This window comes from Larimichthys crocea, chromosome XIV (genome assembly GCF_000972845.2).
Source record: "Larimichthys crocea isolate SSNF chromosome XIV, L_crocea_2.0, whole genome shotgun sequence".
In the NCBI taxonomy this organism is placed as follows: domain Eukaryota; kingdom Metazoa; phylum Chordata; class Actinopteri; family Sciaenidae; genus Larimichthys; species Larimichthys crocea.
Genome location: NC_040024.1, coordinates 14,034,176 through 14,163,842, shown reverse-complemented (window position 1 = coordinate 14,163,842; position 129,667 = coordinate 14,034,176). Strand labels below are relative to the sequence as shown.

At 42.0% G+C, this 129,667-nt stretch overlaps 2 protein-coding genes and 1 long non-coding RNA gene across 7 annotated transcripts; 1 reads left to right on the top strand and 2 right to left on the bottom strand.

Annotated features, from left to right (window-relative positions):
• Positions 1 to 17,325: 17,325 nt before the first annotated feature.
• Positions 17,326 to 21,142, top strand: LOC109140379 (type-2 ice-structuring protein-like). The gene is made up of 6 exons (XM_019267085.2): positions 17,326 to 17,421; positions 18,585 to 18,908; positions 19,022 to 19,113; positions 19,194 to 19,325; positions 19,882 to 19,981; positions 20,937 to 21,142. The coding sequence occupies exons 2-6, from the start codon at positions 18,614 to 18,616 to the stop codon at positions 21,002 to 21,004; spliced, it is 687 nt and encodes a 228-aa protein (XP_019122630.1). The 5' UTR covers positions 17,326 to 17,421; positions 18,585 to 18,613; the 3' UTR covers positions 21,005 to 21,142.
• Positions 18,178 to 26,221, bottom strand: LOC113747609 (uncharacterized). Its single transcript, XR_003463729.1, has 3 exons — positions 26,172 to 26,221; positions 18,801 to 18,896; positions 18,178 to 18,470 (listed from the first exon to the last, which is right to left on the bottom strand). It is a non-coding gene; the product is annotated as an uncharacterized LOC113747609 (long non-coding RNA).
• Positions 26,222 to 48,256: 22,035 nt separating this feature from the next.
• npy2rl (neuropeptide Y receptor Y2, like) lies at positions 48,257 to 86,149 on the bottom strand. Of its 5 annotated transcripts, none has more exons than XR_003463728.1 (7): positions 82,782 to 83,242; positions 64,108 to 64,329; positions 63,689 to 63,821; positions 56,248 to 56,413; positions 54,854 to 55,007; positions 52,252 to 53,746; positions 48,257 to 52,170 (listed from the first exon to the last, which is right to left on the bottom strand). XR_003463728.1 is itself a non-coding variant. In XM_027287753.1 (7 exons), the coding sequence occupies exons 3-7, from the start codon at positions 64,294 to 64,296 to the stop codon at positions 53,165 to 53,167; spliced, it is 1,224 nt and encodes a 407-aa protein (XP_027143554.1). In that variant the 5' UTR covers positions 64,297 to 64,329; positions 82,782 to 83,174; positions 86,062 to 86,082; the 3' UTR covers positions 48,257 to 53,164. The 5 variants fall into 5 exon arrangements, 4 of the variants coding, with proteins under 4 accessions (XP_027143554.1, XP_027143555.1, XP_027143557.1 ...); XM_027287753.1 differs by adding an exon at positions 86,062 to 86,082 and having other exon boundaries at positions 48,257 to 53,746; positions 82,782 to 83,174; XM_027287754.1 differs by lacking the exon at positions 82,782 to 83,242 and adding an exon at positions 86,062 to 86,149 and having other exon boundaries at positions 48,257 to 53,746.
• Between the last annotated feature and the right edge of the window lie 43,518 nt (positions 86,150 to 129,667).

The following is a 129,667-nucleotide window of genomic DNA, read 5'->3' as shown; positions in this document are numbered from 1 at the left end:
TTCGACTGTCTAGATTGATACAAAGCGGCAGCAACTCTGTACTAGTATCTGTTCAGTAATAATTTTTTCTTAGCTGTAAAAATTATATTTTAGAATTTGTCTGCTGTCCCATTCATTCAAACCTCTCCATCCGATCGGATCCCTTCGAATCATCAGCCAGCGTGTCGGACTTTACCCGTTGTGCAAATCCCTATTTGCTTGCTTGTTGTCACTTAAAACCATTCCCGATGTTCTTCGGAGTGGATTGGTCCGGCCCCCCACCAGTCATGACCCACTCTCCATTGGCTATTATCCTGTACCCTTCTATGTCTGATTCAACGAAATGCTGTAATTTAAGCATTAATGCTGTATTAATTCAGTAGGCTGTGAATTACATCACCACTGCATCATGATATGGGACTTTCACTTAATTGCCAATATCCGTGCTGGGTCGTCAGTGACACTACGCACAAGCCGCTCACTGAACCTCGCAAAGACGCATGCCTACACCACTAACATGAGCCGTTTTTATATACCCTTCCTATATTCTGCAGCTATTAATCAGTCTCCGCCCTACTAACCTTTGTTGTAATGGCTCATATTTTGACCTCAATTTCTTCCACAGAAACAGGACCACACACACAACACACACCACAACACACACACACCACACACAAAACACACACACACACACACAGCTTGCTTCACCCCTGGTGTTCTGCAAGGTTACAGGGTTACATCCTCCTCCTCCATCATCGAAACCCTTTTACAAGATAATGCTGCAGGAACACACACGCTGTAACATCACACACCAACAAAACCACACACACACACACACACACAACACACACACACACAGAGCTAGCAGGTCAACATTTGCACACAAATGGCTTTGGTTGGTGTGTTTCGGTGAACCCCAGGAGGATTCCAGTCAGCTGAGTCTTCGTTTGATGAGACGCCGACATGTTTGCAGGGAAATAAAGTCCCAGCAGGAAACCTCTTCTGTCCTTGGATCATGTAAAGACCACACTCAAGAGCTCAGGGGTCTTCCCTTCTCCACCTTCATCCATCTCTTTCTCACTTTCTTTCATTGTTCTGGAAGGTCGAGGTGTGTAGAAATTTTAATACACAGAATTTATCCCTTGTTACAGGTTAAAGCAACTAAGATACTGATGAGTTTAAAGCTTTGTAGGTTGGGGTCACATGAGTAGCAGCTCATAGTTTGTGCTCCCACAGCTCGATATCCATCAGCTTATTTTTTTTTGTCCAAAAAGAAGAAAAAATGTTGTCACGGTGAGCAGACGTCGGAGTTCATAGTTTAAAAAAGCTTAATTTTGTCAGGTTTGTCTGTTAGAGCAGTGGGAGAGCATAAAACTTTCTATAGCACTGAGACTGGTTGACTGGCACCTGCTAACTTTTCCTTTTTTAAAATTATTATTATTTTTTATTTCATATGGATATTCTAGTTACATGATCTATACACTTGACTATGGATCCTTTTTCTTTGTTTCATTTTTGTTTTCTCGTCATTGTTTACTTTGCAGTTGCTTACAAGCTCGCTGTGACTTCGATCATTTTTTTCCTTTTTTAAAAATTATTATTATTATTGTGTGCGTTTGTTCTGTGTCGAGGTGTGTCATCAGTCTTGCACTGTTTATTGATTGTTCAGGTCTTTATCTCCTCTCAGCCTAAAGACCTCAGGTCTTTCTTTTTTTTTCTGATCATCTGACACGCTCATTTTAACGATGTTGTGTTGCTTCAGAACAGTTTCTCATATAATTATCTCTGTTGTGCACTGTATTGTGTGTCTGAGCTGCAGTTTCTCTTTAGATGTAGAATCATCTGTTTAGTCAAACACTTTACTTGTCAGGGTGTCAGCTAGAAGGACAAACACATGTTCAGTGGCTCTATCTAGTGGTGTTAAAAGAGAGCTACAAGCAGCAGCTGCACGTGTATGCATGCATTTTGTCTTTGCATGTCAGTGTTCCACATTTGGACACTATTGTTATGTTATCCCAGACACTGGATACCTGCAGCCATTGGTCACTTCCCGAGGAAAGAGTTGTCCGAATACAGACACGCTAGCACCCAGCAATGTCATTGCAGATTCACAAGCAGCAATCGTAGATTCTATGTTGTCAGAGCAAGAACAAGAGCAGCACCAGGTTATTGCAGGGACATGTAGCTTCTAATAATCTACTTTCAATTTTGATAGAACAAATTAAATTACGTCTATGCTTCTCAAACAGAAACAATTATCTACATTGCCACCTAAAGGTGTCACTATCTCTGATGGTGACCTTTTACAGTTTAGATCCTTTATAGCTTCATTTGAACACAATGTCGAGATGAAAACAGACATGGACAGGACAGATTGTTTTAACTTGAACCATATACAAAAGTTAGCCAGAGCCCTAGTAAGAAGCTGCCAGCATAGCATGGAGAGCAGGGTTACCTTAGAGCCAAGTGCTTGTTGCAGGACATTATGGCAATGAGTATAAACTCTCCATGCTTACATTGAAAGGCTCTTAGCTGGCCTGCTATAAAGCCTGCAGATTCAGGTCTGAACGAGTTTGTCCTGTTTCTGAAAGGATGTTGTAATGCCATGTGAAAGATGGACTACATGAACGAACTAAACGTTACCTCAACCTAAAAGCCATTCATGAAATTACCTTTAAGTTGTGGGACAATGGCGCTAAAGCTCAGGAGATACTGGAGGGCAACAGCAAGATAACATTTGCAGATCTTGTACAGTTCATTGACAGAAAGGCAAAGATATGGTCTAACCCAATATTTGGGGATATACAGGAGACGGTTGCAAGTAGAAATAAGTGGCCCAATACAAGGAAGTCCATTTTTAGGCCCAAGCTTAATTATGCAACTAATGTGTCAACACTAGGTACCCCAGTGACTCCCAGTGAGCCACTTAAAGGCAATGTTTTATTGACTTCTGTTTGGACTACTCACAGAAAGTTCGGGATTATTCGGCTTTCGTATGAAATTTCAGAGTTCACCTAAAACACACTCTAACCTTTACAGGTGAACTTAATTTGACCTTCTTTAAACTTTTTAACACACATGTTGTTAGATCCCCAGTTACCCCTGTACACGTGGTACTGGACCAGCTCTCCGTCTAACAGGTCCGATCCTCAGGCCCGTGAGTCTTACCCTATCGGGATGGTTTAGAGGACTGTTTAAGCTGGTGGCAAGGAGATTCGCCTAGTTCTAACTGAATATAGCCACCTGACCGAATAGCCTCTAGGGCCAAATACTACACTAGCCTCTCCTCTCATCGATCTGGGCACTTGGTTGGTTGGTAGGATCATTTTAGTAGCTCGGACAGTAAGCCCAAGGGTCCGTTAATTTCTTAGGCTAGAGTAACCTTTTGAACCTATATAGATGTTAAACAACTTGTATCTTAATTACAACCTTTGGAAATACTATAAATTAGATGTCCACAACTTAATCTTTTACTGCAGTAGATATATTTATTGCAAAGTTTAGCAGGGCAGGATACAGCTTATTCTCAAATCTGATCAATACTATTTCCGGAAGTCACTATTCTCATTCTATAAAATTAAAACCTGATACAAAGGCTGCTGCTGAGTTGTTGAGGTTTTGTCCATTTGGAGAGAGGAAGGGAGGGTGAAGCGTGATCAGTCGAGTCAATCCTTTCACAACTGCGAAACTGCAGATGCTGTCGAAAACTCCTGGCTTTGTCCAAAGCCCAGCCACAGACAGCATGACCTCTCCGTGTTTATCCAGCAGACCCACGAGCTTTCACTGAATACAGATCAGATATTTGTCTGTTTAGTTTGGAAGTCTGAAGTCATACACAAGCAATGATTTGTCAATGTTTGCTACTAGCAGGTAGCACTCAGCAGCTGTGGAGAGGGAAAATACAGATATCAAAAAGAAGAGAAAGGAGCCACGCACAAGTGAAGTAGTTTGGTGAAGAGATGCAGAGACATGAAATGAAGCAAGTGAAGTCTTTTTTTCTGTCTGTGGACATAGTGAACATCGGATACAGCTGACACACACCTTTGTTACAGGATGACATTTTAAGGTTTGCCAAATCCTTCAAATCTTTGCAGCATTGTTTTTCAATCCATATTTCCTCAGGGTGTAGTTCGTAGGGACTTGGCTTGGGGAACCGGAGGGTGGCCGATTCAAGTCCAGTATGGACCAAAGTGTGGAAAGTCGACTGGTAGCTGGAGAGGTGCCGGTTCACCTGCAGTTCCAACCTACGTTTGGCAAACCAAGACTAAGTCTAATGAAAACTTTTGTTTGGTCGTCTCATTGTGCAGACAGCGCCTCCCTTTTCTTTGTCGGTGTTCTTCACTATTAACTAACCACACCGTGACCCTTTGGCAATGGTGTCCCTGCAAACTTTGAAAACAAACCAAGACTGTTGGCCTTTAGATATCATGTTGATGATACAGATATGATGATATCGAGCCTCTTTTTGCACATCTACTCTCTCCCCACCTCCCCACACTTGTATTTTGAGTGCCAAACTGCCAAAGGTTCAAGATGAATTCAACGATTTGAATCGTTTTTAATAGTGTGGTTCTTTTGGCCACAATAACTGTTGAGATGAATCAAGAAATCAGAACTGATGCATTGCAAGTGGTTTGAGCAAAAGTTTCATGTGCTAATAAACCCAGTTTCAGTTGCCCTGTTCCATCATAAACCAGCACACATGGGGGATTACTCAGATTTTCTGGATTTCCTTCGCCTCAGCCAACCCACTGATCTGTTTGATTAAAACGTAAAAAGGAGGTGAGCTGGTGCTCTGAAATCAACATGCTTAAAGAGACTTATGTAAAAAATTCAAAACTCAAACTGGGGCTTTGACTAAAACATCATCCTCTCTAATTGACACACAAGAGATTTTGGTTTTGGTTTCTGGTGTTGACGCTGCTGGGAAATGTTCTCCATGAAAACACATGAAATGCAGTGCTGGGCATCCCAGAGATGGTGAATGGACTACATATATATAATTCACTTATTCAGCGAAATAGCTCGGCATCCATCCATTAAGACTGATTTTGATTGATTACATCACTGTTGGCTCATCATGACACTTGCAGGCTTTGGCTCTGCTATGACCAACAACATTCTCTGGTTCTAGGCAGATTTTGCTGCTTTCTTTCTGTTTTATATCATTTGCTTAGAAAAAACAAGACATTTCATGACAGATTTATGGGATTTTATTTAATCATTTAATATGATATTCTTCAGTATTAAACTGCAGTTTCATGAATTGAATCCTTGATGTAATCATGATTTGTGGGTTTCTAAATATGGTAGAAAAATTCATAATATACAAAATGTGGGAGTTACTATAATTACCAGCTTCTGACTTGTAAATACTGTTTACACCAACATCCAAGTCGTAATTATAACTGGGAAAGTAATTTTTCTGAAGATGCCTGATAAGGGAAATAAATGAAGATGCCTCACATCAAGCAGACGTCAACATTAAATGAACTGAAAAACAAATTTAATAGAGATAGTTCTTCATTTATTCAGTGTATTTAACCCTCACACGACCAGTTCGGGGATGTCTGAGGAAGTGAATCCCTTCTACCCATGTATGCAGCATTATTGCCCATGAGGCCTATGGGTATGTAGTTTTCAGTGATGAGAGGAAAGTAGTGATTTTACAGTAGGTATGATCCACAGTAAAAGTGACTAACACCAAGGTCACATCCTCAGTACTATTACAGCTGTTTTATTTCACCAAGCTCTCACCAACCACTAAAAGTCAGTCCCACATTTACTCTTGTCCGGCGGCTTGTTGCTCGCTCACTCTCTTCTTTTCTCTTCTTAGCTTCCTCCGTCAGCGTCCTCTTCTCTCCTCTTCCTTCCTTTCCTTTTCATACATTAATTACCATTTCCTTCCCTCCTTAATGTCACTTCCTTTCCTACTCCTTCGTGTCCTTGTGCATCGTTTCCTCTCTTTTCTCACTCTGTTTCTATCTTTCCTCTGGTCTTGTTTTCTTCTCCTTGTCTCCCTCTTCCCTCCACCCCTCACAGATCCTGCGAGGATGCTAATTGGCTTCTGATGTATTTTTAATGTTCAGGCACCAAAACCACAGTCTGCCTGCCACCGTGTGTGTGTGTGTGTGTGAGAGAGAGGAAATCAGTAAATATGCTGTGTGAATGTGTGTGTGCACGCATGTTTTCATGGATAATCCTGTGACAGCACACAGTTTGTACTCATCTTCCCTTGCTTCAGTTCACTCTCCCGGCGGATGCAGTTAATGGCAAACAGAGCGAGTGGAGTAACAGGAAAGTCACACAGGAGACTTTCTTTCCCGTTGCTGTTGAAAGTTTGTGGTTAACAGCTTTTCCATCACGGTTTGACGACGGCTCCGCGTCACTGAACGAACTCGCAGCCTCACGTCATGCTGCCGGCAAACTGGGTCACCCGTGTGTTTGTGTATCCTCGTGGGTTCAAACCGTCCTTAAAAGAGTTGAAACTTGAAGACAATGAGGACGTATTGCTCCTCCTCAGTTCTTTAAAGGAATAGTTCAACATTTTGTGAGAGATTGTACGTTTAACTGCGTCACATTTCACGTGTCAGACTCGAAGCAGGTATCGTCTTCTTCCTTGTCAGAGAAGGACTCCTACACCTGGGAACCTGGATTCTTTGTGGCCAACTGCCTTGAAGCCTTGAGTCTGGCACTATGGACATCAAAAATTAGAATTTTAATGAATGTGTTTTGACGGTGCACAATCGTCCATTTCAGACAAAAACGGGAAAAAATAAGACTCGCACATTGCAATATTCTACCGGCTTACATATATCCATTCACACCTCGACTACTTCTTCTGTTGGTAAGATGGATCCGGTGTGTACACTAAAAGACGTGCACTGAATGAACAACACTCCCTGACTGCCCTGTGTGTGCTGATAATTTGTGTAGCATAACATAAAGACTGGAAGCAGCAGGAAGTACAGCGGTGTATCTTGTTTGTTTACAAGCAAACGTGAAAAATGGCAGTTTGTGGTTTATTTTATGCTACAATTAGAAGAACTGTATGAATTACTGACAATGTACTGTATGTGGGTCTTAATTATACACTGGGTATACGTGTGCATGCATGTGTGAATACCTGGAAGGGTCTGAAGCTCATTAATGAAGTGCGGATACTGTGTTGTATAAGAAAACCTTAAATACGAAAGTCTGTATGTGAAGTTCCTCAGAGTACATTAATTAAGTAGTGTGTGTGTGTGTGTGTGTGTGTTTGACAGAGAAGATGAATGAACCGGGATGAGGTTTGCATTAATCATTCTTGAATATTTCACACACATCAGTGATTTCTGTGTGTGAAGAAGAAAGAAGGTGATAAATTACAGACAGTAGACGCTCGTCTGAATAATTTCATGTTGCTTTTTTCACATTACTGACTTCTCCGTGGTTCTCTTGAGGGATCATTGTTCTTGTATTTGTTACTGTGTCTGACAGGAGATTTTTTTTAATTATTATTGTTGCTGCAAGCCGTTTACTTTGTGCTAAGCTAAGCTTCATATTTACCGTAGAGACATGAGAGTGGCATCAATCTTCTCATGCAACTCTCAGCAAGAAGGTGAATACATTTCATAAAATGTCAAACTATTTCTTTCCAAAACACCTCGTCTCTTAAAGAAGCTCACATCACATCACCACCATTAGTAAACGGAGGGACTTGACCGGTGCTCCCTGCCCAGACGGAGGTTGTTTTCTCAGGGGAAGTTCGCCAAAGAGTCGATAGGGAGGGCTGACCGGGTCAAACAGATTCTTCTACATAAATTCGAGGCCTTTTCTAATAAATTGTCAAAGACACTACCTATGACCACGTTACCGTTCCAACAATGTGGGTTACTTGAAATTTCGTCACATAATCACCATCAGAAAACAGTGACAGACTCGGTTTTCTGGCTCAAAGAGGACTGACCTAGTTGTGGTGACATATAAATTGAGTGTTGCATCAAACCCACAGATTTGCTATAAAATTAAAAGAGGAAGTGTTTCACGACACTCTTCTGTGCATCGTTACACTCATTAGTTATGAATCCATCTTCTTCAGGTGTGTGTGTCAACGTGCTCAGACAGGAAACAAGAAAAGAGATGAGCAGGTACATCGCACAGTTAATTACTGTATGAATAAAAGGATGGATTCAGTTTCCCTACATGGTTTCACAGTGTGTGAGTATAAAAACAGCACCAGTTTGTAACCTTGGGGCTTTTCAGGAATAATTTGATTCCGTTTTTCTGCTTGGTTAACTTTATTTTTCAGGCGTGTGTGTGTGTAACGAGACAAAGGATAAATCTGTGGATCCAGCAGGTTTTGGGTTTAGTGACTCTGCTTAAGACGATACAGCTTTCTCTCTCTCACGTCTCCGTTCATGCACTGATGAGGATCTTCGTTAACGTGACTCCTTCCTGGTCACTAACCTCCAATTAGACCCGATTCTAACCTCCACCCTAAAACTGTGTTAACCATCAAAACAGCCAAGAGCAGGGCTAAATGTCCTCACCTGTGAAAAAATGTCTTCATTTTCCAGAAATGTACCCACATTGTAAACAATGTCTCAACTTTTCTAGGGTAAAGATACAAAACTAGAATACCTGAGGCAACTATGGGTTCCTCGAGTCTTTATGCTAATCACATGCAGCTTTGGGCAAAACCCATGCACTTTATCCACATAGTATATATGATATCTGGTATATTTTAATATTTATGCATACTGGGGTCCCTGAACAGTATAATAATTGCATAAACTGGATCTGACTCTAAATCTCAGACTCTTGTGGATTGGTTTGGGATAATGTTAGCACCCCTAGGAGCAATTTCATTGAGCTCACTGTATAAAATATACCTGCCGTGACCTCGAAGATATTCACAGCTGTTCAAACTGTTCAATCACTGACTAGAGACCGAAGGCGTTCATAAGGGTGGATGGCTTTCCACACAAGATTCACAATAAGGGAGGATCTGCGATATTAACCTAGGAAGAGTGCTCGACCCCTAACCACCACAAGATCAAAGTGTTTTTAATCACTAATACTGGGATCAGTTCTGCCAGTTCTGAACAAATCAGGCTTTATTGCAGATTCACTAGACATTAGTTAGTTCCTGGCATTCAAATGATGTACACCCTTTCTCTGTGGGGTATAATGTTGATCTGGATGTCTTGATTAATGATCCCATGTCACACCCCCCCCCCCCCCCAAAAAAAGACAAAAAAAATGGGTCTATGGTAGGGAGATCCTCTCCACAAATGTCCTAAACTTTCTAAAATGCCCATGCTTTTTAAAAATGTCCTCAAGGTCTAAAACTTTAATTGGCCCTACAAAATAAAACTGCGGAGACTTGCACGTACACCTTTGGAAAATTACCCTTGAGCAAGCTGTTTAAATTAAAAAGAACCATATCAGGGTTTTATCAGTAAATTAACTACACATGAAAGGTTTACAATTAACTTCTTACCTTCAACTGTTCATCTGTAACGTGCAAATGTGCTACTGTTTGCCTCTATGGAAAGTATGTCAGCTAAATGATTGTCAAGATGTTACTGCAAATGACTATGGAGCATTCAAAGCTACATTGTTTGGTTTTTGGTCACTAGGGGGCAAAAAGAAAAAAAAAAAAAAACTGTTTTGGCTAATTTCACCGTTCATGACAACTGTACTGAGGGTGAATTTATATACAACTCACCTGTTCACATTATATTAAGGCTTAAAGTTATGCAGGGTTAAGAGCGTGGACAGGACTACCAAGATGGGGACAACCAGAGCCACAACTTATGGACAAGTATCTGTATAGGTTTCTATGTTTGTTTGTTTTTTAATATAGTCAGTGGGTTAAATATGTGATTCAGAAATCGACATTAAGCAAACGCACACCAGAGGCATTGCTTTGTTCTATATATTGGTTGCTATATAGTTTAACACTTGGTCTAACAGACTGTTTTGTCTGTATGCATTATCTGAGCATAGTCTTTCAAAACAAGGTAATAGAATATTTCCTTATCCAAGAGTCCCCGGCATTGTTGTTTTGTTTTTTTAGATTATACCAGAAATACTGACCTACAGGTCAGAGAGTTGTTATAAACCAAATATTTTTTTTGTAAAGGAAATACCACGAGGTGGCATCAGTTACTCATACTGATGTAATTAATAAGCAGTGGGCATTGTGAGAATCTGTCTACTTGTTAGGTTTTAAATGAGATAGTAAATACAATACAGTGTCATAAATATTAAAGATTCAATGGACTTGACACTTTCTGGATCATCTAGTGATTCTCAAGTGGTCTCAGTGACCTAGACTAGGACAATACAAGGCCTTAAATAAGAGCAGCTTTAAAGAGTACAAACAAGAGAGACAAGAGACCCAAGAAGACACTGAACAATGAAATGAAACTCAAAACTCATCATAATTACAATAGTCTAATAATAATAATAGACAACAGACTCACCTGGGCTCACCTGTGACCATACAAGTTCCTTGTTAGTATAACATTTAATCTCAGAGTGGCACGGTCACAAGTGAAATGACACAGGAGAAATATCTGTAGTCAGCAGGATAAAAGGCAGCTGAGGCTGTCAGGCTGAACACAGCAGCTGGTCCTGAACAAGGTGAGTCTACTTTGGACTGTTTGTGAAATTTGTTTTAATTATCACTTCATTTAATTGCAGGGTAAAAGTGCAAAGAATAATTACATAACATCAGTGATGGTATTGGCAGTTGTAGAGAAAATAAATGAAATGTTAAAAGTGTTAAACACATTTACATGAAGTCTCTTCAAGAGCTTATTGTACCCACTTTAGACTTTGACAATATGATGCAGCATATTTGACTTTTTGATCACAAAACTACAGGTCAGCTCTGTACAGACAATGCGGTGCTATCATTTCATTTCTACACTCTAATTTCATTCTATATAGTTTTATTTCTAGTTTCTTTTACTTTATATAACTTTCTATTTGTAAAAAGTTTACATAGTATAATTTTCTGTTCAAACCATAACATCATAATAAATGTATAACAGTGAAGGTCTTCATCAAGTTGCAGGCCCAAGGTTGCCTTTGTTGCCTGATGCTTAAGTTGTCAGTGTTTTTGCATGTTGAAGTGGATTAACTACACTTGAAAGGTTTAAAATTAACTTCTTACCTTCAACTGTTGTTTTTTCCCCACACAATGAAAATTCAACCTAATTTAAAGAATCTGTCCAAACAAATTACAAAAAGAAAACACTTTCTCCACTTGGCATGTATTCGTTATTTGCATTGGTTTTACTTTTAAGTGTATCCAGTGAGGTTTAACATTGTTCAAAAAAGAAAAAGGTAGAGCTCACCATCATCCACTGAGAAATAACTAAAAACAGAAAGCATCAACGTTCAAAGACTCCTCCTGAATAATCTGTGTGTTTATTCTCCTTTCTTCATTAAACCTACCGTACTGTAATGCACTCAGTGGGGCTGAGGTCTAAAGTTCAGTACAAACAAAAACACTGTCTTCTGCATCAGGGGCATGCGGTCTGGGGAAGATTTAATGATTTCAGAAGGTATCGCAGGATTTGGATACTGACTCTGAATTAACTGAGTTTATCACTTATAAATAGTCTGAAGGGGAGGACGTGCAGAAGGAACATAATCTAATATCTATTCTCTTTGGACTGTTCTTCTTTGTATTGTATTGACTCAAAAAATGTATAATGTAAATATTAATGGATGGAAAAACTGCACAAATAGAGTTGATATGATTCAACTCGTTGCCTCCATCCCCACTGGCAGTTTTAGTCAAAGTCCTCTCTGCGCTGCTTTATCACTCTTTACATTGTGTCACAGCAGAAGATTCCAGAAACATGCTGATGTTCAGCAGATGTAATGTTTACAATTCAGTTTCTTCATAGCATCAAATCATAACAAAGTTATCTCTAGGTCTAGACCAGACACTTTACAGATTTTAGACCCAACACCAACAACTGAACCTATTTTCATGGCATCAACCACCCAACACAAATATCAAACTCATGGTGCCGCTCGAGGGAATCAAGGATATAGCCATCAAGTCCCTTATTGTTGAGGTAGTTTAGGCATGTGGTTGCCTCCTGAAGGAGATCTCACCTTTGTTTTAATCATTTAATTTTTTAAATTGATGATACTGGAGTGTGCCTTGATCAAAGCCATGCTGTGCTTGTGTGCATATCGATGTGTATCTTTTGTATACGTGTTAACACAAAAGAATCGAATTAAAAAATGATTCATTTCTGATCTTTCTTTTTTTTTTAACAAACAGATAGCACAACAGTTGGCAGCAACGTACCCCAGGATACAGGATTACAACATGAAAAATGCATTTTTTATGTCATGGGGCCTCTAGATTTCTTAGCATCATGGCTCAGTTGTTCTGATGCAGTGTGTTTAATAAGTAGAACAGCTTCCCTAAGGAGGACAGAGGTCCTGAGATCAGCGGGAACAACGCAGCCTGTCTCTTAACATTATCCAGGCATCATGAGGTTTAACCGGGCTATGGCCTCGGCTCAGTCTGCTGCTTTCCTCAGCCTATATTCTACCTTGTAAAGCCTCTGTATCAGGACTCTAACATGCAAATGTGCTACTGTTTGCCTCTATGGAAAGTATGTCAGCTAAATGATTGTCAAGATGTTACTGCAAATGACTATGGAGCATTCAAAGCTACATTGTTTGGTTTTTGGTCACTAGGGGGCAGAAAAAAAAACTGTTTTGGTCTCTATAGCTAATTTCCCCGTTCATGACAACTGTACTGAGGGTGAATTTATATACAACTCACCTGTTCACATTATATTAAGGCTTAAAGTTATGCAGGGTTAAGAGCGTAGGCAGGACTACCAAGATGGGGACAACCAGAGTATCTGTATAGGTTTCTATGTTTGTTTGTTTTTTAATATAGTCAGTGGGTTAAATATGTGATTCAGAAATTGGAATGTTTGGTTTTTATAAAACGTTTTCTGATGTTTTGCTTGCTCATGGTGAGAATTAAACAAAAATGACTTTCTGTAGTGGTCACATAGCAGCACTCATTAAATCAGTTTTCCTGCACAACTGTGGTCACGATTATTGGTAAGAACAAACTGTTATTTGTGCTTTTGTATGTAGTGGTGGCTGGCAGTGCCCGGATGGCTGGCCACTCCACCACAAGGCCCAATGGATTGCCCTCAACCTGGTCTTCAACCTCCTCTTCCTGGCGCAGGATCCTGAAGGAGGCCGAGTCCTTCTACCGGGTCGATGCCGCTGCCCTGCCACGGCGCTTGCCTGCCTGGACGCAGAGATCAGGAATCCTTTGCCTTCATCTCATCGTCCCCTCTTCTCTCCAACCACACTGATAGTAGGTGATTCCATAATTAGGGACACCCGCTTTTTCAATGCAGCCACCCACTGCCTCCCAGGGGCCACGGTCCCGGTTATCCTGGATAAGCTCCCCAGTCTGCTGCACTCACTCCCATCTTCAATAAACCGGGTGTTAGTACATGTTGGGTCTAATGACACAGCCCGTCAGCAATCTGAGCTGACGAAAAAGGATTTCGCTGTCCTCTTTAGCATCTTAATCAACTGTGGGAAGTTTTTATCAGTGGTCCCCTCCCAACACTCGCCCGTGGTCCTGGGGGTTTTAGCAGAATCCTCAGCCTCAACACCTGGCTCCAGTCCGCCTGCAGAGCTCATAACATAGACTTTATTGACAATTTTAATCTTTTTTGGAAACGTTCCTCTCTATTCAGGACCGACGGAGTTCATCCCAATCGGAGGGGCAGCTCACGGTACTTCCCCCCCTACCGGCTCCCCCCACAGGCCCCATCTCTCACTACCACCATCACCAGTTTCTTTCCCCATACAGACCATCATCTCCCATCATAGACACACTGCAGGACGCTCTCCCTATCCTGGCGGAGTGAACTTCTTAAACCTCCTACAAGGTTGGCCCTAGCTTTACTAAACACCAGGTCACTAGTAAACAAAACTTTTTTTATTGAATGACTTCTTCACCTCACGGAATTTGGACTTTATGCTCCTGACAGAGACTTGGCTTCGGGATGGTGAGTGCACACCGTTTTCTGAACTCCTTCCTCCCGGCTGTTCATTCCTCAGTTCCCCGCAGAGCACCGGCAGGGGTGGTGGCCTGGCCTCGGTGTTCAAATCCAGCTTTCAGTGCCGTCCTGTTCCATCTGCTACCTACTCCAGTTTTGAACTGCAAACTTTTGAGGTACAACTTTCCTCTTTCTCTGTTATGTTCACGGTTGTTTATCGGCCTCTAAAATTTAACAAGGACTTCCTCTGTGACTTTGCAGATTTTCTGTCAAGTGTCTCCGTGAAATACGATCATTTTCTTATTTCTGGAGATTTCAATATACATGTCTGCTGCAGATCAAGACCATTGGTCACTGATTTCTTGACCCTCATTGAATCCTTTAATCTTGTTCAATGTGTTAAAGACCCGACTCAGGAGAAAGGGCACATTTTAGATTTGGTTTTTTCACACGATTTATCTGTGAGCGTTAATGAAATTTGTGAAACGCATATCTGTGACCATCTGCCTGTGCTTTTTACTGTTTCAATCCCTTGTTTAAGGGCAAAAACCTGCTTCAACGCACCACACAATCAACGCTCAAACTGCTTCACAGTTCTCAGCCAGGTATAATGGTTATATTTCTGGTGATATACTTAGCACTATGGACGATAATCATGCTCTCAAAACTGAAAATTTTTTAAGCAATTTTAATTCTACTTGCACGGATATCCTCGATTCTGTTGCACCTTTTGGAGCAATGCGCATAAAAGCACGTACAGAACCGTGGCTTAACGACTCTCAGGCGCTCATGTCGGCGCGCTGAGAGAAAGTGGAAAAAAGATCCAGGCTCCATGTCTCTAAAGAAGCTCTTTGTGAAACCCTGTCTGTCTACCAGAATGCTGTTAAGGCTGCTAGAATGGATTATTTCTCCAGTCTTGTCTCTTGTAATCGTCACAAGCCCCAAGTTCTTTTTAAGAACTCTTGTGATAACTCTCCAGTTGTACCCTTCCTCAAATTTTTTATCGAAAAAATCTCTGCTCTTAGGTCACCTGCCTTATCTTCTGCCGGCCCTAGCTCTGACCTCACCGTTCCTCCTTTACATGCTGCTTTTGATCAGTTCGAACCTGTATCCCTCCCTGCACTGGCCAATGTAGTTCAGCATTTGAGACCCACTAACTGTTCTTCAGACAGCATCCCCTCTCGTCTCCTTAGAGGTATTCAGTACGGTGGGCCCTGACATACTTTTATTCATTAATTTTTGTCTTACCACTGGATGTGTTCCAGCTGCTCTCAAGCATGCTGTTGTGTAGCCTCGTATCAAAAAGAAAAATCTGGATCCCTCTGTGCTGTCTAACTTCAGGTCTATCTCTATCTCTTTTAGTCAGCTCCAATCATTCCTAGTGGCCAATGACATCTATGAGAAGTTTCAGTCTTGCTTTAAACCATCACATAGCACTGAGACAGCACTGCTGAGAGTTTTTAATGATCTGATGGTAGCTGTTGACTCAGGAAACCCTGCTATGATAGTGCTCCTTGATTTGACAGCTGCCTTTGACACTGTGGATCATGGGATTCTCTTAGCACGATTAGAGCAGTGGGTGGACATCACAGGCTCTGCTCTCTCATGGTTCCAGTCTTACTTGACTGCAGCTCGGTGAATTCACCTCATCCTCAGCCCATCTTACTTCCGGGGTCCCCCAAGGCTCTGTCCTCAGGCCAATTTTATTCTTGCTATATATGCTACCATTAGTGTCAATTTTCAAGAAGCATAATCTTTCTTTTCATTTCTATGCCGATGTTCAGATCTATTTGCCTTTGACATCTAATGATTTTGAACAGACATTGTTCGACTGCCTAAATGATGTTAAATCCCGGATCAAACTATTGGAATCTAAATGAAAGTAAGACTGAATCATAATGTTTGGATGTGGTCCAGCAGACCTTCCTGCTGGCTTTCTGGGCCCCTTTACTCCAAACATTCGGTCATCTGTTAAAAATCTCGGAGTAATATTTGTCGACAGGCTGAAATTTGATCGCCAGGTTAGCACGGTCGTGAAAAACAGTTTCTATCATTTGAGGATTTTATCAAAAGTAAAAGGATACCTGCCACGTAAAGATCTAGAGACTGTGATCCATGGTTTTATCAATACGAGATTGGATTACTGCAACTCGCTTTATTTTGGCCTGGACCGCTCACTCCTACACCGCTTGCAGCTGGTACAGAACACTGCTGCCCATCTCCTTACCGGCAAACGCAGGTGTGACCACATATCCCCTGACCTGGCGTCACTACACTGGTTACCGGTTGCTTTTAGAATAGATTTTAAAATTTTACTGTTTGTTTTTAAAGCTCGTAATGGCTCAGCTCCCAGTATTTGACCGAGTTTCTCCACATCCACACCCTCGTCAGAACACTGAGATCCTCTAGCCAGCTGCTACTGGTCGCCCCTAAAACAAGATGAAAACCAAAGGTGACCGAGCCTTTGTGACAGCGGCCCCTAGGCTGTGGAATAATTTGCCCTGGCACATCCGATCTGCTGGATCATTTGAGGTTTTTAAATCCTCCTTAAAAACACATTTTCTCCCTGGCTTTTAATCAATGTTAAGTATCTTAGCATTTGTCCTAACACGTTGTAACTATGGCACTTTATGTATTATATGTCTATATTTGTATCAACGTACAGCACTTTGGTCAACCTCAGCTGTGGTCACGATTATTGATAAGAACATACTGTTATTTGTGCTTTAGTATGTGGTATCTGAGCACAGTCATTCAAAACGAGGTAATAGAATATTTATTTCCTTATCCAAGAGTCACAGGAGACTGAATTCTAATCAGGGCATCGTTGTTTTGTTTTTTAGATTATACCAGAAATACTAACCTACGGGTCAGAGAGTTGTTACGAACAAAATATTTTTTTAAAGGAAATACCATGAGGTGGCATCAGTTACTCACACTGATGTAATTAATAAGCAGTGGGCATTGTGAGAATCTGTCTACTTATTAGGTTTTAAATGAGATAGTAAATACAATATAGTATCATGAATATTAAAGATTCAATGGATTTGACACTTTCTGGATCATCTAGTGATTCTCAAGTGATCTCAGTGACCTAGACTAGGACAATACAAGGCCTTAAATAAGAGCAGGTTTAAAGAGTACAAACTGACAAGAGACCCAGAAGACACTGAACAATGAAATGAAACCCAAAACTCATCATGATTACAATAGTCTAACTCACCTGGGCTCACCTGTTACCAAGTTCCTTGTTAGTACAATATTTGATCTCAGAGTGGCACGGTCACAAGTGAAATAATGACACAGGAGAAATATCTGTAGTCAGCAGGATAAAAGGCAGCTGAGGCTGTCAGCCTGAACACAGCAGCTGGTCCTGAACGAGGTGAGTCTACTTTGGACTGTTTGTGAAATTTGTTTGAACTATTATATATATATATGTTATATTATAATATAACATTTAATTGCAGGGTAAAGGTGCAAAGAATAATTACATAACATCAGTGATGGTATTGGCAGTTGTAGAGAAAATAACTGAAATGTTAAAAGTGTTATCAACACATTTACAAGAGCTTATTGTACCCACTTTAGACTTTGACAACATGATGCAGCATATTTGACTTTTTGATCACAAAAATCAACATGGCCTGTTCCAGATGTAGTCAGGTTGGAACAATTGACTTTTGGCCTGTTGGTGAATTTAAAGTAAATCTGGAAAACACTAGTCTCAGCTCGTACTTAATTTTAGATAGTTTGTTTGTATCTTAATTGGATATGGTGGACACTCTTTTGTAGTGGGACAGTTGTTGCCATTTACCTTGTTTGTGTTTATTGTAACACTTTTTTCATGCTGCTGTCCCTTGAAAAATAGATTTCAATGTCAACAAGGCTTTCATATAATTAAATAAAGGAAAATATAACGAGTGTAATGTTTGCCTGGAGGGACTGAATCCTTCCTTGTGGAAGTGGTACCTCATGCCTGTAATTAAGAACAATTAATAAACACAAAGAATGATAATTAGAAATACAAATTGCCATTGACCATTGTGCAAGTTATTGTAGGGTACATGAATATAGGCACAGAGAATAAACTGCTCTCCATACACACAGCAGGTTCAACACGTCTCAGTTATGGGGGGATGAAACAAAAGACGATACTCAAAGTGACAATGTCAGATTCAGCTGCACTGTTTTCTGAACATTTGAAACTACAGGTCAGCACTGTACAGACAATGAGGTGCTATCATTTTATTGTAGATAGTTTTATTTCTAGTTTCTTTTACTTTATATAATTTTCTATTTGTAGAAAGTTTATATAGCATAATTTTCTGTTCAAACCTTAACATCATAATAAATGTATAACAGTGAAGGTCTTCTTCAAGTTGCAGGCCACAGGTTGCCTTTGTTGCCTGATCCTTAAGTTGCCACGTATCCCTGCAAGTAAAGAAGTCGAATTTATTCAAGAAAGACGTGCAGCTGAATTTTTCTGTGCCACATTGTTGTGTGAGGCAAAACTAACAAAGATGGTCCTTAAATCTTTGTTTACAGGCCACCTGTATTTCATCATCATCATCACGATGACCATGAAGTTGCTCAGTCTCTCTCTCGCACTCTGTGCCATCCTGACCGTGAACCAAGCATGCCCAATCAACTCCACTGTCCCAAGACAATGGGGCCTTTGTAAGTACGAAAAAGACCACCTCCCCATCCTCCCCCCTGTTGGGATGTTCATTCCCCAGTGTGACACGTATGGGAATTTCCTACCGCGGCAGTGCTGGGGGTCGACCGGGGCATGCTGGTGTGTCAAGGTCTTCACTGGAGAGGAGATACCGAACACGAGGACAGGGCCCGGGGCCACGCCTGTTGATTGTGGTACGAGAATTGTTTGAAGATTGTTTAATTTCAAATATTTATGTAAGGTTTCTAAAAAGTCAAGTGTGCAGCTGACTTGCAGGTCTGTAAAAGACTTAACATATTTTTTGTAGGAGTTATAATCCCCTGCCCCAAAAACTGGTTCTACTTTTCCGGAACTTGTTTCATCTTCCACCCCAACCCAAAGACATGGCCAGAAGCTCAGGTGAGGACTGATGCCTGAGCTGCTCATGCATTCAGTCAGGAATGAAATGTGGAAGAAAACTCTTTCCTCGTCACCTACAGGCTTTCTGTTCATCTGAAGAGGCAAACCTGGCATCAGTCCACAGTTATGAGGAGAATGAATTCGTCCGAGCTTTGACTCAAACTGGGCCAAACTTCCCCGAAACCTGGATCGGTGGCTATCATGCTGTACAGGTATGGAAATCTTTTGGTTTATTCGATGTTTATTATCTAACTTTGTAGGTTCTGTTATTGTGTTTGTAATGTACCCACATCCAAACTTGAGTCAGACAGGTCAGTCTGATGTCAGCATTGATATTTCAGAATTACTTTCTTTATGTACAAACACTTAAACATAGTACTTTTTTTTGTCAATGATAACTAAAATTGGTAGTTTGTTTAAAATAATTTATAAAGATACATAAATCTACTTTTGTTTGTGTTGATTTGTCCTGTACACGTGACATCCATTGCACGTCTGTCCGTCCTGGGAGAGGGATCCCTCCTCTGTGGCTCTTCCTGAGGTTTCTTCCACATTTTTTCCCTGTTAAAGTTTTTTGTGGGCAAGTTTTTCCTCACTGGAACCGAGGGTCTAAGGACAGAGGGTGTCACTCCCTGTACAGATTGTAAAGCCCTCTGAGGCAAATGTACTTTGTGACTTTGGGCTATACAAATAAAATTGATTTGATTTGATTTGATTTGATTTACTTTCCAATGAACTGTTAGAATGTTTGTTTCTTTCTATCCACAGCCCTCTTTTTGGTTGTGGAATGATGGCTCCAGGTTTGACTACGAGAACTGGTTCGAGGAGACCAACATTTTCAGTTCCTGTCTGAAGATGAATTTTGGATGTAGGAAGCACAGACACAAACACATACAAATATTTAATATTCAACCTATTTCGACCCTCTAATCTAACTCCAGTTTGAAGTGTTTGTTTTCATACTATTGTCCACTAATACTATTCTATGCCTTCAGAATCTGAGCCAGAGACTTGAGTAGTAATCACCTAACGCTAACAGAGTCAGATGGATTAGGACAAAGTCTGCATACACTAAATGTGGACAGTTTAATCACTGATCATGTTGAAATGTACAATAGGATAAACAGAAATTAAGGGTCCTCATTCTCTTCTAATAAAGGTGAATTGTTGTGAATCAGTTGCTGGATAGTTTCTGAGCCAGTCAGCAGCTTCCATTAAATAAATGAGAAACATTAGAAAAGAATCTTTTCTAGAAGTGGCTTTGTTTTGAGTCACTTCATTTTTCCTTGCTACCTTCCCAGCCTCATTTCTGAGACAGACATAGATTATTAAATTAAACCTGTGCAAAGATTACAAACAGAAAATGATAGAAATAGAACTACATTATTTTTTTACAGAAATTGAGGTATAAACTATACACATTTAAATTATAATGTTTAAAATTAATGAAAGTCACAGCATTGTTCAGGGGTAGAGCAAACTAAAATTATGACTCGTGGTGGCACCTGGATAAAACCATAGCTAGATAACAGTCTAACAAATATATTTTTGATTGCCTCAAATATTTGTCTTTGAGGATTAATTAAGAGTGATGAAAACTGCTCGTGCTGCCATTGAGTGGTCACTACACCAGTCCTTATGACATGTAAGAATAATGATATGATAAATGTATGCTGGCTAATAATAAAGTTTCAGTTGAAAGAATCCAAATATGAAGCCAAAAGAAGTTTTCACAGCCAAAAAAATATCAATGCCAGGTCAAAACTGTAATTCAGTCAGAATATTAGAGGAGTAACCGAATGTTTCCATTTTCCTCATTGCAGTGCATTGGAACTGGATACAAGCCTCATGCAATGAGACTCACCCTTTTGTCTGTGGCAAGAAGATCTGAACCCGACAATCAAAGATTGATGTCTGACCTCCCAGGCTACGCCTCGCTGGGTCCAACAGTTGGAGTTCCTCCTGCTGCTCTCTTTCCTTGTTTTTAATCATCCATGATCAATAGATATGAGTTGAGTAATTCTGCTTATAAAGCTATGATAATTCTGTTACCAATAAAAGTTTTACTATTATGAAATTATATCAATAAAGAATCATTCATTTCTACATACACCACTCAAAAAGTTAGCGATATTTGAATTTATGGAAAATGTAAAAAGTTCATGCTACAGTGATTTTATATCATGAAAGTAGGACGTATAAGTAGAAGCATGCAATGGTCATTTCTTCATCTCAAACAATGCATTGAAACTGAAGCTAACAGTGGCGTGTATACCGCAACAAGCATGTCAGTGTCCCAGTAACTTGTCATGTGACCTTGATACAAACAGTTTTTGAAGCTGAACATTCAGTGGATCACACACTTTGTTTGTTAGAGAACAGCATGTTCTGCAATAAGTACTGAAACAATGAACAGTTGGACATGTGCATCCAAAGGTTTAGAGAAGGTCAAACTAAGTTCACCTCTCAAGGTTAGAGTGTGTTTTAGGAAAACTGTGTAATTTCATCCGAAAGCCAAATATACTGAACTTTGTGTGAGATGCCATTAAGTGAAATAAATGTGGCTTTATAGCATTAAAAAAAAGAAAAAATAAGGGATAACAACTTTAGAAGTGACACAGATCAACAGATCAATCACAGATTAGTTAGGTTTGACCTAAAACATGGAAGAAATGATGTTTGCTACAGTAGTAGATGTACAAGTCCAACCAATTAAAATCACAATAAAAAATAAAAAAAACAAAAAATTATCCTGATATCCTGTTTACACTGAAGATCAACATGAGACATCACTTTAAAGACGTTCATTTCATGGTATACCCTGAGGAATTTAATAGATAAATAATAATTAAAGATAAATCAAGAAACTTAATGATTTTTAGTCTGTTGACAGTTTGACCAGATTATCTTGAAACAGGAAATCTGTGTCACCCACCTGAAGCAGCTCCACAGTACGTCCTAATCTGGGATCAACACAACACAACACAACACAACACAACACAACACAACACAACACACAGTTCCCTCTCCCAACATCTCAAAGTAATTTAGAGAAACAAACAGCAGTAGCTGCAGGGAAATAACGACAGGATGAAAGGAGCATGTTAATGATCTCACTGTGGGATGTCTGCACCCCTGAACCCAACCTCAAAATGGATAAAAAGAAATGAAACTCTACGGCGAAATGTAACCAGACGCCGTCTTCTTCCTGCTGCAGAATCCAATAAGACAGATGCTGCAGTCTGTTAAAGGTGTGATGAGACTGAACACAAAGGGATTTTAGAAGTTATTGCATCAACCTGGTTCCACACCTCATCATATCTAATTTGGCCATCCGTCCTTGCAGCCAAATTCAAATTTCCCTATGCCGCTCGCATCTTTATTTAAGTTTGCAGTCACCACCGTCCTCCAGCTGTCCACCAGACATTCAGCAAAAAAAAAGAATACTTTAATCACAACTGCAAACCCCCTTAGTGGCCAGTTACTTAAAGATTTGTCACAGAAAGGTTTGAATATAGACTACAGAACACAAGAACTCTCTGAGATTTGGACCAACGATGGCAAAGTCATGTTTGATGTGTTTTCAGGTCTTCTTCATGGTGAGTTAGTCATTTCCTGACAAGGTTGTTGGTGACTCGTCCTCATGAATGAATTTCACATCCAATGAAACATTCAGTGATTTTGATTTTATTCACAATATATTTGCTGCTTTTCCCTCTGATGTCCTCCAACTCTATGATGGACAGATATCTTTAGCATAACAATAGAACCACAGAACCAGATTCAGCTGCCGGATCGGGTTCAAGACCAACAGGGAGTAGCTTCACACTACCGAGATGATTACAGTTGTCCCTCACTATAACGCGGTTCACATTTCGCGGTCTCGCTGTTTTGGTCGTTGGTCCAAATCTCAGAGTTCTTGTGTTCTGTAGTCCATAGTCAAACCGTTCTGTGACAAATCTTTAAGTAACTGGCTGAATCTGGTTCTGTGGTTCTATTGTTATGCTAAAGATATCTGTCCTCCATAAAGTTGGAGGACATCAGAGGGAAAAGCAGCAAATATATTGTGAATAAAATCAAAACCACTGAATGTTTTATCATTGAAGGTTTTTAATGGTTTATCAGGGAATGACTAACTCACCATGAAGAAGACCTGAAAACACATCAAACATGACTTTGCCATCGTTGGTCCAAACGGTGGTTGGGGGGTTCTATTTTTTCTATTATATTAAAAATAAACGTTATTTAACTTAAATTAATTTGCTTCCATGTGCTGTCATTACGCCCACTGCTGCATCTTCTGGCGTCTGTCATGCCGCTGATGTGCATTCACATTTTTTTAGGCTATTTGATATTTGAGCCGACCTTGTTTGTTTTTGTTTTTTTATTTTATTTAATGAAACACATTTGTTCACGTTGTCCGTTACAAGAGGGACACAGGTGCCAATTAGTGTTCCAACCTGTGCATCAAGTAAAGAGGCTGCGAGGATGTTCTGGCTGCTGTTTTGTCACGTTACTTATCAGCTACTTTTCAATAAATGTTGTGAAATCTGTGGAATTGTTGTATTTTTGACAGGAAACATGAGGTTTAAAAGATATATTTAAAAATATATATATATTTTAAAATAAAGCAACGTCATCTAGTGGGCCAGATATAATTGATGGTGGGCCAGTTTTGGCCCGCGGGCCGCTAATTGCCGGCCCCTGCTGTACAATATGAACGTGCATTGTGTTCGGCGTCCTGATTGGCTAAGGGAGTACTGTACAAAATGCGTTCGGATAGCCAGATTTACATAAATGTTCAATCGCTAGCAGTGTGACTCTGAAGTGCTGTATGTTTGCAGCGAGTTACTGGTAATAATTTCTAATGTGTCAAACCTCGTAGATTGGTCATTAAAATTAAATTTGTTAAAAAAGTTTGGGCTTGAAAACAGGTTTTGATCTTTGGTTTCATTTACTAAAACAGTATTGTGCTTATTTTTGTTAAATCTGCAAAAGTTTGAACTTTGAGAGTTTAAATAAGAGAGAAATGTGAGAAAATGTTAATGCCTGTCTGAGAAAAGTGTATAAAAGTGTGTAGTTAGGGGGTTTACGGCCTTAAAACATGTAGAATAATTGTAAAAAAATTAAGCTGATTACTTTGTGGATTTCGTCTATTGCGGATTATTTTTAGAACGTATCCCCCGCGATAAATAAGGGACCACTGTACCAGACTTTATGATGGCAACATCATCATGTTGTGTTTGGTCCACTGGAAGGTAAATGCTGACATTAGCTGATAGCACCAATTTTAACTTTATAGGAACTTCACCTACAAAAGATGATGTCATAGTTTGAAATGTAGGGTCATTTAAGTAAAAAAAGTCCCCAACAAATGCACTAACGAGCTGAAGCTTTACGTCTTCAATAGGAGCCAATGCTTGGAGCCGAGAGGCACGGGCAGGAAGAGAGAAAGTATTAACACTTTTTTCCCCCCATGTAACACAAAGACAGAGTAACAGCAGGTTCAGCCACACCTGAGACTCACCTTAGACCCCAGGTGTGAAGCCCCAAGTGTAAAAACAGTGTCAGCGAGGATTAATGAACCTCAGCGCAGCAGGACGGCAGCGTTAAATATGCTGCACACGTGGGAGGCAGAAACAACCTGGTTTGAACTGCCTGTTTGTATTGTGTGTGTGTGTGTGTTTGTGCGTGTGTGTGTTTGTGTTTGTGTTTGTGTGTGGCTAATGTTCCAAACGAGGAGGAAAGAGTGAAAATGTGCAGTTAATTATTCATACGGAGATGAGAATAAAACCTAAACGGGGCCGTATGCACTGAATATTTCACAGTTAAATAACTGTATTGTGTTTGTTTTGCCCATGTGATCTGTAAATAACACACGTTTGAGTCCAGTGCTGCTCCACACTCAAAACGCTTCATGAATATGTGGCATAAAAATCATCTGGCATGCAGAACACTAAATCTGAATTTCTAAATCTTTGCCCTCCTGATCGTGGGAGAATGTGCCTGAGACAGATGCCTCAGAACAAACCCAGAACCCACATCTGTTGGTAGGAAATCAGGAGACATGCAGCTGCTAAAACAGATGTGACATCTTTTGTTATTCCGCCTGCGTACGCCCGTTATCTGCAGAGCTGTCACTTCATGTTGCCGCTGAATATCCGACATGAGCAGCTAATCAGAAATGAGCATTTGAATCAGCATTGCTAAAATATTCCAAGAGGATTTCCTCAAAAAAACAAAACAAAAGGCACTTTGTGTCACTTTACATAAACTGTGAGGCTGTTTTCTTTCCTCAAAGCCCGCGTCAGCTTCCACATTAAAAATGTATCATTCAACTGCCTGTCTGAGTTCTCAGAATCGATTTTTGAGTGATGTGTGAATCAAGAAGCGAAGAGAATGACGAGTCTAGGCTGTCAGAGGAAAACAAGTTGAGGAACAGTCGATCACAAAAGACTTAAGAGTTAAGAAAGGTGAGGTGATGTGGCCTTTTACCCTGTGCAGGTGGATGATACAGAGGATACGGGTGTGGTAGTGATTGGGCGGATGAGAGGAAGACTGAAGGCCATGGCCAGACTGAGACAAGCAGAGACACAAAGGACAGAGAGAGACAAAGCCTCAGACCAAATCCAGCACTGCTCTGAAAACTTCAGTTCTTCCATTTATTTGAGTCTGTTTGTTCCACGCTCACAGCAGAACGTGAAGATAGAGACACAAAGAAGTTTCCGTTGGTTTGTGTTCAATGTGATTTTCAGTGTGACCCAGAATAAACTGGAACCAGAGACTGCTGCACAAAAATCAGTCAAACCAACCACTGAACCTTTTCTAAGCTGGAACATAATCCCTTCTCCCAGCTGGAGTCTTCATTCAGAAATCATCACGTTCGTTTTGTTTTTGACGGACTAAAATCCATTTTAAATATCTCAGCACTGCTCGAGCACACCTGATGAATTCAAACAGATATCGTCCCACTACAAATAAAACAATTTATGATAATGAGCTAAATAATTATTTCAATAATAACATGAGGCTTTCAAACATTTAAAAATGGAGCCTACCAAATCAGCTCCAAACAAAGGCTGGCCTCAGCTGCTCTCCCAGGTGTGTCAGTGCAGGAAGCAAGGCCCAGGTGAGCTCCCCCGCCCTTTTTATAGACTCCGCCCTCTTAGGGCTGGACTTCCTGTTGCCCTCCTGTTGTCAAAGGGGGCCTAGAAAAACAAAGAGGTTATGTTTGGTTGATTATGGTGCAATAATCATTCATAATTGATATCAAGCAAAAAAAAGTTTCAATATTTACAAATATTTCAGAGGAAACTGCAGATAATTAGGCAAATACCCATATATGAATTAATTTTCTATGACTCTGAATACTAAAAATAATAATAATAAAATTTGCAAGAGAGGATGAATAAAGGCTGTATATATATAAGATGACTGCTGTAATCTTTGGGGTCTTAATTAGCAGATGATTAATGCTCCTCTGAGCTGAAGCTGCTGTCTGATGGTGCAGAGTTTCAGGCGACACGCTGAGATACAGACAACCAGAGCGCCACTTCAACTTACCACGCTGAGGTCCACAACAAGTCTTCAGAAACCTGTGGAGGACGTCACGGAGGCTACGTCCAGGTTTTAGACAGTCTGCGGGGACGTCAGGGAGACTACGTCCAGGTTTTAGACAGTCTGTGAGGACGTCACGGAGACTACATCCAGGTTTTAGACAGTCTGCGAAGACGTCACGGAGACTACGTCCAGGTTTCAGACAGTCTGTGAGTCTCAGAGACTACGTCCAGGTTTCAGACAGTCTGTGGTTTCAGTAAGCAGGCTTCATTCAGCCGTCGTAGCTGTGAATGTTCTGTTTTTGGAATAAGCAATAATAATAATAATAATCAGTGCATGTGGAGCGTGTTTTTGTCCCTGCTGTAATCTTCAGGGTCTTAATTAGGAGGCGAGCGATGCTCTCTGAGATGAAGCTGCTGTCTGACGGTGCAGATTCTCAGGCGACACGCTGAGATACAGATAACCAGAGCGCCACTTCAACTTCGAAAATTGCCCTAAATGTCGTTTTTTCTGCTTATTAAGAAGCCTGTGATGCAAAGAGGCCGATGGGCCGACTGTGGGGATTCTAATTGGCACTGTGTGTCCAGTCGTCGGCTTCATCTGGCCTTTGAACGTCTGACGATTGTTCCTGCCTCTAGGGGGTAATTAGTTCCACTGCTAGGCTGGAAGGTCAGCATTTATATTATACGGGAAATTAACAAGTGATAGTGATAATGATGTGTGGGGGGGTGCAGGAGATTAACTGTGGTGTAGAAATGAGTTTCACACTGTGACATATGGTCATTTTATTACAGATTAACAGCCACTGCTGCTGTCACGCTTAGTGTTTCATACGTCATGTTGAAATTAATTAGTCATGTAATCCTTGAGTTTTATTTTATTAGGAGCATTCTACAGTTGCAAAGTGGTTTCAGCTCTGGAAGTAAAAGTTCTGTAATTCTTCCCTTCGACAACTCACAGCTCACTCACAGCCCTTCGATGAACTGGACCCAGTGTCAGCTGGGATCGGCCGTTACAGAAGATGGATGGACGTGACTCAGTTTAGGTCAACGTGAAACTCTTCTGGCTGAATCACCAGCACAAAAAATGAAACATTAGACATGATCAGGTTCTTTGATAGAAAGCTGAAGGTGACTGACCTTAAATTTAACCAGAGTCTGAACTCTACATATGATCACCACAGGGACGCTGATGTGAAGGTTTTATTCCCCATTTGGCGGCTTGAATTTATGCAGCATTATGTAAACGCAGCATCTCTCCCAAACCAACTGCTGCCACAAATAAAACCACAAATCAGACTCCACTCCGTGGCTGAGATGCTTTCAGAGAAGCTTAAGCAAAAGACAAAATCTGACGACGTTCCTCATTGTGATGAATTCCCTGCAAACACAAGTCTTGCTCTAATAACCATGAAACTTCACTGAGCCTCTGTACACTCTACCTACTGAGCTAACCAGCGCCCCATGTCCAGGACACTGTCTCATCTAATTTGAATTTGGAAACTGCCATGAGCCCTTGCAGTGGCAGAGCTGGCCCACTGTTTCACAACCAGGCTGGAATCCACATTGCTCCTCCTGAAGCTAGAATCATACTTGCAGAAATATGAAAATACATGTAAACATCTGTGAACTATGCAGAGATGGAGCCAAAGGAGCCAACGTGCACACATCTAAAAACACATTTTGAGATGTGTGGACCTGCATATTCGGGCTGGATGTGATCTTCTAGCAGAGCACAGTCATTGTACCATCCATAACATTGATACACTCTTTCATGGATGTAGTGTTGTATCATTATCTTTACACTGGTTTGCTTTAAATGAATCATGCTTAGTGGACAAATACAAATGTTTGCTTACCCAGAGAATCATCATTTTAACTTGTATCAACTAAGCCAGTCCAACTATATCCACCACCACGTCACGACAACTTATACACCCCCCCAAGACCTCCACACAGGGTACATCGGTTGGGTTTAAGAAGAGTTCCAGTAGTAATCAGACATTTAAATTTGATCGAGATGTCGGACAGCAGACCAAGGTGTTTTATTTAGAAGAAAAGGTTGATGAAAGTTGTTATTAGAGGGAACAAAAGGCAGAAAGAAAAGACAAGAAAAGTTAGAAGGTCTTCATTTGATGGGCAGAAACAACAGGCTCTGAGCTGGAACAATGAGTCACATCAGAGACTGACAGAGATGAATGTCAGACGGATAAAAAGAGAAATGACGGAGAGGAAAAGATGATTAATGTTTACAGATCAGTGATAGAAAGACAGGAGGAGGGCGAGATGAGTGGAGGACACCGTGAGCGTCTGAAGTTCGTCTATTTTAAACTTTCTCATTCTTTCTGTTATCAGTGTGTCGGTTGGCCTTTGACAGTTGATGGAAAGTTTGTTCTGTTTAGTGTCTTAAGTGTATACATCACCAGAGGCTAATATTATAACTGTATGCCTTTGAAGACCATCCGCAGCATTCCCAATTCTTAGACATTAAACGGGATAGTTGGAGGTATTTGAAGCGAGGGTGTATGAGCTATGAATGCAAATCAGGATAGAGACGACCCCCAGTTCGGAGAACCAGCACAGCAGCATCAAAGCATATTTAGTCCCCTTAAAAATAAGAAAATCAATGTCAGTCTAAGCGTATGCTATAGAATATCTTCACAGCTTTATGTTTCCATCAGCCATTACTGACGGGAAAATGAAGCGTTTATATTGATCTATGCTCCTCAATCAATGACGAAAACCATCATTTTACCTCACAGACCATGGGTGAACGAAGCTGGTCGTCCACTGCTGCCTCAATCTTTTTTTTTACATTGTGTAACTTCAGTGGTAGACGAGCAACTCTAAAATAAACCACACTTCATAGAGTCCAAACTAGTCATTTAAACTTGACATAAATCTAATTCTAACCCATGAAACCCGAAGTCTAAACCCTCAAACAGATTTTCCAATTTGACCAAAAAAGGGTAAGTATAACTGCAGAACTAAACTGTGTTTATTTATATATTATACTATAAAAGGTATAAATTATACAACACTGAGTTTGGTGCATCAATACTTCTGTTAACAATAATGACATATGTGATCAGAGTCATGAGCAACAAAGAAACAGGTCTCGCAGATGAAGCGTGGAATAAAGACTGATTCATTTGTTCCTGTTGATTATCATACAGTTCTGCTGGGTATCATTGTCTCTGCGGGTCTCTGGGTTTATTTTAACTTTAAACTCCAGATTGCTCAAAAAGAAAGAAATATGTCTGAACTCTTCAACTCGTGCGCAGAGGGAGGAAATATTCTAAAAGAGACAACAAAGGTGGAGTTAATGAGAGAAGAGGACAAAAAGGGAAATGATGAAAGAGCAGTGATTGAAGTGTTTGGAGTCAATTTGGGGGCAAATGAAGAAAAGAAAAGTGAGATCTCACCTTTTTCATGTTGTTCTCCCTTCATCAGCCCAACAGTCCAGATAGCTACACTATCATAGATTTATGCATTTTAACAGTACTTTTCTGTTTTTAAAATTCTAAACTAAAATCTGTAAAATTATTAACATTTCTGTGTTATTTTACAGATTTCCCTTGACCTACGGTCAAACACGTTCACATTACGCATTCATGTAAAACTGTAAGTATAATGACATGGACATAAACAATTATACCATGAGACATTAAATTATAGATAATTATTTTTATCCATTTCATACATTTGTATGAAATTTAAGAAAACAGAAAAGTACTGTATAAATAAAAAAATTTGTACAAAAACACCCCAAAACTAATTTGTCATCATCACTGTACTTACAATACAGTGATACTACTACTGGCATATATTCAGGAATGTTATTGATGTGCACTGTGCTTTTATATAACGTGATAAAAATGATATTATAGATTAACTATACACAGCTCCTCACATGAATACATTGGCGCCACCTACTGATTATCATTGCATCGTCTTTTAAAATGTTGTGATGCATTTCAATGGAAACATGGACGGTGTTTAACCGAGCAGCTCAAGTTTCACTTCAGTAGATTTACGCGAGGTTGTGCGTCACATCTGTTCGATTCTTCCATTTTGGACTCTCCAGCGTTCCATCACAGGTCAGAACTGTATCGACGGATTTGTTGCGCTTCAGTGGGTGAATCCATTGGACTGATGGGATTTGGGTCTAAAGTACTGCCGCCATAAATAATGATGTGACCAGGCCTTTAGTCTTTATTTCCTCGTCACATTGCTCCTGCTCTTCACCCATTTAGTTTTGTTGTGTAAATTAGTCTCTTTCTATTTTCTAAGAAAAGGTAAACTAATAATCTGTTATTACTGGAAAGTGTGTGTTGTGTATTAGTTTGTCTATCATTACATTTCATCTGGTGATAAAACATGTGAAATAACAAAACATTTCCTGGTAAACCGTCCGAAGTTAAGTGCCCTGACTCTGTTTTTCCATTTGACTGAAAGTCAATAACTCAGACCCAATTTGTTTTTTACATCAGAACCGTTGTTTTCTTTGTTATTGTTGCTTTCACTAGTCTGGCACTGTCATTGACACAAGCTCAATAACCGACATGTGCAGTAGTCAGATGAGAACTTCCAACAATCGTCTCTGACGCTGACAGCTCATTAGGTTCAGGAAATTGATTTGCAGATTGAAAATCCATTTGGTTTTTTAAAAGCTCACAGCAGCCTCGTACGACCTTTCAAACGTCCGGAGAGCCGAGGTCATCACAACTTTTTATTTAGCATGAGGCTGATGAAAACACACACAGACACAAAGTCTCTGGTGCTGGTGTGTGTTTGACATGTAGTGAAGCGCAAGCTCCAGCCATCAATCAATGCCACCCATCTGCCTCCCACAATACTTTTTACCTCGACACCTGGACACACACTACCAGTCAAAAGTTTCAACACAGCTTCTCATTCAGATTAAAGTAGGGAATGTTTTTCCAATTAACAATTAAGACATCAAAACTATGAAATTACAGCTATCACTTAGAATTATGTGGTAGATACAAATGTTTTTCCCAATAAACAGCTGCTAAAGGTTCATTTGTGCAATTTCTTGCCTTTTTATGGTGTCGAGATGATCAGTCATGAAGTTCAGAGGTAGTGTTGACTGTAGTAATGCCTGTTGTGGTAAGAATTGCTCAGCTAAGCGATGAAAAACAACAGTCCCTCATTCCTTAAAAACATGGAGGTCAGTCAGTCCAGAACATTTCAGTTTGAGACAGTGAATCGCGCCTTCATGGTCTGAAGAAGAGAACTGCTTGGCACTACAAACACAAGAAATGGACATTAGACCAGTGGAAATCTGAACTCTGTGAGTCCAAATCTAAGAATTCTGGTTCGGGGGGAACAGAATCTGGTATCTACATGTGTGGTTCCCACTGTGAAACCTATTTACACAATGGCAGAAATTAAATATAATATACATAACTGTGTTTTCCCTAGGAGACTTGCATTTTGATTGTTTTATTGGCACCATGTTTCATCTATGCAATGAGCCCAATCTTTAAATATACCTGAATATTAAGACAGGCTTGACTAGAAGACTTTAATTTCCAGAATACATATTGTAATGTTCATTTGCAGTAAATGACTGCAGCATAATTCAATATGTGATTTTTGGACGCACTTATCAGCTTGAGCTTCATTTAGGACTTTTGTTTTGGAAAGCAGAGCCTGATTTAGGGTGAAGCAGATTATGAAACACTGTGGAGGAGTTTGTATTCAGGTTTTAGTGGAGTTAAAGTGGTAACAAGTGTTTTTTTCTTTGTTCTTCTGTTCTCTCCAGGGCTTCATATTCAATTTGATGAATGCAGGCTGTTTAACATTTATCCATTTTTATAATATTTGTCTGATACATTTTGAGATATTGTTTCTGCCATTCAAACTGCAAACACAGCCACCAGCACACTGGCTCTCAGCCCAATTTCAATTTAAAATGAAGGAAAGCGTCACATCTTTTTCCACCCACACCAAACACGTCCTAAAACAAATCACCCTGGGAGAAAATCAACCCTTGTTTATGAAATGTCTTTCTATCATAAAAACTACATTTTGGAAACATTTCAGTTTCCAAAAAACAAATCACAAATAGATTTGTTGCTCTAAATGAGAAGCAGCTTCTTTGACAAGAAACATGTAAATGACAGAAATAACACTTTCAGTCCTGTGACGAGGTAATGATTGTGAAACAACAGAAAACTAAACTGAGACTCGCCTCTGTTTATGTAGTGTACCCACTTCAAATTTTCTAATAAAGCTTTAATGCATAGATTTAAAAACTCTATGTACTTCCTGTTGGGGTGCGTTCATTTCAGCAGGGTACTGTTCGAGTACGGTCGTTGACATTTGCAACATTTTAATGCTACTGGGCGGATCAAAATTTGGCAACATATAAATATGAGACATATGTACAACTTGCAAATGTTAGGAGGAATAGGAGCCAACTTGAAAACCACTGAGGGCAAGAAGTGTTCCACACTCAACCCTTTAACCAATATGAGTGCACTCAAAGTACACTGCGATTTGACAGAACTGACAGTGTGACTGCACTTACTGATGTATGGAAGTATGAGGATCGTGACATGGCGGGGATAATGTGGTGGGATATACACCGATCAGCCACGACATTCAGGCCCAAGAACGAACTTTCCTTTGTGTCGCTCTGTAAGTGTGTGAAGAGGAATTCAAAAATGCAGCAGCGCTGGCTGTGAGGAATGATTCATATTTTACACAAAGTCGAGGATAACTGTGTCTCCAGTTGACAGGCCAAACGGAGAAAATGGTGTTTCGCTTCAACAACTTTGATTAGATTATATTATTTGATGAGAACGTGTGTACACAAGTGACGAGCAGATAAAACGGGGCAGTATTCAAAACACAGAGGCTCAATCTAAAAAAAAAAAAAGGTCTGCTGGAGGTGTGTGAAAATGGATTGCTGAGGTGAAGATTCACAGACTCCAGTCAAGATACACGTTTGATTTTCTTTTATTAAAGTCACTGAATCGAAAAATGAAAACACTCTCACCTTGTTGGCTGTGAAGGAAAGCACGAGGTGTCCTGGTAGTAAATGGATGGATGATAAAACGTCAACCTGTCAGCAGTTCTCTTCATGAAACATAAAAATATAGAGAGAAAAATAAATGAGAAGGGAAAGAGATGAAGGCTTTTGGGAGAGCTAGCCTTTCTGAACAAAGACCCACTTCCTGTTGACCTCTACTCATCAGCAACAACAAACTATCTGACGGCATTCGAACAAAGATGACGTACGAGGAGATGGACCATGCTACATTTCATTACATTATTTTCCTCCTGTCGATTGACCTTTACCGGCAACAACACCACTGTTTAATACGACGTCTCCTTTCACTTTCAAGTGAAAGCCACAGCGGGAATTCTCGAGCATGCACAGAATGCAAAATCCGATTTAGAGCCGATCGCTGAGTTTACATGGTGTTAAAATGCCGACTCTGAACGAATTATCTAGGTGTTTTGAGATGTCGGAAGTAGGACGGACTAAGGCGTTTACAAGCATCCAAACTATGACTGATACGTTTCATTTTGCTGCATGTAAACGTACTGAGTAACAATGAAGACGACGCTTTGTACCAACCAGTTGGTTTCCAGTTTACCGAACTGTTTCTTTAGTGATGCTTCTAATCTTTTAACATTTCCTAATAATACAAACGTAGATCTGTCACTGCCATGAGGGACAAGCTAAATGTTAGTACAGCGTCTATTCTGTCTATTATCAACACAAATGCCTCCTACAAATTACAGATGATTTGTTGTCATGATGATCTGTTCAGCACATTTCTCCATTTTGTGTTAATAAGGAGAAACTAATAAGGGAAACATAGTTCAGATAGAGTACAACGCATGACCTGCACATACGCAGTGAAGACTGAACGTGGAATCAGCACAGTAACCAGTTTGTATCCTGCATCAACGCACTATTTTAACAACGTCCAGATGAGACCAGTAACAACCTGCAACCGTCTGCAGTTTATTTTTGGCAGCTTGAGGTGATGAACAAAGGCTTCGCAGCAGGACGCGTGAACAACAATCAGCGCGGAACATTTTCTTTTTCTTCTAATCCGAAAACAGCCACGTGTGAACGGTGCCAACATCCTGTTTGAACTGGAACTCTGTCAAATTAGACCTGAACAACACCGACATGCTCGTTCCCCGTGACGCTGACGACACCAAACCTGTTCTTTTTTTAAATCACTGCCAAGTACGTGTTCTGCATCGGAGCAAACTTTATTTAACTCCTTTGTGTCTGCAATGACACATCTTACAGAACAGACTGCTGCCTGAAATCTAAAAACAGAAGAACAACAAACACATTTTCTAAAACCAGCAGTCTGTTCTTAAAGTCGTATATTATTTGTCTAAATATAACTTCCCGCGAGCAAAAACAGCCTTGTGTTTTCAAGCGTGATGAAAAGGTTGGAATTAGCAGACGGTCCCGGAGTGAAAGAACGTGCCTCTGAAAGCTGCAGAGAGAAGCGTGAATCATCGCGGTGGTGGCGGCTCTCGCAGACAAGGACGTTACAAGTGAATTCAAGCGGCGACAGTGCCAAACGTTGTCTGAGCCTCGCGGGGACGGCGTCCTGAGTGAAGAGACCGCCAACAAAAATCCTCTCATGAAGCAATCAGCTGAACAGCAGGGGACTGAGGCTGAGACAGACGAAGCCTCAAACCAGCAGCACTGTGACGCTGTCTCCTTTTGTCAAAGTGAAAGACAAAGCACCTCCAGCTGCAGTCGTTTAACTGAGGAAGACGGATGTACCTTCATTCAAACACATAAAACAACAAAACAGCAGCTTTCCAAGCAACACGGTCTGCTGTGGTCAGATACTGATGCTGTGGAGGACGTCACGGAGACTACGTCCAGGGTTTAGACAGTCTGTGACAGTCTTGGAGACTACGGTCAGGGTTTAGACAGTCTGCGGGGACGTCACGGAGACTACGTCCAGTTTTAGACAGTCTGCGGGGACGTCACAGAGACTACATCCAGTTTTAGACAGTCTGTGGGGAATTTCAAACATTAAGTTACTCTTCATGCTGACTTCGCTGCAGTTGAAGAAACTCTGTCACAGTTTTAGTGAAACATATTTCATATATATATAGAATCTCTTTTTAAAAAAAGAAGCTCTCACTTCAGAGTTTTTCTTCAGGCCGAGCAGTGTCGTAGAAACCCCGGTGTGCCCCGCGGGATCAAGCGTAACGTATCTGCTTCACTCGGGATCTCTGATGAATGAACAGCCAATGAGAGGCGAGCAGGGGAATTGAATGTTAAACAGTCTGAGAGGAAGTCGTGTCGTTGTAGTAGCGACGAGATAACCAACTCATCGGGGAAACGTCCCGCCTTCAAAAACACACTGCGAGTGTGCTGAGGTTCATTTGGGAGTGTGCACGTTCATCTTAAAGGACACCGAGCAGGAAGTCGCCCATATTTTTCATCTCAATATAGATTTAATGTAAATGTCAGCGCTGGTAAAAATACCTTATTGGCAGGAAAGTGGGATTTCTTCCACCCTTGGGGCGTACAGATGGAATTAAAGAAGAGAAAACAGGAAATATGGCATATTACCCCCCTGGCAGCGGAGCTTTATGGGTCTTATTGGCACAGCTGACGAGAGTCCTTGACTTTTCGCAGAGAGCCTGCTGGTTGTTCATTAAGAATGCTGCAGGGAAGCTCAGAGGAATAAGTAGGAGGCTCAAACCAAGCGGACGGTGACACATTTATCAGGACTAATCGATGGCGCTGTTGTTTTTTCTCAGGGCTCGTATGTCGTCTGTGAAACGGGTCCCGACATGTTTGGATTTTATTGGTAAAGTATTCTTTTCTTTTTTTTTCCCCGTGAGGATTCGCCACCAACATCTACAGTCATGAAGTGGATGCAACACACAAACACGTCGTAAACTACACCAGAAGAACATCAATGATCCTGATCTGATCTCCACTCGACTACAAGTCACACCAGGAGTGTTTCCAGGCGTGGTTGACATGCTCAGATTTCCATGAGTTAATGAGCTACGTAGTTGAATCGTTTCCTTTTTGGCTGCTTTTATAACTGGAAGTCTGAAAATCCACCAGATGCCGTTTGTGTTGGCCGGTCAGCTCTTTCTGTTCTGTGCAGATTGTCCATCAGAACCAGAACAGTGGTTACAAACATTCACCTGAACAGTCGCAATCAGCTCTGGCATCTGTTACATCTACAAATACGAGTTAACAACAATCCCACAGATTGGATCGCAGTGACGCGGCGGCCACGCCTCCGCAGCTGGGACCAATCAGGGCAGGGTAATCACATGCCTAGATTTGCATACGCCGTAAAAATAGTGCAAGCAAAAGTTGTCCATAGGTGCAACGGTGACAGTCTTAACAAGCTTGTTAAGAAAAGCTCAGTTAAGCTCAGGTCGGGTTTCCAGGTGAGCCCAAAGGTGTTGGAAGCTCACGGCTCTGTGGGAGTGTTGTGTGTTCGTCTATTTGCTGTTTCAACATGACAGTGTTGATTTCCCAAACCTGGAAACACAGGCCCAGTTTCAAAACTCACAAAATGAAGCGTTTCTGATATGCAGGAAAAGTTCATCTCACCATCCCGTCTCAGACGTGTGCGCCTGAATCGGCTCGAGAGGCCGTGGGAGGCCGAGGCGACTGATTGCAGCTGTCAACATTTTTCAACCAATTTAGCAAAGTGCAGAAAATGATTGAAATTACACAGACAGTGATCACACTGATCGCTGAAATTACTGGTTACTGTCTGCAATTATGTCTACTCACTCGTTGCTGAAGAGGGAAAATAATCAAATGCAAATCTTTTCCCATAAAACATTCTCGTTCTCGTTGCTGGTTTGAATTTTTAGACTGCTGTGCATGTGAATTTATTTTTACCTTACGCTAAAAAAAAACAACTAGCGAGTCGACAACTTTGCCAACAGCCAATCATCGACCATGTCACCAACAGCAGACACAGCAGCAGCTAATATCACATCAGAGGGAAAACCAGAAAACATTTCCTCCATAAAATATGATCCAGTTTCACCAGAACCAGTGAAATAGTTGCTGCTGTGTGACTTACACGGGACTCACACCGAACGCGGAACAGAAGCGGAACGGAAGCGGAACGGTACTTTGCCCGGTGTCAACTCACACCGGACGCGGATCAGCCGCGGAACGGCAGCGGAGCGAGCCGGCCGTATTCACGCGAGATCACGAGATCACGCGAGAATCCTGGACATACCGGAGACCCCGCGATAAACAGTGTATAAAGAAAACAACAACAACAAACAGCTGACTTTGCTTCTCCGACGTGGAGGAGATTATAAAAAGCATCTGTTGTGTCATAAATGATTGTGTGTTGTTCCACTTCAACAATTAGTCTCTCGTTGAGACCCTTTGATCGATCTTTGATCACCTGGTGCCACCGGTCATGACGTAACGTTGATGTGACGTTGTAAAAAGCTACATGAACTGAGTATTGTGTTTTATTTTGAAAGGGGGCGGAAGTTTATTATGTTGATTCTCTGTCGGATTTCCTGTCTGGTGCGCAGTGCTCTGTTGAAATTTACGAGGTTCAGCCGCGGCTCGCGGAAGAAATAGAAATCTTGCGGAAAGCTCGCACCGTGGCGCGGAGAGCCGCTTCTGGGACGCTTCTGATCCGCGAGTCTCATTGACTAGACTGGCTTCTATTTGCTACGGTGACCGCGGCGGTGCCGTTCCGCTTCCGTTCCGCTTCCGTTCCGCGTCCGGTGTGAGTTGGCCTTGAGTGCCGTAAAGCGTTACGTACTTCTCCCGACCCGGAGCCCAAAGTTACATAGTAGTTGGTGTAAAAAACAAAACAACACGCGACGAGTAGTGTTTTTGTAGTTTCCACACCAAAGCTACAGAATCCTCTTCTGGTGTCTTAAACAGTCGACACTATTTTTCATCATCTTCAGCCGCTTTAACTGTAAATGTTTTATTGTCAAAGTGTGTTTGTCAGGAGCTGCAGGCGCTCAGCTCGTACTCTCAGTGTTGCTCCACCTGTCAGGAGAAAGAAAAAGAAACGTCTCTGCTGAATTCCTGATGATATTTTAGATTCTGAACTTCAGATTAAATTCAACATGATGCAACGTGAGATCGATAACCACCTGAAGAGGACGAGCTGAGAAACACATGGCTGTCAGATAAAAGCTGCTTTTTCATCACGTACAAAAGTTGACATTGGATTTTTGACACACACTCTGCTCTGTTAAGTCGAGGGCTAAACTGGTCAGGGACACACTGAGAGTGTATTGACTTTTTGTTGACAGCAGATGAAGTGTGTTGAAATGAGTCAAGAGTGTGTATCTGTGCGTTTCCTCCCCTCCTGCTATGTAGAGATTGACAGATTGTAAGTGTTTCTGTACATTTCTACGTCAATGTTTGTGTGTGTGTGTGTGGTGACAAATTATTGATGTTTTCTTGGCTGCCGCAGTGTGCGACTGACTGACAAGTTTCACACTGAGCTGAGCCTGAGGGGACAGTTGTTAGGCTTCAAATCTGACAGACTCGCACCAGCAGAAAAACGGTCGCCCGAGGATCTCGCAGGACAAACAGCCATATGGGAGGAGGGCAGGAGCGGCAGCAGGAGCAGCAGTTGATATCTTCGTCGTAGTTAATCATGTATTTTATGTATTATGTATGTCTCATATTTGTTTGATTTTAAAGAGTATCTGAACACTTAAAGTTCCCTTAAAGGCAGAGTGCAAGGGACTTGTTCAGATATTGATTGGTAGCTAATAACACAGCAATGCATCTACAGCAGCGTCCGGTGTAACAGTGAACACGGCAACAGAACCTCTGAACCAGCAGTGTCCAGTCTAACAGTGAACACAGCGACAGAACCTCTGAACCAGCAGTGTCCAGTCTAACAGTGAACACAGCAGTTGGGTTTGGATCCTGGCATCCCGGGCTGAGTCGGTTCAGTTAGCTACACGGCTGACCGAGCTAACCACAGTTAGCGCTTCACTACTGATCCGTGTTTCCATCTTAACGTCTGTGAATCACCTCGGTACTGTGACTTTATTTCCTATTCCCTTACAGTTGAAGCGAGATCCAATGAGGTTTCCACAGCTTGAGGCATCTTGCCAGGCCTCGAGCTATGGAAACTGACTTTTCTGGCATGTTAATGTTATTGAAAGTGCTTTCTAACACTTGTCATAGTCATACACTGATAGCAGAGGCTACCAGGTTAGCTGAGAGTAGTTGTAGTAAAGATACTGCAGCTAAGTTTACAGTGTTGATCGATGTTACAGTGTTTGAGTGCTTTGTTAAGCCCATGTATGGGAGATGTTTACCACACAGTTGCTCATGATGGAATTGAAAGCAGGCTGCAGGGATGTTGAGGTCATGGAGTACACACATGTAGTACATCTGCAGCAGTATCTGACAGAAGTAGCTCCACGGTGAGGAGACAGGCGTTACATGTTCCAGCGCGGTGATGGATTACAGTAAACAGATGGACGACAGCTGAAGGCCAAAACACAGAAACCAGCATGCAACCCTGTATTCAGACCAAAGCTGGAGGGCACGGTTCGAAGTGTGGTCCAATTTCAATCATGCTTGGATTTAAACTGGATCATTGCCGAGAGCCGGGAGTCACCTGTCCTGCTTCTGCCCTCCATTAATTCTACTTTGAAACACCGACAACTCATTTAATGTTTCATCAGAAGTTTTAACCATCTGCTCTTTTTATATGATGAATCAGGTGATTGAAGAGTCGTAGCAGCGAATCTGACCAATGCGTGACCTAAATTTCAACGTGCCGTTAAATAAATCAATCCTGCTGCCACCATTATGGATCAGTTTGAATTTCAAACTCTCCAGCGTCAGAGGCAGAAAATCAGTTCAGTCAATCTGCCTCAGTAAAACCCAAACAGTCTACTGCTCAACACTGCAATCACAATTACTACTGCCAATCATGTCAAAGTCCTAATGACTAACTTGTTGACAAACAGTTGTATATTTACAATTTATTTATGATGAGTACCCATTGCTCAGTCGCCTTTCAATTTCCATCAACTATTGTCTGATGAAGATTTAGCCTCTGGGGACAATGGCCAATGTTTCAGGACTACAGTAATACTGCAACATATTTAGTTTTTGATTTATTAGAAGACAAAATCAAAGTACTACTTCTTCTCAAGTCAGAGAAAAACTTAAACTAGATACTAGACTAGACGCTGGACCTGGAACACTCACAGAGAAATACATTATTGTTCTTTGTCTTCTCCATGTTTACATTTAGGTATTCTGTGCTCCTATTGGTCAATTTATAAAAAAAATATATAATACTGATATAACACCTTAAAATTGAATCAATTCAAGTTTTTCAGAGGATTGAGAGACTTTGACCAATATTGACCTGAATAGGACAATATAAGCAATACATGTAACATTAAAAATAAAAATCAATTTCTTATTGTAAAACAACAAAGCGAATAGTAATGATGTTATAAATAAGTCTGAATGATAAAACCATGAGTTTATAAAAACACTAGTTTAAATTCATTCATGTCTTCTCTGCAGTTTGGATTGAACGTCTTCATTCTGCTGAGCCATAAACCAAAAGCATCGATGGGAGGTAATTCAACACTTTTACACATTTATGTGTAATAATATTAAATAACAAATAAATTCTATTTAAAAGTTCTTATCTCAGCAGTCAAAAGAGGCCGTCCTGACAGCAGCAGTGACATGTTTGTGATGGCAGTCAGCCAAGCACCAGAACGAGGTGTCTCATTAATAGAGTATGCACTTCATCCTGTTATTCTACTTCATTGTGTTTTAATGATTTTGTTCTCTCGACTCTTTTGTTTGCTATTTGTGTGCATGTGTATTTGTCTAATTATTATTTCAGGGATTTACTCTGGATTTGGAGCTGGCTCTGGGTCACTCAGCCAAATCACGTTATTACTGTTGTCTTTCTCTCAAACACCGTGTTGTCACTGCAGTGATTGCGAGAGCCATTTGTTCTGAACCTCTGCCAAGTCGTGGCCAGTTGTTTGTTTTTGTGTGTCTGCTCCTGTGCTTCCCTTTGGAGGACGTTTAAAAAGCAAATATATTTATGGAGGGAGCTTTTTTTTTGGAAAATTAGGACACTTTAAAAAGGGGGAACATATTTTGGAAAGCAAGGAAACTGAGAACATCTTCAGAAGCTTTGGAATATGGAAGACGTTTTTGGAAAGTTAAGATAATTTGTTTTTTTGCCAAGTTGGGAGGATATTTTTGAAAAGTGGGGATATTTCTTAGAAAATATAGACATTGTTTGGACAGCTAGGACATTCATTGCATACTGAAAACATTTTTTGGACAGTGTGGTTTCTGAATGTGATTTTATGCTGCCAGACTCACTGAAAGACACACTTGTCCAGGATTTTCCTCACACATTTCACAGCACTGTGTTTGTTTGTGTGTGAGAGCGAGTGCCAGCAGCCACCTTCCCAGGTCACAACAGAATCATTATAGATTACAGACACATTGTTTCCTTGGCAGACTCTGAGCCTCATTCTCTGGAAGACAAACTTGTTTCAATGAGTGGCAGCCGCGAACAGGGACATCGAACTGCCCCAGTTTGAACTGTCAAAGTGTCTAATGTAGCAGCAGGAAGCATTGAAACTGTTTTTCTCCATACTGAAGTCAAAGTGACCTAAAGTGACACTTGGGCTGCACAGTAGATGAGGCCAGAAAACTAATGGACACAGATTTGAATTAGTTAACAAATAATCTATTATTGGCAAGGTACTCTGCTGTAGAGTGACATGATCTTGATTCTTTCAAAACCTTAACCATGACAAAGGTTGTGTAACCTTATCGTGGTTGTCATTTTATCCCAAACCAAAACATTTCCCGCAACCTTACAAAGTTTGTCTGTCTGAACCATCATAAAACAGATACAGTGATTCTATATCATATCTGAACACCTCTGGATCCTCCAGGAGGAGCTGGGGGTGCACCCTCCAGGTTGGGAGTGAGTTGCTGTCCCAAGCGAAGGAGTTCAAGTATCTGGAGCATGAGAAGGACCAGCGGATTGGTGCAGCATCAACAGTTGTTGTTTTTTTCCACTTTTCATCCAAGTGAGGAGACCTTGGGGCAAACCCCAAACTCGCTGGAGGGTCGATAAAGCTCATCTGTCCTGGGAACCCACCAGGATCTCCTATGAAGACAATGGTCATTGGTGCCTAAATCTTGTTTGACTCCTTTCCCTGACCGTCCACATACTCCTGGGTGTGAGGTGCAATTGCAACCAACCAAAAAGTACTAAGTGGTCCATTAAGCTTAGGGATTGTCTTCATTATATATTGTTCCCAAAGGTCAACAATGGACATCCATGTTCAGAAGACTCTACTGAAGGTTTAAGGTATTTTTAATACCAAAAGACATTGAGTGATTTGTCCACTAGAGGAACATTCATCCCCCTCCTTCCTCTTCCACTATACACACTTTAACTCCTGAAGAAAAAAAGAGTCATTTCTCTTGAGGATATCTCGTAGATAGAAGTATTGACCGTGCAGCCTCATATTTGGTAATCACTTCTTGTCTCTACAGTTTTTGCTCACAGGCCTCCAGACAGACCAGGATAAACCATGTATGCGCAACCATGCACAGATATCGCTTTGCTGCTGTCTAATGACTACTTGAATCAATTTCTGCCTCAAATACTCATGGGAAACTCTTTTGCATTATCATAAAATGCATCCAGATACGTCCAAGCCTGACCAATCCAGCCCAGCAGCCTATAATTCACTCCTGTTGGCCCCCCGGGTTGAGTTATTACGGCTCAGGATGAAATTGGAATCTGGTGTTCAGTTTTCAGGGTCAAAGCCATTGACTCTGTCCCCTTATAACACCCATTATCCCATGAACTTAAGGCAGCTGGGAATATACGGAGCGAAATAAGCTATTACTCTCTGTCTCCCCTGTGTAGACCCCTCGACTCTCTCAATCTACTCTTCCTCTTTCCTTGTCATTCACCGTCGTCCTTCTCCACTTCCTCCTCTGTACTCCGTGTGGTTTTCAATCAATAGCGCACTCCCTGTCTGTATTTTCCTCTCCCCTTTGTATCTGTGTTTCTTTAATACCATTCGTTCTTTCATTTTCTTTCTCTTTCGGACAGCTGTCGATAACGGCATCAGGCACGCTCTGGTTCAAGCTTCTCAGGGCTCATGCTGACACAGATCAGATGAGTCAGCTCTGCTGGTTTGGTTCCTGTTCTCTGACATTTTTCTCAAACCTTTGTTTCGTGGTGTGTGGTCCAGCACTGTCTCTCTGAATGAATCACCTATGAAACATGCGATGACAGACCCCAAGCAGTTGCAAGCAGACCAAATTCCCTGCCTGCCTCCCCGGCTGAGCAGGTGAATGGACGACCATGATGGACAAAGAACAAAGTGTATTTCTATCAAATGGCATGTGGGAGCAATTAAGACCAAGCACTTATTAGATGTATAAAAATGTTCACTTCAGCCAAGTTTTGCCTTTTGTTTTTTTTAAAAGAAGACTATAACAAATATCGAGTTTCAGAAGTTCTGCCGTTGCTTTACCCTGAAACAGTGCAACGAGGAGGCGGCAGCTGTGTTGTGGAGAAACGTAAGCTGCTGACCTCCAGGAGGGAAGCAGTCGCAAATATGAACACTTAATTCTCAAAGCATACATTGTGCAGTATTCCCAGGTTTGCATCTGTTTGCTACTGTATTTCTTGCCTCATATTCTCATGGGTTTATATTACCACACATACACCTTAATATGTCCAAGCCCAACCAATCTGCAGCCTGTTATTCACTCCGCCGGGTTGAGACATTATGCTTTGAGATGAAATTGGAATCTGGTGTTCAGTTTTAAGGGTCAAAGCTACTGACTCTGTCCCCTTACACCAACCATTATCTCAACATAGGCTGAAGGACGACAGCGCTGGTTAAAGGGAAACTGCCTAAAAAATGTCTATTTTATGTAGTTGCTTTTGCTTCGGACTGTTTAGTTAGTTAGTTCTTGCGTTTCTCGTTTCTCCCTGAAGCTTACCCACCTTCTCCTCTCAAATCAAACTCTTAAACCTCAGATTAGGTAACGCAGTTCTCTAACTTTCTCATTGCACAAACAAACCTGGCAAGTTGTATAGCCAATCTCATTTCCTGTGCCGTGCCCAAACGGTCCCTCACTTACTTAATCCTCAGTTCCATGAAGATCGGGGTTCCCCCTGTGGATACGAAGAGGCATTTAGGTTTGATCAGGTTTATCATCTATCACAGAGTCCTGTGGGTGAGGGTGAACGAAAAAGAAACATTAGTGGATGAGTCACCCAGTGTGTGCTTGAATTTGTGCACATCAGTGTGTAAATGAGTCACTCTGGCATTCAGCCTTCATTAATGAGTCTGTGCATGGCGGAGTTGCTCTGCAGTGACGTCGGGCGTTCATCCTGACTTCACAAATTAAGCTGCTCCGTCAGAAATCTGCAGGCTGGATTCCAACTGCTTAATTAGCGATTTTATCTTCGGAGAGTTTCATAATGACCTTTATGTATCTCGATAGCGTCTTAGCAAGCACACGCAATGCTCTACTTATCATGCAGTCCTATTGTTTAAAGTACCTTTGACACCGTATACCAAGTTCTGCACAGTCCTCCTTTATTTTAAAGTAGTTGTTGGGTTGCTTGCTAATTAATTTTCCCAGATCATTTTCCGTGAATGTCAATTTATAACCAGTATGGAAATCCAGAAGGGACAAAATTCAACTCTTTATCTCTCCTCCCATGTTTTCATGAACACAATTTGTTTGCACATTTTTGGATAATTCATACACATTACAGTGGCATTACGTACAGGGAGCCAGCACATCAGACTCCCTTGTGTGCTCGTATTGGCATTTCAAGCCCTCCTTAGTAAATCGTGGTCTTGATATGTATAGTCGTTTCTTTCCTGTGGCCACTCCACAGCTCTGTCATAGGTGTTCCCACTTATCTCAATAATCTCCTCATGGTAATGATCACTGTGATCGCTGACAATGAAACCTCCCCAAAGCGCACATTCAAGGGCTTTCAGTTCAAATTTAAAAGCTCCTTGATGGACGACGTGTGAATGAATAACACTATCTGCACTCCCCTCTCCAACACTGATAAAATGTCTTGTGCTGCATAGCGAGGCTGAGCATCAGTCACAGATATTTCTGCTGAACTGACTCACACCTGGAGCTACCAGATGGGATCCAGCACCAACGTCTTTGTGTTGAACATTTAGATCAATGTCAGTCACTGTCGACACAAAGCATCGGTAAAACTCTCTGTTCAGTAAAGCAGAAGCAGAAACACTCGAATCTGTAAAGGACAGACCTGCAGCTGTGGCTCTCCGAGCTGACATTGGAGATAAATGAGAGCTTTGTTGCACTGCTATCTAACCACACATTGTCAGAGACTGAACTGAAATGTCAGCAGGTGACTGCAGTAAGCGGATGTTTACTGCATTTGCTCAAAAATGATGTAACGTCTGGAAAAATTCAGCTTTTTAAATAAAATGAAATAATCCATCTGCTGCTGAACCAAAGTGTATAATCCATCACAAAAATCTATTATAAACACTTACAATCTCTTTAACCGCTCACAGTTTGAAGTTGATATTTTGTGTTTGAGATGATTAACTATTACAATTATAATGTAGAAAAATGAATATGAGGAGCCATTAGGGACGTAATTCAAAAACGTCAGCGAATATAAATGTACATTTCCTATCAGACACACAAATGAAATACACACAACTAAAAAGCCTCATGAAAACATAAAAACTTTTACATGAACTACTAAAAAGTCCAGACTTGTGTCGATAATGACACTTGATGATCATACACCATGATCCTGGTTCTGCTCGAGGTTTCTGTTTTTCTTGCCCATGGTGGGAACTGTTGAGTCTCTGTAAATGATGAAGAAGGCGCTGTAGACCTGCTCTATATGGAAATTGTCATGAGATACCTTCTGTTAGGATTTGGTGCTATATAAATGAAACTGTACAGGAGAAGAAAACTATGACAGACTTGAGACTCCTTCGACAAGCTGAAAACAGATCTTTGATAGTTAAATCTGTGATGAAATATATGTTTTGTTTTTGTTGATGAGATGAGACCGGACACAAACCGACAACTTTCTGCATTATAGCGGCACGATTGTCAGGATGGTGTTCTCACAGGGCGTGATCCTGCTGCTGCTCGATTTACCCCCCCCCGCTCATGAGAAGCTTAATGAACAGACGAACTGTTCAGCAAAAGAAATAACCATTCGAGACATGAAGTGCGCAGCCTCCTGTGCATCATCTATGCATCCCTCACATCATAGTGACTTTAAACAAATAATGTAGGTCTATGCAGTCCCTTTTTTAGCCTCGTGCTTGGCTGCGCTGTGTAGAAAAGATTTAACCTCTTGTGACGCTTCGAGCACCGACCAGCTGAGCTCACTGGATGTGCTCGATGCTTGAGTGCACAGAGAGAGGGGAAGAGAAGGTGGAAGGTGGATGATGTCACGCAACAGTGTTTCCACTAGGTTTATGGGGGAAGGCGGATTGTGAAGGATGGGGTCTATCAGTACTGCAGTGCACCATTAACTGAACACATAAGGTCTGTAAAACTGAATTAGTTTAAAGAAGGAAAACATTGACAAAAATGCAATGACTATTTGTTGCCTAAAACTACTTAGAATAAGTAAGCAAACTATGGGAATAATGAATACAATGATCCTAGTAGTAAAGTAATTATGAATAATGTCCCTGAAGGCCCCTCATACACAAACTCGTTCGGTTTGTACGATGCACATCAAGATACAAAAGTTATTCAAACTCCAGTTGCCGTGGAGACCGGCATACTTTTACTCACAGCTAATTAGGATCTGTTGAGAATAAACTTGTTAGAGTTGAAATGGAACAGCTACCATGCAAATTAACCCTGAAAACACGCACACGAATAAATACTCAGACACATTCGTACACCACTAATGAAGGTTCGGACACACCTAAGCATGCGTCTGCTCGTTATAAATAATTGTTTTCACAAATAAACCTGTATTAACTTTTTTTGTCTTGTATTTTATTGTTAAATAAATCCACCCTAAAACACGTTGTTAGTTTGTGATGTATTATTCTGCATCATCTTCTAAAGATCAGCTTGTTCCATGGGTTCCTTCATTTTTTTTATAAGAGGCCAAGGTAATGCACTTTTTGTTCTTTGGAGCGGACACGATTATCGTCTACATTTCAAAAACTACAGTGTTTATAGTAAGTGCCAGCCTCGGTTTTGTAATAATAGTAATTTAGGAAACATCCTGTCGGCTTCCCAACAACTTTCTATTTCTGCAGCCTAGCAGACATAAAAAAAAAAAAGTTTTCTCACTGCAGTAATAATGCAGCTAAATTTAAACGGTTCTCCAAAGACTACATCAGCACTATGGTGGTGCATGGCATTCTAGTCTGTTGCTCTATATTTCAAGGCTGAAACTGTGGTCAACCTTTTATTGCAATTATACTGTATAGTAGACACACACATATCCAAGGACACACACTGTAAGAAAGAGTCCGGAGGCTTGTTTGTGCTTGAGAATAGTACATCTGTTGTAAAGACCAACAGTTTGTGCTCGGTTACAGTCTTTCACACAGTCAATATTTACACAGAATTACACAATATACAACATTAAAGCCATGTTACAAATGAGTTTACATTCATGTTTGATAAAAGGTCGAGCAGCATCTGTGTCCTCCCAACACAAACCTCGTCAGAATACATCGGAACATTATCAGTGACAAACTAAATAACTGTTCACTTCTTTTCTGCAAATGATAAAAGACAAGCACACAAAGAACATTTATATTTGAGATCCATGAACGCAGTTTGACACCATCTCGTTTACTTTCAGTCCTCCAAAGCTTGTCCCAGAATGAAGGCAGAGTTTGCGAAACGTCACGAAAAGTCACATGTTGCTGACTAAACTTGATTCATGTTGGATTTACAACGAGGTTCATTAAATGTACAAACATAAATAAGTTACCAACTGTTTTCTTTTACGGAGATTTAGCCATGGTAATGCCAGAACTTGCTTCCGCACATTCGAATGTTCCACTAAAACAAGTTCCCCAAGGCTAGCTGAATTCTGGGCTTAGTGTTGCCCAAGGCGATTGTAATTGGTTTAAAGACAGCAGAATAACAAGGGATGTAGCAAGACCCTTTCCAGTGCTGACACAGCACTATGGAGACGATGTTCTAGTACCCTCTAGAGACCTAACTAGCAGGTTATGGAGTTAACGAGTAATCTAGCTTGCTCGTGTGCGTGCCCTGGATCTGGAAGCAAAAGTGTATTTTTCCCAGTAGACAATGTTACAAGAGTCAAACTTGTACAGTTTCGATAGATATGAAACTCTCTGGCTCGAGTCAAGATTAACAACAACAACAACAAAAACTAGAGAATATGATTCTTTCATTAAAAACGTAGTTGGAATAACGGGAGGTTTTCTGCCGGAAGTGATGTGAGCATTCACAACACCTAAAAAACTTGAGTTCATTGATTCTAGTCAGTTTCTTGAATGATGGACAGATGGACTTTTTAGGCACTGTATTGCCAAGCACCAAATTGAATATATCACAGCATTTAGGCAATTCAAAGTCATTGAAATTAAAGATTAAACCGCCCCACTTTCCCTTCACAGGCTCAGTTATTTGACTTTTATGATCAGGGATATTTTCCAACATGTTTGTACTGACAACTCAACCGAGAGTCTCATGCCCATCCGAGCGTTTAAGTGGTCCAATAAATGTGACTTTTACATTCAGAACATCAAACATCCAAAACAACTCGTCCGAAGCCCCATGTCTATTGACGAGTAGATGATGACGACAAATCCATGCACTGCATTGTGGGATAGCTTTGGGGATAAACCAGATGACGTCAAACTGCCTTTCTGAAACCTCCGTTTGACCTGCTTCCACCTAAAGTACAACATCGTTCAAAACGGTCAAAACATCCAAATTCAAATCTGGGGATTATAACTCAGGATGCCATTTGAAACTAAAGCACATTATGGTTGAACCTATTCTTCAACTCTGAGTCATTTGCCTCTAAAACCGATGATAGTCGGTCGTGTGAGTAAAATATGAACTGCTGACAACATTTCAGCTGTTTGTAAAGCTGCAGTTTTTCATCATACCAAAGTAAAACAAACATTTATATTAATTACCTTCTGTTCATCCTTTAGATGAAGACGCCGTTTCGAGCTTTTTGAGGCATGCGAAAAGAGTGCAGAGGAGACTGACGAGGAGATGAAACGAGGACCGAGATAAACAGCTGGTACGCTGGTGGGAGGGAACAGAGGGATTGTGGGATTGCGGGTCAAGCGAGGCAGTGACACGACTCAGCGGGAGAGAGAGTGAGAATCGAGGGATTTAAAGAGGAAAAGACAAGAGAGGGACACGGAGGATAAATCCAAAAAACATCAAGGATTTTACCTCTTCAGCTTATGTAACAGTTTCAAACTAATGCTGCTGTAATGCTCATTCACATTGTGCAAATGTTTGCAGGTCATTATTCAGTCTGCTGTGTTTACACTAAATTAAGATGTTCATACAGCTCCTGCCAGAGGGAGACTGAGGGTTGTAATTACAATTAGGCAATTAAAGTTTCAACGAGCTTTGGTAATAACGTTTTGAGTGATGCATTTAATTTGGAAACGTGGAAATTAAGACCTACGTGCGCAATCTCATGTGTAAAAACTGAAATCTGACAGCAACAAATAGAGAGCTGTCATGTCAAAATGTCATTGTAAAGAGCTAAAGAGTTCAGTCTACACTGGAGCATGATGGGATAGCAGCAGGCAGTATGGAGGGTTGTCAGTGACACCTGACATTCAGCATCTAAATGTCTAATATTGGCTCTTTTCCACTACGGGGCATTAACAAACCCACGGCCTGAACTCTGAGGAGCTTTCTTTCTTTGTGTTAGGTTCTGACAGATTTTTCCACTGTGCTGCAGAAAACAGGATATTTCAGTTATTCATTACGAGCTCCTCCATCAACACGTTTTGAGGCATTTCGAATCATTTCATGGAAACAGAACTCAAGAAATTCCCATGGCGCTCTTTTAATGTGACCAATCAACTCAGCAACATCGCAGAAGGAAGCAACGCGAATGTTTCTTCACGAGAAAATAAAACAGCGATGTAGCATTATTGCTCTGCTAATAACGTTACTTCCAATGTTACACAAATGGGAAATTTAAATAAACTTGTAGCATTAATTGCTTTGTTTTCCAAGTTGCAAACGATCTGTGCATTGAACGTGGATTTAGAACGACCTCAGCACTGATTTAAATTCATATTCATGGACTTGTTGCCACATTACGTTAGTTCCCATAGTGGAAAAGGCCGATAAGGCACCGTTTCAAAGGGCTTGATTAATGGTTGATAAAAACATACTGGCTTTAGTAAACTGCATTTTGATTGGCAGCTAGATAGATAGATGTGCTTTGGATAAAAAGGGGTTAACCTGGACACCTCTACCTAAATGTAACCTTGTGATTGGCTTGTTTGCTGTTCTACAAAGCCAGGTAGTGAAAAATTCAGCACCCTTGAATTCAGATTTAGTGCTATTGCTTGTGTGAAACAAAGTGTCTCCGGAGGGATCTGTATGCAGTAAATGAAATGTGGGGGTGTGGAGTCAGGAAGCTGAGCAGACCTCTGAAGCTGATCCTCATCTCTCTCTAACAGAGGGTTAAGCCATAGATCGGGTGTAAGCGAAGAGAAAGAGACGATCTCTGGCTCTGGTTTTGACTGGGTTTCACATCAGACTATGTTATCAGTTCTTTTAAGTCTCCTGAAAAGCTGGTTATGATCAATAAATGAATCTTTTTTTTTCTATTTGCAAGCCTTTGAGTTTGTAAGAGTTGCCCGAGAGGCTCAGTTCAAGGTCGAAGAGGCCTTTTGATCACGAGACGCGAATGTGAACCACTGCGTGAATAGAAAACACAAACACTCCCAAATAAATATTAACTATTGGTAGTGATTTGAAATGAATGTCTTGACATTAAAAAACCATAACAATGACGTCTTCCCGAAATGAGCCTCATTTCAAACGTGAACAATCTTTTCATGTTTTATTATCTGCTGCAGATTAACGTCAGTCATGAAGCGTAACTGCAAATGTGTTTACAGTCAGCCGACTGCGGAGGCACCCGAATTTAATAAGAGAGATCAATATCACGGCTCAGTCCTCTCGAGACGTTTGGAAAGGTGTGAAGCGTGTACCACAGTTGATCATAACATAAAATATCTGTTAAAAACATGAGCTTTTTTTTTTTTGTGCAAACATTCATCTGTCCGCTTGTTACAAAGATGTTTTCTCTGTTGGTGCATGTTCGTTTGAAAGCTCTCGCTTTTTTCTTTTGCCTCATTAGCCCTCACTTCATTCTCCCTCCACCTCGTCTGCTTCAGTCTCCGATTCTTTGTCCTTCATCTCCTTTAAAAAACAAACAAACAAACAAACATTTTAATCTAAATCATTTGTATTTTTTAGTCTCACATAAATTTGTCCACCTACGTCTTTCTTTTTGCACTCCTGCGTCAGGCTTTCTTTGTAGGATGATTATTAAAACACACAATTTCATTACGTAACAATGTCTGAGATTTCACAAAGCTTGCATCATGCATCTTCGTCCTCCTCAGCTCCGTCTGAACTCAAGAATAAGGGAATAAATATTTATTTATTTATGTTTTTTGCTTTCACCTGACAAAAAGTTTTTGCTCAATCACTAATGGCTTCTGATTTCAGAAAAGTACGGGCACTCCATTCATTTTCCTCACAGTAACCAAAGCTGCTTCCGTAATGCCTTTGTAAGCCACACTGGATTATACCGTATGTACGAGCAAGATGCTTCACATGTGGAATGAAGATGGAGTAAAGCCCTGTTCTGACAAGAGTTGTCAAAAGTTGTTATAGAATTGTTTTGAATCTTTCCAAAGCTTCTCTTGATCCCTTTGTGAAACTTCTTTTCACTTTGTCAGCGTCCTTCACACAAAAAAAAACAAAAAGTGGCTGCGTCCTCCGTCATGATGAGGTCATGTCCCCAAAGCGACAGGCGCCTCGATTGGTGGACCTCGAGGAGACCTTGAGTCATTCAGTGGCTCCTCTTCTCCTCTGCTGTCTCGTCATTCTTCTTATTATAATCCCCACTCGTCTACGCCTCCACCTCTATTTTGGGCTTCCAAAAACACTTTAATCCCCCCATCGCCTCCCTCTCTCCATCATTTCTATTTTCTCTCACGTCTTTATTTTCCCTTCGTTTCTGACTCTGTGCGGAATCTCGTTTTCTTTGCGATTGTCTTCTGGGAACAAAAGATTTCCTGACAATGGTTCTTTAAATTCCTGCTTTATTATTTTCTTGTCATCTCTCCCCATCTTCTCCTCCATTACCCTCTTCTTCTTCTTCTTCTTCGCCACCTCCCTCAGGGCCTCACACGTCAGTGGCATTCAAGTGGGTGGACACCACGTCTTGGGTTTCAAGCACTATCTTCTTTGCCCTTCCTCTGCCACCTGCTCCACCTCCGACGGGGTGAATGCTGTCCAGCCGGCCGCTCCTTCCCCTCTCACCTCCCCTACGACACTTAAAGACGGCGAGGAAGGCGGCGCGGTAGTTGCGGTTCATCCAGCCATACAACAGCGGGTTGGCAAAGGTGGAGCACATGGCAATAACGTGGAATACGGTGTATAGCAGGCGGTAGTCGCGCATGTCCAGCACCGTGTTGTCGATGTCCGTTGCCAGCTGGAAGGCGTGGAAAGGCAGCCAGCTGACAGCAAACACCACCACCATGGTCACAAGCATCTTGGTGGTTTTGCGGCGCCGGCGGTGACGCTCGGAGCCAGCGCTGCTACTGCCGACGTTTTCTGCAGGGCTGACGTGGCCACGCAGTTTGGACCAGATGCGGGCGTAGGCGAAGGAAATGATGGAGAGCGGCAGGAAGTACTGCAGGATCAACATGGAGATGCTGTAGATGGTGCCATCTGTGCTTTTACCAGGCCACTTCTCTGTACACACCTGAGAGAGCGGACAGGACAAAGGACACATTGTTTAGTTTCATATATGTTAGCTTTGATTAGCTTGGGTGTAGGGTTTTCAATGTTGAACAACGTTGATTCAATGACAGTTTGTTGATGCACCAACACTGATTCAGTGTTTGTATCTTTGTTTAGATGTGGATATGGATAATTAGTTTGGTTTGTTTAGTTTTGTAGTGTTGTGTAGTTTACTTTAATTCTGTTTGATTAAGTTTGAATCGTGTGTGTTTAGATGGATTGTCCTCCTCAGCATTCCAGCTCCTCCTGGGGCATTGCAAGGTTTCCCCAGCCGGGTTTGCCTCGGGGTCTCCCGCCAGTTAGACATGCTCAGTGCTCCGCCAAACGAAGTAAGGTGCCCAAGGAGGATCATAATCAGATGCTCAAACCACCTCAGCTGGCTCCTTTCCACGTGAAGGAGCAGTGGCTCTACTATGAGGTCCCTCGGGATGTCCGAGCTCTTCTAAAGGATAAGCCCGGACACCCTGCGGAAGAAACCACAATCTCGCTCTGTGGGTTACTACCCAAACCTCATGACCTCAGGTGAGGGTTGGAACGTGGAGGGACTGGAAGGCTGAGCTATGCCTTCTGGCTCTTGTTCTGTTTTAGTTTAGCTTGTATAACTTAAATTATATTAGATCTGTTTCATTAGATTATGTTAAGTATTGTCGATTAGATGAGATTGCTTTGGATTCTATTAAAATTTGTTTTGATTGTACACTGTTAAGATTGAATTCATTTCTGTGGGCAGCGGAGCAAAGATTATCAAACACATGCACAAAACATGACTAAATACAATCATGAATGAAGGCGTGAGTGAAACACGCAACAAATGTATTAGGAGTCGAATTGAAAAGAGGGTAAAGAGAGGAGGGATCGAAGAGCGAGTGATCTGTGGGGTGTGATGAAAGCAGTGGAAGGGGAGGATGGTGTGGAAGGAGGTAGAGATGAAAGCGATGGAGCGGTGAGTAGAGAGGAGGGAAAAATGAAGGATGTGAGAGGTGGTGTGGAGATCAAAGAGTCGGATGTGGGGGGAAGCGAGGGCATTGATCTGTACATGTGTTACAGGTGTGTGTGTGTGTGTGTGTACCTGTATAGTGTGTCCAGGCCCCAGAGTGAAGGAGCCGTACTCTCTGAAAATGGCCAGAGGGCTGGCGAGCACGGCGCTCAGCACCCACGTCAACGCTATCACCCCAAAACACACGTCCTTACGCATCCTGGTCTCCAGGTGGTACACAATGCACCTGAAACACAACAACACCACGTCAATGTTACACAACCCCACAGCAGGTTTTTACCTTTAGAAAGAGCCGGGAGCGACTGTCGTGGATCAATAATGAATGACAAACAACGTCATCGTCTTCAGGTAACATGCTTACATGAACTGCAGCAGACTGCAGAGAGATGAAACGCTTTTACCGCACTGCAAGTGATAATACAACAACAGGAAAGTGCAGGTTAGACTCCTGCACGCTAAATATTTGATGCAGCTCTGTTCTATAGGAGGCCAACCTTTGGGTCATGTAAACGAAATTATGCTTCTCAAGAGAGTTTCACAACAAAATATCCGACAACAACAAAAAGATGTCGGCAAGAAACAGGACTGTGAGAGAAGATGCCTGCATGCTAACACAACAAACTAACCCCCAACAGGCTGGCATGGCCAATAATTAACAAAACTGGACAGAACGTCTGGGTCTCTGAAGCTAATGTAGACGCTGACAAAGAAGTTTTAAAACTTTTGCACATTTCATGTTTTTCTTCAGACTCCAGTAATCACCTCAACTGTAGTCTAAAGTTCAACAACAACAAAAAAAAAAGTCTTTGCTGCAGCTTATTCGGCACAACAACAACAGTGTCGACAAGCAGAAGAAAAAGTGAACTCATTACACAGATTCTCAGGTTTTCTGATCTGGCCTCCAGTAAACATTGAAGTTGACTTTAAGATTCAGGTCCAGAGCTGTAAAACGGCCTTGCAGCACAATGCGCTTTGGTTTTGAGTCTCGTGGGTCTTCTGGCAGCTGTCTGTTTATTCAAATTAAAAGCTGCCAAAGGTGCTTTTCAGTGTTTCCAGCTGTCTTAATCCGTTTGCATTTGAGGGTTTTTATGAAAGTGCAAGATCTCGATCTGCATGACAGAACATGGATTTACATGGTGACTCTCATTTAAACCTTTAGCCAGTTGACTTCCATGTTTCAATGACATTTCTGTACATTCATGGTTTTATTTAAAAGATCTTTGGCACAATGTGCAACCCTCCTTTGATAGTTAAAAACGGCACATGCATTCAAAGTAAGGTAAATTAAATAAACATCAAATTAGTAGTTCAATCACCAGACCAAACCTTTACAAGCTTCTTATAACTGCATCAATGTAATGGATGAGCGATCACAAGCTAACTAAAGACAGCAGGTATAGTATAAGCACATATCACACAGCTTTCCAACAACCCCAAGTCACCCCTCCTCTTTAAGCTCCACCCACCTGTGGCGGTCCAGGGCGATGACGTTGAGCGTCACCGTGGAGACATGCACGGCGAGCCCCTGGGCAAAGGGCAGCAGGAAGCAGAGGGTGCTGCCAATCTTCCACTCTCCCTGCAGGGTGTAGACGAGGGTGAAGGGGAGGCACAGCGTGTTGACCAGCAGGTCGGCTGGAGATGAAGAAGACCAACAGTTATACTGAATATCAGCACGCACTCATGCTTTAATATTTCTTCTGGAGTTTAACGGCTGTAAAAAGTTTGACTTTTTAAATGAATCTAAAGTGTACATAAAGTGAATCGGTGCATAAATACAGTTAGAACATGGAGGAACGAGGTTAGTACACCTCTCTTGGGATCTTTATTTTTACCCCTGGAGAACAGATAATTGTGCAGGCATGGGGCCGTTTATGTAAGCCGTGATGTGTGTGGTGATCAGCGACGTGATTTTCATGCAGCTTCTCCCTCGGTAACAGGCAAGAAGCGACAAACTGAGTCTGTGGTTGACAAATCTGAAATCTGGGCTAATAAGACGTGGAAACAAGCTGTCAGGGGAACATATCTGTAACCACCTACACATCCAACCAACAGAAGTAATCCTTACATAACCGGTTATTATCATAATCAGTTTCCTGTTCTGCCTCTGTTCCTTTATGCTTTGGAAAAATGTTTTCATATGTCATATGAGTGACAGCAGATGAAGCAGCTGCAGCGCTGAGCTGTCGGAGTCATCCGAGGACAGGAGCGGAAAAATAACGGGGGATCATCAGATCCGTCCCCAACCAGAGAGAGAGAGACGCCGTCTGTCCAGCAGACAGCAGGTCACGTGTCAGGACAATCAGATCCACCTCTGCATGTGTGAGGGCAAACATCTGCTGACGCCGAGGATGGATGGTTCTATTAGTTTTAACATTAGAAATTTTTTTTTTTGTGCATCACGTCACCCCAGTGGTTTGGGTAGGGTCATGGTTAAAACAAAGATGTGGATTCAAACCTGAAGTTATGAAGTTATCAGATTCTTCACTGCACTTTTCAGGAGGTTCATTCCTGCTCTGCCTGGACCACCTGCTGCTGTGATTGATCGGCTACCGGTCGAGGTGTGGGAGAATATTGGACCTCAGGTGCAGCTGCATTTATTGAATTCTCTCTATCAGGCCTCCAACAAGACGTGACTCTGTCTGGTACAGGAGAGCCCGGGAGGGGCTGAACACTGGCAAAGTCTGCAACCCTCTGAACCACGTCAGTTTAGGGACGTTTAGTTTGGGATAAGGGCATCGTGCCAAATCGTGTCAGACAAAAATAAAAGCTTTGCAGGGACTCATTGGGCCTGATGTCCAACTCTGCCTACTCTTCACAAAATGTGGCCTTCTGCTTCCTGTGATGCCTCAGGACAAAAACGAGAGACAAAAAGGAAGCAGATTTAAAGTGGCACGTAAAAGAGGACGGCTGTGTGAATGAGAAACACAAAATACACACAGGACACAATACACAAGCAAAAAAGCAGAACATTTAACGGCAGAATTTTTCACATCAAAGATGTGTGTCATCTGTCGTGAAGACGCTATGAGCCAGTTTCAATAATCACGGCAACCCTGTCTCATTAAAATTAAGTTAATTAACAACTAAATTAATTTGCCAAATGTGAGTTTGACCTTTTCCATAACCAAATAATCCTAACGGTGCTAAACATGCTTTAGTTGATATAAGTGGACATTGTAACAAAACTTATTTCACAATCATGAAGACACGATCTTTGAAAATGCAACAGGAATAATTAGTAGACACTATTGTCTGCGAAGATTAGAGCTTTTCTAATTTTAGCAGCACCCACAAGTTTACAACAAGTCCTCCAAACTAAACAACTAAAGCTCATCGGGGATATATGTACTAACTTCAAGCTCCAGTTGAGACGAGATTAATCATTAAGTGTTTTTTAAGAAATGATGTTATTTCAGCCTTAAATGTAAATATTCACTTCATGCTATTGGGTTGTGGACAAAAGACATTTGCAGAAGTCTCTTGAGCTTCATAAAAACATCTGATCAACATCATTTATGGGCCAAAACAAATCATCAATTAAATGATCAGATCATATGCAGACATAATATAAATCACTATGCAGACGATACCCAACTGTATGCTTTGATAAAGTCTGGTACCTGGTAATGTTTCATGTTTTATTTTGTAGGTCTCCTCTCTTTGTGTCATAAATGGTGACTAAGCTAATGGAAAACAGGTGTGTGTGATAGTCCTGATTGCAGTCAAACAGAATCAATAAATAAAACAGAAAATGCAAATAGACATCATGTACTGCCTCGCTGAAATTAAGGACTGAGTGTCTAAAATTTCCCTGCACTCAAAAGCACACGCTGCATTAAAATCCCATCATCCCATCTGGGGGCTTTATCTCATAACTTTTTGAGCTGCCTTTTGATGCTCAGGTGAATAAAGTACAGTCGTTGCTTTTTATGAAGATCAGGCCATTCCTTTCCTCAGAAGATTTAGAAAAGCTCATGCATCTTTTAATCTCCTCCACACTTCATTCAGGTTTCAAAAGACAAAGCATCAGCAATAGCTGATAGAAAATGCTGCTGTCAGACTTTCAACATGTTCTAAAGAGAAGAGACCGCATCACATTGATCTGCCCTTCACTGGTTACCTGAGAGATTTGGAACAGATTTTAAGATTTGACTGATTTTTAAAGCCTCATGTAGTCCGACTCCTGCCTCTCTAATCTGCTAACTCCCTATGAGCCTGATCGGCATTTGGCCCCTCAGCTGTGGAACTCCCTGCTATCTCAGTATCTTCTTTGAAATCTCTTCCCTTTACCCACTTCTGGCTTAGCTATTAAATTGCACTCATATCCTCCTAAAAGTCACATCTCAGCGGTCTATGAACGGCCGAATATGATTTGGGTTGAATGAAATGAAACAGCAGCCGTTGTTCTCATTCAGACAGGACAAAAGCCCAAACAGAGCAATGAAAGAAGATGAGCAGACGAGGCTGTGGGCGAAGCAGTGGAGCGCTCAGTCGCCCGGTTTTTCTGTTTGTTTATCACAAACTGTCTGCTCGCCTGCCCGCTTCTGTTTTGTTTCGGGGGGAATTGAACCGACAACTTTCTGGCTGCCGTCGTTCTACTGTTCTGCACATTTCACATCACATCAAATCACACCGCTGCTCTGTTCTTGTGATATTCATCACAGCGGCGCTCGGCTGCTCCTGTCAATCCAATTCATTCAATTGGAGCTTTGCTAGCACATTAAGAAAACATCAAATATGGAACATCTGTTGCTCCCTGTAGATATCTTGAAACTTTAAGAAAGAAAAGCTTTAAGAAAGGGACATATAAAACTGTTTGTGTCATGGGGAGATTGTCCAAAAGTGTGTCATTCAACCCATTTGAACAGTTGGCAAGGCAGTCACCACCTCTGGTGCCCCTGAACTTGAAATAGATCCAGATGGTCGCCCTTGTGGAGAAATCATGATGTAGAGCCTTCTTCTGGGTCCTTCCATGGGAGAAAACATGACTCTCTAGGGAGCCCTTTCAGCGGAGAAAATATTAAATGTCTTCTAGGAGGCTCATGTAGTGGAAATGGTGCATTATCTAGGGTACTTTTCCAGTGGAAAACATGTTGCAATGCCCATTAAAGTGCGCTTTTAGCTGGCCTACAAGACAGAAAATGGAACAGCTTCACTATAATTACATCTTGCATAAGTAGAGACACTTTGACTTCAGGTGTGATGTACAGCAGTGTGGATCAAGGACCTACACCTCCGTTATATTCCTCTATTATTCTGCCATACTATATTTTCAACATTTGATGCATGAATGCAAAGGTTTCACAGGAAGTGAATTTTATTATCAGTAATTTTCAGTCCTGCTTTGAGTTCTTCTCTCGGGTTGTCTCGTCTTGTTATTTCTCTCATGAAAACATTAAAGTAAATAATTTGTCTCTAAAGGAGCAGACTGTCATTTTCTCCTACACTTGCACTCTTCATTTCCCGCCTTCTCTTTTCTCTCACAGTAAAATTTTAACCTTCAATGTAACAATGAAAGATAGACAACGGCACTCAGGTTTGACTTCATGCATTAATATTCTCCTGCTGGCTCCTAATAATTGTCTCTTTTCATTAAAAAAAAAAGGTGCGCTGAAAGACAGCTGCCACTTCCACTGAGAGTTATGGTTTACTCAGCTGTAAAATACGAATGTTTGGTTCTTTCAGACGAACAGTGAAGACAATAGGAAGAGAAGGGATGACAGCTGTGCCTGTGGGAGTATCGAGACGAACGAAACATGACTTTCAATGGTGACTGTCATCTGGCCCATATAGTATCATGTTTTTTTACGTCCTTTGCTACAAACCAAAACCGGTTCTTCGTTCGCCACCGGCAATGATGCCCAACAGAGTTTGCAAACTTGGTCAGATTTTTCCTTGTGCTTTCACCATGGGTAAGAAAGTACAAAAAACATAATTAAACACGTCTACAATGCTCTTCCAGTGAAGAAATCATGTTTCAGGGCATTTTATGGAGAAACATGCTGCAGGGACCTCTTAGCTACCAGACATGCCGGAAAATGTTCCAACAACTGTTTCACCATAAATGCATCTTTCTGTTTGCTGCCTACGAAACCGTCGACCCCTCCAGTGGAGAAAAATGTAATGAAGGAGCCTCTAGAGTGCCCTTCCATGGGGAATAAAGCCATTTTAGTGGAGAACATGTGATTATGTGTCCTCTATGAGGCCATACTAGTGGAGAAACCTTACATTCAGCCAACATGCCAGAAAATCTTTCACCATAATTGCTGTTTTTTGGGAGGATATTACTAACAAGTAAACTGTAGATCAATAACTTGACAGTGACTATTGTTATATTTTTCTGAGGAGGTCCAACCAGGACTGGCTGCTCCTCAGACTTTATATGCATGGAGCACATCGGGTCCAATGCTGCTGAATAAGCTCCTGATTGGTTCTGCAGCTCAGGAGACAATCACGGAAATCAACAGCTGAGTGAACAAACAGACTTTAATCTGAAGTTTGACTGTGCGGGACAGATGATACCCTAAACCTTCACTTCTGATTATCTGACCAGTGCTGATGATTTCGTGTCTAAATCCACCTGCTGTCACAGAAAACTGAACTCGGTTCATGCTGTTCATGAATGTTTTTCTGGGACACGGCCAGTCAGTGTGTGTGTGTTTATTAATCATAGCCAGCAGTGAGTTTAACTTTGCATCCAATTTAATTTAACGTTACCACGGGCTACAGTATGTTCCAACGCTCAAGAATTAGAGCTAGGCCAGCCTTAGAGATAGGATGAGGAGCTTGGACATCTGTGAATTGTTCTTTTCTTCCTTGTTTTGGACATATTAAATTGTACTTTAATTAGCTCAAATCATCTCTGGACCATCAGAGTGCAACTAGATTAGTTATGGACCCAGTTAAAAGGTTCTTTCATAAAATACTGGATGTTTTTTTATCTCTTCTGGTTTTCAACAATGATTCAGCTACCTGACAAACTGCAGATTTATTGTAGGACTGTTCTTCTATTTAAATGTAAATGTGTTTCTAACTGATGGTTTGACTTGTTTACAGATAGTGGTCGAGGTCAGAGCTCCTCCAAGGGGTCACAAGATAAATTGAATGGGCTGTAAGGTGATGAATTAGATAGTTACACAGTTTTGTTTGAATCTGAAGATGATACACGGATTTAAACTTTTTAAGTTCCCAAGAGAAATGTTGTTCATATTCGACAGCAAACATTACAAAATGCTCACACTGAACATGTGGCAACATTTTTCATGACTTTTCTCACATTGTGATACAAAAACATATTTCACTGGAAATCTGTGAGGCCCCTAAAGTATTAGTGATATGATGTTTACTCTGATCCTTCACCTATCAGGATCAGAACACCATGACAAGGTTTGAGTTTAGTCTGTTTCCTGACTCTCCAAGTAGGACCGAGCCTGTTCAACTACAGATGGTTCACAGAGGAGGAGGTTTATTACTGATGGGAACAGAACCGGGTCAAGAACCAGAGCTGATGTGAAGTTGTGGTTCAGAGTTCCTCAGTTCCTCTTCAATATAAACTTTATTTATGAACTGCATTATCGTCCATGAACGTGAACGCAGCCCTCCACCACTTCACACTCCATTACATGTCGTGTTTATTTGCTGGTGTGCTGCTTAATTAACTCTGCTAATTATTTGTTTGATTGTTTTTATGTTGATTCATAAGTGTGCTGCTGTGTTTCATGTTCTAATCGTTCCTTTCCCCCACGTGAACTTCTAATGAGAAACATCTTCACACAGAGCATCAGAGTCTTTGTTTCACGTCGATCATCAAATTAAGTTTAAAAGGATTTAATGAACACCTTCAGTACCTGCAAAAACTGACGATCCAGGCAGTAAAAGTGTGATTAATTATGAACCGGTGTGAAACAGAGCATCGTGTGTCACGTCACAGGCGGGGGACTCGTGAATGCTCGTCTCATTAGAGATAAATAGGGTGGAGGTGAGATTACCCGCCGTGCGTCAAGGCTGTTAACTCCAAGAAAACATTATTCATGTCGCAACGGCGAACAGATGATTGGTTAAGTGTCGGCCGTGCCTTTGTGTTGTTTGTTTAAATCCTGTCTGATGTTTGGAGTTGAGATTTTCTGCAGCTCATTAAAATCATGAGAAGCTCCACAGGCCTTCATGAATACAGAGTCTCTGTTCCTGGTAACAATTCGTTTCAATATGATGGGTAAGTGCTTCAAACTGACACTGTAGGTACAACTGTAGTGTCCATGTGATGTCATATTTCAATGTTCTGTAGAAGTCAGCTGACGTAGTATAAAGAGCAAGAAAGTTTACGTTACGTTATATGGTCTATTGTGTTTGTTAAAAGATAAAACATCGATTATACAATCTGAGCTGAAGTGGACTTTCTACAGCTAATGAACACGATGTGATTAGATTAAAACCGACTGACACATGCAATGACGCAGATTCCTTCTGCTCGTCTTATTTCCATTTGTTCAGATTTAAGATTTGCATAGATTTCATCACTTCAAACGAGTTACGTTACACGGAGCCTTTTAGATATTACGAGCTGTAAAGTATAATAATATTCATTGATAAGGTGTAAAACAGCGGATTAACACTTTGAATCAAAGCTTCTTCTGATCTCATGTCTGTCTCACATTAAAATTGTATTCACAGATGTATCCGCTCTTTAAATAAGAAGCAGGGTTAGTGTATGAACGACAGGTGTACACTCCTCAAATACTCATCCATGTCAACAGTAACGTTGGTTTCTCCTCGTCAGCAGACAAATCACAGAGAAACGGCGTATAACAGCTGATAGATGTCTGAGTCACCATCACAGGCGACCTACAGAGAACACACACACACAAATGGTGTGTTAATGTGTATCTGTGCGTTTGTGTGTAACCATACCGACAGCCAGATTGGCGATGAAGAAGTTGGTGACGGTGCGGAGAGTCTTGAAACGATAGATGACGTAGATCACCAGAGAATTACCCAGAACCCCCAGCACGATGATGGTGCTGTAGGCCAAGATCAACACCACCTGCAGACAACAAACACAACGCAGCTGTCAGAGACGGTTGTTTGCAGCAGCAGCTCGACTGCAGCGAGCTGGAAACTGAAATAACGGAGGTAAGTCGTCACTCCTGAGCTGAACTTTTCTTGTAGTGTTCATGGGTATGCTAAACCAGGTGTGTGCTTCCGTGTTTGTTGACTTTGCTTTATGTTTGGCTGTTTGCAACCCTGTCGACTCTACGGGTTAAAAAACAGCATCAACTTGTTTGCAGAGATACTTGTTGTCACGACGAGCTACAATATGAAACCTCTACCTGTACGCTCAGCTGTTTGATGGGGTCCTCTGGAAACACCCCCTCAAACATCAATGTGGGCGACGCCGGGGCGTTAGCGCCAACATTTGGGTCGTAGTCAGGGTAACCACGGTTGCCGGGGTCATCGTCGGGCAGAGGCAGGAGCTGGAACTCGTCCTGCGTGGCGTTGACTGCGCTGACGGCCTCCATGTCCGATCATATGTGTTTACAGACACTCATAGCCTGTGGGACAACAAACAAACATGGATGGACACACAGGTAAATAACAGGAAGTCATGAAACAAACAGTATCACCACACTGGAGTCCAGTTTGTGTTCAACTAATGAATCTAAGTCCAATATTAATGCTCTGCTTTTTGTCTCCACCATCTCCTGAAGGAAATATCTGCTCCATCTTCTCTCAAGTGCAACTTTGCCAAACAGGACAATTCACTTGTCAAACATTTAGTTTCATTTGTTTCAAAACCTTTTTTAAACATCTCTAGAACTAAACAAACAGCCGATTGTCTCAAATTATTATCATGCAGCGGATGGTTACTCCAAAACCACATTTATATATAACATAGTTTCACTCACAAACTGATAATCCCGACAGCATGTCCTACTTTTCATCATGTTTTACTTTCCTCGTCCTCATTTTCACACTGAGGGATTTCTTTGTGGATAATAATTAGGTCACTCAGTCAGAAATCCACAAAGTCCATTATAATGTTGCAATTAGATTTCTGCATAAGTATTTACCACATTAACTTGTGAAACTGGACAGATTTTCACTTAAAAAACTGTTCTCACTTGTGAAACTGGACAGATTTTCACTTAAAAAACTGTTCTCAAGGTGCCCTCGAGCAAGTGAATCCTTTAATCAGCACGATGCAAAGCGACAGATGGTGGTTGTACTGGGCTGCACCTACTGGCCTCACTCCCTCAGGCTGCAAATATTCATACAGAATCTAAAAGAAAAATCTTTTTGCAAGCTCGGATTGTTTCAGGCCGTGTGTGTGGAGTGAAAGTTTTTGGCGTGCCAGCTGTTAAAACTAAACTCCCTGTACTTTTTGTCTCTTAAATGTACAGTACATAATCAAACAAAGTTCTCTTCAGAACATAGAGAAAGTTTCAATGAATCATGACAAAACAGAAACATTTGTTTGAGGAACTCAAAGTGCCAAATATTCATTACTTTATTACCATGGATCGCAAGTATTCTCACGCACACTACATTGTGGGGACCACCTGACTTTTTGATGACTTATGGGGACACTTCCCTGCGATCAGTCAGAACGAGTAAGGTCTTCTGCACTAGATTATTGTTGCTTATGCTGTGGGGAAATTTCTATATTTCACCTTTTATACGTTTATCGGGCCAACAACAAAAAAAAGGGACTCTGCGTAGTCTGCAAATTTCCACCTAGTGGTCAACTATGTCACTGCAACAAAATAATCAATTGTAACCAAGATGATGTTTAATGTTATGAAAGAGACATCTGTGAAACTGGTTTGTTGAATAGTTTTGTTTTCCAGCGTATATGAACAAACTATCCTTTCTTATGGAAAATTTTAATTAATTTTAATTAGTTAAATTCATTTGTTTGAAGAGTCATCGATCTGTTTCTAAAACAAAAACCTCTTTATCATCACGTTATAATATATACATTATAAAATTATTATGATGCATTAAAATTATTAAGATTCTATTTCACCTTGATCATTGCAATAAAATGGCAGTGCTTTCACCATCTATGAAAAAAATATATAATGATTTATTATAATATGTTTGTGTTATGAACGTTATAAAGCATTATTGAGTACTGACAAGTTTTCATAACTAATTATACATTGCTATAAGCACAGTCTAACTTAGAGTATGTTTATAATGCATTAAAGTGCAATGTAGACATGGCGTCAGGACAGTATACTGAGATAACATGAACGTGGTTTTTCTCTACCTGCTTTGTAATAAAGAAGAGATAAAGAAAGTGTTTCTGCACAGTGTGAGCAACTTTTATTGAAATGAACAGAATCCAAACATTCCAGTTTTTCATGGCTGAACTATCCGGCTGTACTTCGGAGAGCAGACACTTAAACTCTGCGGTTCACAGGTGGGAAAATATCACACCAGCTGTGTCACGGCTTCTTCACACACACACACACACACACAGCTGTGACCTCTCCGTTTCACAGCTCCGTGATGTCGTCCAGTCAGCTGACCTCCAGGGAGACTTCAACACACACGCACACACTCAGATATTAGCACAGGAATACTAACATGGAAACACTCTCACACCAACACCGACCGGGGGAAACGAATGCACTCACAAACAATCCAAACACAACTGCAATCTCATACAAGTCACACAAGCTTGCGTGTGTGAAGCACACACACACACACACACACACACTTCAGTGAGCTGATTCACTGAGCAAGTTGCCTGAGGGCGTTCAGCTTCCGTCCTGCTCACACTCGGTGCCCACAGGATCAGTGATGGTGCCAAATCACACTCAGCAGAAGAAACCGAAACAGCGTTTTGCAAACTCACCTACCGGTTTTCATCTTTTCCACGTTCACGCCTCTCTGAGGAGGTTTTTGATTCAGCTCTTCAGCACGACATCAAAATTAGGCTCGAGTGGGACTTTAATATGTAAATGAAGAGTTTTAGTGGCACTCACACATTCATCACAGACTGCTGCTGCGAACATTCAAAATTAAAACCGTAGCATCACACGAAGGACCAAAAATGACACGTAAATAAATAAATAAATGCTGGAATAAATCATTAAATACACAAATAAATTAAAAATAAACACATTTGGTAATAAGAAAAAATATCTAACTAACCTAGACAGTTCATAAATAAATAGATATCAGCATCTTTTATACATAACCACGCCCGTTCACATTAACTTTGACTGAATTAGCCGACAATGTGGCGCTCACTACTTTGTGCAGCAGTGTGATCTATAACAAATACAGTTATTTCTGCAGACTCTGCTTTGCAGCACGGGATCCTCCAGCTTACCAATATCGATTTATTTTTCATTAATGTATTTAATTGTTTATCATTATTTATTATTCTTGTAATTTTTTGTCCTCCATAGTTCAAACGTCAGCTTCTCGCTGTCGATGCCCTGATGAAATTAGACAGCATCATTTGTAAAGAGCCGACACCTGCTCCCTGCTCCACATAATGACTGCTGACCTAAAAATAAACCTCGACTACTTTTTAAAGAAACACGACCTCCCCGCTGACACACGTAACATTTCCTGTTTGTACTTCATTGACTAAAAACGGACTTCCTGCCTCTGGAGCCACATGTTAAAGTAAACGTGGCTACCAGCCTCGTCTTTGTGACTGCGGACATTAATCTTGCATCTGCAGTGGGAACAGTTTTACAAAGGCTGTTTTCATGCTGCAGTTTGAGCTCAGTGTCAGATTTGAGCTTCTTTCTTGTTGTGACAAAGCACTTGTGGGCCACTGTTTCCCAGACCCGAGGCTAATCCAATTTAAGCGTGTTCAAACTTTCTTTGTGAACCAGGTGGGTGTAGTTTACTACGAATGAACCACCACCGAGCAGCACAATAGACTGAACTGGCATTTTGATTCATAAAATTCTGTCAGGGAAAGAAATGAATACCTTTGTTATAAAGCATCTTTTATTCATAAAAGAGGCCACTGGTAGACATGCTACGTTAGGTAACGGTAATTGAACACATCTGGCAGCGTAATTTGTCCAATACTTTGGTTTAAATACTTGACATTGCCTTCAGCCTGCTTATATTCAGCATTACAGCAACACTGTGAACACAAAGCACTGAAGCTGCTAGCATTGTTGCTCTTACCAAAGCCAAAGACTTAACCTGACATTGACAAAATGTAATTTTAACTCCAAATCACAGGAATTGCTAAACTACTAATGCAGCAGCTGGCATTCATTTGGAAACTCGCATGTTCTGAAAGATAAAATGACGTTTTTGTGAATGAAGTCTGGTGGATTTGAAGAGCGCATAGATTTATAAAAATACTTCGGTTTCAGATCTTTGAATTCAGCCTCCTTTGAGTCTGCTTCTACCTTTGTGATTGGTTACATAGTATGAACATCATGTCTGACTAAACATGTCGGTCATTTCTCTTTAACAGACATTCTGTTATCTTCTAAAGCCAATCAAGACCTTAAGCAAATGATTGATTTGCTAATTATCACTGATCAAACACAAAACCTCTGGCTCACAGTGAAAACTTTCAAAAGAACACCTTGATTTCACTTCATTTGTCGAGTGACTTCATTGACATTCACTGGTCGACTGAAATCTTGCTGGATCTCTCTCCGAGGACGACGCTGGCACTAGTGATAAGCTGGGTCAAATCAAAGAGACACAATTATCTGAAAACATCAAGAGACCCGACATGGAAACACTCACAGGATGTTGTTTCCACCCCGGAGCAAAGCAAGTGTGGTAAACTCTCTAATTTAATCAAACTGGTTCTCCGAGGTGTAAGTGACCCAAACTGAAGCCAAGGTTAACAAATCTCTCCTGACTCGGTTTCCATTATTCTCAATTCCCAGTGTTTCCTTTCCAGGCTGCAGTTTGAATATCTTTAGAAAAAAAAGGTGCTGCAAAACCGAGCATGAAGGTGACGAGAGCATACTGAACAAGTCGAGTTTTCTGCTCTGGGTGATCCTGCAGTTTAAAAGTAATGTGCATCGTTCATATTCATCCTCAATGCAGATTTAAAAGTCCCATAGGAACTGTAAAGTTTTTTTTTAGCCTTTAGCCATTTGTTTATATTTTGGCAAATTGGCATTAAAAGTGTCCTCCGGTATCAATCTGCAACGTACCCATGGATTTACAGGGACGACCCGTTGTTTTAATGGCTCACTGTTCAGAAACCCCAATACTCATTTCAATAAAGTCTGAGAATACTTTCAAAACATCAACAAGAGAATTTACATGGAAAGGTTTAAAGTTAAAATATGTTGAGGTATGAGTTATCAGTTAAGTTATGTATGCAAGTTGTTGATACCAGCAGCCTTTAGTTTATTGGAGATCAATGCACTACCAGTTCCTATCAGGGGCGTCCCTCTCTACCTTTAAAAAACTCCTGAAGACCTCCAGCTCTCCTACCACTACACAACAAATCTACTCCTTAAGAACTGTCATAGCATTTAACGCTTCTTACCACACTGTACCTGGATTGTTCCCTTCTCTGTAAGTCGCTTTGGATAAAAGCTTCTGCTAAATGACTAACTGTAAATGCAATGGCTGTTTGTTTTAAGAGTAATGGGTTGTTTCAGTCCAAAGGTACATTTTTCAGACTTTCAGACAACTACCACTGAATCTTCTTAATATTGAAGGTATGATTCACACTCCGAAGTTATACGAAGCATCTTTAATTCATCATGTTTGAAAGAAAGGATTGTGAGTCTTAGCCATACCATAATTGCCTCCATGAGGTGTGTGTGCTGACTGTATGCTGGACTAATCAATGTGCTGACCTAGAATAGCTCATTTCCTTGTTGTGTTTCTCTCTCAAATATCTTCCTCCACATCCCGCCCTTATAACCCAGGTACCCCCATGGGGGAGTTCTGCCTCGCAGTCTGAAAAGCTCTGCTCTCTCTTAACCACCTTTCTAATGCAACGGTTAATTGATTGCCTAATTAGCAGGCTTATTGAGTCAGGCTGTTAAATTTAAAAGGGGGTAGGCATGTCCACAAAGGCTGCCAACTCTCAGTGGTTTACAATGCAGCATGAACCTGTCTAACCAAGCTTTAAATCTCACATACATGTCATTAATTTAACCATCATCTGGCCTTTAATAGATGTGGGTTCAACACGGAAGGTTTATTATAATGAGTAAGGTTTTTATTGATTTGGAGAGAGAATTCATAACAGCTGACTGAAACAGGTGATGAATAATAATGATACATGATTAATACGATGCTAGAGATGCAACAAGAAATACAAAATGCACAATAACAGACGCCGCTGCGCTTCCTCTTCCAATTCTGTTATTTTAAAGATTATTTCTTGCATGTTGGACTTCATCTACTGCAGGAATCACGGTCCGAACAGGGTTACTCTGACATAGCTCCCATCACTGCCAAGTTGCCTAATGTCGCTGACACAAACCTTGCGGCTGCTATGACTTGTGTGCACTGTCAGTAAAACTAATTTATCTTGTCAGACTCCAGACTAGTTTAACAAAAAAGAAAAAAAAAGAGCACAAAGAAAGTGAAGAGAAAGAAAAGTTAAATAAATAAATACCCGCACACTCAGCAGGTCGTTTACTTTGGCCTGGCTGAATCGGCATTGTTGTTTTCTCCTGTGTGGAAATGGATGTTTGCAACTCTGCCATTGTTGTTTTTTAATCTGTTGTTGGACTAATTTGCCGTATTTGGCATCTTGCATGCATTAGAAATGCAAACACGGAGGTGCCAGAGGGACTTTTCATTTCTGAGTTTAGTTCTTTCTCTAGAACTTTTCTGGTTCAAGGAACTAACAGGTCAAAAAGGGGGTGGGAGAGTCAAGACGATTTGGTGTCAGCCAGTTGAAACAAACATGTGCAGGGTATATTGTTGCCCCTGTATGAACTGAGAAATTCACAGGTTGTACCATCAGTGTGGCTGAGATAAATGTTGTCATCTGGATGCATGTGGATCCCTGTTTGGACTATCTGCACTACAAGCGTACGTTTTTCACCTCTCATATCTTAATGCATGCAGAAAAGGACACGAGAACTCTTGTCTTTGGTAAAACCTAACCAAACTTATAGCTGGTTAGGTTTTGACCTGACAGCAACCATATAACATGAAGTACGAGGATATCAGGTGAGTCCTGAACCATCCCTTAGTTATGCTGCTCCTCCATTAATGCATGTTACTAACTTAACTACTTGGAGATTTTCTGCTTTTTAGTCTTGCAGGTTCTCATGAATTGTGGCTGAGCCTGCTGATGTGGTCCCTGATGATGCCCACTACAAATACTATTGATCGATATTGTTATCATCATTATTGTTATTGCTCCCTCTCTCCCGGTCTTGTGCTTGCTCATGATGAAATTGTTCTCTGTAAATAATATTATAAAGAGTACGGTCTGGACCTGCTCTGTATGGAAACTGTCCTGAGATAACTTCAAAATCTAATTTTTGATTGTTTGTTGCCATTTTCTCCATTTTGTTTGATTTCTCTGAGTCTATATACAATGAAAAATGAACGTATCCTTTGTTTTTTAGAGGACCCGATAATTATTATGAGGTCGCCCTGCTGTGCCGTTTAGATCCACAATGAGCTCTCAGTTGTGGACATCAGTACGAAGCGTCCTGCCTGCAGCGCCTCATCAAACGTGCCTGATTCGTCGGCAGCCTGGCGGAACAGGAACTGGAGCAAGGAGAAAAGAGTCAGGCGGAGGCGATAACAGCTCTGTCATCCTACAGCCCGCGGCGCTTTAACAGGAAGTCGCACCACGCCAGGCAGCGTCAATTTACTTTTACTGCCGAGCGGGAAATGAAACGGTCGGAGCTGAATTTAAAATCCAGGCCAACATCGTCTTTAAGGTCAGTTTTTGTGGATTTTATGCATCTAGGGAGAGATGACTGAGCAGCTCTTGTGTCTTGTGTAGAAACCTGCCGACCTCTGCAATTTATCATCCAGAAGGCCACTTGACCGATCGGGAGCAGAGAAGCTTCTCCAAGAGCTGAAGAATCCTAAAGTGCCTCATCATCCCAGTTTGAGTTGAAGATCAATCACCATGAAACAGCACAATTAACACTTGAGCCTTTGGGGGTCTGCTCATTAAAAGATGATTTAACGAGATCTCGTCATTGCTGAGTCTCAGACTGAGAGACCTGAGGCCCGATGTCCACGTTGGCTGTCTCATGTTTCTCTTGATATGCAGACAGAAAGTAAGTAACTTTGAAAAAAGGTGTAACTCGCAGACGTATCACTCAAGGGTCAGTATGTTTATTTATTCAAGGCCATCCACGACGATTTATGACACCAAAATAGCAAAAGTTTACCATCACAGACAGTCCGGTAAAAGTATTCCAACACTGTTTATTAATGTGTAAGTGTTGTAGTACCTTCCTACCTCTAGATCCTCACTGAAAAGACTTCAGCTGTCATCAGTGTAACAAAGTATGTTAGAGTTCCTTTCTTGAACCAACAGAAATCATCTATCACTGTCACGGTGAAGGGCAAACCCTCAGTATATCCACAGTGAACTCTGACATGTATGATAATGTAATCACATCCCTCCGTTACCCTGAAGAAGGCACCAACCTCTGACCGCTCAGCACCGTAAATCTATCGCACCGCAACGATGAAACACGAAGACTTCCGTGGCGTCCGCTCGCTGACCTTTCGATGCATCAGCTGCAGAGGGCACGAGATGCTGTAAATCTGATCAGAGAGGAGAGCAGGCGACCCTGAAGGCAGCACGGTAAGAGTCTCTGAATTATATTTCCAATGGAATAACTAATGGAGACCTCTGTCCTCAAGAGCTGGTGGTGAGATAACTGACCTGAAGTCCTTGACCCTGGTTTCAGGATTGATTCAATCATCAAGGTATACAACGATCAATAAGAAGGCAGAAAAGATGAAAAAACTATATGTTTGTGTTGTTTTTCCCTCTCTGAAATCTTTTCCAAGCAGCTCACTTGCCCACAGTGTTTTAATTATTAAGACAAATCAGAGAGTGGAGAGAATAAAAGAGATAAAATATTTAAAACTCTGTGAGGAGTTCGTCCTCCGGGGGCCAGATGAGCTGCCGTGAAGTTCACCGATGCCGTGATGCTGTGGCTTCCTCGAATCATCCCTGTCAGTCAAAATGCAAAATGAGATCCGGCGGTCCACGTAACAATAACAGTCCCAAAAAAGCAAGAACAAAGACTTCTGGGAAACGTCACAAAGTGCTCACACCTGAACGGCAAAACAAGTTTCTAACCAACCGGGCAGCTCCGCAGAGATTTTTAGCATCTTTTAGATCCCAGTTTGGGTTTTTACTTTGATAAACCGACTATACACGACCTGCCCAGCAGCAAACAGACACGACTGGAGTTTTGCTGGTGAACACAGTGGATCATTTGGCAGCTAAAAGGAGAGGGTATAACATAACACGGAGCCGGTGTCATGCCAGAACCGGAGCTCATGATAAAAGACTGCAAAAACACTTTCTGTGCAATGTTTAAGTCTGAACCTCCGGACGACCCACTGATAACGTGCGAGACACTTTTAGTCATTGTTCATTTGAGCAGCCGACCCTAAAGTTTAATCGTTTGCTTTAAGAGGATTCTTCGACACTTCCTCTGCTCCAATTAAACAGAAGGCAGCAGCAACAAGAGGAAGATATCGGGTAAGAGAAAAGAACAAAGAGAGGAGGCGAGTGAGGGGAAATAAAACCAACAAGACAAAGAAATCAAACGCTCCAGACTGGGGAGAAGTGGAGCCAATCCCAGCAGCCCATTAAAGTTTGAAAAGTGACATTACTGTGCTGATTAAGGATTGATCCTGAATGAAGATTTCACATTGTTCATTACTGTGTGAGCAGGACTGACAGCCAAAGGCACGCTGTTGGTTTAATTACCAAGAGCAGCTCAAACACTGATTATTACGTCTTATGATGGAGGTTTCTTTGCTGCCTCATGACCAGAGGAGTGACTGAGGATTAATAGATTTCAACAGTCATCTTCTCGGTGGCGGTGCTTCCAAATGCCAACATTGTTTAAATGTCAGAACGCAGCTTCAGGTAGACGAGAGAAAATCTAAACAGCTGCAGGTGAAATTAAAGTAATTATCTCTGACATTTTGATTTCAATTAATAAATAACTCATTTTCCACTCGTGCGTCTGACAGCTCAGAAAGTGATATCGAAGAAGTCGTGAATCATATGAATCAAACAATCTTCCCTCTTGGTCCGTACGGGGGCCCTAAAGTACTCACCACGTACATACTGCCAACCGTAGCTGCTGTTAGGTTGTGTTAGCTCACTTTGTAAGCCAGGCTGCCCAGACTGTGAGCTCAGAGCACCGGGTAGAAGAGGTTTACCGGCCCAGCAGTCAGCAGCTTCTATGGACATAATGACAGAGGAGAAGAGAGTGAAGAGGAAACCAAAACCCACAAACTGCAGACTCCCTCTCAGAAGCTTTTTGGACGACTGAACACCGTCTCCAGTTCAACACTGTTCACCTTTCCCACCAGGTGTAATCGCTCGGCTGCAGCCAGCAGCTCCGGCTCTTCAGTTTCAGGACTGAGGATGTGTGAGGCTGATTACAGATGGACCGACAAGCTGCCGCCTGGCACACCAGAGCCTTTTTTATCACACACGAGCTGAAGTTGAAAACTCCATTCAAAAGAAACAAAAATTCCAGGTGTTTAGTCGTATTTCTTCTTATCAAACACTTCGTCTCGGCTCCTTCGTCTGAAGAACAAAGACGAAATCTTTCATGCTCAGTCTTCCAGATATTGATCGTAAACACGACCCGAAAAGAAATGCAGAGTTCAGTCGATGGATGATGAACCATCACCCTCCCAAAAAAAACAATCTGATCCAACAGTGAAGGCGCATCAGGAACCAAAGTATGCAGCTGGTGAAACAACCTGTAACTTATATAGCCTGGAGCATCGACGAGGAGCTTTGTAACTTTTGACAGATCAGATATGATACAAGATGAATATAAAGACGGGATTTTAAAACGGTATATTTGTCGACGTTTAACTTCTCAAACTTCAGCCAGAACCAGCAAACACGTCTTCTTCTTTTACACGTCTTCTTTCAACAAACATGGTGTAACAGGACCTGCTCCATACGTAGATATAAAAGGTAATAAAGAACTACCTGCAGGCAGAACTGGAGCTTCTGAGCTTCAGGTCATGACAGTTCTCAGGTACAAACAGTAATTCTAAAGTAACTCTGTCGGCTCGGCCATGTCGGCTTAATCCTCGAAATGTGAGAAGTGCCATCCACTCGTGCACAGATACTCAGCCACTCTTCTCTCTAATGCATCCTTTCTTTCTCTCTCTCTCTCCATTTAGCCGCGCATCACCATACAATGATTTATTCATCACTCCATTTTCTCACTTCCCTGTCACTGGCAGCACCACCTATTTTTGTCCTCGTCCCAGCGAGCGCGAGCAGAAAGAGGCGAGGCCAGAGCAGGAAGACGCTTCGCTCTCTGTTCGGGAGACGTCACGCTTCAGATGTCGAAAAGATTTAACGTCTCGTCACTGAAATGTTTGAGGTCTTAATCAGGAACTCAAAGGGAATCACGATAAATGAGCTGTGATCAGTGGATTGTGTGAAAGAAAACCACCTTGATACGAACCCCGAGAGCCGCACTGGAGACAAGTGTCTGTGGATCCATCCATCCTGGCCTTTCCTCCTTCCTGTATGTTTGACAGAGTTGGAGTGAGTTGTAGAGCCGAAGCTCTCCGTGACAAACTTTGTAAATAAACTTCAGTCGGTGAATCTTCCCCTCAGCGACTCATAAAGTCAAACTTTGTGTTCAGGCGAGTGAACTCGTCTTCCTCAAGGACTCTCTGATGCACAGCGGATCGACTAATTGGAGAGTCGAACTGAAGGTGTAAATCACAGCGAGTTACGGTGAGCGAGCAGGTCGGCGCCGAGTATCCGAAGGACGGCGCTCTGTCGGCGTGAACACTGAGAGACAAATAAACCTCTGTCAAACACTAACATGAGCATTCTCAGCTGCTCCGGCTCATTTCAGCTCCAGGGTCAGCGCACCAATGAGAGCGATAAAGGTGTGTCGCTGCACGCCCACACAGTCCTGATCAGGGATCAGATCAGGTAATGTGAGAACACCTGCGTGGGCGGACTGCGTTTGTGCTCACACGGCAAAATACCGAACATACCTGAGCATGTCGAGATGAATGTTTATGCAGAGGACAGAGGAAAAAGGTAGCAGGGACTGAAAGTGAGGGGGAGCAAGGACAGGAGGAGAAAAGACAAAGAAAGACGAAGAGAACGACGGATGACGCGTTGAATGAAAAGTAATCTGATGTTTAAAGCATCCGTAACGAAGACCGAACGTTCAATGAACGTTTCCCGTCTCACCTCCAGGCCAGCTGTCAGACTGTGTGTGTGTGTGTGTGTGTGTGTGTGTGTGTGTGTGGCGGATGAAGTGAAATCAAATGAAGGAGGCGTGGAGCCACGACGTAAATGCCAACGCTCGCCGTCAGCAGGAGGAGTCGCTCAAACCGAAGATAAAAGATTCATCTGAGGGCGAAACAAACACAGACGTCACGCCTCGTGAAGAATTACACGGTAACGTGTGTGTGAAGTGTTTACACGGGCTCTGCTCAAAGCCCATGATGCACTGCTGCCTTTTTTAACGGCGCATTAAACCGTCAACTATCACCAAACAAGAGCATCAATGATGTACGTCGGCTGGTGGTCGCCCACCGGGAGCTGGGAAGCTTTTCCCTGCCAACGCCGCCAGGTGCTCGCTCATGGTGGGACTGAGTCAGGCTCCAACATGCCCGACCTTTCCTACAACTCGCCTGTTCGAATGGAAATAAGGCAGGAACACGAGAAATAAGAGGATCCTGTTAAATATCAGGGAACCCCCCACGCTTAGAGACATGGTTTAACCCACATGTCCATCAGCCAATGGGAACTCGTGACACCACATGATCACATGTTGTTAACACGTCAGCATGCACGATCTCAGACATCAGTTTCATTAACGGCGTGTTTATGTCTTCTCATACATCTTCTTTACAGGTCTGCTCCGAGGACATGAAACATGTTTATTATGGACAGAGACAGAAACACCGACCCAGCAGAGACACCGAGATGCAAAGTTTATGCTCTGCAACTCATTAAGAGCTCGGCCAGCAGGAAAATATACTGTGTGTGTGTGTGTGTGTGTGTGTGTGTGTGTGTGTGTGTGATAGGTATAAAAGAAAAATAATGATGTGTGCGTTTCATCTGCTCTCTTCCATAATGAGTTGATGTATTTGAACTTATCAGACGCTCGGGCAAAGCCACTGGCCATACGGCTAACAGAGCAATGATTGCCTACGCCTGTGTGTGTGTATGTGTGTGTGTGTGTCCGTGTGTGTGTGGTAATAGGTTGTTGAACACGTTATTTTATTGCCGAATGTTCCGAGCAAATCGGCCTTAAACTCAATAATAATGTCAGCTTTAATTAATTCCCCTGATAGGAAGGGAGAGAGAGAGGGATGAGAGGACAGAGGACAAGATGGAGAGGAGGGCTGAGCACAATCTGACAATTCTGTTGTTATTGGCTGGAAGATGTGCTGAAATTATCCCAACAAGTTATATGAAGACGGACCTTGGAGAGCATGGCGCCTGTGTTTTTGTTCTGGTGTCCATAAACTTTTGGTCATGAGAGGAAGGAAGTGACAAAAACAGAAGGAGACAAAGGAGAACGTAGAAACAGACGTGAGCGAGGGAAGTGAAGCTGAACGGAGGGAGGAATGTTGTGTAGGTAAATAGTGTGCAGCGTGATAACGAGCTGACACGCTGTACGATATTAAACCCGACCTCTTAATTAAACTGTCCTTTTGTTTCACTTGATCTGCTTCGACTCGCTCGAGCGAGCGGAACAGAAAACATGGTCCAATGATGCCAGAGAACAGCGAGCAGGGAACATAAATAAAACTGTGCAGCGTGCGCAGTAAATATGACTGTATGTCAAGCAGTGCAGAACACACAGCGTTATGTAAAGAGGATTACACAACACGGGGAAGAAAATCTGCCTTTAGTTGGACTTTTTATTCTTCAAAAGGTCAGAAAAACGTCCCGACCCCGTCCTTCATAAATGTTTTACAAATCCCAAAATGTCACAACTCTATCATGTCTGAACTTTCTTCTCCAAGAAGGTCCTCACTTTCCCCAAAATGTTTCCATTTTCCAAACATGTCCTGACTTTTCACTGCACTGGTGGGTAAAGTCGAAGTAAAGAAGTAAACACAACGGTATAATGACTCAATCCATCTTCAGTCTTTGTCTCTGTGTTCATTGTATACATGAACGGCCTTAATACAATAAGCAGCAGCACTTGGACGTTTACTCTGAGCGTCGGCTGCTCTGCCTCATAATGTAGACAACATTCATACACATGTGTTTGACTGCAGACGTACACACAGCGTGAACAGACTGCGCTCTGTCAGCGCTGTTCTGAATTCTGAATCGTCTGATCCGACTTCTCAAACTCTGACGTGAGTCAGCGGAGGATTTTCTTTCAGGTTTTTCCAGAATAAAACAGAAATGCATGACTCGAGGGACGGGCCATGTGGGTCAGACCAGCAACAACAACAACAACAAGCGCTGAAACATTCATGTTTTCAAACCCACTGAAATCTAATCTAATTAATTTAAATGTCGCTGCAGTTACCTTCACACAGACCTAACGAGCTGCCTGGTGCACACCTCCACCTGTGCATGGTGGCTACCTGCTGAACTGCTGTCAATTAAAAAGGCCTAGTCCGTGCTTTTATTTTGAAATGGATGCACCACGGTGTGTTGCACAAGTCCTAAAGTCTGTTTGTGGTCTGCATGGAGCAAAGAAACAAAGCCCAGCTTTCACGTCCACTGAGGCGGCTTCTTCTGATCTTCAGCTGGACATGTTGGAGCTCCTCAGGGTGGAGGGCAGGGTGGGACTGAAACCAACCACCACGTGTATGAGCAGAGGCGGCACAGTCTCATTATTTCATGCATTCAGCATCTTTCTGATTTTCCTGTGACATTCCCAGCAGGACTCGTGTCTCCTCCCATGAAACCTTTAGAGGCGCCGGAGGGTCCGACAATCAGTGTGTGTGTGTGTGTGTGTGTGTGTGTGTGTGTGTGTGTGTTCTAACACAAACAAGGACACGTGTTGTCGACAGCTGAAGGGAAAACAGAGAGAGAGGTGGGGGAGGATGATGGAGAGACATGACAACACACCGAGAGAGAGAGAGAGAAACTACAAGACAGCTGCTCACACTGCAGTGTCATGCCAGAACCGGAGCCGGGCTCAGCAGCCTCTGTGGACATGACGGGCCACCGGGGGCGCTGAGGAGGAAGGATACATGTTCTACCTTCATTTATCCTTCTACACTTCCTCCTGTCCTTCATTTCCTACCTCCCTGTTTCCTTCCTCATCTCCTCCTCCTCGCCTCCTATCCTCTCCTTTCCTACCTCTTCCCTTCTTCTCCTTTAACAACTACTACTACTACAACTACTACTACTACTACACCTACTACTACTACAACTACTACTACTACTACACCTACTACTACTCCTACACCTACTACTACTCCTACACCTACTACTACTACTACTACTACTACACCTACTACTACTACTACTACTACTACTACACCTACACCTACTACTACACCTACACCTACTACTACTACTACTACTACTACTACTACTACTACACCTACTACTACTACACCTACACCTACTACTACTACTACTACTACCACTACACCTACTACTACTACTACTACTACTACACCTACACCTACTACTACTACTACTACTACTACACTACTACTACTACACCTACTACACCACTACTACTACTACTACTACTACTACTACTACACCTACTACTCCTACTACTACTACAACAACACCTAAACCTACTACTACCACTACTACACCTACTACTCCTACTACTACTACAACAACACCTAAACCTACTACTACCACTACTACACCTACTACTCCTACTACTACTACAACAACACCTAAACCTACTACTACCACTACTACACCTACTACTACTACTACTACTACTACTACACCTACTACACCTACTACTACTACTACTACTACTACACCTACTACTACTACACCACTACTACTACACCACTACTACTACTACACCTACTACTACACCTACTACTACTACACCTACTACTCCTACTACACCTACTACTACACCTACTACACCTACTACTACTACTATTACTACTACCACAACACCTACTACTACTACTACTACTACTACTACTACTACTACTACTACTACACCTACTACTACTACTACTACTACACCTACTACTACTACTACTACTACTACAACAACACCTACTACTACTACTACTACTACTACTACACCTACTACTACACCTACTACTCCTACTACTACTACACCTACTACTACACCTACTACTACTACACCTACACCTCCTACTACTACTACTACTACTACTACACCTCCTACTACTACTACTACACCTACTACACCTACTACTACTACTACTACTACTACTACTACTACTACTCCTCCTTCCCTTTCCTTCCTCCTCCTGTTGCTCCTCTTACTTCCTCTACTCAATCCTTACATCCTCCTCACCTTCCCCACCTCCTGTGTCCTTTCCCTACATCATCATCATCCATCCTTATCTCCTCTCCCCACCTGTACCTTCACTTCTCTGCCTCCTACCTTTCTCCACATCCTCAGAAACTCATAATTCTTCCTCATCGCCTCCTTTTCCTATCGCTCTCCTTCCTCCTTCCCTCGCTCTTCTCCTCCTCTCTCCTCTACTTCCTGACAGGACACAAACTAGGAAACACGACAGACTCCTTCGTCTTTAAAGCAGGCGGGCCCTCGGAATGATTGAAAGGTGATGCCTTGAGGTCAAAGGTTACGTGTTCAGCTGCCAGCAGCCGTTAGATCAACCTCCGCCTGTGTGTGTGTGTGTGTGTACCATGTGACTTTAATTGCCAACATCTGTAACTATGGTAACGTCATCAGACGTGTGCATGTGTGTGTGCTGGTATCTACACACACACACACACACACACACACACACACACAGCAGGGGGCCGTTAAACGGCGAGGCCTCGGCACAGCAGGACGGCCGCCGGCTCTGACGGTTACGTAACGAGCAAACGGACGCACTCGTCGCTCTCGGGCGTCTATTGACGAGGACAAACCGGTGATGTCATCAGACAGACGCCGTCTGATTGGCCAAAGTCAGATTTGATCATGAGACTAAAACCTCCTTCACTACTTCCTCGTTCCCTTTTCCTTCCTCATTTCCTTCCCCTTCTGCTGTTACCTACCTTCCTCCCTCCTTTATGTCCCTCATTCCTAACCCTAACTTTCCTTTTCGTTGTCCTCACCTCCTCCTTTCCTAGCTCATTTCCTTTTACTTTCCCTTCCATGCATCCTGTTACCTATCTACCTGTCCTTATCCTCCTCAGTTCCTCCTTCCTTTCCCCACCTTATCATCCTTCCTTGTTCCCTACCTCCTCTTACTCTTACTCGCCTCGTTCTTATAGAAATGTGTTTATTAAAGTTCACAGTCGAGGTGGACTGATCACTTACACACACGTCTGTTTCTCCTTCGACACACTCGCTGCATAAAGCTGCAGATTTAGCATCAGAATGAGCTGATCACTGATCTGAGCTGTGAGCAGACACACACACACACACACACACACACACACACACACACACAGTAATCCTCACAAAGCTCTGAGTCACTGAGTCGCTCTCTGGGAGCGAAGCTCGGCGTTGGAAGGACGCAGATATTAAAAATTTGGTCTGAGTGAGGACTCGTTACAGACGGGTCAGCAGCTGTGACACTTTTTCTCGTTACACCTCTGACTGATTGACAGGAACATGCAGAAGTCTGACAGGTCGCTGTGAGATGATCCGCTCCACAAACACATCACGGGTCAGAACTGTGACCGTGGAAGAGGACAGAACATTTCAGATTAATGTTTAAACAGAGTTCTGCTTATCATGGAGAGAGAGAGAGTGTGTGTGTGTGTCATTAAACAGCATATTAAGACGTGAAAACCTCGTATCTCCAACGCGTCAACATCTTTGAATCTTTGAGATCTGTGGCGATTTCTAACGTTGAAGCGAAGATCCGAACTTTCACAAAATACAGTGAGACACCGTCAAATCCTCGACAGTCTGCAGAACTTTGACTTAAAGTTTCACAACACTGCTGAGACTTTAACAGACTTTAAATGTCCTGAAACTTTCAGTCAAGGTTTTACAGAGAAATACTGTTTTTATTTTTACAGATTTTCTATGATTTTGATCAAACGCATCAAACCTCAAAGTTACAAAGAAAGATGCTGCAGTTATAAACATTATAACATCATAACATTATATAATGTGATGTCAGAAAACTGTCACTTTACATTTGGATGTAATTTACTACTGTAAAAGTCTTAGTCTCTTTTTTAATCAGTACAAAACTACATGCTGACATGTTGATGGAGGCAGAAACTGTCAAAGCAAAATATCAGAATTCAAATGAAGAGTTTAAAAATCTACAGAAAGTTTCAGGTTTTACAGACAGACATTGTTATCTGAATCATTTCCCAGCATCCTTCAGTTCAAAGTCTTTTCTAAGGCCCGAGGGGCACGTGACCCTTCAATTACTCCACAGCCCGCTCGCGCACCTGAGCCTCCGGAACCGGTCCCGGACTTTCACCGTCACGTGTCAAACTATCAGATTTAATTTGACCAAAACACAAATATGGAAAACCAACGTGCACGTGTGTGCACGTGTGTGCACGCGCGTGCAGCGCTGCGCTGTATGACTGCCTATAGGTGTCGCGTGCAATGCACGCACGCAGTCTGTGTGCGCGTGCATTGCTGTGCATCCTACAGTGACTGTGTGTGTGTGTGTGTGTGTGTGTGTGTGTGTGTGTGTGCTCGTGCTCGTGTGACACACTGACCCCTCTCTGTCTCTGTCTCTCTCCGCGTGCACGTGGCTCCGGTCCGGGTCGGTGTTAGCTCGGAGTTCGGGTCCCGGCAGCGCTCACAGGTCCCGGCTCGCTCCTCTCCATCCGGACTCGGTGTCGCGGCTCTCGGCTGACATTGATCTCTCTGCTCGGTGATGGCTGCGAGTTTAAATCCACATCCACGCGCGTCCGTCCCAACCAGAACCTCCGCTCACATCCGCGCTGCTGTCACTGTGGATCAGCGGGACCCGCCGGTGGACTCGACCATGCGTGAATAAAATCCGACAATGTTCTAACGAAGGAAAGTGTCCTCGGATGAACATCAACTCCTCCTCTCTGCTCTCTCGGTGTCTCCGTCCTGTGCGCTCTGGACACGGGAGTGAAGCGCTTTACGCACCGGCGCGTAAAAGCCGAGTGGAGGATCAGAGGAGAGAGAGAGAGAGAGGGAGAGAGAGAGAGAGAGAGAGAGAGGGGGAGAGAAGAGAGCGAGCGAGAGGGGGGAATGAGAGAGAGAGAGGTGGAGTGGAGGACAGCTGAGGGAGGAAGAGGTGGAGGGTTTAGGAGAGAAGGTGGTAAGAGGTGGTTATTGGGAGAGAGAGAAGGATGGAAAGAAGGAGAGAAGGGAGGAAGAGGGGGGAGCAAGAAAGGAAGGATGAGAAAAAGAGGAAATGAAGAGATGCAAAGTAGGATGAGTGTAAGAAAGAGACGGGAAATAAGCGAGGAAGGGAAGGAGGGAAGAGAAGATTGTTGGGAGGAAGAGGAGATGCTGGAAGGAAAGTAGGAGACAGATGAGGAAGAGGAGGAGAGACGGACGGTGAGGAGACGTCCTCATTGACATTTCATGTCAACACGACCACACCTGACAGCAACAGTTTGTCCTGAAGGTGGAAACTGTCAGAGAGGTCTCAGCCTCCTCTGTCAGCGTCCTCTTCACTCTTTCTCCTCTGCCATCAGGTCCATAGAAGCTGCTGACTGAGCTAACCGCAGCTACAGTTTACTGTAAATATCCTGTAGATTGTTCTTAATAAATGACTGAATCCTTCTTCAGCCTGACTGGAACTAAAATACCAGATTCTGCTAGATCCCACCCTCACAGACTGTCTAAAACCTGGACGTAGTCTCCGTGACGTCCCCGCAGACTGTCTAAAACCTGGACGTAGTCTCCGTGACGAATGAATAAAACATTAAATATATCACAATGCAGTACAGTGAAACCAATAAAACCACCACACATGCATAACGTACACAGTGTAAGAAAACCCACTATGAAGCCACACTCATGGATATTAATGAGCCATGTTAATGCTGCTCTTTCACAATCAAAGTGAAGAACTCAAAGAATCTGGAGTGGACCCGCTGCTGTGGGTAACACACCGACCAGTCATGTGTGATCGCTGTCGTCAGGCCTGGTTCCGATCCACTGTCATGACTGTGTGTGAGAGCTGATGCCAGTGTGAAGATGTTGCATGCTGTGACGAGGATGTCACATTAACTTTGCGTGTCAGAGTTCAGTTCAGCCATGCATGTGGTGTGTGTGTGTTGGTGTTGGTGTTTGTTGGTAGGTCAAAGTGAAAACAGTGCACTGTGGTCTTGGCATGCGGGAGCTGTGTGTGACGGTCTGAAGGTTTAGCTCAGAGGACGGAGTCAGCAGAGCATTCAGGATCAACACGTATCATCAGAGTGTCGACGCAGGGACGGAAATCCATCCTTGAAGACATTTGTTGTTGGGTATGATTGAGTGCACGCTGTCTGCTGGGGAGTACACAGCTGGAATTATTGTTATCCGTCTTGTCATGATCAGACGATAACACCGTAATTCTGATTCTGCACACCTGTTGGCAATAAAGTTACCACCGAACCCCTTTGACAGACAGCTGAAGGTAATCATCGATTAAACTTCCTGCAGGTCTGGGCTCAAGTAGGTTCATTCTTTTCGCCTTTTGGCAGCTCTGGAACATGCACCAGATGCTACTGCCAAGGCTTATACAGCCAAGTCAGCAGGTACCCCAGCAAAGCAGAAGCTCAACCGCTGCCGGATGCCAAAAGTAAACGGCTTCAAAGTGTCTGACTGAAACAAACTAGGTATTACTGAGTTACTGAGTTAAGAGTTGACAGTACAGAAAACATAGCGGCTGAAAATTACAGTTTTTTTACATTGGAAATCAAAGTCAGCACACTGAAAGAGAAGAAAGAGCTTACTGAAGAAATCAATTATTGATCTACAAGACCTTCAAGAAAGTTTGGCTTCCATCGATCTGGGAATCCAATGAATCATCTAGGGACAATTAAACCTCTGGGACCAGTGACTAATGTTTTTTATGAGTTCTGGTGTAATCATTGGATATCCGGGTCAAGACGTCCTCTGCAGTCCGATTACCAACTTGAGAAGAGATCACTAATCTGTGCACCAGCTTCGGTTGTTTACTGGCACACTAATCAGCGACAGAAAATGTCCGTGCTAGGATCTGCTACGACCCGTGATGTAGTCCCTTCAGTTATGGCCCACTGGGTGGTTTAAGTTTGACACCTCTGCTTTAGACGACAGTTGATGAGTCTTCTCCAAGTCAAACTCCTCAGACAAATGTGATTGTTCAAAGCTACGCGGACTACAAGCAGAAACCAGAATGCTTCTGGCAGGTCTTTGTCCCTTGCCTACTGATTCTGCATTTATATCCTGTAGACAATTATCTTTAGTCTTTAGCATCCTGTGATGATGCGACTGCACACATGCTGGCAATGGAAGGGTAAAACTACTGCATCCCTTAAACAACTGAAGGGACTTCAGCCAAATTCAACAATAATTAAACTTGCTTTAAAAGCCATATGGCATTACCAGATGTTACTGCTGTGACCAAGTGATACCAAGACCCAGAATAAACTGGAACCAGCGACTGCTATACCAGAAATATACATTTTATTAACAATAGCTTTGATAAATCACTCCAGAGGGAGTAAACGATAGAAAACACAAATCAAACCAACCAAATGGTTAAAAAGAAAACAAACCTGGGACTAGACTAGACTGCATGACCAGGGCGGACTTGTGGAGTCTATATTCAGAAACAATCGTGTTCCTTTTGTTTTTGACGGACTAAAATCCATTTTAAAATATCTCAGCACTGCTTGGTCAAACCTGTTTCCTGGCTGATGTATTCAAACAATCATTCAATCAATCAGTCGCTCACCAACGTGAAAAATCTACAAACACTTTATACAACAAATGATTATTTCAATAATAACATGAGGCTTTCAAACATTTAAAAATGGAGCCTACCAAATCAGCTCCAAACAAAGGCTGGCCTCAGCTGCTCTCCCAGGTGTGTCAGTGCAGGAAGAAAGGCCCAGGTGAGCTCCCCCGCCCTTTTTATAGACTCCGCCCTCTTAGGGCTGGACTTCCTGTTACCCTGCCTTCCACAGTGCCAAGGCCTCTGCAGCCAAATCAGCAGTTACTCACCCAGACACGGCCATGGTACCACAGGACCTACCATGGTACCACAGGACCTCAGCTTGTAGAGCATGCACCCCATGTACAGTCACAGCGGTCTGGGTTCACTTCCAGTCAATTGCAATTTGCTGCATGTCATCCAGCCTGTCTCTGTTTGACTGCTTCTATATACGTGTGTATATATATAAAAATAATACTCTGGAAAAAGTTAAGATGACAGAACAAAATGGGTTTTCACTGTAAAACACAAAGTCAGCAAACTAAAAGAAAGAAAACTTCTTCCTGAATGAAACAACTAACTGGGCTGTTTCAGCTGTTTCAGTTTCTGATGCATCCAGCAGATATCCTCAAAATGCATAATAGATATCCAAGCCGAGTGCGAGCCTGGACTTCAGGTTAATTTCTACTTTTTCCAGATGAGGTAGCACTCTGGAACTGGAATTTGTTGCTGCCAGATGCTATTGCCAAGGCTTCTGCAGTCGAATCAGCAGTTAACCTGGCAAGGAATAACCTCCCACACAGCCAGAGCCCAAAGAAAACAATTTAAAAATGTCCGAAGAAAGAAAGAAATGTGAAAATGAAAAGAACGCTGAACAAACTGAGTATTTAAGTATTTATTTTCACAAAAGTCAGAAAAAAGGGAGGCCCCATGTACAAAAGCTGAGTCCTACAACCTTTCTTTACTCCAGTCTGGTCCTATCAAAAAAGAATCTACAAACAAAGATTGAAAAAGTTAAAAATTGAAAAAACAAAATGGGTTTTCACCAAGTCAGCAATCTGAAGGAAAGAAAAAAAAAACAATTATTGATCTACAAAACCTTCAAGGAAGAGTTGGACTGTGGTTCCAAGATTGATAGATTGATCAATCATTTATCGTCTGATAATGATTTAACCTCTGGGACACAGCTCACAGCATATATCCGGGCCAAGACATCCTCAGTTGGACTGATTGGTCCTGATTGGTCGATACTACCCAAACTACAAGCAGAAACAGGACCTCTGTTTACAGGAAGACATTCTCAGATGCATCTACAACCATCCACGGAAATCCATAATACCTTAAAAAGAAAACCTTTTGGAATAACTGAAGAACCTTCTACCAATACACCACCCATGTTGTGCAAAGAAAAGTCTAAAAAGTGTAGAAATGTTGACGAGATGCTCAGGACTAAACAATCACTATATAAGAATAAAGGTCTGAATGGAAAAAGGTGGACAGGGAAATAAGATAAGATATATCAGGCTCTACAATATTTGTGTATACTTGCATTGTTGGTTTGTTTTCCATCTGTTAAACCTTCATTTTACTTCCTCGTTTATTCCACTCCACAGAATTATCCATCTACATGAAGGAAGACAGAAATAATCTCAGCCTTTCCTCGTCTTCATACATCCAACGCGGCGGTATCGCATACGTTTCACTCTAATAGATTATTCAACAGCTCGTGAGTTCACCTCATTAAAAGACCTATTAGGAGCGCTGTGTGTTGTTTGTCACATGAGTGGAGCCATTGTGTTTAATTAATTTATTGTACCGTGCAACACATGCACACACACACAAGCACAGGTTAGCTCTATTATCCGGGACAATCGAAGCCTTTTTGTCCTGCGTGTCCAACCTTTACCCACCGGTGTACGAATAACATGCGGAATGTGTTTAATCGCGTGTTGTCACAGTACATTTTTTTGTTCTTCATTACACAGGAATGTCATCGAGGCAGTTTAAAGAGCGAGACAGTCTGTATGGTAGGTTTGGGGTTGGGGGCTGTGCCTAACCAAACTGTGTCTCTTTCATTATCCATGTATTTATTATTGTTTCCATGATGGCAAAGTTACTCCTTTCCTGCTCCAGTAATGACACGGTATCCCATACTGTCATGTTGGTTTGTCCACTGGGAGCACAATCCGGAGTTTGCATGTACCTGATGTCTCTGGTGTTTTGTAAAGGTATACAGGTACACTTCAATTGATGATAACACATGTCAGTTAAAAGCATTGATTGACAGGTGTCTAGTTTCAGGATGGGACTTCACGGAGGCTACGTCCAGGTTTTAGACTAAGACTCTGTGTTTAAGAAAGTTTAAACTGGTAGAAATCTGGTGAAAGTGTTACATTTTGTTGCCTTTGTATGCGTCATTTTCAGTTTCCTCTTTCACTTTTAGAACATGCTGATACATTTTTAAAAACACAAACACAACTATTGTTCCTGATGTTGCAGGAAGTTGCAGGACTTCGATCTTTTGGCTGCTGAATTTTTCCGTCTGATGATGGATTACACTTGTCAGGACTACCAGCAGAGTGTGAATAGGCTTAAGGCTTCATCTACCCAACCCACACACACTCACACACACACTGTCTTATATAATATAGGTCATACACGGTTTTACTTTCCATCGAGAGTTTTTGGGATGTCAGTCAGTCCGGGGGAATTTCATTTCCCACGGTTGTCATAAAACTCTGCCTTGCAAACACAGACGCTAACACCCTCTTACTCTCCGGTAGCGCTGTTGAAATCTCTGTAATATGTCCGTGGTCTATATTTGTCACCGCGGCAGCGCAGTCGATTCTTTTCCTCGTCAGAGTTTGAAGCTTCGCTGTAATGAGCCTGCCAGTCACAGAGTCTGGGATTAAAACACAGAAAAGATGCAGCACAGATGATGATGACAGCTGCCTGAGAAAGCAAAGACGAATAAAAGAGGAAAATACTTATTTTCGAAAAATACAATATGCAGCATTTTCTGCCTGCAGGGTGTGAGATGTGTCTTTCCTCCCACTCAGCTGAAGAAGAAGACGTGAAAGTGAAAGTGAAGAGCATGCTGTCTATCCAAACAGTAACTTCAGTGTCACTCCTTACACTTCTGACCTTCAGTTCACTTTCACATGAATGTTTATATTTTCTACTGAGCTTGTCAGGCTCAACCCGATATCGGGAGACTTGAATCAACTTTCACCGACGCTGCAGTTTGGACCCAGGTCCTAGCACTTGCTGGAATATGCTGTGACCACCTCAACCTGAAGTTTCCTTAAGGTACCGAACACCCAGAGCAGCGTCCTAAAGTCCAATTGGTCCAGTAAAGTGCTGCAGGTACCAAGGTGCTGCTCCATGGCTGCAAATCACTCCACCATCTTTCCACATTTGCATGTCTATAAACCTGTTTTGTGTGTGGTTGTATTTCAGCCACTGAGGAAATACAAAGAAGCTCCCAGCAGCCCCTTGGAGTTACGATGATGCATAGAGTTGGCGGTTTGCGGGCCGGGTCAGGTTCAGGTTTTTGAATAATACACGAATAAGACTGCACCACCTGCTCGAGAGAGGGTTGAGTCTTAACACTGTGGACCCCATAGCATCTGGAACTCCCCGTCCCAGGCAGAAGCTGTTTTCTTGGGGGACGGTTCACTGAAGAGTCGACACGGAGGACTGATGACAAATCAGTTCACGACAGTACAAATCTGCTGACATTAAACACATTTTGGCATCCTTACTGGAATAATACGAGGCAAATCGATACCCAGGATCAGCCGGTGTTTCGTTAACGGTAGCAGCTCTATGCAGCAACAACAACAAGCTTTCTCTGTTTAGCTTTATGGAAATGAATCTGCTGGACAAACATCATTTTAATAGAAAATCTACTGCTGACAACCATAATGTTTTATACTATTAGACTCTCCGAGTCTCATGCCACACATTTCTAGAGAACGTTCACGCTCAGAAAAACATCTCCTGGATGGATGAAATCTGTTTGTGGAACAGCATCTGTCTTATCAGCCTTGGAAATATGTGTTGCAATTGAACTCAGGGAAAATGTCAGTTTTTCTATTAAGGCAGCTGCGTGGAGAAAATATCACTCATGTAAACAACATTCATTGATAACGTTTGTCAGGGGAGGAAGCCTGGACTTCACAGCCACGAATGGGGAAAGAAATATCTGACAGACACAGGAAAAACTGTTTAAAAACAAAATACTTCTGAGTCTGTAAGTCAGATTTAAAATATGAAGGTTTGGGTGGAGAATAACTGTAAAATTTATGTAATAACACCGCTGAACTAAGTGAATCTGTATCTGTGAGTGATGCCAAACAACTACCCTGCCAACTTTCCTTTAAAAGGAGGATTTAAAAAACGGTAATCTGTGTAAACTGACAGACATCCCACTCGTCCTCGGTTGCTGTCGTTTACTTTCAAAGCTCCGCTGCAGCCGTTAGGCGGCGAGGGAAATGTTCCCTTTTGAAATCAGCGAAAGCTCAATAGCCGCCTGTCTTGTGTTGGTGTTCAGTCGCATCTGATACAAGAGTTTAAGCTCACTGCATATTTGTGAGAGATCGGAAGCTTTTCTCCCGCCGCGGCTTCAATGAAACTCCGCTGCTGCCGACACATCACAAACGCTGAAGGATTAGCTCGGAGCTTGGTTAGGCGTCCCTCCACCACAAAGCTCCCCGTGGTGCGTTCCCTTCAGTGACAGTAAATCACTGTCCTAATGATGGTAGTGGCAAGTCGAGCTGCCTTCCACGCAGCTTTGTCAGTCAATATTACACTTAACAATACCACTGTTTTCTCATGTTTTACTGCTAAAGTGTTTTATAGGCCAGTTTATGGGGACATGCTGCATTGTCTTCACAAGGTTAAACCTTTAATTTTGAATAAATACGTTGAGTTCTCTCCAACAGGGTCCAACAGTGGCCATATCAACAGTTTAGTGTCTTGGAAAATACTCAACTCTCTGTGATTTACAGGCTTCCCCGATGGAGAGGTAGCTTTACCAGAACAGAACCGGACTCTGGAACAAGTTAACAAGATAACATTACACTCCCGAGGTGATTTACTTTGGCTAAGCAGCAAACCACTAACTGTCGTTAACTCGGACACCAATGCAAACTCTGACCTTTCTAACAGGAAACACACAGGGTGTATGTTAAGTTGTTCAGTAGACTTAAACATCCGTTTAAATGCATGAGCAGAGCCTCCGTCCTCCCAATGAGCATCTGCAGGATGTCCTCAAACCTTTTAAAGCTTTATCACGCTGACTTTAATTTAATGACAGCTGCTAATGTTGCTGCCAACAACATTATTGCCTTCCAGTAGCACTGCAATGAGAGTGTGAATCTTTTTTCTTAGTCTGGAGGGATAAGCTTTGTGTTTCTTTGGCTGCCGGCCAGAGAGTAGAGAGTCAGAGGTTCCCAAATTTCCAATTTCGAGGTCCCTTTTGCCTTGAAAAAAAGAAAAAAAAGAAATGGAAACTTGGTGACAAACTTTCAAACTGGATGTTGCAGCACAGCAACAGCATGATTTATTTCCTATCACGTTTTTAAAAAGCTAATTTCAAGCCAAAGATTTGTCCAGAACCGTTTTGGCTCCTGGACACATTTTCTGCACTCTTTACGGAGACTGTGCAGTTTCCAAGATAGTTTATGGTCCATTATCACGCTCACAAACAAGATTTTAAAAAGGTTATACACACACACAACACTCAAAATAAATATGTGCTATGCAGAGACAGAGTACAGTCAAAGAAAGACTAACAAAGATGGTACTGATGGGCTTTCTTAGTGTTTTCTGTCTTTCTTGTTTCTCCGTGGGAAGGTGGAGGAATGCAGTATGTGTGCGTCACGCCTGACATACGTAGGTGAGTTTGAATTTTAAAGGTTGTGCAGGTGTCACAATCCATTCCTCTGCTGCTCTGCCAGTAATTTTCCACTCTACCCCCCACTGCTCATTCTCACCTCAGCAGCCAGCGCTGTTCACCTGTGTACTCAGGTGAACAGCGTCAATAGTGGCATCAAGCCACTATTTAAGCCTCTCTGGTTCACAGACTCCCTTGCCTCCTGTAGATCGCCTGTTTCTGAATCTGCCTCTGACTAACCTGGTAAACTCTTCAGCTTTCTCCGACCACGATCTCTGTCTCCACCCTGCCGGGGTGGCATCCTGTTGCTACGTTGCTGGATTTCAGCGGGAGGAGATGTGTTTGTCATGTAGATGTGAAGGAATGCTGAATGCTGCAAAGGATTGTCTGTGAGGGGGTTGAGGTAAACCACATCAAGTCATTAAAAAATAAACCCATCAAAGTGTATTTAATGAATGAAACACAAAACCAAATCACTTTTGAGCTCATTAAAACCTGGCAGTCGCCTGTCAGGCATTAAATATAGACGGAGTGGAATAATTTGATCGGTTCGGCTATTTTTAAATCAAGATTGGGCTCACTTGACAGGTGCTTTCTTTTATTCTTCTTACAGTCAATAATTCCTTTAGAATCAGGTTTATTAATATGTAGGTTTCCACATACAGGGAGCTGCCTTGGTGCGATAAACACAGTAAGAAAATATAAAGAGTTCAGTGTGGAGAATATTCACAGTGTGCCAGTTGGGGGTCTTATTGATGAGGCCAGCTTTTGTGGTGGCTTGTATCTCTGGAGATTAGAGAGGTACCTGCACCCTTCAGGGGGTTTGAGGCATACAGGTCCTGAAAGGATGGAAGATTGCAGCCAATCACTTCATTGTTGGAGTGAATGATGCGCTGCAATCTGCCCATGTCCCCTATGGTGATGGAGGAGGTGATGATGGACTGACGGCAGCGTAGAAGTGCACCATCATTGTTCCTGCCGGGTTGAACGTCTGACTTCTATGAAAAGGAAATTCCAAACACCAGAGTCCAACAACAAGACCGAGTCAAACATCACGTCTGAAGTTACGCTGCTGCAAAGCAGGTGAAATATATTATGACGGTTTGGTCCTTATTGTCTTGGGTGGATAAAATGAGCTAATTAGTGTTTCAGTAAATGAGGTTGTTTCATTTAAAGTTTAGTTATCATGAATTTTGTGTTTCTGTGTTGTAGTCTAACATCATTCGAGGAAAACTTTGAGATTACGGCAAATAAACTCTTATATTATTGCCAAGAGTTAGATGAGAAGATGTGTTTTTTTTTACAAGTTTCTGTATGAATTAAACAGTTTGTTAACATGCCGCAATTAGTGTGTTTCATTTGTATGTAGAGCTCAATGCTGACATAGATTGCCTCCTATAACTTCCAGTATATAGTCGATAAACCCTTTTCGATTTAGGAATTCCCTCGTGATCCATTAGCAAAGCAGCTTTTATATTTTCCATACATCCAATAGTTTTGTTTCCTGTTGTTCATTGGCTTTAACAGCCTCGCTTGCTCGGATGTCAATGAGGACCATCTTTTCATCTGGTTTTCTTTGAGTTCATCTCCACCGCTCCCTGAACTGGACGATAGAAGATCATGAAAGCTGAGAACATTTCTCCAGCAAACACATCTTTAGCTCGACTTTTCTTGAGCAGTGTTGAATCGTCTGCGAGTCAGAGCGCAGCAGGTCTGTGAACATCGTCATCAGCAGCAGCAGTCTGAAGAATTAAGAGCACTTTAATATGGAATGACAGTACAAGGTTGTTATGTTTGTGTCCAACACTGTCCTCACAGTGCAAGCAGGACGCAACAGTTACTGTGAACATGGAAGATGTGGAAACAACACGATGGTCTTTCTAATGTACGGTAGTATATGTTTTTCTTTGCAATTAAAGGACCTCTATCTACAGAATATAATATTCACAACTAAGTTTTCATTGGTGTATAACCTCCTGAAAATAAGAGCTGTTGTTTCCCACCGTGTTGAACCGTAGCCCAGAATGGACAAACATGTTTTGCAGGAATCCTACAGACTCGTCCTTTAAGCAGTAAAGTGTGACGCTGTGTGAGTGAATAATAAATCTGTTGATAGTTTTCTTCTTGCCAGCCACATTCTGCCAGTTTTATTCACCACAGGACCAAATGTGTATTAATCCACCACTAAAAATCGATTGGTAGCAACGTCATATATATAATCATACACATTAAGAGCGTAATATTTAATATTTCCACTTTTAAAACGACACCTGGATGTGCCTGGGGAAACTTCCAGTGATCGGATGACCTTGCCTTAAAGGGCTATACAACAACACAGAGCAGATTCAGATAAGAAAAGCTGCTCGGCAGCTTCCAGCTCCTCCTAATTGAGAATCTGAGGGCAGCTAAATGTGAGTTTGAGAGTTAGAAGTCAGCTCCCTGAAGTGCCTCGGATCAAAATAAGGAATGGATCAAATATGAACCTCCACAGAAGGTCGAATGTGATCCATTTTGTTCTGCTCGGCCAGCGTGGCTCATCACAGCCGACTGTAGCAGAGTACTAATGACACTGCAGCACCCGGTGTCCTGCTCCACCCTGCATCCACACCTCCACACTCAGTGACAAGACGCAGAAAGAAAATACCGAACGATGGCAGGAGTCTGTTTTCGTTCTCTCCTTTGGGTGGCGTCTCATTTCTGTGCGTCGAACTTTATTTAAGTTTGCATTAATCACAGTGACAGCATCAAACAGCTGCACTAAAAGCAACATTAGGAGACAGTAACTGAAGGTGACAGACACCAACTGTCAGATTAACGAACGACATCTCCTGGGCGGGCGGGAACAGTTTCTAAATGTTTGGAAGATCTTCAAATGAACAGTCGCCTAATTACAAAAGTACTGATGTGACTATTAATCATTCTGTAACTGAATACAAGTATGCACGCAGTTTTAATGAAACATAATCATCTTCATCCCTGACGCTCAGCAGGAGAAACCAGTCAGACACTTGAGAGTAATCAAACATTCGTCTGGTTAGACGAAGGTTTAAATAGATCTACATACATTCAGAAGATCTCTGCTGATGCCCTCCATAGCTTCAGAAGATGATGAGAAAACAATTAGTCACGTTGTTTACAAGTCTGATTATCACAGCGTCTTCTTTTCTTCTGATATAGACGCGTCTTTGAAGAGTTACAAGAAGATGTCAGTGAACCGCCATGTGCAGCGTCCTGACGCTGAAGCAGCTAAACGAAGTTCATCCAAATATTCATGTTAATTTTTAAAAGGTACCATGAAAAGAACAATTCTTTTAAGGTGGAATCTACGTAGACTGAGACAGCTGATGACATGATTATGGTTATTAGAAGTATGCAATAAATGTTAGCCTGGGGTTTGGCAAGAAACAAGACTTTAGAACATCCACATCGAAAAATGTACTTCCTTTCAACAAATAACCATTTTAACATGTTAACAAATATGATTCAAATCTGCTGAATAACACCTTGTTTGCAGAGAGTTCACAGGAATGAGGTGTGACTCAAACAATCGTAATGATAAACACAAACTTTTGTGTTATAGTGCGTCTGTTCTTTCAGTGCTTTCCAGGATGAATGCATGAAGTCGAACATTAAGAAGCTGATTTCCCAGCGGCAGAATTAAAGTTTCATCTCGTCCGCTGTTGGCTGCGTTGAAGCAGAGCATGGTGGGAGATTAGACCGACTGCCGGGACACCGTGAGGAATATAACATCTCTTATATTTGTAATTGCACCTCGCCGTCTGTACCGTACTCTCCTGGTATCACGCTCATCTAATAATTATAATAATTCACCTCGTTCCATCACTCTCCTGTCCGTCACTCCCTCCTCTCTCTGAGCTGCCACGTTTTTCTGATTTCTGTCATTTCACCTCCTCCATCACATTATGGCGCTCGTGGAGAGATGCATCAGTCCCTCTTCTCATGCTTCCCATTATTCCACTCCATTCCCTCCATTATGTTAACGTTAACTCCGCTTTTATCCGTCCATCACTCCCTTTACATTTGTTTGCACCACTGATATATAAAAATGACACATTACCCCGCCCCAGCGCCGGCCTGTTAGAGCGTGTTCGTGTCACGTTTGTGGAATTAGCAGCATTAGGATGTGGAAAAAAAAAAGAAGCGTCGCATAAAACCAGGAGGGTTACAAAGCTGAAATCCTCAGTGTGAGAGAGTGTATATGTAATTCCTACTGTACCTCCTTCTCTCTGTCAGCACCAGCGATGGAGAAAACTACTGTTGAAGTGGTTTGGAAGTACATTTGTGAGAAGATCCAAGCGTGTTCTTTATTGTCGCCACACGTCAAGCAATCAGAGAACTGCTGGAAACTTGCGCGGCGGTTTGTCGGCTGAACCTCCGGTGGCTCGACCCGGCTCACAAACCGTTAAATTCTTCGCAGCATGTAAAGACGCAGATTAACGCATGCATATGTGCATGTGAGAGGGCAGGTTTGCACAAATACAACCATATGCCAGAAGATTGTGCAGGCTTTCACCTGATCTGCTTCCTAAGTACACCCCGCATGTTTGTCAGCTCATGCTTCAGCGAGTCAGCTGCTTTACTAAGAGCGTCTGTAGATGAATGATTGCATGGATGGATGATTCTGCAGCTCAGGGCCTCGCCGTCAGAAGATTTAGTAAGCGCGTAGCGCTCAGTGCTTTGTGTTCATCGGTCTGAGGGCGGCACGATGGAAATAAGTGATATATTTCTGACTTATTACTGATGAGGTGCTGGCATCTTTCCGCCGTGCAGTTTATATTATTTCTCTTTTATAGACGACAGGCGGGTCACAGATTCCTCAGAGGGGTCACGCACTGCGAAATGTGATGGGAGTTGTCATCACGCTGAAGCGACGTTGACGCTCCCGATAAAAGAGATTCGGCTTTTCTTCTTGTTGCTCTGGTTGAGTGTATCAGCTGGAAATGTAAATGTAAATGTATGTGCGGCTGTATGTTGAGATGAGTTGAAGGAAAGCGGCTTAGCGACGATTCAGTGTTGGGTGATGTTTTGCTCAGTTCAGAGCCGTGTTGTCAGACAGATGATTTAAGATGGTTTTCAGTGGAAAGCGCAGGAGGGATTAAAGTGGATGAACAATGATAAAAAGGTGTTATCATTTCAGTAATCTGGGAGATTTCCTCTTTTAGTGAGAGTTTAATCCACAAACGAGGAAACGTACGAGTCCTGCTGTGTCTCGAGTCTCGTCGTTCCATAGTCAACTCGTTATTTTGACTCGTTTGGTGCGTTCTCGCTGTCAGTTATATCCAAATGCAGTGTGCTGTAAGCTGAGACACATCTTAAGCTTAATCTTATGCTAATATATAGTATATAATATTTTTTGTACCAGGCTTTTATTTCTGCTGTGAAGTTGGACATTTGGACATGGGGACTTATGGAGACTGAGTCAGCAGTTTGTGGTTGAATCAGAATTGAAACCATCGTCGTGTCTTTGTTTTGCTTTGATTTTCCAGCCTTGAGGAAACTTTAACTTTCTTCTTCTCCAGCCTGGCCTCAGTGTTTTTATTAAGCCTTTAAAATCTGTCCTCAGATTTAGGACTTAAGCAACAGGCGTTTTCAATCGCTACACCAAAGTTAATTTAATTCCCTTCCTTCTGTCACAGATTATTAAGCGGCAACTCAAAGCGTACTTTTACATGTCGACACCAAACAGCTCCTGAACTTCTCCAGAGTCATTTGATGTCTGAGTTTTATTCCTTTTTTTTCCTTCTTCACCTTTAAGTCAACTTCATCATATAAAAGAATAAATCTTGCCTTAACCTTGAAGGTGCATGGAAGTGTGTCGTGCTGTGTTCAAGGGACATTCTTGAATTGAAGATGTTACTCACCAGGTTGGCGGTTGAACAGTCATTCCAACAGTAAAATATTTCAGGTGGCCACAAAGTCTGGCCGGGTCCAAGGTGCTGCTGGCATGAACTTTACATTTCAATCAGGACTTTGTGTTTAACGGATTGTTCATGTAATATACATACATGTCGATGTTGAACATCAATGCCTGCCTAAAGTTTGCTTTAAAAACTAGTGAATGAGCCAGAAGCCCAAAGTTCTGTTCAGACGAGCCCAAAGTGAAACTTTTGACTTAAATAAAGAACTTGTTTCGACCATGAAACATGTTGGCAGCATCACGCTTTGGTTTCTGGCTGCTTTTACTGCCTCAGGGCCTGGATGGCTTCCCATCACTACAAACACAAACACACGAGTTTTACTAACTGCCCAAACTGACATTTAAGTAAACCACTGTTTGGCTTATTGTTGACTCGTGGTGGATCAGTGAGAGTCCAGACTTTAACTTAACTTTTAATTTATTTTAATCCAGTAAATGTGCTTCTTAAGGGGACCTGAACTCAGCATCTCTCATTTGATATCCTGTTGGACCGATGGACAAAAGTTCTTCCTGGGTACTTTACCTTCAGTAACTGAAAGTAAAGATTAACAACAGTGGAGTATATCAGATGTTTGTGTTTTGACATGAGTAATTGGGTTCGTCTTATCTCTGTCTGGGACTCGGATAAAGATCTGAACAATTTAGAGCCGACTTATGCAGAAACAAACGTTTAGTGTTGGTTGTGGGTTGGCTTTGATTTCAGGGAGTGTTGGACCTGTAGCGCAGTGACATATAACTAAATGTAAATGATAGTACAACTACCATGTCCCCTGCAGACTGTCTAAAACCTGGACCTAGTCTCTGAGACGTCCAGTTAAACTCTCAGTAGAGTTACAGTTACTTGCTACGGTACACCCTCAAAGTGGCGCCCACTGTCTTTTCAGCCCAATTCAGCAAAAACGTTGCACCAGCAAACAAATGGTGATATCACAATGTACGGACACACCGCTGGAGTATACTCCTACATCGCTGGAGGCACATGAGACATTAAACCTCTGTAGGTTGGCAAAAAATGATGGCAAGCTCCTCTCGTCTTGGAGTTTGACGTCATTGTTTTGCTCTCGTCTTGGATGGGGACAAATTGGCTGTAAACAAAGTGACGTTGGCCTGCAGTCAATATGTTTCCACTTAATTTAGTCGTCTGGGTGAAATCATGGTGCTACTTTGACAAACCATTGGAAACAACAAAAGAAAATGAGATGAATTAATCCAAGCAGGTGGGGTAAAGTTAGACACCTCTACAGGAGCCTTTGTGGCTGCTGAGGTGATCAGTGGAGACTGAAATGGAAAATTGATTCGGTTCACAGCTTGCAAAAGTCAGAAAAACAGTTTAGTAACTACTTTATTGAACAAAGGCAGCATTCTTTCATCTCCTCTCGCTCCTTCTGTTCAGCGGTTGGTCATCAGCGTTCAGGGTTGAACATGGCGGCATTATGATGAATTAACGAGTTTAAAAGCGAGTCGGACAGTCTCTCACAACCAGAGAGAACAAAGAGAAGCTGACAAAGACAAATGAGAGCTGCAGCATCGTTTGGTAAATGAGGGCAAAACAGAAAAAACTGCAGTTCAACACCGTCTCAAAGTAGGCGAGAGGCCGAGCGATGAGAAGGAGAGCATCTTCATGATAGGGCTGAAACGAGGCGTTGATGTACAGGCGAGGCTTCGCTATCCGTCTCTAAGAAACGCGTCGCGTTCTAAGAAGCAGACAGAAACAGACACAGCTGTCATACCGTACACTGCAGCACGTATTTCACATAATGCAACATTCATTTCTTGTCACGTTTCCCATCAGTCACGGTCGGAGCATGTTGGTGCGTTGTGGACAAGTTTTCTCGACTATAATAATCAAGCTGGAAAGATGCCACCAGCTTGTTGTTTAATGCTTCGTGTGTGTGTTTTTTAGACGTGTGGGGGCTTTAATTTCCATCTGAAAGCCTTGTTGTGTGTCCTACTTTGTACATGTTGGCACCATTGGTTCTCTTATATAACGGCCTTTGTGGCACGGAGAGAGGAAAAACAACTTCCAATCTGGCCCTGAGCTCTGGAGAAAACAAAGTATTTCAGTATCTGGGAGGAATTTTTACAATATTACTGCACGTTGTTCATTTTGATTTACTTGTATTCATAAAATGGGCCAATAACAACAACATTTAAGTGCAAATCTGGCAACAAATCGGTTATTCCTGTGGTGTCGATGTAATTGCAGGGTTTTTTGCACGTGTTCTTTATTCCAAAATCAATTTAAACCTCCCTGGAAAGAGCAGCAATCACTCTAAACTTTGAATTGTACCCGTCTGCTAAATCCCTTCCTTTTTTACATATATAAAGCGTGTGCAACAAATACATTTAATTTAACGTCAGTGATTTCAGGCAGGCTTGAAACAGGGTGCATGTATTCCCAAGCTTGAATAATGAACTATGACGCACGGCGTCTAAAAATGATCATCTGGGATTTGACTGTAATGCCATTTTCTTTTACCGAGGACCTCCCTTGCACACTAGATCATCAAGGGAAGAAACGTCTTGGGACGCTCCATCGGCAACATGTTTTGTTTGACTGGGTCAAGAGCCAAGAACCAAGAACTGAGAGCCAAGGTCAAGAGCCTTTTTATATCCATGACAGATTGAGAATTTTTATTTCAAACATGTAAAAGCCAAAAAAAAAACAAAAAAACAGGTCAAACCTGAACACGCCCTGTTCAAAAGAGAGCAGGAAGAAGTGTACGCTTATATATTCCTGCCCCTACTATTACTGATATATTAAAATTTTTAGACTGTCTCTATATACATATACATAATTTCTCATTTCCATATTCATACCCATACTTACTTACATACATACATGCATACCTAATCTACATACCCAAGAGAACCATACATATTTGTGATCATCATCACTGTCTCTCCTCATTCCGATACCTCAGGCAAATATTGTTTTTATATTTCTTCTTGAATTGAAGAATATTAGTACTCTGTTTAAGTTCAATGTCCAAATGATTCCACAGTTTGACCCCACATTGAAATGCACATACCCTTCATGACTTTCAGATTTAAATTGTAACCACATTCTCTTTCACTAAACATTTTCTGTATGTTAGTGGAAGTAAATTATTTTTTGCTTTATACATTTTTTTGTACTGTGTTTATATTCTACAAGATCCACCAACTTCAATATTTAGACTTTACAAATAACGTGAAAACCTACATTATTTACAATCCTTAAAGCTCTTGCTTTTGTACGTATTACCCTGTACCTCCACACAATAACTGATATATGGCAGCACAAGTGAACAATACAATATATATATATAGCACTTTGTGATTTAAAATGTATCTTGTTTTTCTTATGACTGTGATGCGTAGTGTATATTGTAAAAGTTTCCAGCAGATTCTGTGGTTTAAAAAATGTATTTCATAAACTCTTTCAATCTGTACATCATCTATCATCACTTGAACTGTAGTGTGTTTTTTATAATTACCAAACAACATAATCTTTGTTTTGTCCACATTTAATGATAACTTTTTGTATATTAATATATTATATATTTATATTTATATCAAACTACTTTTGCTTTGTGATTTCGTTCAAAATCTGCTGTAAATCCTCCCCTGAACAAAATATTAGTATCTGCAAATAAAAGTGGTGGAAACATCAACAATAACATCAGCCAGGCATAAACTTAGAATATCATTTTTGAAACTCACCAGTGCAACAACTTCCCGACCAAGCAGCACGTCCATTATGTCATTCCAATACCGCCACACAGGTTTTGTATATTTGACTTTGAAAATCTAAATGACCAACCTGTAAATACAGCAAAGTATAACAACACACTTGATCATGCTCCTGTGGGGACGTTTAGTCAGTTTTTGACATACTCTTTTGGTATCTGTAGAAACATCGCAGCACTGCTGTAGATGGAAAGCAGGACAGTTTGTAGAACGTATGAAAGGAGGTTCAGGAGCGTCTTTTCCTCCTGTGACTGACGATGAACAGACGGTGCAGCCAAATGCTGTTGGCTCCTCCACAGCGCCGACATTCAAAACCTTGTATCTCTTCGCCCAACATGCTGTGACAACGTTTGTGTGCAACTATTAATTTGTTAACTTTCTGGGGTGCTAGCCAGGAATCTCTCCTGACAAAACGTTTGATCACGCACATAGAGAAGGACGTGTGGGAATCTAAAACCAGCTTGAAGTTCATTTTTTGTTCCCTTTTTTTGATGCCTGAATGTGTTTCTGAAAGTTGCACATTGTATCATGTCAAACTCTAAAAACTCTAGTTGACTAATTGTTGTGCGAAGAAGAGGCAGAAATCTGGAGCACAAGATCATTGTGGACGGACGTCTGCCGTGACATGCTGACAAAACCGAAGTGTGTTTGTGGAACTATTTCCTCGATCCGTCTCTGAACAGCGTCATTTTAAAGCTGCGTGATTTGCCTGAAGGCAAGAACTCTGACCATACTGGCATGGCAACAGATGAAGCTCTTTACGGTGGATTTCAGTCTTTTTATTAAAACCTCTCACATTTATTAAAACTCTCCCATTCGTCCCGTTTAAACACACACGCCTCTGAATAATTTAACCAGACTGAAGATGTATGTTTGCCATGAATAAGAAATGTTTCATTGTGCTTACCAGAAGAAAAGCGTTTGTTGACACGAACCACACAGTAAACTGAAACCTTTGCAACCATTAGAGTTGCCTCCAACAACCTGTACAACCATGTCAATCATATCCAGGCTTGTTTGTAACCACATGTCATCACCCAGCTCCGGTTCTGGCACGACACCGGCTCCACTTCCCATCAGCATTCCCCTCGCCCTGGGCCTGTAAACCTCCTCTTCTACATTATGTTGTATCATTCACTGGTTCACTTTTCTTGAAACAACAAAAACACTTTGTTTCTTCCATAAGGCCACATTCATTTTTTATTTTTTTTAAAGTCAACAGATGGACTCGCTGTTGGTCGCCTATAAACTCCTCAGCTGTTTTCTTTTCCACCCTCATAACACTTGTCTCTAACGCTTTCATAGCATCCATCACCACGCTCGTGTCCCAGAATATTTCTTTACATCGTGTCGCATGTGAAAAAATAAAACGTGACCTCAGAACATCTGACAGTCGGGAGGTCAAGAGTCTTATCTCATCGCTTATTCATGCTGCCCTGGATATCACCCGCTCTTACATGTACTCAGAATGTAAAAAGCTGTACATCATGACACCCGGTGAGCTTTTCAATTGAGGATAATGGAGCCTCTTTGGGCTGCATGTTAAACGAGGATTTAACTATCTATCGTAGATTTGTGCTGCAGTAAAACTGCTGAAGTGTTCAGGTTAAGTTTAACAGCCCCTGAGATAAAAGTTCTTATCCTGTTAGATCCGCTGATCGGCGAGTCCAGGAGGGAGAAATAAGGCTCCGTTTCATAACAAGAAGAAATCTGTAGCTTTGTGGAACAGTCGGGATGTGTAATAGGCAGAACGTGGAGCTTATACAATGTAGAGCATCTTCTGTAAATGGAGCCCACAGGAGTGAGGTGTGCTTCCTGGTATAAATCTCTGGACCCCCTTCAGAGCAGATAAATGCAGTTTAAAGAGGCAGCTCCTCCTCGACGGGAAGCGTAAATCCAACGCGCCTCTGGAACGTTTCCTGACCCACATTCACTTATCTGCAGCAAACAGATTATCTCTTAAAACACTCTCTGTGACTGTGTGCATAAGAAGTGTGCAGTGTGTACGAACAAATACAATGTAGGAGGCGGTGTGTTCATATAACATGAGAGCATGTAGGCTTGAAACATGTTGGGCTACCTTCAGAGACACATTTCAGACTAAAGACCAGTTCATTACAACTTGTCCAGCTGGGGACAAAAGCCATGTCCCCACTTTGAACTTTGTCCAATGAATGTGTGACTATGTTAGAACTAATGTCCCCTAAAAGTGGCCTAAGTCAGCGCGTGTGTGTGTGGCAAGTCATTCCCAATGAATCAAAACATGTTAGTCCAGATCCTGATGAGATAACTCCCATTATGATTTGATGCTATTTAAATGGTGGAGTGATGGGCAGCCAAATAGCGGCACCCTGGGGGCGATTAGTACCTTGCTCATGGGCACCTCGGCAGTGTCCAGGAGGTGAACTGGCACCTCTCCAGCTACTAGTCCATCCTCCATATTTTGGTCCATGCTGGACTTGAACCGGTCACCCTCCGGTTCCCAACCTAAGTCTCTATGGACTGCCCCCAAACCATATTGTCAAAAAGACCCCAAAACAAGCACCCCAAAAGAAGAGGTTTGGATTCCACATGTTCAAACTAACGTTTGGGACCAGAGCAGTGTCAGGAGGTTCGAGTCTAGACCCCCCCCCAAATATATAAACATAAGAGTGCTGTGGACGTAACATGACATAAAAAATAAATGTTGCACCTCGTAATAAGAACTGTTGGGGAATCTGCTTGGATCCTTGTATTGCCACAACAACACCCCACTAGAGTGGATTACACTGATTTAATAAATGGCACTATGGACCCAGTGTGACTCAGATTCCTCCATCTCGTGTTGGTGGGCCTGTGAAGACCTCTAAGAGACACTGCAGCCAACAAAGAATGTGTTGAAACTGGCATTATTCAGGCGTTCTACTTCCTTTGTCTGTCATAACCGAGCATTACAGCATGTGTGTGGACATTAATGTTTGTGATGGTGCATGAAATATTCTATATGAGAGTTTTCCCTCGAGGGGGGAAAGATGATGGAAATTAGGAGCCGTCTCTCTCTCACTTCATGTCACTTTCTTTTCATCCCTGCGCTCACCATCAGCTCCCTCTCTTCATTAATTCATGTTTCATCTGTCTCCTCTCAGTTTTGCGCCTCCTTCCTCCTCCTCCTCTCTGACACTTGTGTGCCTGGTAGCTAATTAATGGACCTTAATGTGCTGCAGGTAAAGTTGTCGGTGCTCCTTTGATGCCTTGGAGACTTTTTTATTCTTTGTGTCGTCTAATAAGCAGCAGAGAAGAAAGTCTATGTAAGACACCGACTGCCTCCTGACTAGAAGCCAAACAGATTAACTGTTGGCCAGTGGAGGGATTCAAAAAAGATTTTTGGCTTTTCAGAATTGTTCTCCAAGGAATTGGCAATCTGGAAAGTTTCTGAAGTGCGTTGGTTGGAGTTTTTTTGTTTTTAATCAAAAGTTAGTTGTCTCAAGGCAGTTCTTGTCTGTTCACACGTGTGAACACATTTCCTGAACCTTCCACGCTGAAGACCAAACACAAACCCCCAAACTACAAAAACAATCGCTTCAAATCTAATTTATCTGAGCTCAAAATCAAACTGTTCTTTCAGCTCGTAGACACGGCGTCAAAGTGAGTTCACGGCTTGGATCAAACCAGAAGTCGACTAGACAAAACCTCTCTGGCATTCAGATTACAGCCTGGAGACATAGTGGAGAATTCACCAGCTAAAGAAACAGATACTTCCCTTAGGAGGAGGTTGAGACCAAAAATGGAGCTAAAAGAAACTATTGGTAAACGGGCAGGTAACATCTCTGCAGACCCAACACACCCTGGTCACAAACTGTTTAAACTTCTCCCCTCTGGGAGGCGCTACAGAGCTCTGTACGCCAAAACATCCAGACTTTTCCCTCAGGCTAAAAAACGGACTCAAATGCAACATCACCTGCAAAATATCTACTGCAAGAGTTCAAACGGTGGATAAAACCCAGGGTGCTTTAAATAATGAAAATGAGTATATACTAAAATGCGTGAAATTCAGGCAGCCATGTCTACTAGAAATTACACTTGCATAATTTATCACTCGTTTTTTGGTGTCATAATGTTCTGTAGCATTTTATACAGCCCATACAGCTTTTCTACCACTGCTCCTCAACCTGACATTTTAAAAACAGTTTCCCCGTCTGTTCATAGCCACTGTTCACGTTTCGAACTCAGGAAATGAAGAAGAACTGACTGCAGGATTGGAGCCATGTGACAAACAGCCCAATAAAGTGGCAAATTTGAGGCAACTCTGAAATGAGCGTAATCATTAAATCAGCGTAGCGTCATGAAAGAAAAAAGAGAAACTAGAGACGAGTTTCCATTCAAATTAAAATCTAATAAAGCATGAAAATGAGTTTGGGAGCAGTTTGCCATTTCCATTCTTTTCTCGTTTGCTGCCTCGTGATGTGAAAGGAAATCAAGCAAACGTCCAAACACCTCCTCCATTTCATCGAGCTTTCTCTGCTCATGAACAGACGTGTCAGTCTTTTTTTCCTCCTTCCTCCTTCACTATCACTCCTCAAACTGCCTGTTATCGCAGCTTTATGTTGTAGCCGCTTAAACCAAGAGAGAGATATGGGAAGCAAACACACAAACAGCGAGACGTACGCTCGGCTCTGAACATCCCTTTAATGGTGCTCAGCAGAGAAACGACAGGAAGTCTCTGCTGTCAGGAGAAAAGATAAACACGAGGATGATTTGTGCGATCTGAATATGAAACCTGCAGAACTGCCTTTTTCTAATGCGTATGAAACATTTAAAAGTATTGATCAGATTTAAACACATGTAGATCGAATCATCCATTCGTCCATCATCATACGTGTCCTGATCCTCAGTGGACAGGATCTCATTCATGTGACGCAGTTTGAGGTGGTAAAATAAGAAATACACAGTGATCGATATGATGAGTCAGGAGTTTTCCCTTGCAGCTTCATCTGTTTCTGCTTTTCATCACTTACCCAGAACGACTTCTGACTTTTTGCTCGACTGATTATGAAGCTTGACATTTGCATTAATTCATCTTCAGCACAGCTGGTGGAAAACTCTGAGTGACAGCTTGAGTCACGTCGGCTGGTCGGTTTTCTACAGAAAGACGAACTGTCAGAATCAGAAACAGGTTTATGTTTGTACAATATGAGACTCCGGACACATGGAGTGAACCTCGAGTCTCCTGAGGATACAAATGTTGTTTTACATTTCCTCCTGTAAATATCTCAAAGTAAAACACTTTCTCATTTACATACTTGGGTTTGTATTTGTGGAGTGATGACACAAACAAAATATAACAGGCTGCTTGTTGTAGCTTCATATTTATAAGTAATTTAGTACTTCCAGGGTGAGGATGCCCAAACTTTTCAAACTCTAAACCAACCAGGGGTACCTACAGACCTGAGGTATTATTCTGTCAATCACTGTGTCTGCAATGATTCAGACTGGTTTCTGTTTTAACCAGTGCGTCTTTAAAAAACCACTGGAGGACCCAAAGTGGCCAATTCTGCCTCTGCAGTTTGAATCCTTATTTTAAGTTAACAAACAATTCAGTGGGTAAGAAATCTTTTGAGAGGTCAGGCAGTTCAACAGGGAAATTAATTCAAAGGAGTCGGAGTAAAAAGTCCAAAGGCAAATTAGAAACTGTCTGTTACTGAAGGCTTTGTGCAGAGACGAAGATGAACCGGCCAAGAGTGAGGGGAATAATAAGCACGAGGTGACTCTTCAAGGCTGAAGTACACAGCTGGGAAATAGAAACGAAACAAAGCAAAACCAAGGACACAATTAGAAGTGCAAGTAATGATGAGTCATTCAGTCTTTAGAGGTCTTGTTTTCAGTCCAGAACATTAAGACTTTCATTTTACAACGAGATAAAGATGGAAAAACAGCCGGGAGCATCCTCCCCTCCCCCGCCGCAGGAACTAGGAAAGCTCTGAGAGTCGACTCGGCCCGGTTAAATAAGGCTCTGAATACACGGATGTGTCTCTATAATCTGCTTAGTGACTGCAAATGTCAGAGGGTTGATGGCCAAACATGGATCGAGCTGAGTCGGCCCTGCTGTGGAAGTCGCGGACTCCGAGTGATTTTACCGTCGGGATCAGCGAAGGACGTTTGAGCGCGGTAACACAAACGTTCTTCAAATGCTGATTCTCTGACGCGTCCTTTGACTTCAGCCGTCGATGCCAAACACCGAATCTGTTCTCACACTGTGTAACCCACGTAACGCTTCACGGCACTAAGTCACACAGCAGCAACTATTTCACTGATTCTGGTGAAACTGGATCATATTTTATGGAGGAAATGTTTTCTGGTTTTCCCTCTGATGTCCTCCGGCTGCTCCGCCTCAACTCTCTGTGATTTACAGAGTTTATGATGGACAGTGAAGTAAACTGCTGACAGCTGTAGCTGCTGTTAGCTCATGTTAGCTCAGTCTGTTAGCTGCTGTTAGCTCATGTTAGCTCAGTCTGTTAGCTGCTGTTAGCTCATGTTAGCTCAGTCTGTTAGCTGCTGTTAGCTCATGTTAGCTCAGTCTGTTAGCTGCTGTTAGCTCATGTTAGCTCAGTCTGTTAGCTGCTGTTAGCTCATGTTAGCTCAGTCTGTTAGCTGCTGTTAGCTCATGTTAGCTCAGTCTGTTAGCTGCTGTTAGCTCATGTTAGCTCAGTCTGTTAGCTGCTGTTAGCTCATGTTAGCTCAGTCTGTTAGCTGCTGTTAGCTCATGTTAGCTCAGTCTGTTAGCTGCTGTTAGCTCATGTTAGCTCAGTCTGTTAGCTGCTGTTAGCTCATGTTAGCTCAGTCTGTTAGCTGCTGTTAGCTCATGTTAGCTCAGTCTGTTAGCTGCTGTTAGCTCATGTTAGCTCAGTCTGTTAGCTCATGTTAGCTCATGTTAGCTCAGTCTGTTAGCTGCTGTTAGCTCATGTTAGCTCAGTCTGTTAGCTGCTGTTAGCTCATGTTAGCTCGTGTTAGCTCATGTTCACATTTGCATCAGTGATTTTTACTCCGGCTGCATTGATCTATGAACGAACTCTGCGGTACCAAACCTTCTTCAGTTCATTAAATTCTTGCAGCTGATTCATGTTGATTAGTTTGTCGTTAGACTCGATCCTGTTTGTCTTCATCAAATCATCTGAAAACAGCATCCGGCTGATCCAGGATCTGCACCGTGACTCTCTGCAGTTATTATGCAGAGGACGTCGAACGCTGGAGCTCATTTAAGCTGCGTGTCAGGACCTTGTATCCAATTAAAGCTGAAAATTCAGCAGCTTGTTTTATTTTCCTGAAATGCATTTCAAAGCGACTGTGTCACATAACACCACGAATAACAGTGAAACACAGTCAAACTGTGACTGAATACGCATCCTAACCTTCGTTATTTGTCTCCATCGTGATTGTACTAATTAACTGTTCAACACACACACACCATCTGCCTCCGCCTGCAGATCCACGACCCTCGACGACATCCAGGAAAACTGGATTTCCTGAAAGAACCAGATTTAGTTTCACATCACAGTTTATGCAAATGAACGATGTTTAACTTCCTCCGCTCGCAGCTCGTTTGTCCGACAGATGGTTCAAACATCAGACCGGCGCGTTTTCTACGAGTGTCTCCAAGGACGGTCGCATGGAGAGACAAATCAAATATTAAGAATAATGCTAAAATATACAAAAATCGTTTCAAGAAGTTTTTAATGTTGTGGTGTTGTCACTGTGGGTCCTAGCTGGAAGCATATGAACTGTAACTCTGCATAACTGAACATTCGAAGGGTTTTTTCTTTGTCCTCGTGTTCGCTTCACTGAGCTTCACTCTGAAACTTGAGGCTCTAAATCAAGAGTTTATAAGAACCCTCTTTCTCTCTCCTCCCTCACTCTCTTCATCTAAACCCATGTCCCTCTCCATCCTCCACCTTTCCCTCCCTTTCTTCCTGATTCATTTATTGTCTTTCGTCTTTTTATGATGCATTCGTTGAGCCAATTGGACGATTGTAACTCAGCCTGAGTTAGAAAATGACCTTCTTCAGCACTCGCTGCTGTTCTCTGGTCTTAACTCTTATTACGTGTTTTCAGAACAGGTAACAACCCCGCGATGACAGACTTGGCGTCACCCTCAGGTTTGGCGTTCTTCAGGAGCGTATTAAAGTCTCTGTGGTCTCTTTTGTTTGTTCTCTTCTTCACGCTTTCCAATTTGTCTTTGGGCGTCTCCTCATCTCGTTCCTCCACCACTCTCCTCCATATTCCTTTGTCATAAATAATTTTTAATAAAATGTAACTTTTACAGCTGGAGTGAGGAAATCCATTATGTTCTTTGAAGCAACGCGGCACTCAAATTAGAGTTTGGTCACACACACCCAGGGATGCACACATCATCATCAGAGAGTACATTTAGATAAGACGGTCTCTAGTGTACACACAAACATACAGGACGCACATTAACGCATGCACACTCGCGGCTCCGAGATAAATGAACGAGGCGGCGGGGTTTGATTGGGTTGAAAGGTCGCCTCACGGTGTGGTCAGAAAAAAGAGCTGCAGGCGCCGAGAGTGGACAACAAGCGAGATAAGACGAGAGAGGAGCGAGTCATGTGGAAACGAGAAACACGGAGAGAACACAACAGAAAAAAAACTGTATTTCTGCATCATAACATGTCGTAAAATATGACAGGAAGATTTCCTGAACCGACGTTTATTTGATCTGCTCGATAACGGACGACGCTGCCGGTGACAGACCAGCAACATCTGACAGAAACTCGTCTGACGGCGGCAGGTCGCGTCTCGAACATCTGACGTTTCTTTCTCCGCTCATAAACCTCCGTCCAGATTATTTTTATTTTATTTTGCCCTGTGGGTCAAATCTCGAAGGCTGATCCGGCGTCAGGCTGCTGAGGCCGTCACTGGGAGAAGGCAAACATGTGACCTGAGCGACGGTGCATGGTTATGTAATGATCAGATGGGATTTTATTGTGCAGCAGATTCCAGCATAAATACTGATAATAATAATTCATAATTAGTATGCTGAGGTAAAACCCCATTTAATATACATTGAAGACATGGATGATGAGTGACCTCGAACATCAACGATCATATTAAAGCACGTGAACTTCTTATAGTCTGAGAAACTGGACATATATATTTAACCATTCGTCACATGTATGTAATACTACTTTTGAAATCTGAAAGTCCTTTAACATCGCTGTCTTGGCCCGTTTGGTCATCTTTCTGGTTCATGTGCTTCTAAATATGTAAATATGACGAATGCTGAGCCAGTGTCGTACCAGAACAGGAGCTGTAACCGGGCTCAGCAGCCTCTATGGATGATGATGGCAGAGGAGGAGAGAGTGAAGAGGACGCTGACAAAAACATTTTATGGAGGAAATGTTTTCTGGTTTTCCCTCTGATGTCCTCCGGCTGCTCCGCCTCAACTCTCTGTGATTTACAGAGTTTATGATGGACAGTGAAGTAACCTGCTGACAGCTGTAGCTGCTGTTAGCTCATGTTAGCTCAGTCTGTTAGCTGCTGTTAGCTCAGTCTGTTAGCTGCTGTTAGCTCGTGTAAGCTCAGTCTGTTAACTGCTGTTAGCTCAGTCTGTTAGCTGCTGTTAGCTCATGTTAGCTCAGTTTGTTAGCTGCTGTTAGATCAGTTCGTCAGCTGAGCTCACCACCAAGCTGACGAACTGAGTGTTTGTACCAACAGGCGTTATGGACTACCAGGAAGAAGAAGAGGAGGTAACCAGGCTCAGCAGCTTCTATGGACATGATGGCAGAGGAGCAGAGAGTGAAGAGGACGCTGACGGAGGAAGCTAAGAAGAGAAAAGGAGAGAGTGAGCGAGCAAGAAGCCGCCGGACAAGAGTAAATGTGGGACTGACTTTTAGTGGTTGGTGAGAGCTTGGTGAAATAAAAGGCTGAAAGACAGACGCCGAGCTGGGCTGACTGCTGCTGGACTAGGCAGTGATATCAGCTGCTGCTGGGGACCTGGATGATGATTGATCACGAGTAATGTAATCAGAGTAAATACTCGAGTACAGCTGGACAGAGTTACCACATGTGAAACATGGATGTAAGAATCAGTTCAAACGGAGTGGAGTCCGCCCGAGGTGACCACCTGAAAACCGCCTGTCCTTTCATGTGCATTTCCTCTCTTTCATTTCATTCCTCCATCTCATTCAAACCTCTCTCTCCACACTTCGCCTCCCTCCTTTTTCCCCTGTTCTCTCTTTCTGCCGCTGCGATTTGACGGCGTCTTGTGTAATAGAAGATGACAGCGAGGGCAAAGACGGAGGCTGGAGAAAGGGAGTTGTAAATGTGAGCCAGAGCGAAAGAGAGGATGAGCAGAAAGACACAGAGAGAGGTAGAGAATGAGTCAGAGAAAGAGACATTTCTCATGGTTGAATATGGACCTATAGGGGCCGTTAATCCACCGCACGGAGGCTACGAGGAGGCTGGCACAGCGCTGAATGAGAGGAAGCAAACATGACAGTCGTACTCTGCAGCCACACCAAATGCCAACAAACAAACACACACGCGTTACACGCAACGGACGGAGGGAGGGCGGAGGAGATGATGTGGAGCAGAAAGGAGAGAAAAATCCTCCAGTATCAGGGGACGAATTTGTGTCTATTTTTATTTTCTGTTGGCACGAAAACAGTCGATAGCTGGAAGTCAGCAGGGATCACAGCGTCGACTCAGTACGAAGCACAGCTGCTTTGTCCTACATTAGTAAAACAGTGTTTGTTCGTGCTGGTGTTTGACATCTACTGCAAGTCAGCATCATGGAAATCTGGACACAACTTGAACTCAAGTGGTAGTCGATGTTTGAAACTGTATGTTTTAAATATACAAATCAGTTTTATTTAAGACCCAACAATTCCCACCATTGGCAAGCACTTGACAAGAATGACAAGGAAGAACCAAAGAACTAAAATTACATATTTAGAAACACGTGAACCGGAACAAATGATCAAGTCAGAGTCTCCTTGTGGAGTTTGGACCAGAGCAGCGTCATGGCTGAGACGTGTCCGTGGAGGTGGAGCTTTCCGGATTCAAAAATCTCCGGGTTAATGGTGTCTACATCATTACCCTGTACTCCTGTTCTTGCAACTTTGTTGATCCGGGTGAGACCCATATTTATACATTTATATTTTAGAAAAGCTCCAAACATCGAACACAAGCATCCAGTGGAAGGAAAACCTTCTTCCAGTCCAGCTGGTGGCAGCTCCACTGACGGCAACATCTGATTGTATTGATTCTTAACAATGAGCCAATAAACTGTTCACCTGATCAGTCTTCTTCCACACAGCATGATGTCCCTTGAATAAATGAAGAGTGAAATAGACGAGGGGCATGCTTTAGGATTGCGAAACTCGGATCAGATTCTGTTCCTGCACTGACTGTTTCTTTCCTGAAGACTAATCACAGTGCATCACCCACCAGTGCTCTCGTCCGTCCAGATATGGTCACAGGGAATGAGAGAAGGCCGAGGTGGAGCGGTGGGAGGACGAAATAACAAGATGGAAATGTCAGACAGGAGGAAGAAACGAGTAGGAGAAGGTAAAGAGAGACGGAGTGAGAAAATGTGGGGTTAATTAAAGACACAAAGGAGAGGAGAGGGTGGGAAGAACATAATCATACAGGAGGTGAACACACATGAAGTGGAAAAGATTGACAAAGGTCAGAGAACGAGGGGGAAACATTGGAGAGAGAGGACAGTACACTGCTGTCTGTCTCAGTGATGGAGCAATTATCCTCATACACTGAAGTGCTGTAACATCAGACAGCTCAGGGTCTTTGTGTCCGAGCTTAATCAATCATAATATTTGCTCCATGGAAGCGAGAAAGTGTTTCAGGGAATATTCTGTTTCCAGAGTCACATACAAGTTCCAAAGTTGAATGTTCATCTTGCATAACTCACACAAGTCCGTCCACGAGAGGACAATCAATGTTTGTTTTCAGAACGGAGATCGGTTGGATCGGGGCTATCTGCTCATATTTTCAGCTCCTACCAGGTAGTCAAGCTTTTCTGTCTGGTCTCTGTATGAATATGAAGTCGTGTCCTGGAGCTCAAGGTGTCTCCAGGTTGTCACTGATGGACCTCCCTCACTCTCCAGGGTTTGACTATCCTGTGTTCAACACCCCAATTCGTCCGTGTGATTCACTGCAACAAAAAGTTTTTAACACATTTTAAAAACAAACACGAGCAGTGAAGAACAGGAACCTGCATTGCAAAGATTTCAATGAGACGGCCTGACAAGGCCTGAGGGAAGTTAAGACATTTCAGACTGATTAACAAAAAGCTTCTTTTATCTTTTATGACAATTTCACTTTGACAAAAAGTGGCAAAGGCAGTGAAACAACGAGACGACTGATGTTCAGATCCCCAAATAAAAATAAAAAATGTCTAGACATTTCGACCTTTCTTCTTGAAATTCACATTTTCAAATTCAATCACGTAAATCCATCCAAGCAGTTCCTGAACAAATGCTTTCAGCCAATACAAACCCTTGTTTACTTTTTGAGTGGAATAACTGCTTCTCATTTATTTTGAAATCTACTCAAGTGAAGGCAATTTCACCAACATTATTTTTCATCCTTTTAGTGGGGATGAAATCATTACTAATAAAGAGCTGCAGACTTTTTACAAACGCTCCATTAGGATGTTGGTAAGGCCTCCAGGAAATGGAATAATCTCTGAAAGAAACATGAGCTCTCCTCTTGAGAGAGAGCGAAATAAAGAGGAGGGCTAGATGTCGGGAGGAAACAAGAAAAGAAGTTTGAGAGAAAAGTAAGGAGAACCAATCTGAGGAAAGAGTAAAAGGTAAAATGATAAGACTGCGGTGAGAGGTAGAGATGGTCAGAAGGAAAGAGACACTGACAAGAGTTTAAATGATGAAGAAGAGATGTGATTACTGAGCGGGACAACCGAGAGAAGACGGAGACGACAGAATAAAGAGTCAACAGGCCAGAAAGGGAAAGAAAGTTAAACCGTGCAGAATTTCAATTATAGGAAGAAAATTGGGTTTATTCAGTTCATAAAAATGACAAGAAGGCAAAGAAAAGGCTGCGTGGGCAGAGAACAGATAGACAGACAGATATTTGCATGAATATATACATAAATTAACAATCTGTCCACCCTCCTCTGTCTGTCCAGACTTTTCTTTGCTCGTACTGATCAATATTATATACACTCAGAAGAAAATATAAACTGCCGTCGGCGCTTGCGCTTCTATTTTCAAATTGTGAAAACACAGTTACATAATAAACATTAGCAGATGCATGCAACAGAAAATCAATTTTGCTTTGGATGGGAGCAAATTACTGAAATATTGTATGTGCCAACCAGCGGGATGAAAAACGAGAATACTCAATACAGAATTGTCACTCAAATGTTTTGCTGTGTGCGGGGAGGCGATGCTGAGGAGACGACATCAGGTGACTCTTGATAAGATAACCTGGTTTGACCTCCGACATGATGGATGGACGGAGCATCGAACCAGCAGCCCGCCGGGTTTGTCTGGGTGAAAGCTTCTCCAGCACAGTACATCTTCATCATCTACATAAGCAAAATCAATCTTCACAAGATGGCACTGCTTTAAAAATCAATTCATTAATACTTGACTTTCAGAACAGCAGTCATACTGTGAATCATGCATATAGATGACATCTGTTGTAAGACCCAGCAGTGTATAAATGCACTCACTGAACCTTTTTAAATCTGAAAGAAAGCTTTCAGTGTCGGGGTTGTTTGGGAACCTTCTTCCTCGATTTTCTGCTATTGCGGCAAGAACATCTCCTGCATACTGATCAGACATCAGAATAATAAAAGTCATTTAGAAGACGTGACATCGTGCTTCAAATGAACCCAAGGAGTAAATGAAGACTTCATTTTCAGGATGCTACATATCTATTTCCCAGAGAAACATCATTACCTGTCCCGCCCTGCTGAATACTAAAGCACTGAGGATACAGTCTGTGGAGGTGTTGATAATTTGTCAACAGAGTTACTCTCTGTTCTTCTTTCAGGGCCTTATATTTCCTCTACTGAAACTGTTTTAGTCTGTAAAACAGGCTTGATCTTCTCATGTCATGGTTGTTCCTTTTGAACTCAACCACGGATGTTAAATATGTTTAAATACGTTTCAGGCTTTTGGATAACCGAGATGCTTTTAAGGGAGATAAAAGCTGTGTCACAGTATGATAATCCAATTTGAATTTTCAGTAGTTCAGCAATGTGTTAAATATAAAGTTCCTCCATGTAATTAAATAAAACTTATATTTTGTCTTGAGACTGAAGTTTATTAATAAAAGATATGTGGGTGTCATTAAAAGCAGATGAATTTGGAGCCAGTGGTAAACAGGATGGTATCATCTGCGTAAAGGTTGACACTGCAGTGTAAGTGTAATACAGAACTCAGCCTGATGTTGGTAAAGGTTCCACATTGACCCACAAGTCAAGTCTAAAAAAAATGACCAAAAACTTTAAAATGAAACTTTGTTCAAAGTTTTATAATTAGGTATTATTAATGATGGTTTGCCTATATGTGAAGCCAGGTCCCCACCAATAACAAATCAGTTGTTGATAGCTAAACATTACACCAAATTTAATTAAACTCATCAGCTGTGGCTAAACCCATGACAAAAGAAGTCTGAATAAGACCTGATATCGGAAATCCTGATCTCTTTGAAATCCACAAGAATAAACGATGACATTCAGGGATTGATGTTCCAATTTAATTTGAGATTGAGTGGAAATTAAATCAGAATCATTAAAAATTAATTAAAAACTTGAACAGAGACTGAAATACCAGCATCTGTGTTTTAATAAGGTCATGTTGCAGAAAGAAAAACAGGACTCATGATCTCTCCATCGTCAGTTATTCTTCCTTAAAGATCCAAATTAGTCACAAAACTATATTTTTATTCATTAGAGTAACAGTGTGTGGTCTGTGGTGGGCAAGACTACTTCCACATATTTCTAATGATACTTCAGTTTGTTTTCTGGTTAAATCGAGAAAGTCATTTTTAGGTTCCTTTCATATATTGTATATTAAATGTTTTTCTTCACTTTGTGTTGTACCAGTATCTGTTGTATCGATGGTTGTACCAAGTATTGGGTATGTTTTGTTTTAAGTATTCACATCTTCTTTGTGCAGTAGAGTGGAGAGAGCAATACACATTAATACTCTTTAAGTTCAGTTTTAAAAATAAGAAATCGACTCAAAAGTTTTTTGTTATTAATTGTGACCAAAAAAAAAAAAAAAGATCTAATGAGATTTTCATTTTGACTAAAATAAGCACAAATCTTCATCTGCTGCGAATCTGATTTATTAAACAACGAGGTGAAGCAGAGACCTCATTAGAAACCTTCCACAGTAATTCAGAGCAGGACCGACTTCCAAAAAGGCGTCATGAAGGAACAGCGTCCACGCCGCCTCGCTAATGACCCCCTAATTAAGAGCTACAGTTTTATCCGCAGAGACTCGGGGGCAGATGTATGAAGACTTTTGCACCTCGTCCTTATGCCGCTGGTCACGCGCGTCATTTATTCAACAGGCGGACTAATCAGTAGGTTCAGTTTGCATTTTCGAGTGTCTGCCTGAGAGCCACTTCTCCTGATAGAACAGAGGGACAAGTGTGGAAATTAACATGTGAGATGTAAATGAGCATTTCATGTGAGCGAGAGCCAATCTGACATGGGAGAAAGGTAAAAGTAAGATTATTAAAAGGTCCTGGAGAAGAGCGTGAAGGTTGTGACGGACCTCTTTCTTTCTTTCTTTCTTAGGTCGAGTCTAAAATTCTCATCTAGTTACTGACACCGCCACTGTCATCGGCGATAAGACGTGAGAAAGACAAAGCACTGAACGTTCCACATTTGACTGGAATGCTGAAGCAATGACACCAATGACGGTATCAGGAATGGACGTGTGGTGGCTCTGGCTGCTGCCATACTGCTTCTTCCGCCTCCGGGGTAATCGTCAAATCAAAGACGTGTATGGCGGCTGAACGACCCCTACCACAACAGCAAGAACTGCAGTTTCTGGCACGCCCATGTTGGCTTCCCTCCACAGACAGAGGTTGATGATCCCGTTTTTAATCAAACAGGAGGAAATCCGGCGTTTGTCTGGGACTATTTTCAGCGGCGGATAAATCCAAACTTGGTTCTTAAGTATTTGTTGCCGCAGGATGGATTAAGTTAAAATAAACGACAGTGTGTGTTCGTGGTGATGAAGAAACATCGCTCAAGGACAAACATTCTTCTTTATCTCATTGTCTCTTTCTTCATGGTCCAGGTCACCATGACGATAACGCTGCTGAGGCTTTCAAAATAAGAGCCCCTCGTTGTAACAGAAGGATGAAAAGAAAACGACATAATGTCCATGACATCAAAGGATCTCAGCGCAGCTGCAGGTTTCTACATCTAGAAAATCCTTTAAAGTTTGAATGAAAATAGATTTCTTTAATGAAACGTTTCTTAGTAACGTACAAGTTAAATCCTGCTTTGTCATATCTGCTCATCAGTTTGGTTTAAACAGCATCGGAAGTCCTGACATTGATCACATGATACTTCAAAATAACAGTTTGGTTGTTAAGTTACAGATATTGTTTATGAGTTTGTGTATAATCTTATATTTTCAACTTTAAGTCTAAAGTTGAAAATTAACGATTATAGAGCTACTTTCTGAACAATGTGCCTCAAAAGAGCCATAAAGCAAAGAGTGAAACAATGATACATTAAAATGGATGTAGTAAAAACCAAATGCAGCACAAAGGACGAAGGTAATAAATGAAAGTCACTTTTATTACACTTGGCAGCTGAGGAAATAGTCTCTCTGGGCACGGGGAACGTCCGGCGGCTCTGAAACTGACGAACCAGAACCGAGCCGCCGGTAGCCGAGCCGTCACCAGCTGAACTCGTGGTCGGCAACAGTCCAGAGAAAAGTCTCGCGTGAGCATGAAGAACAATCTGGCAGAGAGCGAGCGAGCAGGGAAAGCTTAAATACTGGCTCAGGTGAGTCAGGCAGGTGAGAGAGGAGCAGACTGTGACATAAATCAAATGAAAATGAATTCAAACTGTAAGAAATAAACAAATACTGTTTCAAAAATCAAAACTAAAATTGGAAGACCACATTTCAGAACCAGTTTCAGTTTAAATTGATTCCTGGAGTGGCAGAAGAACAGCTGCTCTCTGTCAGATGAATGAATTATTATGATATTATTATATCATACTGAATCCAGCTCATGTGTCCTATTGTGTTTCATGTTTAACAGTCTGATTTCGTTTCATTAAGCACCGCCTTTGAAACGGCATTATCAGTCGTAGTGGTGGCATCAGAGCAGCGTGGCCGCACAAAGACTGAAGCCTCCGAGCAACAGTTAGAAAACACAAAGGGAAGAATCACAGAGTGGAGTAATCTGAGGGGGGACGATTAATAACAGTCGATCTGCTGCCGTCGACTTTGTTCTTTATCCTACTGAATGAAAAGGAGGAGTGGAAAGAGAAAGACATGAAAAGAAAGCAGCCGCGGAGACGAAATGAAAGGGGAGGAGACGGAGGAGAATGAAGACGAAGAGCAGAGCTCGAGATGAGAAGCTCTTCACTGTGCAGCACGACTGTTCACGGGGAAACAGAGCAGGGATCAGAGCAGACTCATCTCAGAGTCCGTCAGGAGATTAAAGATCTGCAGCATCAGAACGCGTCTCTGCCCAGAAACAATATTAGAGACAAAAAGCCAGAAGTTGTTCAACGCTTCCTGATGCATGGACAGTGTTTCCCCAACTCCACCAATCAGAACTGAGATGATGTGAATCCACAGTCATGCCCGCCAATCAGAATCAAGACGATGTCGGTCTGTTTGAAATCAAACTTTCTATTTTAAACGACATCATAACATCAAACTCTGGAAAACACATAAACTAAAGGTTACCAGGTGTTTTTCACTTTAATATAATAACAGGCTGAAAAATGAAATCACACACACACACACACACACACACACACAGTCGAGCTGGCAGCTGGTTTGCTGGCGCAGGATTACGAGCACTTAGTATTCATGAGGGTGAAAGCATTCTTCACTACTGTCTTAATGTCACACTCATACTGTGTGTGTGTGTGTGTGTGTGTGTGCTGCTTTACTTGAAAGGTGTGTGACCACAAATGGTGGGAGGACTGAGTTTCCCTTCAGGGCGGATGGAGAGCACACACACACACACACACACACACACATTCATATATATATATGAATGCATACATACGTTTCCTCGTGGCTAAAGCAATTTGCACCCCTCTCCCACTCAAACACATGCACACACACTTAAGCCTCTAAGCTCCCAGCAAAATGAGCAATGAGTGGAAACATGAGCGCAGTGACGCAACAAAGACGACAAACGGTGTGAAGCCATTCACAGTGTAACACACACACACACACACACACACACACACACACACACATGAAGATGATTCTGAGCTCAGTTCATCATCCTGATCTTTGTACTGTAGAAAACTGTCGTCAGTAACCAGAAATATAGAAATATACAGAAATATAGAAATATACAGCTGATATCTGTCTATCAAACGAAACAAAGATGTTGAGTGAAGCTGCAGAGCTGAAGCAGTTACACTCTGACTCTGGCCCTGTCGCCCCCCATACATTATTATTATTACACTGCTCAGAAAATTCAGTATTAATTCCTTCCTTCTGTCGTTATTTTCCTTCCTTCCTTGTTATTTTCCTTCTTTCCTTCCTTCCTTCTGTCGTTATTTTCCTTCCTTCCTTCTGTCGTTTTTTCCTTCTTTCCTTCCTTCCTTGTCGTTATTTTCCTTCCTTCCTTCTGTCGTTATTTTCCTTCTTTCCTTCTGTTGTTATTTTCCTTCCTTCCTTCTGTCGTTATTTTCCTTCTTTCCTTCTGTCATTTTTTCCTTCTTTCCTTCCTTCCTTGTCGTTATTTTCCTTCCTTCCTTTCTTGTCGTTATTTTCCTTCCTTCCTTCCTTCCTTGTCGTTATTTTCCTTCCTTCTTTCCTTCCTTCTGTCATTTTTTCCTTCCTTCCTTGTCATTATTTTCCTTCCTTCCTTCCTTGTCGTTATTTTCCTTCCTTCCTTCCTTCCTTGTCGTTTTTTCCTTCCTTCCTTCCTTCCTTCTGTCGTTATTTTCTTTCCTTCCTTCCTTCTGTCATTTTTTCCTTCCTTCTGTCGTTATTTTCCTTCCTTCCTTCCTTCCTTCCTTCTGTCGTTTTTTCCTTCCTTTCTTCCTTGTCATTATTTTCCTTCCTTCCTTCCTTCCTTCTGTCGTTATTTTCTTTCCTTCCTTCCTTCCTTCTGTCGTTTTTTCCTTCCTGCATTCCCCGCTGCATCTTTTTTCTGGTGTCCTTATAAAAAGGATGTGAGGTGTCATCAATGATTACACCTGAAAACCCCTCACCTGTTGACTTCAGGTCGGCCCCGCCCATTATGACGTGTTCTTGTAATGAAACTCGATCCGCGGTGAACACGGAGTATTTTATTTTGAAAATCTGTCTATCTGAATTTATGCTGAGTTTATGCTCTGTGCTCCGGCTCCGTGAACAACAGAAGCTCTGTATGTGTTGCGGAGACTGTGAGAGCTGACACACTGACTAACATGGAAACGGGTCGGCTGCTCTACGCCGCCACAGACAAGTTCTCTTTTGAAATGATCGTTTGTTGTGACGCGCTCAGAGAGCTTTACTTTCCTCATCTTCTGCTTTTCCACTACATTACCATTTGAAAAGGTCAGCTCTGTTTACTTTAAACTAATCCTCAGCTGTCTGTATAACACACCGCGTGAAGTCAGATGAATAAATGGACCGAATCTGTGTTAGTTTACTCATCACTGAGTCATTTGGGCCGTCGCTCCTCTTCTGTCCAGCTCAAAGTAAAGTCCGATTTTCAGTCTGGACGCTTCCACAAAGAGTGGACAGGAGAATTAGTCAAGTGAAGAAGTATGTGTGTGTGTGTGTGTGTGCAGACAGGACGATCAATGGAAGCCTCTCAGTATCAGTAATGAGCCGCACACGACAAACGATTCTGATGATCTGTCTTAGCGTGTTTGAGGGGACACGCTTCAGACCAAAGACCTGCGAACTGGGGACTGCTTGTCCAAGTGGGGACCATTAAGAAGAAGTCATGCGTATGGTTGGAGGGAAGTCTACGACTCAGGTTTGAACCCACCGTGCTAAATGTGCACAGCTGTACTCGAGTATTTGTTCTGATTACATTACAAACCAGTTCACAACCTTGTTGTAACTGGCAACACGTCACAAGTAAACAAACATGAGGCATTAACTGAAACAGCTGTTGGTTTCCATCGTTTAGGGCTTGATAACTTTAAAATAATAACTTAAATGTTACTCAGATACCGTCAACTATTTGTTAGAAAACACTACAGACAAGAACGTTGATTCCCTGAAACTAACTTTAGTGGACGGATTAAACTAGAGGGAACTAAGAATGATGATTTATGAGTAAAATTAAAGTATATTAAACTATCACCATAAGGGAACTGTTAATATCTTAATGCCATACAGCACGTGACTCTGGATCAGTTCAGAAAACGTGACACAAACATTTCATGAACGTTTGCTGTCTAACTTCATATTTTCAGCTTCTGTGTTTGTCTGAATCCACACAGTTATGAATTATGAATATGACATTTTTACTGTTTGTCTATTTATAGTTTCTTTCTTATTACTTTTATTTATTTGTACTGTTTTCATCTGCTTCTTGTGTTTTATTGTGAGACACTTTGTCTGATTGAATCGAGCTCTGTCTAATTTATTCAATCTTCATTTTGAGAAAAGAAAACAAAGAATAATGAGCCAATAAAAAAAGACTTCACTAACATCATTGATATTGTTTCAGATCCCTGAAGAACATCCTGTGAAATGTCTGAGTGCGCTTTATGATTCAAAATAAAAACCGTCTTTTTATTTGCCAACAGCCAAAACAAAAGATGTTTCACGACTCAATAAAACGGAGAAACAAAGGAGCAAAATTTCCATAAAACCTGTGAAGAAATGCCATAAAAGCAAATTTAATATCTCCGTCTGTGGAGAGAACGACTGTGATGGAGCTCAGAGCGACTCGGCGTCGTGCTCAACGGCACTCGAGCAGAGCAAACACTCAGACAAGACGCCTCTCTCGGGAACCAATCACATAAAATCACTTCCCGATTAAAACGATGAAGAAGAGAAAAGATTGAATTCTGCAATAATAATAATAATCATCCATCAGTCTGACACTTTCAGTCCAATCTGTCTTAACAGCAATGAGCGCAGGTGAAGAGACGCTGGAGAATAAACGTAAGACGGAGAAGCTGAAGGTGGAGGACGGAGTTTCACTTTCCATTCATCTCTCCATAAATACTTTTCTTTCACTCCAGCTGCCAAAACTCCAGATTAAAGAAGCTCCAACCCGATAAATAAGATGTTGATTACATTCATCTACACAGGCTTCATTCATCATCTTCAATTTATTTGATCATTTATCAGCCTCCATGAGCGCTGACCTCGCATCTTCTGCCCTGTGTTCCACACAAAGACCAAACTAATCCTGCGGTTGCAAAAATAAGCATTTATATTGGGTTTTACAATATTCTACATTCATTCATTAAACAGTAATACGTGACAACAGATGATTTATTTCTTTATTTAATCATTTAGTTCAGGGGTCCCCAAACTTTTTTTGGTGCGGGCCACATCAACTTGTCTTTCTGTGATGGTGGGCCGGGGTCAGTCTATAACTGAAATCATATCAGTCCCACCAGGATTTCGTGGCCTTTTTTGAAATAGTTGCGGCCTAAAACCCCTGATGTTGCATGAGGTTTTCAAAAAAATTAGGTTGAAAGTTGCTTTTTACATTTTTGTTGAGATTTTGTTGCGGGAGGAAGTGAAAGTTGCGATAAATTGCGATTCGACAGTCGCGGAGAGGGAGCAGCGGAAGCGGCGAGGTCCGGGCAGGAGGGCGCTGTAAAGCTCGCGGCCGGAGCCGTGAGCCACCTTCGCCCCCGAGCCTTTCCAAGCCGACCCAGAGCCGGTCACGGCACACCGCCGCGGAAGAAATGTGCCCACGGAGGCCAGCCAGCGCCGGGGAGAGGTCCCACGAGGGGATCCTCCTGCACCGTGCGGGTGTCCCTGACCCGCCGAGTCGAATCCCCCGGGCAGACTGCGCGGAAGATGATCACGAGCAAAGTCACGTCGGAATATACCATTGTGTGAGGGGATGAAAATGAGCTAGTACTGTAAACAGTTTGTAAATAAGGTAGATTTGAATTAGAATGCCAAACTTAATCATTAAGTGTGGATATTCACACTTCGAATCAGTGAAATAAGATTCTTTAGTTTCCTTCAAACTGCTCATTTTTTATTTTGAAATGTTTCGCCAACGCTACAGAAACATTAGGTAACTGTCTGACTTTGCCCATTTCCTCCTGAAGAATTTCAACAATATAACAACATAATTTCTCGGAGACTGAGGTTGGACTCAGCAAACAGAGACTGACGGGCAGAAATCAAACAGAATTAAACATTAAACCTGGACGAGGGACGGAGGAGACACATGGAATAAAATATGTTTGGGTTCTTTCTTTCAGACTTACATCAAACATGTCTAACTTTTGACAGAGAGTTTGTTTTAAAGGAAACTCTGACAGTCAAATATATATATATCAGGGAGGAAATCCATGAAAATGAAAAGCAGTGACAAGCAGTACATGAACGTCTGTACAGAAGTCATTCAGTCAGCTGAATCATACATTTAGATTTAAAGTCTCATATCATTAAATCCACATCAGAGCCTTATTACAGAGAGATGAGCAGCTGGAAACGACAGAGGACACGAACAAACACAAACAACAACAACAACAGATGTTGGTGAACAGCAGGTCCAGACTCCACGCTGACAGTCAGTGACGAGCAGTGACAAATGTCAAACACTGAGACGATTAAAAAAAAAGAAACGTGAAACTGCAGCAGGGAAACACGATGCTTTCACGTCAGTGAACAAGGAGCACGAAGAGAAAGTCATCCAGCTTCACTGTGTGACTCTAGTACACAGCAACACACAGCAACACACAGCAACACACAGCAATACACAGCAACACACAAGGTCAGTGTGTCTGTCACCCGCTGTGTGTATCCATCACAGCATGATGATGAAGGCAGACAGAAAAAGAAACACACAGCGGCTGTGGCTGCTGCATCAACATTCATAGATTCTGAAACGTCTCATGGACTTCTGTCTGTACTCTGTGACCAGACGAATCCCTGATTTCACCAGACAAACAATAAAATACTCACCGAACATTATCGCTAAAGAAAGTCGCATCACGATCACAACAACCCTTTCAGGGATCCGTTCAGAAAACAAACAGTGTTTGATTTTATTTCAGCATCATTTTTGATCAGTTTATTACAAACGATCAGTTTATTCTGAGTTCACACCGGCGTACGGATATCACGTCTCTCACAGTGTATCCATCTGTTTCATACATCCACTCCACGGAAAGAGTGTGTGTGTGTGTGTGTGGAGAGATAAAAACTAAAAACCTATTAAGTCAAGTCTGATTATAGTCCCAGTCTAACCTTCCGCACACTGCAGGCCATCTTTTCATCTTTAATCTCTCGCTCTCTCTATTAAAGATTATCCTCTCGTCAGCTGGAGCTCAGCTCGATTAGTTTTTTTAAATTGTTAAACTGCGTTTCAGTGTTTCGGCGTTTGACTCCATCGATAAATGAAAATCATTTAGGATCTAAAAGAGGAGCCGGTTTCACTGGGGCAGCTTCCAGGTGTGAAAGTGAAAGTGAATAAATCAAATCTAGTTTAATCTTAATGAAATGTGTCCAACTCTCATTGATTCCAGCATTGAATGTATTTCAGCTTGTTTTCCATGAGTTCTAATTACGTTCATTCATTAAAGTTAAAGGTAGAAAATTATTCAACAGAAATATAGTTATTGATCAAACTCGTTAATTACTGGATTCATTTGGATTCAGCAGCACAAACTCGTTATTTAAAACTTAATGAAATGGATTGAATTCCCTCATAGATGTGATTTTATTTCAGCTCCACCTGCCTCGTCTGCTCGTCTGAAACCAGCTGAAGTGAACTGACATGAAAACAACGTGAACAGACTGCCGTGTGTTTGAATCCCAGGTCACACCGGGCTCTGATATCTGTGCTTAGGATGGACGATGTTTGTCACCTCGTCTTCAGTATGTTTTATTCACCGATAACAGATTTTTCATGCCGTCACTGGATGATTTTCACTCCTCAGTTATTATTCCTGGAAAATTTCAGACTACATTTATGGTTCCCAAGTTATAGACAGTGTCCTCTTTCTAAATCCTTCTGTCCTCTCCTGCATAATGAACTGAAATATCGATTATCTCATAGATCAGTCGACTCTATCAACGCCCAGGTAGACGGAGCGATTATCTTCTTGTCGCCATCGATGCAGGGAGTAGATCCACCAATTATGACGGAGACAGGTGAGACAATGAAGATGGATCTTTAAGATGTGGCAGCACTGAAAGAAGCAAACTAGAGCGCTGAGAACAAAAAGAAAAAATGTGAAATTTGAAAATTAAAAGCTTGATTTAAGATTAAATGAATAATTCAGACAGATATCTTGAAAAGTCAGATTTAAAACATGGAATTGCTCATTGAGATTCATTTTAACATTTAGTTCTCTATTGATCGTTTTCATGATAATTAGTGAAGAACATTCAGAAGAAATCAGACTTTCATGAAATATAATATTTAAAGATTTAAGCTTAAGGGAAAACGAGGGCGGACTCTGTCCAGAAAAGCTTCAGAGGTCGAGAAAACACAAAATTTGGGTATTCACATTATTCATATTCGCATCAGCTGCACAGATTTACGCCTTTGCATTGACTTTGACATCTGGATCATAATTAAAAGTTAAATTATTATAAACTTTTCCTGTATTCACCCTTTGTTAAGATGGAGCTGCTCGGATTTTCTGTCACGAACACGAGAGCATCGTCGGTAAAAAGTCGTCAGATCTGACACAAACATGTTTTCACAAACATGTTTTCCTCATGAGGTTTTGTGAATGTGTGACATAATGAATGAATTACACTTCATGTCAGAAAATATCCTGCTCTCTGCTGCTCCACTGAATATTATATAATCCATTTAACAGCATGAGGAGACGTAATATTCTCCTGTGGAACCGCATTATTGAAGTAAGGGGGAAAAAAGGTGCTTTGTATTTAAGCACACAGTATGAATACAATAATGTATATGATGTATTCTGCTGTATCTGTCCATAATGTTCCCGCAGCAGCAGCAGGATGTAATTTGTGGTCAGCTCACAGCTGCAGGTGAAGATAACATGCTTTTATAAACCCTGCAGAATATTAAGAGAAGCCTCCAGGTCAAAAGGTCAATGTTTCCATTTTCAAGGTTTAAACTTTTTCTGTTTTGTGTCCTTGGGTTACATGAAATGTGGCGTAAATCAAATACAGTTTATTATTTACACTAAAAATATTTTTTATATCTAGACGTGAATCTCACTCCATGATGTGTTTACAGTTAGTGCTGTCAGTCAGTCCTGAATCATAAAATCTACCCGGAGTAATATCAGCAACCCACAGCTACGGTTAAACCGCGATACGAGAGGCAGACCTGAGGCTAAAACTTTACAGGACGCCTTCACGAGACGAGACGTCGTAAATCAGCTTCATCTCTTGGACCATTTTTAGATTAGCCAGGAGCTGATGGAGGCTACCAAGATGGAGATGACCAGAGACACCACACCACTGCTTCACGGCAGCTCCTCAGAAACCTGTGGGGACGCCACGGAGACTACGTCCAGGTTTTAGACAGTCTGTGGGGATGCCACGGAGACTACGTCCAGGTTTTAGACAGTCTGCGGGGACGCCACGGAGACTACGTCCAGGTTTTAGACAGTCTGTGGTCACGGAGACTACGTCCAGGTTTTAGACAGTCTGCGGGGACGCCACGGAGACTACGTCCAGGTTTTAGACAGTCTATTGGGACATCACGGAGACTACGTCCAGGTTTTAGACAGTCTGTGGTCACGGAGACTACGTCCAGGTTTTAGACAGTCTGAGGGTTTCACATGTCTTGTCATGTTTCCGGTTACCCTGCTTCATATTTGTGACATTTTACGCACATTTGGATGGAAACACGACTTGTGTATGATGTGACAATGTAAAAGAAATTGTTCTTACTGATGATCTTTAAGAAATCCAGTTGAAGTGGAACTTTTGGGACCCCTGGGATCTGGATCTGGATCTGGGGTCCCATTTTAGGCTCATCCACACACTTTCTACATGAAATAAAATATGAAATAACAGCAAATAGAATAGAAATTATGAATTATGTCCATCTCTGCTGGTCTGTGGTTTGAAGAGCAGTTTGGCTCTCAGTCTTGGTCCCACCGTTCCCACGACAACAGTTCTCCTCTTCGTGATCCTCAGCCAGAGGGTGCAGAAACACATTTATCAAACAGATCACAGCCAAAGTGCTCTAAGAACCCGGGATATATTTAAGCTCATCCGCCATGCATCCACTGAAAGAAAACGCCTTCGAGCGTTTGTTTTTTTCTCAGATTCACAAACTTCCAAAGATTTGTGGAGGTCTGGTATTCCCGCGGGGCAGGAGGTCTAAGGCTGAAGGGTTTGGATTATTCAAATCCTCCTTTAGATCTGTGTACACTGGCCGGGTGTCTCGTTTATCCTGCAGCTACTTTACTGATGCTCACACCGACTCCATAAAGACTGTGTTCACAAAATGTGTCCTCAAAGACTAAATTAGCCTGATTGGTTTGTGACCACGATGCGAGAAGCTTTACACAGCTGGGAAACCAGGAAACATTGGTCAGGAAATCTTTGGAACATTATGTTGGTACCTCGATCTCAGTGCCAACAGTGAAGGCTGAGATTGTTGAGGAACTCACACCAGTGATGGAAGAAACGGCCTCTGATGAACATGTTGGCTGCTAATTGATCATGCAGTCAATAAAGGAAATAACTGGTTAACCAGGCTGTTGGTTCATGCCTCTTGAGGAGTATTGATTACCGTTGCAGAGGAGGCTGATTGAGCCACTAACGAGTGAAAGCGCCAGCGCACCTCTTTGACATTAAACAATGATAAACAAGTCCCCACCTCCTCTCCCAGAGGACCTAAGGGTTTATAGGTTAGAAACAAATCCGATAAATTGGTAGGACTTCATAAACCAATAAAAGGAGAGCAGCCTGCTTTTAACCTCATTTCAAACTCCTGTAACTTTAATTGACCTGAAAGTATTAAAACAGTCCATCCTGGAGGTAATAAAGTCGTGCATTAGTGTCTCTGTGTTGCCTTCAGAGAGACTCTAGTCTATAGACGATCCTTTTTCTTTCTAATATGAGATTCAGAACTGAGATCTCCCAGTTTTTTGACTTGTTCTCAAGGGTTTAGTGTCAGTACTCACAGTTCCTTACGAGCTTTCATAAGAATGATTCAGCTGCGGCACAGTTTGGGAAGGATGTCGATCTTTTCTTTTCTAAGACCGAGAGTTCCCGAAAACGTTTCCAGGTCTGTGACAGAAAAAAATAGAGCGTAGCAAAACCTGATGGAAAAACAGTCCTGTGGTTCAGGATGTGTCTCTCGTAATGTTTCAAGTGTCAAGTTGCTAATCTCACAGCAGAAAAAGTCTTGGCTTGCCCCTCGAGGGTAAATCGTCATCAGAAATTCGTCAGTGGGTTCCAAGATTTAACACAACCTTTCTCGATCATGCTTCAAGGGAGCTGGGAAATGGATTCATCTGTGTATTGTGAAACTACATCAGTCTACGTCATGATCGGCAATTAGTCAATTACTGATCTTACTGACTCAGCAGGCTTGATAACTGACAGGTAGCGGGACTGCAAACACCTTTTTCCAACGAAGTTGCAAAAAGTTCTTTTGCTACTTTGGATTCCAGCTCAATGTGTCACCAAACATAAATGAAACTCAGAAGGTGTTTCCCTGGAGAGATTTGTTTGTGTCAAAATTCAAATAATTCCCCATTCCTGTCTGCACTTTCACTAAATCCATATCAACTTTCTCTCTCTCTCTCTCTCTACAAACTTTAACTTCTTCCAGTTGATTTGCA

What these genes read in the sequence shown, in the direction of transcription:
- LOC109140379 (XM_019267085.2), top strand. Translation starts at nt 18,614, where the DNA reads ATGACCATGAAGTTGCTCAGTCTCTCTCTCGCACTCTGTGCCATCCTG. An exon ending in GGCCACGCCTGTTGATTGTG is followed by an intron (nt 18,909 to 19,021) that starts GTACGAGAATTG and finishes TATTTTTTGTAG; the next exon opens with GAGTTATAATCCCCTGCCCC. An exon ending in GTGGCTATCATGCTGTACAG is followed by an intron (nt 19,326 to 19,881) that starts GTATGGAAATCT and finishes TTCTATCCACAG; the next exon opens with CCCTCTTTTTGGTTGTGGAA.
- npy2rl (XM_027287754.1), bottom strand. Translation starts at nt 64,296, where the DNA reads ATGGAGGCCGTCAGCGCAGTCAACGCCACGCAGGACGAGTTCCAGCTC. An exon ending in TCAAACAGCTGAGCGTACAG is followed by an intron (nt 63,822 to 64,107) that starts GTAGAGGTTTCA and finishes TGTTGTCTGCAG; the next exon opens with GTGGTGTTGATCTTGGCCTA. An exon ending in CATCGCCAATCTGGCTGTCG is followed by an intron (nt 56,414 to 63,688) that starts GTATGGTTACAC and finishes CTTCATCTCCAG; the next exon opens with CCGACCTGCTGGTCAACACG.